This window comes from Lithobates pipiens, unplaced genomic scaffold (assembly GCF_037356315.1).
Source record: "Lithobates pipiens isolate NorthernLeopardFrog02 unplaced genomic scaffold, aLitPip1_a1.2 Scaffold_23, whole genome shotgun sequence".
Lineage (NCBI taxonomy): Eukaryota > Metazoa > Chordata > Amphibia > Anura > Ranidae > Lithobates > Lithobates pipiens.
The window spans coordinates 100,403,760-100,547,938 of record NW_027507785.1 but is presented as its reverse complement, the minus strand read 5'-3'; the positions used below and the strand labels follow the sequence as shown (position 1 = coordinate 100,547,938).

The 144,179-nt window shown below is 44.1% G+C and overlaps 1 long non-coding RNA gene across 2 annotated transcripts; it reads right to left on the bottom strand.

The window, feature by feature from the left end:
• Nucleotides 1-54,786: 54,786 nt before the first annotated feature.
• LOC143927767 (uncharacterized) lies at nucleotides 54,787-119,400 on the bottom strand. 2 transcript variants are annotated; one of them, XR_013262318.1, is made up of 3 exons: nucleotides 115,552-119,400; nucleotides 102,696-102,797; nucleotides 89,352-89,829 (listed from the first exon to the last, which is right to left on the bottom strand). It is a non-coding gene; the product is annotated as an uncharacterized LOC143927767 (long non-coding RNA). The 2 variants fall into 2 exon arrangements; XR_013262317.1 differs by lacking the exons at nucleotides 89,352-89,829; nucleotides 102,696-102,797 and adding an exon at nucleotides 54,787-55,068.
• Nucleotides 119,401-144,179: the final 24,779 nt, after the last annotated feature.

Below are 144,179 nucleotides of genomic sequence, written 5' to 3'. Positions count from 1 at the left end.
ACCTGGGAGACACACCAAACATGTGGAAGAAGGTGCTCTGGTCAGATGAAACCAAAATCTAACTTTTTGCCCACAATGCAAAACGATATGTTTGGCGTAAAAGCAACACAGCTCATCACCCTCAACACACCATCCCCACTGTCAAACATGGTGGTGGCAGCATCATGGTTTGGGCCTGCTTTTCTTCAGCAGGGACAGGGAAGATGGTTAAAATTGAGGGGAAGATGGATGCAGCCAAATACAGGAAATGAAAACCTGTTGGAGTCTGCAAAAGACCTGAAACTGGGACGGAGATTTATCTTCCAACAAGACAATGATCCCAAACATACAGCAAAATCTACAAAGGAATGGTTCACAAATAAACGTATCCAGGTGTTAGAATGGCCAAGTCAAAGTCCAGACCTGAATCCAATCGAGAATCTGTGGAAAGCTGAAAACTGCTGTTCACAAACGCTCTCCATCCAACCTCACTGAGCTCGAGCTGTTTTGCAAGGAAGAATGGGCAAGAATTTCAGTCTCTCCATGTGCAAAACTGATAGAGACATACCCCAAGCGACTTACAGCTGTAATCGCGGCAAAAGGTGGCTCTACAAAGTATTAACGCAAGGGGGCCGAATAATTTTGCACGCCCCACTTTTAATTTTTTTAGTAGTTAAAAAAGTTTCAAAAATCCAATAGATTTCGTTCCACTTCACAATTGTGTCCCACTTGTTGGTGATTCTTCACAAAAAATAAAAATTTTATATCTTTATGTTTGAAGCCTGAAATGTGGCAAAAGGTTGAAAAGTTCAAGGGGGCCGAATACTTTTCCAAGGCACTGTATATATTGTGTATGTATGTATGTATGCTGTATATATGTGTGTGTGTGTGTGTGTGTGTGTGTGTGTATATATATATATATATATATATATATATATATATATATTTACCTGATAAATATTTTTTTTTTCATTTCTAACCATTCAGTCCTCAGCCCTTGTACACACGGTCGGAGAATCTGTCGGAATGAGTCTTATCGGACCGTGTAGTCAGATAATCCGACTGTGTGTGGTATGCATCGGACTGATTCTGTCCAAATCTCCGTCCGACCCAATTTTCCAACATGTTGGAAATATTTCCCGACCAACTGGGCCGGACGGACCTAATCTGATCATGTGTAGAGCATTTTCATCGGACCAAGTGCCACGCATGCTCACATTCAAATTCCTACATCAAAGCTATTGGCTACTAGCCTGAACGTAGTCCCATTGTAACGAAATTACGTCATCACGTTCTGAAAGATCGGATTTTTCGCCAACTTGGCCCGACCGTGTGTATGCAACAGTTTCGGACAAGATCTGACGGACAAAATCAGACTGGTAAAATCAGACGGATTTGGTTGTGGAAATCTCGGACTGTGTGTACAGGGGCTAAGATTTTCAAAGCTCTACCACACAACTTAGGGCAGGAGACCTGATTTCAGAAACATGTACAGGTCACCTCCCAATTACCATCTTGTGGCTGTTCAGTAAAACGAGAAGCAGTATACTCATGGGCTCATCTGTCTGTAACTCTTGCTCTCTCCTTCCATCAGCGTGCTCCTTCCACTGATTGACAACTTGTGCTGCTTTTCCTGCAGTCTTCTTCTGAAAGCACACTGAGCTGTACATGCACAGCTCAGTATGCATTCCTGACACACTCCAGCTGTGCTGGAATGACTGACTCCCATACAGATGCAAAGGATGATGTCACTCCCCACCGGAAAATCAATAGAACAAAAACATGGCAGCTGGAAGTATGAGTATTTTTTAGAGTGAAGCTAAGCTTTAAGAAAATATTTTTTTAGGAAAGTGTTGGACTTTTTACAACATTTTTTCATATCAGACATTTTTGGACAGATAATATATCTTATTATTAATCAGGTAGTCACTGCAGAATTACAACCTGTTGAAGTCCAAAATCTGTTGAACAGGATTACACAGCAGGGTGTTAATACCAGGAGGTTGCAAATAAGGAGTAATCTCCTGGGAGAATGTTCTGGCATAGCCTCCTGCTGTGGTTTATAGGGGTTGATTTGGAGTAGAAGCACCCCCAGACCCCCCCTGTGGAGATGAATATAAGAATACCCAATGAGCTGTCACTGAGAAATCAAATGGCAAGCTGTGTCTTAAATGCCGACTTAGGTAAAGGAATTTGCCTGCAGTGTGATGAAGCCATCTGCTGGAGGATATGAATAAATGGGGCAGAATCCATGAACATTATGAGTTGGACAGAAGACTCAAGGGATGAATGAGGGATGGAGATATGGCTGGTGTTCAATATGCATCGTGTGTTATAAATGGCGAATCAAGCCATTTTGTCTTCCTCTTGTTTTTGGTGCCCAGTCATGATACCAAACTTGAGGATGGACCTATATAAAGTATTAACTTCTCTTTACTATTATTTACCTATTTTCTGAAAGGATTTGTTTATTTCTTCTAAATTTGGCCACTCCCTGTCAGGAAGTGACATGAATGTGCTGCCCTTTCTAGCAAATTCCGTTATATAGGGTGGATGGAGTTAGGGTGGTGGTGAAGTCGATTCCAGAAAAGCATGATGGAGGGAAGAGTTAGTGGAACCATGTTTGCTGACCTGAAGGCAACAACAACCTGAAGATTATACCAGAAGATATGAGTGTAAGGTCTTAAATGGAAAATATTAAATACTAATAAAGTGCCTTTTTATATACTGTATACCATGATGTGAAAATGTGTTATTCTTATGTTTCAAGTAAAGAAGAAGAACTTGGCTTCTGGCTGGTGGTGCTGCCATTCCTAGAGGATGCCCAAGTATTTAAGTGTCAATTAAGTGAGCCTGGACACAGTCGAGCCACAGGTAGCCATGGTATGGAGAACATTCTCGTAATATGCTGGAATGGAAATAGTGTCAGGATTCTGAAAAACAAGATACATGGTATAAACCTGATCAGGTGGAATGATGATGGTAGTTAAGGGAAAAGGTCACCTGCCTGTTGGTGAAAAGAGGACCCCTCTAAGAAACAAACATCAGATGACCTGAGCCCTCATGTTTCATGGGTACTGAGATGCATTGTTGGACCTTTTGGAGTTAGCCTGAAACCATGAAAGGAATGCAGGGTCCTGCAATGTAAGTAGCTTCCAGCTGAACAGGTGGATGATGTAGTAGGGTTTTGAACCCACCGTTCATACACACTGGAGCAGATAGAGTGGGTCTGCTTTGGACTTTTATGACAAACTAAACAGTCCAGCCTCTGAATAGCCCTGTCTACATGTTACCTTGAAACATTGCATTAACAGCACATCCATATAATGGGGGATTAGCTAGAGAAGGGTGTTAGCCCTTGTACACACGGTCAGACATTCCGACAACAAAATCCATTGGATTTTGTCCGAAACCGTTGTTGCATACACATGGTCGAACAAAGTTGTCAGAAAATCCGATTGTTCTGAATGTGATGAGTTTTTTCGTTACAACGGGACTACGTTCAGGCTAGTAGCCAATAGCTTTGGTCTAGGAATTTGATCTGAGCATGCGTGGCACTTTGTCCGATCGGAATTCTCTACAAACGATCGGACAAAGTCTGATCAGATCATGTTGTCTGAGAATTTTATAGCCCAGCTGTAAAACTTGGTCTGTCGGATATTCTGACAGAAACAGTCCGATGGAGCCCACACACTGTCGGATTATCCAACAACACGGTCCTATTGGACATTGTCCATCAGAATATCCGACCGTGTGTACATGGGCTTAGGGAAAATTTTGATAAGCTTTAAGTGACCCATTAGCTCATATTACACAGAAAATAGATGTTGTTTTCCTTTAAAGGTCAAGCTGCTTCTTTAATGCCAATGTGAACATTTTAAGGGAACTCAATGTCAATAGCTATATAAACTTGTTCCAAGCATAAATAATGTACCCAATCTATTTTTGTCTGCAGAAACTAAAAATAGTTGATAAAAGATTGCAGACTATAAAGGCAGTGAGAATGAGATGTACAATCAGCATACATCTGAATCTATATTTACAAGTAAACCAAACCCAGTAAACTCCAATGTACAAATTGTTTGGAGGGTATCCACTTGTCTAATTTCAGGATGAGATGCCACATTTTATGTGCTGGTGGAACATAGCAGCTTTTGCCATGTTGTATGGCCTTTGGTTGTCTGGGCACAATCCAAACATACCAAAACAAGAGATAATTCCTATTTATGATAACTACAGTGTCAGTAAACATATTTGCTTGCTTGCACTATTACAGTAATCCTTTTGATGACCTCCTCCGTCTGTTGATTTCAAAGTCATAATTTTGGGTTAAGCAGTTGGCGGGCAGCCTGGCTGTTTTACACATAATCTCATAAGTATAGCACAGAAAGAGTTTGTGTGAGTCTTAACACGTATATTGCAGGGTTGATACTAAAATGGCATCTGAGCAAATGCTACAAAGGGCTCTTAAATTAATAACTCTACAAAACTGGAGAAGAGAAGATGCTGAGATCAACTGTAAGTGGTGTTTCATCACAGCTGGCAAATCAGATTGTTCCTTTCCCTGAGTGGTTGTCATTGAGCACTGAAGGCCTGGGTGCATTAAAATTCTATTCTGCCCTTTCTTCTACCCAACCATGATTATGTCTCTTGGACACTTGTCCACAGCCTTGGCAAAACAGTTAATTGTACTTTGAAGGCACAATGAAAAAATTTCTCTGACAGGTGTCATGTAAAAATCAACCCAAAAAAATTAGATGACAGCCTAATCAGGCATTGATCGTAGCCTCCCTGGCGGTATGATTATGTCAGATGTGTGTGTCTCAAAGCGGTACAATTGTTTTGCATAGAAATTTGGTGTTTTATATTGTAGGCCTGTAATTCTTAGCAATAACACACTTAAATCTGTTCAAACAAGAGTCTAGTAGACATCCCGGGTATTATAAAGTTTGAAACACAAAATCATAAATTATAATATAATAAATAACTATAAATAATTACAAAAAATAATAATAATATAATACATTTCCCCACAATTCACTATCGCTGAATTCTGCAAGTGTTCTAATTTACTATCGCTGTTTTCTAGCTGGTCTAAAACCCCTTTTGACGTAAAGGGACACTTTTTAGTTGCTATGGACATTCTCAAGTTTCCAGACAGAAAGAACAGTATATATAATATAGAACTGCATGCAGGGCATTGGACAAAGCACTGGGGACAAAAGGGATGTGAAATGATTTCATACAGTAATGTTATCTGTAAGATCACAGTGTACTATATGTGTTATGAATTTAGAATTTTTTTAATTTGCCACCGGGCTCCGCCTCGTTGCATCGCAACGCTCACAGCGAACGGAGCCTGGCACACAGAGGCATCGGGCGGAGGACAGAGCGGGGGGTATGTTGCAGGATCCTGGGGACAAGAAAAGTACACTGCGCCAGGATCCTGCAATGCAATCCCGAGTGTAGCTCGGGGTTACCGCTAATGGTGCTTACAAAGGCTTGATGTTGCAGAACTAAAGGACAGCTGAGTAGGTGGTTCTGCGTAGGCCAGGGCACTCCTGTTGTTTTACTCTTCTTAGCCACAGCAAAGGTTTGCTTTAAAATGACAACCCCTTCTCTTACTGGAATAGATAGTATCTTACATCTGAGGGTACTCTTGATTCTCTTGACGGTTCTACGAATCCCACCCCCGTTTTCCAGGTTATTGTGGGAGCAGAACAGTATGGGCATTGGGGACAAACTACGGGTCCCGTCATACCCACACTAATAGCTACAGAGAGAAACCAGAGAGAAAGAACAGAAGGTAGGGATAAGAGAATAGCGAGGGGGGGGGGGGTAGTGCAGAAGAAGAGGGAGGGGAGGAGGGGAACGGGGGGAATGGGGGAGGGGGGCACAGGGAGGTAGCGCACGCACCTTGTATTGGCCACCAGCACAGGAAAACATGGCCAGCTGTCATTAGCGGGCCTTCCACCCAGTAGTCTCTACTATAAGGAGGGCTGTTCTAATCCAGTGTACCACTCTCCAAAAGGGCATGGCCTTCACCTGAGAATATAAACATATTCCAGCTGAACCATGTCTTGGTGCACCATTCATTTTGATGTCGGGCTGTGAGAATTAGGTCCTCCATTTTTTTTATGTCCTCCATTTTTTTAAGCCACATGCCAATTGTCGGAGGTTGAGTGGACTTCCAGCATAAGGGAATGCATGTCTAGTGCATGCATCTAGTAGGTGGCGGATCAATGATTTTTTGTATGTCTTACGGGAGATATTAGAGGCATGGAGTAAGAAGAAGGCTGGGTCATCCCGGACGGGGGCGTTCAGTGAACTTCTGAACCGTATGTCGGACAGTCTTCCAGAACTGCTCCATAATGGGGCAGGTCCAAAAGATGTGAAGAATCGTTCCCCTATCACCCTGACATCTCCAGCACCAGTCTGAAGACGACGGAAAGATCTTTTGCAGTTTTGCAGGGGTATTTTGCCATCTGGTGACTATTTTTTAATTGGTCTCCTGCATCTTTGTACATATTAAGGATCTGTATGTGAAGTAAAGGATATTTTGTTTTTGGCATATCGTAAAGGTCCCTTTCTCATGCTTCTAGGCATTGTAGTTGATGGCCATCTGGTGGCATGATCAATACTTGGTATGTGGCAGACAAGGTATGGGTCATGACGCCCTCATCTGAACAATAAGTTTCGTAAGAGGTTAACGTTTGGTTGAAATTTCCGGATGGAGGCATTGATTTAAGAAAATAATTCAATTGGAGAGCCCTCCAGAAATCTAGACGAAACGGGCCATCGAGACTCATAAGTTCGTTTCTGGTAGGCCACTTACCACCTACAAGAAAGTGGGAGGCTTAGGAGAATCCAGAGTTCCTCAGGGAGCAAAAGGTGGGGTCTGTGTACCCAGGGGAGAACTCTGGGGTTCCCAGGAGCGGGTGGAGTGGGGAGTTTGGTGATGTAAGGCGGGATTTCTCCCTGTGGCTGTGTGAGTTTCTTTCAAGTATTCCAGTTTCCTCACACACTCCAAAGATATGCTAGTAAGTAAATTGGCCCTAGTATGTATATGCATGAATGTGAGTTAGGGACCCAAGAGCAGCTTTTCAGGAGCAAAGCAAGGTATGGTTACGATGGTGACTACCCTGTAACAGCAGTCCATAAAGCAACCTCTGACAACTGGTTCCCCTCTGGCACTTGCCCAAGTATCAGTCCCAGTGAAGTATTTAGTACCCAGGAGCTGTCCGCCACCCATCATCCTTAGACAAATACTCTATGAAGGAAATGCGCAGCTCAGGTTACATTGCTGGCACTGTGCCTGCTTGCTAGGATAACTGACACATTTGCAGGTGTGGCGTCATCCCGCCCCACCCAATGAAGGTGGCTGAAGACCAGCAGAAGATGCCAAGATGCCAGCGCGTGAAGGACAGGGACCCTTGAAGGAAAGGTAACTTTAGCTCCACTTACAAAAAAGAAAACAAATGCAGCCACCACATTGACGTATTGAAATATATTATATTTTGTTTTTGGGTTTGAAATAGGCATTGCATCTTGGTCACCTACCTGCTTCCTGTACATTAAGGCCTCACTTACACTTGTGGGTGAGCGGCTGTTAAAAACTTGCGGCTGAGCCATGTATTTACCTCCCATGTAGCTTCTCCCCTTAAAGGGTTATTAACTCTCGTTTTGTTTTGTTTTTTAAATAACAAACATATCATACTTACCTCCACTGTGCAGTTCGCTTTGCACAGAGTGGCCCTGAACCTCGTCTGGGGTTGCCCGGCGGTGCTCGCGGCTCCTCCTGGCATCTGGAAACCCCCTAGGAGAACTGCTCTCCCTGAGGGTTACCGTGTGGGCATGCTTCCGAGTCCAGCATTTGCATACATAGACACAGAATGCCGGACTCTGCCCCTGGCGCCCGCATAATTGGATTTGAGTGACAGCAGCAGAAGCAAATGACTGCTCTGCCATCAATCTATCCAATCAAGAGCCAAGAATGCCAGTCAGAGAGGGTGAGCGTGTCTCCAGTGGGGGAACGAACGGGCTCAGGTGAGTAAAACTGGGAGGCTGCTGAGTGACAGAAGTTTTTTCACCTAAAGGATGCACTAAGGTGAAAAAACACAAGGGTTTACAACCCCTTTAAAGACTAAGTTCACCTTTGTTCACTTTTTTTTCCCAGCTCCCCTATGTACCAATATAGCATTAATGTATATAGATACATAGAAGGTAAGGTTGAATAAAGACCATAGTCCATCCAGTTCAACCTGTGTAGGTGTAGGTGTGTCAGTGTCAGGGCAGGACTTACCATTGGGCTTGACTGGGCTCAAGCCCATGGGCCCCCGCCCAATAGGGGGCCCCACAGAGATACATAGCCAAGTGCACTTGGCTCGGCTCCGCTCACAGTCCCGCCCTATGATGGACTTAACACAGGGACTGGGCGTGACTGTGAGCCGAGCCGAGTACTCTCGGCTACTCTCGGCTCCGCTTGGGACTGCGAGAGGACCCGAGAGCCGCCAAGAGAACCCGAGAGCCGGCGAGAGCCGCCGCAAGCCAGCAAGAGCCGCCGGGAGCCGCCAAGATACACAGGACTCTGTATCTCGGCGGCGCCATTTTGAAACTTGAAGACTGCAATGACAAGGCTGCAAATGACAAAGCTATACTGACAAGGCTGCAAATGACACTGGACAAGGCTGCCATGACACTGGACAAGGCTGCAGATGGATGGGCAAGGCTGCAGATAGACACTGATAAGGCTGCATTAATGGGCATTTAAATGTAAGTTTTTGTTTTTCCCTTAAGCTTCCCTCCTAAAAGTTTTTTCCTTAAAATTCCCTCCTAAACTTGCGGTGCGTGTTATACGCCGGCGCGTGTTGTACGCTAATAAATACGGTAATGTATAGATGATAGGGCCCGAAAGTGACTTAAGCCCAGGGGCCCCCACCACCCTAAGTCCTGCCCTGGTCAGTGTCTATAATTATTTCCCATATCCCTGTACGTTGTGTTCTCTAAGATGCACATCCAAGAGTCTTTTGAAAATATCCATACTCCCTGCTGCCATCACCAATTGTGGAAGAGTGTTCCACAGCCTTATTGCCCTGACAGTGAAAACTCCCCCGTGCAGTTTAATGTACTTCTTTTGCAAAAATAAAACAGCTTTCCACGGGCTTGCCCCACTCTCTTCATAGCTGGTCAAACACACTGCTGGATTACTTCTGCCCTACTTCCTGGACAAACTTTAGGTCATGACACAGGAAGGAGTTGACCAGCTGAGGCTAGATGATGCAGGGTGTGTGCTAATGAAATCAGCTGATCAACTCCTTCCTGTGAAATGACCTAGAGTCTGTCCAAGAAGTAAGGCAGAAGTAATCGAGCAGTGTGTTTAACCACTTGCCAACCAGCTCATGTACATTTACTGCAGCAGGTCAGCTCTAATGCGTGAATCGACGTCGGTCCGTGCAAAGGTGATAGTGGGCAGGAGTGTGCTCGCTGATCCCGTGGACTCAATGTCTGCCGGCGACCCGTGATCGCAGTGTACAGAGGGAGAACGGGGAACTGCCTATGTAAACAAGGCGATTCCCGGTTCTGCCTAATGACATGTCAGAGATCTTCTGTTCTCAGTGATTGGGAACTGTGATCTTTGCCATGTCCCTGGCAGCCCATCTCCCCTACAGTTAGAACACGCAGAGGGAACACACTTAACCCCTTGATCGCCCCCTAGTGTAAACCCCTTCCCTGCCAGTGTAATTTTTACATTGATCAGTACATTTTTATAGCACTGATCAATGTAATGATGTCTATATAAAAACTGAAAACACGCCTCCTTCCACTCTCTCGGCACTCCGGAGCTAAAATGTTATTACCAACACACTAATACATAAAATGCACGCATATTTCATTTATCAGCAGCTTCTTAAACATAAAACAATATCAGCATAACAAGCTTTCATATGATTTAAAACACATGAGGAAATATAGATGACAGGTGGTGATGGGGAAAAGTCCAAAAGACACAGGATGTGGTCCTAATGCTGGATAGTACACCTCACACCAAGATCCTCCAAAACATGTGTCACACTCCCCTTATGGGTTCTCACTCACCAGATATAAGCATAAAAACAGCCTTTAGTATATTTAACGAAGTATCCAAGGAGGCCGGGATCACTGAGCTGACACACAGTGGAGATCTGTCCCTTCATTACAGTCAGGGAGTTTGGACTGACAGGAGGACATTGGGGGGTGGGGGGGGGGGGTTCCAGTCTGGGAGCAGCATGGCCTCGTCTCCTCCATGGAGGAAGCAGAGGGTGGAAGCAAGTTGACATGAAGTCATCCCCTTGCAGCCCATCTAAGTACCCGTGGAGGTGAATGGCGGTTCTGATCCAACTTAAGATGTGGATGGTGTATGTCTTAGCATATTAAAGGCTGTTTTTATGCTTACATCTGGTGAGTGAGAACCCCTAAGGGGAGTGTGACGCACGTTTTTGGAAGTTCTTGGTGTGAGGTACACTAGTACTATCCAGCATTGGGACCACATCTTGTGTCCTTTGGACTTTTTCTCATCACCACCTGTCATCTATATTTCCTCATGTGTTTCTAATCATATGAAAGCTTGTCCTATGGCAAAGTGACAATAGCGCTGCTTTAGTATATACTAGTACTTATAGGAGTACCTCTGGACTTGATACTATTTTGCTGATATAATGTAATAATGTCACTGGTCCCCAAAAAGTGTCATTTGGGGTCAGATTTGTCTGCCGCAATGTCGCAGTCCTGCTAAAAATCGCAGATCACCACCATTACTAGTAAAAGCCATTAAAAAAAGTCCCTAAATCTATCACGCAGTTTTCAGACACAATAACTTTTGCTCAAACCAAACAATACATGCCTATTGCGATTTTGTTTTAACCAAAAATGTGTAGAAGAATATATAAACTGATATAAACTGATGAATACATTTGTTTTTTTATATGTTTTGTATATGTATTATAGCAAAAATTTTTTGATTATTATTTTTTTTTTTAATTGTCGGCCTTTTTTTGTTTATAGCGCAAAAAATAAAAAAAGAGGTGATCAAATACCACCAAAAGAAAGGTCTATTTGTGGGTAAAAGAGGATTGTCTGTTGCGTGGTCATTAAGGGGACAAATCCTTTCAGGGATGAAGTGGTTAAACAGCTATGAAGAAAGTGAAGTAAACGTGGGTAGAATAAATTGAAAGCGTTTTTTTGTTTTTGCAAAAGAAGTACATTAATGCTATATTGGAGCTGGAATTTGAAAAAAAAAAGGTGAACAAAGGTGGACTTAGCCTTTAAGTTGCACAGGACAGCAGATGGGGGCAGGGGTGGATTGGGGGGGGGGGGTCAACAGGGCAATTGCCTCCCCTGAAAATATTTCTGACAGTCTCTCTCTCTCACATCATTATCATCAGCAGCAGCTGCACCGAGCAAGAGACCCTGTTGTGTGTCTTCACGCCGTGTTGGAGTCTCTAGAACAGGGGTCTCAAACTGGTGGCCCTCCAGCTGTTGCTAAACTACAAGTCCCATCATGCCTCTGTCCGTGGGAGTCATGTTTGTAACTGTCATTGCTGTAACTGCCTTGCATTGCCTCATGGGACTTGTAGTTTTGCAACAGCTGGAGGGCCGCCAGTTTCAGACCCCTGCTCTAGAAGATGGAGGGAGGAGATGGGTGGAGCCACGTCGATGGCTTGGCCTCTACGTTCTCTCCACTGGATGCTAGCGCCTGTACCGCCTAGCATCCAGCAACCAGTGACGTCAGTGCTAAAAATATGCACTGTCACTGTACTAATGACACTGGCAGGGAAGGGGTTAACATCAGGGGCGATCAAGGGGTTAAGTGTGTCCCTAGTGCATGCTTGCTAAATGTGTGGGGGATGGATTCACTAGATGAACAGAGTAATCCATGTTCCTGGTTAGCAGGAACACAAGATCACTCTGTTCACCTCTGACAGAACGGCGGTCTGCCTTGTTTATATCGGCAGACCACCGCTCCATCTCTGTGGGGAGCGATCCAGGGTGGCCGGCAGACATCACTTCCGCCAGAACCGCTGATTGGCTCCCCCTCTGGCCAATCAGGACTGTATGATACGTTAAATACAGTTCTGTAAGCAACACCTTATTTTCTGGCAGTGCCCCTCCCAAGACTAGACTCTGGATCCGCCCCTGGATGGGGGTGTACAAATGCCATGACGGTTTGTGGGGTGGGCAACATAACACTTCTTCACCGCACCAAATGCCCTTTGTAAAGCAATCAACTTCGGATCTCTCTTCAAGGGGCGTCACAAGTGTACATAAGCTCTAAGCAGCAGTCCAACCCTCTGCTCCCACAACATTCTCCTGTCAGTATGTTCCTTGTCAGCACATGTGCACTGCAGCATACCTGATTGGTTCTCAGTGCTGCCTCTTTTCTTCACATCTGAGTGCTGTTGTACAGGGGATTACAAAAGGCTAATTACAAGTTAAATTCAAGCACAAACACTAGCTGCATTTAAAAATGTAAAAGTCATCATTTTTAACAATTGCATAACTTTATTCCCTGGTGTTTTTATATCTGTCTGGAGTTCCGCTTAAAAGGAAACCCATAGAGAAAGAAATTCAGGGGAAGCCATTGCTGACCTCTGAAAATGCAATTTCCCAGCTTTCATGCTGATTTGATGCCATATGTAATTCCTGACCTGGATCAAAGACACTTATAAGGAACTCGTTTGGCTTTCTGCCACCTAATGTTTGTGGGAACTTCAATTGTATCCACCAGTCACCACCAAATCCTGATAATTTCAGCAAAACTGAAGGGTGATTATCTAGAACTAAGCTCTCTCAAACGAATACTTAAAAGAGAAGTATGGGAATATATATATATATATATATATATATATGTATAGATAGATATTGTAATCATACTAATGTGGTCAAAAAAAGGGTCCTGTGCATGTTTAGTGCGATGTAAAGGGCGATTTTAAGCTCCAGAGACTATTAAAACTGCATTACCTTCATAGCTGTCAGGCATAAATCGCACCGTAATTTTCACTCCAAACCGTATGAAAATAGCACTGCGTTGCACCGCATCCAGTCTGAAGCTAGGCTTAAAGTATGTGTGCTCTCACCTGGTAAAACAACTCATTAAGGTTAAAATAGAAATGAAAGGCAAAACATTTGTGTATATATAAAAAAATATATATATATAATATCTCACAAAAATGAGTACACCCCTCACATTTTTGTAAATATTTTATTCTATCTATCTATCTTTATTCTATCTTTTCATGTGACAACACTAAAGAAATTACACTTTGCTACAATGTAAAGTAGTGAGTGTACAGCTTGTATAATGCCCCGTACACATGACCGGACTTTTCAACATCAAAAGTCTGACGGAATGATTCCGGCAGACTATTCGATAGTGTGTGGGCTGCAACGGACTTTTGATTCGCAAAAGTCTGACAGACTTTAGAAATGGAACATGCTTCAAATTTTTCCGCAAGAACTCTGCCGGACCCAGTTCCTACCAAGAAATCCGCTCGTGTGTATGCTAGTCCGACGGACAAAAACCGACGCTAGGGCAGCTATTGGCTACTGGCTATGAACTTCCTTATTCGAGTCCAGTCGCACGTCATCACGTTCGAATTCGTCGGAGTTTGGTGTGATTGTGTGTGGCCAAGTCCGCTCATTCGGAAATTCCGTCAGAACTCTGTCAGAACTCCGGCAGAACTCCTTCGAAAGTCTGTCGGACATAGGTCTGGTCGTGTGTACGCGGCATAACAGTGTAAATTTGCTGTCCCCTCAAAATAACACAGCAATTAATGTCTAAACCGCTGGCAACAAAAGTGAGTCATGTCATGTGACTCGTTAGTGTTACAAGGTCCCAGGTGTGAACAAGGAGCAGGTATGTTAAATTTGGTGTTATCGCTCTCATACTGGTCACTGGAAGTTCAACATGGCACCTCATGGCAAAGAACTCTGAAAAAAAAAGAATTGTTGCTCTACATAAAGATGGCCTAGGCTATAAGAAGATTTCCAAGACCCTGAAACTGAGCTGCAGCAAGGTGGCCAATACCATACAGCGGTTTAACAGGTCATGTTCCACTCAGTTGGAGTTGAGGGCATGTGCTCAGAGTCATATCCAGAAATTGTCTTTGAGAAATAGACACATGAGTGCTGCCAGCATTGCTGCAGAGGTTAAAGGGGTGGGGGGTTCAGCCTATCAGTGCTCAGACCATACGGCGTACACTTATCAAATTGGTCTGCATGGCTGTCGCCCCAGAAGGAGGCCTCTTCCAAAGATGATGCACAAGAAAGCCTGCAAACAGTTTGCTGAAGACAGGCAGACTAAGGACATGGATTACTGGAACCATGTCCTGTGGTCTGATGAGACCAAGAAAAACTTATTTGGTTCAGATGGTGTCAAGTGTGTGTGGCGGCAACCAGGTGAGGAGTACAAAGACAAGTGTGTCTTGCCTATAGTCAAGCATGGTGGTGGGAGTGTCATGGTCTGGGGCTGCATGAGTGCTGCCCGCCATGGGAAGCTACAGTTCATTGAGGGAACCATAAATGCCAACATGTACTGTGACATACTGAAGCAGAGCATGATCCCCTCTCTTCGGAGACTGAACCACAGGGCAGTATTCCAACATGATACCAACTTTAAATACACCTCCAAGACGACCACTGCCTTGCTAAATACCGGTAAGCTGGAGGTGATGGATTGGCCAAGCATGTCTCCAGACCTAAACCCTATTGAGCATCTGTGGGGCATCCTCAAACGGAAGGTGGAGGAGCGCAAGGTCTCTAACATCCACCAGCCCTGTGATGTCATCATGGAGGAGTGGAAGAGGACTCCAGTGGCAACCTGTGAAGTTGGACAAGCATACAGATGAACTGACTAGATTCCGTCGGAAAGATTTGAAACATGTTCTAAATCTAAAGTCCGTCTGATTTTTAGACAGCAAATGTCAGATGAAGCCCACACACGATCGAATTGTCCGGTGGATTTGTTCCGTCTGACCTTTGCTGTCGAAAAGTCCAGTAGTGTGTACACGGCATAATAGTACTCTTGTTTTTAAGATGGGGCGAGCATTCAAAGAAAAACTAATTTTCATCCATCCAGTTTTTTAATAATGTATACTAGGCTTTAATAAAGTGTATGAATACATGGTGTTTCTGTTGCTCCAAGCTCAGGATCATTTACAGTTTACACTGTTACCTTGAAAGAGCAGTTATCAGAACTAATCCACCCTTCAAGGCTTTTCCTCAGGATAATGATTGTTTCAATGATTCATCTGTGGCAGCCCCAGCCCTTCCTTATTCGCACAAAATCTCCCACTCCCTGTTATAATTCTAGGTCAGGCTCGTGCCATACATGTGATTTCCTCCTGGCTCTCGGACAAGCTGTTGAAGGCCACAGGTCAAGCTTCCCTCTTCTGGGCCGGGCCTGCACTTAGTGGGTCATTTCATACGCAATTAACAGAACGCTATCAGATCGGTGATTATTTTAAATAATACGGTTGTATCTTCTTTCCCTTGTCTATCTGTGGTCAGGCGGAGCCCTCGTTATATAGTAATAGGAGTCGTTTGGTCATTGGGAACCTGCTATCATGAACACATCCTGCCATGTTATCAGAGTCATTAATTACTGTCTGATGCTGCCTAAGAAATGCTCCCTAAGCATTCATGAACTTGCCAAGGGCTGCAAACCTTAAGGAAATACAATTTACAGATGCTGAAGAAAAATCCTTGACGGTTTTGGCACAGGTCACGCTGGTCGTCAAAGGAGAAAGTTAGCTGAGAGAGTTGACACCAGCATTTTCTGAGAATTATATTACACATTACAGGAAAGAGTATAAAATATCCTGTTTAACACAATGTTATATTTAGTGTGCAGTGATGTCATTGTTTGTATATTGTATACATAGTGTTCTTATGTCATAAATATATGTATATATATATATATATATATATATATATATATATATATATATATATATATATATATATATACACACACACACAGTATTTTACAAAAGTGAGTAGACCCCTCACATTTTTGTAAATATTTTATATCATCTTTTCATGTGGCAACACTGAAGAAATTACACTTTTCTACAATGTAAAGTGAGTGTACAGGTTGTATAACAGTGTAAATTTGCTGTCCCCTCAAAATAACTCAACACACAGCCATTAATGTCTAAACCGCTGCCAACAAAAGTGAGTACACTCCTAAATTAAAATGTCCACATTGGGCCCAATTAGCCATTTTCCCTCCCCCGGTGTCCTGTGACTCGATAGTGTTACAAGGTCTCAGGTGTGAACGGGGAGCAGGTGTATTAAATTTGATGTTACCGCTCTAACTCCCTCATACCGGTCACTGGAAGTTCAACATGGCACCTCATGGCACTCTCTAGAACCCTCTGAGAATCTGAAAAAAAGAATTGTTGCTCTATATAAAGATGGCATAAGCTAGTGATGGCGTACCTTTTTGAACATGAGTTCCCAAACTGCAACACAAAACCTCCCTGAGTGCCCAAAGTCTGCTATTCTGGAGACCCTTTTTCTTATGCTGGAGACACAACCTCTTTATATCTAGAAACACAGTTGATGTATAAGTCACTACAGACTCTCCTGCCACTGAACAGACCTCCCTCCCCACTCACTACAGACCCCCGCCCTTAGTACAGACCCCCCTCTACTGAGTACAGACCCCTGTCCCTAAGTACAGACCCCTGTCCCTTAGTACAGACCCCCTCCACAGTACAGACCCCTGTCCCTCAGTACAAACCCCCTCCCTCAGTACATAACCCTGTCCCTCAGTACAGACCCCCTTCCTCAGTACAGACCCCCTCCCTCAGTACAGACCCCGGTCCCTTAGTACAGACCTCGGTCCCTCAGTACAGATCCCCTCCCTCAGTACAGACCCCTGTCCCTCAGTACAGACCCCTGTCCCTCAGTACAGACCCCCTTCCTCACTACAGACCTGTCCCTCGGTACAGACCCCCACCCTCAGTACAGACCCCTGTCCCTCAGTACAGACTCCCTTCCTGGTCACTCTGTCCCCCTCCTGTATCCATCTACAATAAAATAAACATAGTAAAGACCTCAGAACAGTGTGAGTATTCTTACTCCGGGCTGTGTAGATATACACAGCCAAGGAGGGGGAGGCGGCTTTGGTACAACCATTGTGCTGTGCTTCACAAATTTGTATGAATATAAAATAAAAATAAAAATGTGTCCCTAAAAAGTTTATAGACAAAAGTGCTCAGTGCCTCAATCCAATCTTCTATATGCACATCTCACTTCACCAGTGTCTCCACCACCAAGGAAAAAACACCAAGGATGCTTACCAGACGTATATGGCTCTCAAATAATTGAGAAGTCATACAAAGCATTGCAAAAAGATGTAAGTCATCGAGCTGACATCCTCTTCCCTATAAGAATCTCACACCAAAGGGGTACCGACTCCCAACAGCTTCTCCGGTAATTAGTCCATGTGTGCAAGTATGTGAAAACAGAAAGACATTCAGAGGCTCCACATTGCATGAAAACTGATTAACAATTTATTAAAATAACTACAATTGCACTTACAGATAATATAAACAAGACAGCGGTGTGTAAAATCTCAAGATCTTGTAAAAAACACACTTCAAGGTCATTTCCGGGTCACTTCCAGTAAGCATGATTATGTCACAACAGGGTGGAGGTGACCAGAAGTGTGTTTTTTTACTGGATCTAGAGCAGTGCTTCTCAACCTCAGTCCTCAAGTACTCCCAAGGGGCCATGTTTTCCTTTACTTTGCACAGCTGCTTTAAATCAATATCAATGACATGGTATTGATAAGAGCTATTTCATCTAAGGGAATGTAGCACTCTCTACCTTAGGTAGGTGCTAGAGTAAGATTTTTCTTTGTAGTGCAGGTAGATTTAAGCAGGCCTAGCCAAAAGCTAGGCCTGTTTGTTTTGATCTGTGGGCTGGGAGTAGCCTAGAGTAGGCTGGTGACTCACAGCTAGCTTCACCTTTCGGTTACCTTCCTTGTGCTTCTAGAGGCTTCTAGAAGGAAGGTGGGGAAGAAGGGTGGAGCTGTCTGGGATGTTCTAAAGAGCTCTGACCAATCCCCAACCTGGATTGGCAGGAGGCAGGCCTCTTCAAATACCTAGAGTCAGCCCAGCTGGGGAGGAGTTGTTTTGGTGGAAAAACTGGAGATGGAGTATTAAGGTGTCGGGGCCTTTGAGGAAGCTCCCCAGTCTGAGGGGGTGATCTTGGGCCATGGGCTCAGAGCTGAACAGGAAATCCATACAGCCCAAGGAGTGTCCTGAACAGAAGCAGGAGAGGACAGCTGGGAATACTACCAGGCAAGTCTCCAGGAGGTATTCACCAGGTGTCAGTGAATGGCAGGCACATACGGGAGAGCTGGGAGGCATGCCGGAGTGGACTGGGAGTGTGCAGTCTGAGAGCAATGTAGAGCCAGCAGTAGTCCAACAAAGAGGGCAGGTGGCACTTGAACTTCCTTTGCTACATCATAGGGGCCTGTCTGTAATAAGGTACTGTTGTTAAGGTCTGGCTGAAACCAGGGTCAGGCCTAACCAATGTGCTAGCTGCACCTGAAGATTTGTGCTGCTTTAAATCAATATCAATGACATGGTATTGATAAGAGCTATTTCATCTAAGGGAATGTAGCACTCTCTACCTTAGGTAGGTGCTAGAGTAAGATTTTTCTTTGTAGTGCAGGTAGATTTAAGCAGGCCTAGCCAAAAGCTAGGCCTGTTTGTTTTGATCTGTGGGCTGGGAGTAGCCTAGAGTAGGCTGGTGACTCACAGCTAGCTTCACCTTTCGGTTACCTTCCTTGTGCTTCTAGAGGCTTCTAGAAGGAAGGTGGGGAAGAAGGGTGGAGCTGTCTGGGATGTTCTAAATGGGCTCAGAGCTGAACAGGAAATCCATACAGCCCAAGGAGTGTCCTGAACAGAAGCAGGAGAGGACAGCTGGGAATACTACCAGGCAAGTCTCCAGGAGGTATTCACCAGGTGTCAGTGAATGGCAGGCACATACGGGAGAGCTGGGAGGCATGCCGGAGTGGACTGGGAGTGTGCAGTCTGAGAGCAATGTAGAGCCAGCAGTAGTCCAACAAAGAGGACAGGTGGCACTTGAACTTCCTTTGCTACATCATAGGGGCCTGTCTGTAATAAGGTACTGTTGTTAAGGTCTGGCTGAAACCAGGGTCAGGCCTAACCAATGTGCTAGCTGCACCTGAAGATTTGTGCCGGAGTGGACAGCCCAAGGAGTGTCCTGAACAGAAGCAGGAGAGGACAGCTGGGAATACTACCAGGCAAGTCTCCAGGAGGTATTCACCAGGTGTCAGTGAATGGCAGGCACATACGGGAGAGCTGGGAGGCATGCCGGAGTGGACTGGGAGTGTGCAGTCTGAGAGCAATGTAGAGCCAGCAGTAGTCCAACAAAGAGGGCAGGTGGCACTTGAACTTCCTTTGCTACATCATAGGGGCCTGTCTGTAATAAGGTACCGTTGTTAAGGTCTGGCTGAAACCAGGGTCAGGCCTAACCAATGTGCTAGCTGCACCTGAAGATTTGTGCTGGAGGGAAAAGGAGAGATAGTCTCCAGCAAGTGTTGTACAGGAGGAGAGTATCTAGATTGTCCCAAACCATGCAAGAATATTTTTCCTGGGCATCCCATGAATTCCTTAAACCCACCCAAGTTCTAATCTCTCAATAAAAGATGGGCCACTTCACTCAGCAGCCCCTACCGGGGTACCGCTACAGGAAGTTCCCAAAACATGGCCCGTGGGGGTACTTGAGAACCACTGATCTAAAGTAATGACATCATCACCTGTTTGGTCCCTGCTGAGGACCTACCCAACAAAGCACTGCAAAGACCAATAACTAAAGCAGCCAATTATATTTTAGTTTACTCTATTTACAGGAGGGAAAGATTATTTATGAATGGTTACCATATTGGACTACAGTTTTCTCATCATCATTGCAATTTGTACTTACTTATTGGATAAAGCCATTTATATTAATTCTGTATCCAAAAAGAAAAACTTGCTGCTCCAGGTGAGATTAGATTCCTGATGATCTAAACAGGTGTCCGCCTCGGCTCGCCTCCGCATGCAGTCAATAAAAGAAGAAATGGCCGCACTCCGTACTGGATCAAAATTCTTATTTATTCAGAACATCCCAAGTGTTGACAAAAGATAGAAAGTTGGTAGATGCATTTCACACACTCCAAGTGCGCTAAATCGTTACACTTGTACTGATTAAGCGCACTTGGAGTGTGTGAAATGCATCTACCAGCTTTCTGTCTTTTGTCAACACTTGGGATGTTCTGAATAAATAAGAATTTTGATCAAGTACGGAGTGCGGCCATTTCTTCCTATATTAATTCTGTTATTGGCTTATGTTAAAATTATCAGCACCTCCAAAAATGAAACGATGTAGCATAAGACATTTCTCGCAAATGGAGGTTTGTGCAATATAAACAGAAATGCACCCCTTTTAGTATGATGCAGATATTCCCTAGTGGTTCATTGTCTAATAATATTTATCAGAATTCTATATTTATGTAGAACTCTAGCCAATTTTGTTTTTCTTAGGGTGGTGTGGGGTCAGGTTTAATTTCCTGCCAAGTCTTAAAGCGGAACTAAAGCCATCAATTTAACTGTTTCTAAAAACAGTTACATTCAAGGCATACTGTGAACGATAATTGTCACAGTTACTTGTGCTCTCAACCGAACTGTCAAGCCATCAATTGGCTGGCGTAAAAACTGATCACATGTGCAGCACCATAGCAAACAAAGGATAAGATGGCCGCTTCCTTGGCTGTAAAGGATGGGAGGGTTTAGTGCCGCTTTAACTGCTCTCTGAGACCTTAGCAAGGTCAAGTCAGCTGTACCTTTTCATTGTACCTCTGCAATATGGATTTCTGATTCACTGATCCACTAGACTATTTCAATCCAAAGTATAGGCAGTGTCAAGGGTTCACTCCAAGTGTAGAGCTTTAAGGATGTCGCCACACGCTTTTCCTTCATTTAAGGGCTGGTTTTGCCCATTTTTATTCAAAAGAAAGTTCAACGAATACAGTAAATTCCCTTGCAGTGGTATTCAGCGTCCCAGTTCTGCTACACAAATGAATAACATCCCGCTTGGCTAATAACTGCAGCTCTCCTGCTCAGGCCTTGTGCTTTAGGCCCTGGTTGGTCTCCCACAGACCGGACACTCAGCAACTCCGTGCTTATCACTAGCAACCTCGTACTACACTGGCTCCCACCTCTCATCTAGGGGGAGATCTTCCTGACTCCTGGGACAGATTTGTCTGCAGGGTGGAACCCAGGACCCTGCTATGGTTATCAGGGCTGCCGATAAGCCAGTACAACTGGCCCTTCAGTACCGGGCCCAGTCCCAATCAGCTCTACAGGGGGCCCAGGCAGTTTTTTTTTTTTATGTATTTTTCTGGTGCAGCAGCACAGAGCAGCATTACCACTGCTCCTACTAGGCTTGAGGACTTCAATTATATTTTCCTGTTCCCAGTCAGTTTGACCAAGGTGCCCAGGATGTGAGAGCAGGGAGGGTGACTTTTATTTTTTTTCGGCGTGCATGTAGATAAACCCAGTGCCACAGGTCCTGATACTTAGATCAATGCTCCAGCCGGGCGCAGCAGCCCACAGCCTTTCCTAAGCGTAGTGATACTCAGAACAGTCTGGGCGGAGGGAGAGGTGGCTGCGGCCGGAGCTGGTGTGGATGGAATTCTAGCGGTGGGGGCACAGGCATACAGCATGACATGGAAGGTACAGTCATTACAAAGTACAGTCACAGCATTAGCATATCAGAGTGTGGCTGCACTTTAGATTCTAACTGTGCTGCACTGCATATGGCAATTCTGTGGCTGCGCTGTATATAGCAATTCAGTGGCTGCACTGTATATGGCAATTCAGTGGCTGCACTGTATATGGCAATTCTGTGGCTGCACTGTATATGGCAATTCAGTGACTGCACTGTATATGGCAATTCTGTGGCTGCACTGCATGTGGCAATTCTGTGTCTGCACTGTATATGGCAATTCAGTGGCTGCACTGTATATGGCAATTCAGTGGTTGCACTGTATATGGCAATTCAGTGACTGCACTGTATATGGCAATTCAGTGACTGCACTGTATATGGCAATTATGTGGCTGCACTGTATATGGCAATTCAGTGACTGCACTGTATATGGCAATTCAGTGACTGCACTGTATATGGCAATTCTGTGGCTGCACTGCATATGGCAATTCTGTGGCTGCACTGCATATGGCAATTCTGTGGCTGCACTGCATATGGCAATGCCGTGACTGTATTGTGTATGGCGATTCTGTGGCTGTACTGTATATGCTGATACTGTGGCATACAATTATCAGCATGCACAGTATAGCCACAGAATTGCTTATATACAGTGCAGCCATAGAATCGCCATATACAGCCACATACAGCCACATACAGTACAGTCATAAGAATCAGCACATACAACCATACACAGTGCAGTCACAGAATCAGCATACAAAGTACAGCCACAGTTCACAGAATATAAAGTACAGCCATGTTGTGCTATGATAATGATAATGATGATGATCATAAGCACAGTGAGATTCACAGCGAGACCTTGTTTACACTTGTATTTGGGGAAAGGTAAAAATGTGCAGCTGAGCCACATTTTTAACATGTTATTGTGTGTTCATGTGGCTGTAGCGGCTGTACAAACACAGTCACGGATGATAGGTGTGCATGAGAAAATAAGAACCTGCGGCTGTGTCCTTACAACTGTAGCATGCCCATAGTGTAACATAGGCGCCTGCACACAGCTTCAGCCACTTAAACGAAACACTGATTTACAGTGCACAGGCCCTGAGATTTATAATGGATGAGGGCAGGGGCCCTATCAGGTAGGGTGTATGGGGCCAAATGATTTCTAACAGCAGCCTTGCTGGTCATTACTTAACCACTTCAATACAGGGCATTTTCACCCCCTTCCTGCCCAAGCCAATTTTCACTTTTCAATGCTGTTGCATTTTGAATGACAATTGCGCAGTCATGTAACATGTACCCAAATTAAATTTTTATCATTTTTTCCCCTCAAATAGAGCTTTCTTTTGGTGGTATTTGATCATCTCTGTGTTTTTTATTTTTTGAGCTATAAACAAAAGAATAGCTACACGTTTGAAAAAAAACACAATGTTTTACTTTTTTCTGTAATAAATATCCAATTTTTTTCCTTAAAAACATTTTTTTTTCCTCAGTTTAGGCCGATACGTATTCTTCCACATATTTTTAGTAAAAAAAATCCAGTTTCCTCCCACACTCCAAAGACACGCAGGTAGGTTAATTGGCTTCTGTCCAAAATTGTCCCTAGTATATGAATGGGGACCTTGGATTGTGGGCTCCTTGAGGGTAGGGACCAATGTGAGTGTGCAGTGTACAGGGATAGGGACAATTGTAGACACTCACTCAGGATGGACTGGTGTCTTTATTCAACCTTACTAACTATGTAACTATGTATAGAAAATGACAGAAAGGGGTGGATACAAGACCAGTCACCCTGCACAAGAAGAGACAGCAGCAGTAACCACTCTGTATTAGAGGAAGCTCACATTCAAAGGAAAAGTTTCACACTGGATTGCTGCACAGATCTGGAAGAAATACACAAAACACACCATAATTCGAGTAATGCCATGTACACACGAGTGGATTTTCCATCAGAAAAATCTTGGATGGTTTTTCCAACAGGATTCTGCTCAAGCTTGGCTTGCATAAACACGATCACACAAAACTTCGCTGAACTTTCGACCGTCAAGAACGCAGTGATGTACAACACTACGACGAGCTGGGAAAATTAAGTTCAATGCTTCCGAACATGCATGGAATTGTTTCCGAGAAATTTTGCACGTCTGAATTGCTACAGACGATCGGAATTTCAGATCGGAATTTTTTCCAACCGAAAAATTGAGAACCTGCTCTCAATCTTTTGCTGGCTGGAATTCGGCCAGCAAAAGTCCGATGGAGCATATACACGCTCGCATTTTCCAACCAAAAGTTCTCATCTGTCTTTTGCTGGCTGAATTTCCGATGGTGTGTACGCGGCATAAAAATATCTTTTATAGACGCAATATATTAAATTGGAGTTCAGCGTTACCAAATAATTTATTACGTGACATAGGTAGTCTTTGTACTGACACAGTTGATGAATCTGGTAAATTCTGGAACAATTTGTACAGCATACCCCTAAGAAGTTTCTTAATTAAACCCCCCATTATAAATCACTTTTATCTTTAGCTGCACCTGGATGTAGTGGCTGCACAGTCTACTGATTCTGCAGACTGATGTGTCAGGAATAATGATGGCGAGGCAAAATGGAGGCTGACCCAGGGGTAGAATAGCTGAACTGTAAACCTTCAATGGACACAAAGCAAGTAGACAATGAGCTGGACCTTAGCAAACTATATAAACAGAGCCGTGTTAAATAATGAATTTGAAAAATGCTAATTTTCGTAGGACAGGTTCAATGGATGCCACTAGCGTCCTCTTCAATCAAGCTACAGGCCCGGCGCTGTTCAGGCAGCTCTGTGAAGCTTTAGAGAATTCGCTGGTCACATCAAACTGGAATTCAATGATAAAAAGAATAGTCCCTTTCATTGCAAGTACTTGGCAGGTTTAAAGCTGGCTTGTTCTTAACCAGGTCTCGTACACTGACAATATTTGTTTTATAGGGAGAGTGCGGTGCTGAAGGGAAGAGTCACTTGCTTCAAATAAAATCCTTTTTATGTTTTCAGAATCCTGTTAAAACACACTGTTCATTGAAGTACAAAGAAAATTATCTAAGCAAGCCGAAAGGAGCAGCCATCTATAAAAGCGTGGTGCCTTTCCATCGCTGACTATCCTTTAAATAGCTCTCCTGTGCGAGCGTGGTTTCAACTGGGATTTTCCTCTTTTGTTTGGGATCTTTTGTCAAGAAACTGTATAATGAAGTATTTAAGCTTTCTTCTTCCAACATGATGTAAAAAAAATTGCCAGATAAATTAATCAACAGAAGTATTTAATTGTTGGTTTGGAGAGGTTTAGGAATACGCACAAAGCGATGTGTTAAAAACTTTTAAAAATCCGGACAGATAAAAAAAAAAAAAGCAAAAGTAGGAAAAAAGTAGCAAATAAAATGCTTTAATTATAACTATTAGCTAAGGTCTGGGATTCACATTTAAACTCTTCCCCAGGGTCTGTAAATAGTGAATAAATACCCATTTAAAATGCTGACCATTTATAAAATAAGAGTAAGTGACATTTTTATATGTAAAATCCTGTAAATAGCATAACAATAATAATAATAAGTATATACCTGCATAAACTGGTTCTGATATTTTAGGCCTCCTGCCAACAAAAAGCCAAGTATGTAGCCATGTAGTGTTTTTTTTTTTTTTAAATGGATCTGAACACAGGTGCATTGTTGTCTAAGGAAAAATACACAGCTGCGTAAAGTTCAGTAATGCAGCGATGAGTTCAGAACTGTGATAAGAAAAATTATTAGTGCAGTAATTTACGTGCACACTAGAGCTGCATGAATCTGGCTAAAATAAGAATCACAAATATTTAGCTTAGAATAAAGATTTTAACGTCGTAAATTCATCTTTCACATTATACAAATAAAAATTGGGCTAACTTTACTATTTAGTTTTTTATTTTTTATTTTTTTATTAATTGAAGTGTATTTTTTTTCCCCAAAAATTGTGTTTGAAAGACTGCTGTGCAAATACAGTGTGACATAAAATATTGCAACAATCACCATTTTATTCCCTAGGGTCTCTGCTAAAAAAAAAAAAAAATATATATATATATATATATATATATATATATATATATATTTATATTTATTTATTTATTTATTTATTTTTCCCCAAAAAATTGTGTTTGAAAGACTGCTGTGCAAATACAGCATGACATAAAATATTGCAACAAGCCATTTTATTCCCTAGGGTCTCTGCTAAAATATATATATATATTTATATATTTATTTATTTAATATTTATATATTTATTTACTTTTTTATTCTTTTCCCCCAAAAAATCTATATATAATATATATCTATATATAATATATATAGATATATATATTTTTTTTTTTTCCACAAAAATTGTGTTTGAAAGACTGCTGTGCAAATACAGCATGACATAAAATATTGCAACAATCGCCATTTTATTCCCTAGGGTCTCTGCTAAAATATATATATATATATATATATATATATATATATATATATATATATATATATATATATATATATATATATATATATATATATATATATATATATATATATATATATATAATTTTTTTCCCAAAAATTGTGTTTGAAAGACTGCTGTGCAAATACAGCGTGACATAAAATATTGCAACAATCGCCATTTTATTCCCTAGGGTCTCTGCTAAAAAATATATATATATATATATATATATATATATATATATATGATGTCTGGGGTTCCAAGTAGTTTTCTAGCAAAAAATACTGATTTTAACTTTGTAAGACACAAGACCCAGAAAAACGTTTAGTCTTTTAGATGTTACACTTCCCTCATTTACAGACCGAAGTTCCTTCCTTTGATCTAAGAACAAAAAGTTACAATGTTTATAGTTATCTACCAGCACTTGGCAGGCTGCCTGTTTTTTTCTTTTTGACAGATGAGTGAGCAGAAAACTCTATACACTTGTTACATAAATGAATCAGGAAATTCGGCATAGAGATCATGAGGGGGGGTTGAATTGAGATCACAATTTTTTAACGATTAATCGTGCAGCTCTAGTGCACACGCATGTTTAGTATATATATGAACATATACACATAAATTGCAACACTGGCAGCTAAAAATGGAGGAAGAAGAATTTATGTGTGTATATGCATAGGCATAAATACAGTATAAAAATATACTGCGCTATCTGATACAGTTGCAAGCTGCGGCTCAAGATGTTATATGACACCAGTTTATGATATACGTTTTTTCTTGATTACCATATAACATATATTTCTCCATTCAGTATTTGATAATTTATTTATAGTCACTCTTTAAATTATTTTAAATTATTTGCAGCACTTTTACCATTTTTCTTTGAATTAGTGTGTAGTCACATATTTAGCGCAGCTCCTTATTTTGTATATACGCACAAATATGCAATGTCTTTATGGAACATAATGAGTTTTTTTACTCAGGATCTTTCTGTCAGCAAGTAATACCCATAAGATGCCAGGTCCCACTTAGGCCTCATTCACATGGGGCATATTAGTGTGTATGCCAGTGTGAGGCCATGTTTGCCTGCATAGGGATGAATGTGTTCTGTGCATCCCTGTGCAGGCAGTCCCATTGATGTTCAATGGGAATCTGCGGCTGATATCTGTGTGAGTGGGAGGGAAAAACTACAAGAAAAAAATGTAAGATAAGATAATTCCAACAGTGATATAAGCCTTGACTCTACTGTGTGATATAAGCACAGTTACAGTGCCTTGAAAAAGTATTCATACCCCTTGAAATTTTCCACATTTTGTCATGTTACAACCAAAAACATAAATGTATTTTATTGGGATTTTATATGATTGACCAACACAAAGTGGCACATAATTGTGAAGTGGAGGAAAAATGAAAAATGATTTTATTTTACAAATAAATATCTGAAAAGTGTGGCATGCATTTGTATTCAGCCCCCTTTACTCTGATACACCTAACTAAAATCTAGTGAAACCAATTGCCTGCAGAAGTCACCTAATTAGTAAATAGAGTCCACTTGTGTGTAATTTAGTCTCAGTATAAATACAGCTTTTCTTTGAAGCCCTCAGAGGTTTGTAGTAGAGAACCTTAGTGTACAAACAGTACAAACAGCATCAAGGAGGCTAAGGAACACACCAGACAGGTCAGGGATAAAGATGTGGAGAAGTTTAAAGCAGGGTTAGGTTATAAAAAAGAAATCTCAAGCTTTGAACATCTCACAGAGCACTGTTCAATCCATCATTTGAAAATGGAAAGAGTATGGCACAACTGAAAACCTACCAAGACATGGCCGTCCACTTAAACTGACAGACCGGGCAAGCCATGTTGGGGACACAGCAAACATATGGAAGAAAGTGCTCTGGTCAGATGAGACCAACATTTTTAAGAAAAGTAAGCCCCCCCCCCCTTTTATACTTACCTAGGTGGATGCAGCATGTGACCGATGCTGCATCTGTCCCCCAGCATCTCTACACTGAGAACCAAGCGATCGAACATCTCCGTTTCTGAGCGGCTTGCCGAGAGGCTGAGACCGGCATTAGTCCAGGCACCTGGCGGATCCAGACTTTATTGTCGTTATGATGCAGTGCCTGGACTGATTCCAGTGACTTGAGCTGCACTTCTGTGACCCATAGGAGAAGCCCAGCCAAACAAGCTCACTACGTGTGTTGGAAAACTAACACTGCACATCACCCTGAACACACCATCCCCACCATGAAACATGGTGGTGGCAGCATCATGTTGTGGAGATGCTTTTCTTCAGCAGGGACAGAGAATCTGGTCAGAGTTGATGGGAAGATGGATGGAGCCAAATACAGGGCAATCTTAAAAGAAAACCTGTTGGAGTCTGCAAAAGACTTGAGACTGGGGCAGAAGTTCACATTCCAGCAGAACAACGACCCTAAACATACAGCCAGAGCTACAATGGAATGGTTTAGCTCAAAGCATATTCATATTCAAGTGCAGACCTAAATCCAATTGAGATTTTGTGGAAAGACTTGAAAATTGCTGTTCACAGACGCTCTCCATCCAATCTGATAGCTTGAGCTATTTTACAAAGAAGAATGGGCAAAAATCTCACTCTCTAGATGTGCAAAGCTGATAGAGAGACATCCCCAAAAAGACTTGCAGCTGTAATTGCAGTAAGAGGGGGTTCTACAAAGTATTTACTCAGGGAGGCTGAATACAAATGCACTTTTCACATATTTATTTGTCAAAAATTTGAAAACCATTTATCATTTTCCATCCACTTCATGGTTATCTGTCACTTTGTGTGGGTCTATCACATAAAATACATTTACACTTTTTGGTTGTAACATGACAAAATGTGGAATTTTTAAGGGGTATGAATACTTTTTCAAGGCACTGTAGACATAATCATATATAAACAGAGTGGCACTGACAATTAGCAGTTATTAGTGTAGCAAACACAGTGGAAATGATTTATAAAGTATGTTGAAAGGTTCCCAACATAAAGTCCAAAAATGAATTTCTAAGGTAAATCCTCTACATATATGGCCCAATTTGGAAAACATGCAGTCACCATCCATCACCATGTACAAACGTTTGCAGAAGACACTGCCATCTTGGAATGGTAAAAAATGGCTGCTAATCACTTGGACTTCATGGTCTTTTTTCGGTTACTCCATGGACTATCTCTTAGGCTGAAGGCAAGTCAGCTACAACTACCCCATAGCCTAGCTGGAGTGTACTGTATTCTGATACTTCCTTCTGTTCCTTTTCTTTCCTTTGCCCCAGACTTTAGTATCTGCCTGTGTACTACTAGTAGTGCATGGAGTACTAGCTGTGTAATACCATCCCACCTTGTAAAGATAGTAAGTGATCCTTGCAGCATATCGCTCTTCAGGTGAAAACGTTTTTCAATATGTTTTACAATGCTCACCGGATCCGTGTTTAAACCTTAGTCTGGTCACTGATTTAGGTCACTGATTTTCAGATACTGCACTTTTATACTTGCTGTATGCTCTTATACTGTTTGACATTGCTGACTATTAAAGTGGTTGTAAACCCTTACAACACACTTTGACCTACAGGTAAGCCTAGATTAAGGCTTACCTGTAGGTCCAAGAAATATCTCCTAAACCTACATGGTTTAGGAAATATTTGGCGAAAGACAGGCACTGCTGTCTACGGCGCATGCGCCGTAGACAGCGGAGCGCAGGCGCACTGAGCGTGGCATCGTCAACGGCGAAGATGCCGTGTGTGTCGGCTCCCATGCGCGTGCGCGGGAGTGACGTCATCGAGGCTTCGCCGAATGACAGCGGCGGAGCAGTGAGACCCCACCGAGAAGATGGATGCGCCGGACTACAGGGGACAGCGGTGACATCGCTGGCTCCTGTGTCAGGTAAGTGACACATAATGGACTACTATGCGATGCATAGTAGTCCATTATGCTTTGCCTTTGCAGGGAATGAAAGAGGAAGTAAACTCATCAGGGTTTACTTCCTCTTTAAATGGACTCATCTATTATATCAATTGCCAATTACTTTTTTGTGGGATAGGCTTTATTTTATATACAATATGTGTGTATGTCATCACCGTTATCCATAGTAACGATGATCTTCTTCTTGTTATGCTAGCTCCTTCTCAATAAAATGAGATTTAATTAAAAATGCCTGCTTGCCAACTATTACGGACCTTTACTCAAGAAAAGACAGTAGTGCTTTTGGGTACATAACCTGCCAGGGCCTCTCAGAGATGTTCCCACTGAGTTCCTTTGGGCTACAGTAGAAGTTACCCGACCATATTCTTCATATTGTCATGCCAATCTCCGATCTGCCCCCTTCACCTCCAGCGATTACTAAAACCCTTTCCCAGCTTCTTTCGGTCTACCACCAAACTTTCTTCCATGGGCTTGGCCACAGCATGATGCTACAGTCACGTGACTGATGCTCAGCGAGAGGGTATGGTGGAAAAGCTGCAAAGAAAAAAAGTAGATGCAGTCAATAAAAGGTTTGTGATGTAGCAATTTAACATTTTGGTGCCGACGCCCTTTAAGGGGTTTAAGATGCTCTATACATCCCTCCCCCGCGCTCTTTCCTTATTGTCTCACTGGCTGTGATTGGGTTCTTGCTGCTGTCTCAGCCAATGAGAAGGGAGAGTCCTGGCACAACCGAGGCTATCGTGAACATCGCTGGATCGTAGGGAGCTCAGGCAAGGATTTTGGGGGGCACTGCACACAGAAGGTTTTTATGCATAGAATGCATGAAGGTAAACAACGTTCAGTTTTTAGAACCACTTTAAGTTCTACATAAACCATCTGTAGTTGTAAATATACAATATTCTTTGTGATAGTGGCCCTTTAGGCTACATTTGACATTTTGTCAGTAAGCAGCATACGTATCTGTTTATCCCATGTGGTGTCAGCTTTATTAATGTCACAAATCCCAGGCAGTTTAACACCATGCAGTCAGTTCTGTGTGGTCTGCTTCCTTAATCTATGTAAGGAATGGAGAGACAACTTCCCACTCTGCTTAGGTCTAAGTCTTGTCACAGCTTGTTTTCTATGTAACTGTAACACTTACAACAGGGTGACTTGCATACACATTCCGAGGGTGAGGCTTCTGTCAGTGGGCGCACATGTCACTTTGTGATCCCACCACTGTTCTTAACTTTGACATCTATAAAAGGTGCCCGGGTTCTGGTTACCTGACACTATGCCAGGACTCGGAACTTCAAATGAATAAATCCGCAAACAGGTTACAGAGCTTCACCCTCTGTGTCCCTGCACTATTCAAATGCACTAGGTTTTCTTTTTTTCCTCTTGGGTGATTGTCAACCTGGACTTCCCACACAGCCAGTGTTCATCCCACTGGAGAAGAGTCCTATCATGTATGGAAGTCTAAATTTAGCAATCTTTATATCCTTAGCAATTTGAAGATGTCCTTCCTCCAAAGCAGTTACGGACAACAAACCAGGCACACAGCTTTCACTCATGACTTCTCACCAGATGTCCTCCGACACTCATCAAATGTGTTTTATTTAGACATAAAGGCCTCCAGGAGAATATACATTAAATGCCTGAAGCTATAACCTCCAGTTACTAAGTTAGCTTCATCATTAACTGCTCACATTTTTCAGCAGGGAAGCATAGCAGTGAGCATAGGTGTGCACAGCCTTTTGCATTAGGGTGTGCACCCCAAAGCTCAAACACACATGTGTGTGTGTTAGGGTTGCCACCTGTCTGGGATTCACCCGGACAGTTCGGGTTTTGAATCATCTGTTCAGGTTTCAGTCCACCTGAAACCCAGACACAATATTCAGACAGGAATGTGGCTCAGAACAGGGCCCCATAGGAGGGTGAGGGGGCACTATGCACGCCATTACTATTCTCTTTGGAGCACCCAAAGGTGTCCCGGGTCTGTTACAATCCTATAGTGTATGCTAAAAAAATATATTTTTGCTGTGCGTCGCTAAAATGTTCGGGTTTGGCTTAAAGAAAAAGTGGCAACCCTAGTGTGTGTATATATCAGGGACGTGCAGTGAGGTCCGTGGCTGGTATCAGAGCCAGATAAACACAAATGATTGTTGGAGAGAGAGGAATAATTCTAGCACTAGACCTCCTCTGCAACTCTAAACATGTAACCTGTAAAAAATGTTAACGTGTCTGACATGTTAGGTATCTATTTACTCGGCGTAACATCATCTTATACATTATCACATTACATCACATTATACAAGAAAATTAGGCTAATGTTAGGGTTGTTTTTTTTTTTATTCATCAAAAAAATGCATTTAATAAAATTGCTGTGCAAATACCGTGTGACATAAAAAGTTGCAACGACCACCATTTTTTTCCATAGGGCATCTGTAAAACAATATATATAGATCTATATATATATATATATATATATATATATATATATAGATATGTAGATCTATATATAAAATGTTTGAGGGTGCTGAGTAATTTTCTAGCAAACAAAATGATGAAGTGTCAGAATTGGCCTGGGTGGCAAGGGGTTAATTACCTTAAGTAATATAAAAATAATTATTATATATTGCTCTTAAAGAGGAAGTAAACTCTGATGGGTTTACTTCCTCTTTGTCTCCCTGCAAAGGTAAAGCATAATGGGCTACTATGCATCGCATAGTAGCCCATTATGTGTCACTTACCTGACACAGGAGCCAGCAATGTCACCGCTGTCCCCTGTAGTCCGGAGCATCCATCTTCTTCCGGGTATTGCTGCACCGGCCACTCACAGCGCCGGAACAGCGATGATGTCACTCCCGTGCATGCGCATGGGAGCCGCCACTAACGGCATATCGCCGTTAGCAGCGGCATGCTGCTAATGGCTGCTACGCCTGCGCGCCGTAGACAGCTGTGACTGTCTTTTAGTAAATATCTCCTAAACCGTGTAGGTTTAGGAGATGTTTCTTGGACCTACAGGTAAGCCTTAATCTAGGCTTACCTGTAGATCAAAGGGGTTTGTAAGGGTTTACAACCACTTTAAGGTATTTACTATATTTTCAAAATCTGTACTCAAACAGGTGGCTTAATGGACAAATTACTGAAGTTTGATGTTATAATTTCCAACCAGTAATTTCACAGTAATTAGATAAATAATAAATTATTATGTTATAACATATAGCATATAAATATATGATTTAGCTGGAATATAACAGTACCATTTCAGCAGGCAGAAGATTCTCATTCTCACTCTTAACTGTGTGAGAAAAACATGGGATTGTGAGTAAATCTTATAGACATAAACCCATGTTTCTTGCTTGTAGTTAAGAGGGCTGGGCTGGAAGGGAGCGTTTGTCTTTTAGACATATGCCCCTTCTATGACACTGCAGTGAGAGGCGTGCCTCCACTGAAGCATTTTTATTGGACAGCTGGTACTTTACCATTGGTCCAAGACTCCAAGCTGTTTATTGAGCTCAGTGCCTCTGACAAGAAGTGAGAGGCACTGTGAGCTCATCCTCTGTCTGCTGCAAACAGAGTGTGTCAGCTTGCATTTAAACTGGCCGCTCTGTATTTCGTTTCTGACAGGCTGCACAAGGAGCCCTGTATCTCTGGAACCATAGGTCGTAGGAGCCCCAAATTTTTACCAGTTGCGGGGTAGGACTTAGGCTGCATACCCCCCTGGGGTCTATGACCCCAGGTCGCCAAATTCCGACCCTTGAAGACCCCCTTTTTTATGTTCATGTAGGTGCCTTGCCTCACCTAACTGCACGTCCATGGTATATATACAGTGGGTATAGAAAAGACTCTCCTCCCTTTAAAATAACAATATTGTGTTGCTTTGAAGCCTGACATGAAGACAGGCACAGTTTTTTTTTATCCAACTGTATTTACTAGTGCAAATTATAACATCCAAGTGAAATATATAAATTCAGTTAGTTAAATTTGATGGTGACCGTTTGTGGACTGCAGTCTTCAAGATATTCCACAGATTTTCAATGGGTTTTAAGTCTGGGCTCTGACTAAGCCATGGAAGGGCTTTTTTCTTCAAACACTGTGTGGTCCTTTTTGCTTTGGGTCATTGTTATGTTGGATAGTAAACCTTCTTCCCATTGACAACTTTCTGGCAGAGAGCAGCAGATTTTCCTGAAGAATCTGATGGTATTTTGCCCCATCCATTTTTCTTTTATCTTGACAAGTGCTCCAGTCCCTGCTGCAGAGAAACACTCCCATAATAGGATATTACCACCTCCATGCTTCACTGTAGGAATGGTGTTATTTGGATGGTGAGCCGTTTTGGATTTCCGACAGACACATTGTTTGGTGTTCAGGCCAAATAATTAAATTTTAGCCTTATCTGACCATAACACCTTTTACCATGTGGCAACAGAATGTGTTTAAGGTGCATGTGCAAAGTTGGTGAGACAGCGCATTAGATATAAACTATACCTACATCCTTTTAAGAGCGGCCCTCAAGAGTGAGAGAGGAAAGAGCAGCACTAGCTACCACTCAGTGCTGCTGTATGCAAATGTGCTCACAAGAAAAATGCTGATAGGAGAATATAAAGGGTGACCTCATCAGTCTGTGGCTGTTCTTTCACTGTCCAGTCATGATTCTTAGGGTGTAGAGAGGACACACAGCACCCACTTTAACTCCTGCAGATGCCTGTATTATAGAACACCAGCAATAAAGGGTAGATACAGGGGTATACTGTGCTGTGCTGGAGGCACACAACACCCACTAACTCCTGCAGATGCCTGTATTATAGAACACCAGCAATAAAGGGTAGATACAGGTGTATACTGTGCTGTGCTAGAGGCACACAACACCCACTAACTCCTGCAGATGCCTGTATTATAGAACGCCAGCAATAAAGGGTAGATACAGGGGTATACTGTGCTGTGCTGGAGGCACACAACACCCACTAACTCATGCAGATGCCTGTATTATAGAACACCAGCAATAAAGGGTAGATACAGGTGTATACTGTGCTGGAGGCACACAACACCCACTAACTCCTGCAGATGCCTGTATTAGAGAACGCCAGCATAAAAGGGTATTATTTAACTGTAAAAAGTGGTGTCCTTCATCTGGCTTAGTTGTGTGATGGAGTTGTGTAAGTCATTCTTCTGAATATGCCAGTCAGACTTCAGAATAGGACCATTAATTCAAATACATTAATGAACTAATCTGGGTTGTTGATAATATATATTACTTATTACCCAAACCTGTCATTCAGCGACATTGGTTTGTTGGCTTCTAACTAAATGACAACTTGACTCTTATCTTCTATCCTGCTATAAACACCTTGGAATCCCCAACTGCTCGGAGAAAGTGACAAAATGAATCGTGGAAGAAGAATTTTGTGACCTACACATGGAACATGATGTAGCATGGACTAAAATAGAAACTGTGGTGAATCTATTTAAAACCAAAATGCCATTGGAAAAAACTGAAACACTGTATGCATAATCTACTGTAGAATTGTGTGGGGGAGCCTGGGAAAGCAGGATGGATTTTATGTTACTCTGCTCTGCCAAATAGCTTCAACTCCCAAACAGAGAAACCAAAAATATGTCTCATAAAATGAAATCATGGCAAAGCTTTGTGATAATAAGGAACATAGGATTCATGAACCATTCTCTAGGTAGGAGACCTGAATGGTAGGGATAGCATTTATTATAAATGTACCTTTGAATTCCCACTGGGACCATCTTGTGCTGTAAAAATCCTTGTGATGTTGACTCCTAGTATTCTTTTCTGCTAAAGTTGGGTGTCACCACTAGGGATGAGCCCCCCCCCCCCCCCGGGTTCGCACCTTCAACTGGACCGAAAATTCGTACGAACTTTAGAACCCTATTAAAGTCTATGGGACTCGAACGTTCGAAATCAAAAGTGCTAATTTTAAAGGCTAATATGCAAGATATGCAACAGACAACACCAGCAATAAGGGGTATCTTCAGGTGTATACTGTGCTGGAGGCATACAACACCCACTTTAACTCCTGCAGATGCCTGTATTAGAGAACACCAGCATAAAAGAGTATATACAGGTGTATACTGTGCTGGAGGCACACAACACCCACTAATTCCTGCAGACGCCTGTATTAGAGAACACAAGCAAAAAAGGGTAGCTACAGGTGTATACTGTGCTGGAGGAACACAACACCCACTTTAACTCCTGCAGATGCCCGAGAAAAGAACACACTGTCCCCGCCTATCTTGCTCTTTCCCTGCACGCCGGAACACACTACAGAAGGCCTCCACGCTGGTGGCCTTATATAGTGTGGGGCGTGTACTAAACCCCCTGAACTATAATTGGCCACAGGCATCCTGCCAGTGGCCAATTATGGCTCTCCTCCCTGCCGGCGCTGTGATTGGCCAAGCATGTGGGGTCACAGTGCATGCTTGGCCAATTATGAGCCAGCAATGCACTGCGATGGCTTAGTGCATTGTGGGCCGTTCGTGCCACACAAATTTGGTGCGAACGGTCCACAAAGTTCTGAATTCGCAGAACAGACAATGTTCGAGTCGAACACCGAGCTCATCCCTAGTCACCACTGAAGCCAATGGCGAAGAACCTTAACCAGTCCAGAGACTCTGTCAAGCACTCAAGCCCTTCTAGTAGTTACAAAAGTTACCAGGTCATAATACTCTGGGCCTGAAAGGTGAACTGCAAGGCATGAGTTGCTATACAAAGCAGGGTTGGCATTGGAAAGCATATATTTGATAAGCTTGTTGCATCATTAATTTCCATAAAAAATTATTAATTTGTTATGGGGATCTTTATTAAATAAATTAATTAAGCATAATTAACTGCTCCATTTGAGGTTAGGGTTGGTAGCTGTGTTGCTGGTAAAAATTGTTTGCTAATTTAGTAAAGCCTGAGTCTTACCAGTTTTCCAGAGTTGGCAGGTTAAATTTTTAGAAATAAAAGCGAAACTGATTTATACATTTGGAGAAAATTAATAATAAAGTGTTAGACATAGAAGTCACTTATTCATTATTCAAGTATTTATTTTTCTGCCAATAAAAGCTAGAATCTGATTGGTAGCTAGGAGCAACACCCACGTCTGTTTTTTTTTTCTCCTGTAGTCTTTATACTTAACAAAAGAAATAAAACCGCGCTGAGACCCCAAAAAAAAGAAGGATTTTTTTCCTACAAGAAAAAATATTTTTCAAATAAATATCCAAGAAATTAATTTTAAAAATAAATACAAATAACCAAAAAAAGATTACAAATGAATGTTCACAGGATATAAGGCTGCTGCTCCACTGTGGGATACACACACATAAGCATAGATAAAAAATAAAGAAAAAGAGCTGCGCCAAATAATACAAATCAATAAACCAAACAACTATAAGAAAAAGTCCATGGAAAGTTTATGTTGTTCAAGGAAGGAAAACGATCGCACCACAGTGATTCCACACTTCCTTATCACTATTGTGCCCAACCACCGACAAAAAAGTGCGCTTACCAGACGGTAAAAGCACAAGGAGCGTTTAGAATTCCCAGCCACTGACAGCTCCTCACCTTCACCAAACACTTTGTCTCTCAAGAACAAACGATCCATATACTGAAGCGGCTCCACATTCTCATTAGTACCCCAATTTCACGTTCATAATGTAAAAAGAAAAGAAGCCTCCCATGGTGTAAAAAACTTCAATGCTCTTTTAATTATAATAGAAATGCACTTACATAAAAACCAAAGATTTTCGCATGTAAAAACAAGCCGGCCGGCAAAACGAGAGCCCGTCCTCCTCTCGTAACACGTGGTGACGTCACAGCGTGCCCTCCCATATGCGTTTCGTCATACGTGACGTTTTCAATGGGGAGTTTTTATACTTACCATTTCAGAAAAATCGAAAATTTCAGTTTTAAACTTTCGCCCTCATTTAAAGCGCTCACCCCTATATACAATAAAAATACCCTGAAACATTTTCTTCTAAACAGTCTGCCGTCAGGTGACTCTCCATGGCATCTTTTCCAAGAATGGAGACCAGTGATCCAGTGCTGCAGTCTGAGTCTGCCAAAGACCGGTCTTGTTGCCACCCCTTGTTGTGAAGTAAATAAATTGCTACAGTCTTCTGTAATCTGAGAGAACCCCGTATCTGTACAGTCCATTGGAGGTGTTCATGTCACCCAGGTAGAGATGTGCACACTTGAAGGACTCTCCCCTTCTGCAGTCCAGAAAAGAGAAGACTCAGGGCCCATCAGCTCTATAACCATAGATTCAAGTAAGAAGGGACTTTTAGGTTTTTATTTTAACCCTAGACACTAGCTATATACGGGTGGGGGTTAAACGGTAGTGGGGGGAGAGGATTCTTGGACATGAGTTTTATAAAAAAAAGTGATTATAAAACATTCTAGGAATGCTTCAGTCAGGCTTTTATACTCACTCAAAGAATGGTGCTTGCTTCCACCTGATTGCCCTGTTGCTAAATCCCTAAAGCACTGTTTTTCAATCAGGGTTCAAAGGCACCCTGGAGTGCCTTCAGGTTCAGTTCAGGGTGCCTTTGCAAAAAACCTATAAGTTGCCCAAAAATTGCGAGTGGATCGAGCCTGCCTTTTAGTTACAGAAAGCCTCAGGTTTTCATTGTGCACCATTACAACCTTCTAGCTGCCAGCGTCCTAAAAACCAATGATGTCATCAGTTGATAAGGAGGATGTTGGGCACCTGCAGAGCATCCTTGTTTGCCCCTCATCTTCCCCTCTCCATCAGCACTGGAGTCACATTAGTTGAGTGAGGGAAAGAAGATGAAGGAGAAGAGAAAAGCTGGAATACTAGTCAGTAACAGTGTGCAAAGGTGTATTTTCTTTGAAAGAATTAATAACCTCTAATGCCGCGTACACACAACCGGTCTTTCCGCAGAAAAGGTCAGAATAATTTCATCGGATATTTCTGACTTTTTTTTTTTCAAAAATTCTGACGGACCTAGAAATAGAACGTTTTAAATCTTTCCGATGGAATCAATTCCTATCGGGAAAACCGTTCGTCTCAATGCTATTCCAATGGACCAAAAACGATGCAAGGGCAGCTATTGGCTACTGGCTATTGAACTTCCTATTTCTAGCCCCGTCGTATGTCATTGCGTTCTAAACGAATGGACTTTGGTGTGATCGTGTGTAGGCAAGTCCATTTCAGCTGAACTCCGTCGGAAAGACAGTCAGAGTTTATTCTGATGGAAAAAACGGTCGTGTGTACGCGGCATAACGTTGGGTGTCCTATGTGTGTGGATGCTGATGCAATGTAAAACTATTAGTTTCGTTTTTTACATTTTAAAATAGGATGCCTTGAGATTGTGCAGAATTTTAAAGGGTTCCGTGACTGAAAAAAGGTTGAGAAACACTGACCTACAGTATCTCACAAAAGTGAGTACACCCCTCACATTTTTGTAAATGTTTTATTATATCTTTTCATGTGACAACACTGATGTGACAACACCCTAAGTGAAAATGTCCAAATTGGGTCCAAAGTGTCAATATTTTGTGTGGCCACCATTATTTTCCAGCACAGCTTAAGCCCTCTTGGGCATGGAGTTCACCAAAGCATCACAGGTTGCCACTGGAGTCCTCTTCCACTCCCCCATGACAACATCACGGTGCTGGTGGATGTTAGAGACCTTGCGCTCCTCCACTTTCCATTTGAGGATGCCCCACAGATACTCAATAGGGTTTAGGTCTGGAGACATGCTTGGCCAGTCCATCACCTTTACCCTCAGCTTCTTTAGCAAGGCAGTGGTCATTTTGTTTGGGGTCATTATCATGTTGGAATACTGCCCTGCGGCCCAGTCTCTGAAGGGAGGGGATCATGCTCTGTTTCAGTATGTCACAGTACATGCGGGCGGCACAGTGGTTGCGGGCGGCACAGTGGTGTAGTGGTTAGCTCTCTCGCCTAGCAGTAAGAAGGGTTGCTGATTCAAATCCCAACCACGACACTACCTGCCTGGAGTTTGCATGTTCTCCCTGTGATGGCGTGGGTTTCCACCCACACTCCAAAGACATGCAGGTAGGTTAATTGGCTTCTGTCCAAAATTGGCCCTAGTGTATGAATGGGGACCTTGGATCATGGGCTCCTTGAGGGTAGGGACCAATGTGAGTGTGCAAAGTACAGGGATAGGGACAATTGTAGACACTCACTCAGGATGGACTGGTGCCTTTATTCAACCTTACTAACTATGTTGGCATTCATTTTTTTTCTTAATAAACTGTAGCTCCCCAGTGCTGGCAGTACTTATTCAGCCCTAGACCATGGCACTCCCACCACCATGCTGGACTGTAGGCAAGATACACTTGTCTTTGTACTCCTCACTTGGTTTGCCGCCACAGACGCTTGACACCATCTGAACCAAATAAGTTTATCTTGGTCTCATCAGACCACAGGACATGACTCTAGTAATCCTTGTCCTTAGTTTGCTGAAAACAAGCAGACTGTTTGCAGGCTTTCTTTGCATCATCTTTAGAAGAGACTTCCTTCTGGGAAGACAGCCATGCAGACCAATTTGATGCAGTGTTTATCATCTGGTCTAAGCACTGACAGGCTGACTCCCCCCATCCCCCACCCCTTCAACTTCTGCAGCACTGCTGGCAGCACTCATACATCTATTTCCCAAAGACAACCTCTGGATATGACGCTGAGCATGTGCACTAAACTTCTTTGGTTGACCATGGCGAGGCCTGTTCTGAGTGGAACCTGTCCTGTTAAACTGCTGTATGGTCTTGGCCACCATGCTGCAACTCAGTTTCAGGGTCTTGGCAATATTCTTATAGCCTAGGCCATCTTTATGTAGAGCTACAATTCTTGTTTTCAGATCTTCAGAGAGTTCTTTGCCATGAGGTTGAACTTCCAGTGACCAGTATGAGAAAGTGAGAGCAATAACACCAAATATAACACACCTGATCCCCATTCACACCTGAGACCTTGTAACACTAATGAGTAACATGACATTGGGGAGGGAAAATGGCTAATTGGGCCCAATTTGAACATTTTCATGTAAGGCTGTAGTCACTTTTGTTCACAGCAGTTTAGACATTAATGGCTGTGTGTTGAGTTATTTTGAGGGGACACCAAATTTACACTGTTATGCAAGCTGTACACTCACTATTTTACATTGTAGCAAAGTGTAATTTATTCAGTGTTGTCACATGAAAAGATGTAATAAAACATTTACAAAAATGTTAGTTGTGTACTTACTTTTGTGAGATACTGTATATAGTTTCAGTCCTTTTTGGTTGCACAGCAAAGAGTCATGTGGCATGGGATTCCAGTTCAACCCGATTTGGTCATAATGGATTATAAAAAAATGAAATTTAAACAAATGAGTACATTTCTAACAATTTTAAGGTTTCATAAATAGCACTGGCATTTTCTGTTTCTGTGGTTTACAATTAGCAAAATTCACAAAAATTATATGCATGAATCAAGCAAGATCCTACATCTTGAATAAAGAAATCCAGTGATCATAAATTACATATGGTAACAAAAAGCATGTATTTATTGATTAGCAATGTTAATTAGCTGAATTAGTGTGTTCTATGGTCAACAGTTTAAAAAAATATATCAAAAACTCTAAATATTTTCTACTAAATAGCAATGCTGTCTTGGAATTAACATTGTGTAGATTTCTTATAGCATAATTATCAGTATTTGTTGTTTTCTTATAATTGCAGAAATGACTCAAACCTACTGTCCTAACAAAGAAGTCAGGTTGGTATCTTAACACATAAGTTCCTACACAAGTTCTAGATGTTCCATGTGTAATGAGGTAGAAAGTGTTTATATAAAGGCATTTCATCACTTCCTAAGCTGCTGGCATGTTAGAGGTAACATAATGACTTATAAAGTGTTGAAATACTGAAAAAATGTTACAGTGGAGGTCCCGACTTTGGAGGCAAGGGAAGCTGTCATCTGCCACTGGGTTCATGAAAAATGCCAAGTATTAACATGTACAATACCTGCTCAAAAGCATTTGAGTATTAGATAAACACAGTAATGCACCTATCAAAGTATCCTGATTGATGACATTTCATCACTCCGAGCCTGTCAGCTCCTCCCACTTTCATGAAGATAAATGCGCTGATTGTTATCTCTAGCTGCATTACATCTATTTATCTTCTAATGTTCCAATTTGGGATAATTACTCTTGTCATACTTCCGGGGATATACAGATTATTGGGATTTAAAGGCTTCACTTTTAGATTTTCAGGTAGCTCTATAGAAACAGGATGAAGCCACTAGTTACAAAAAAGAAAACAAACTACTGTATATTTTAGAAAATGCAGACATGATTTTGGGATATGTCTATTATTGTAGATCTGGGAACTGTGTAGATATAGAAACACATTAGGGTCTGTTTATCGATGTTTTCACTCAAGATTCACACAACTTTTCTACATTTTTACATAAAATTCTAATAGAAAAATGGGTAAAAGTTGTGTAAATCCTGGGTGACATACTGTACCATATCTGGTATGACGTCATACAATATAACCTTAAAGAAGTTGTAAAGGCAGTAAGTTTTTTTTAATCCTAATATATTCTATGTGCAGCAGCATCCCCCAAGCTCCCCTAATACTTAATAATAGATCCAGTGATGTTGCAGGAATGTCTCGTCTGCCCAGGACCCCCCTCCTCATTGGCTGAGACATCAGCGCGGCGCCATTGGCTCCTGCTGCTGTCAAAGTCAGTCAATGAGGAGAGAAAGGGGGCGGGGCTGGGCTGTGGCTCCGTGTCTGAATGGACACAGGGAGCAGTAGCTTGGCTCGGGTGCCCCCACAGAAAGCTGCTTGCTGTTGGGGCACTAAGTTGCATTATATGTGGACAATCTCCTACTATTCCTCGGAGATACGCAGACTTCCCCATTGAAGGCCATGGTTATTATTAAAAACTTTGGCCAATTCTCTAGGCTTACCATAAATTGGAAAAATCAGTATTGCTACCTGTGGATCCCCTAGAAAGCCCCCTGCCTGAGGAGGTCACCCAGATTCAAATTGTGAATAAAATGAAATATCTGGGAATAAATATCACAAGAGACCCTAAACAATATATTATAGATTGAAAGAAACGAGTTGTTTGGGACTTTGTGTGAGACCTTGAACCTAACGTACCTAGGTCTCCATCCCTAGTAAGTTAAAACAAAAGGGGAAAAAAAGGGGGAATAATAAGGGCGCGGGGACTTTATATGAAATGCACCACTCGGGGTAGGCTGAGATATAAGTTATAATATATGTAGTGTTCTGGAGTGGCAAAAATGGGCATAGGGCAATGTTTAATAAAGTAAATTTAATTAAATAGATAATATGGTACATAATAAATAAAGTCCCTGCGCCCTTATTATTCCCCCTTTTTTTCCCCTTTTGTTTTAATATATTATAGATAACATTGTCCCGCTCCTAGCTAAATTTAGGGGAAAAATGAAAACATGGAAACGGCTCCCACTATCTGTAGCGGGTCCATGTAATCTAATTAAAATGCTATGGATGCCACAGCTTCTGTATGCACTGCATAACTCCTCAGTGTGGGTGTATAAAAAGTGGTTCCAAAAGATAGACACTATTTTTAGAGAACTGTTTTGGAAGGGTGGCCTGGCAAGAATCAGTTTTTACACTTTACAACTACTAAGACAGGAAGGAGGTGTAGCACTTCCACACCCTTGAAGTTACTTCCTAGCATCACAACTTCAGTATATGGGAGGGTGCAATAGGCTGGAAGGAGGAGATCTGGGGAGGAAAATGCTGTTACAAAACACCCCGCATAGATCAATGGTAGAAGCCATGGAGGCGGGCTCCTTCCCCTCTGGGTTTCCTACTTTAAGATTGATGGTGAGAGTATGGGAAACAGTGAAGACATTGTTGGGGTATAGGGGATTCACAGAGTATGCTCCCTGTGGGAGAAAAGAAATTTGGGGGAAGTCCAGAAGATGGGGACAATTAAGGAATGGGAAAGGTGTGGAATAAATGTAATTAATCAGCTATATAAAGACGGTATTTAGAAGTCTTTCCAGGAACTAGATGCGAGAGAGAGAGAACAATATGCAATACCGAATAAGTCTTTCTTTAGGTATCTACAGATTAGGCATGCCCTAGGACAGTGATGGCGAACCTTGGCACCCCAGATGTTTTGGAACTACATTTCCCATAATGCTTTTGCATTCTGAAATGTAGTTGAGCATCATGGGAATTGTAGTTCCAAAACATCTGGGGTGCAAAGGTTCACCATCACTGCCATAGGAGAACAGTTTGGTGAGAGGTCTAATATCAAGCGTATACCCATATATATATATATATATATATATATATATATATATATATATATATATATATACACAGTGGTGTGAAAAAGTGTTTGCCCCCTTCCTCATTTCCTGTTCCTTTGCATGTTTGTCACACTTAAGTGTTTCGGAACATCAAACCAATTTAAACAATAGTCAAGGACAGCACAAGTAAACACAAAATGCAATTTGTAAATGAAGGTGTTTATTATTAAAGGTGAAAAAAAATCCAAACCATCATGGCCCTGTGTGAAAAAGTGATTGCCCCCCTTGTTAAAACATACTATAACTGTGGTTGTCCACACCTGAGTTCAATTTCTCTAGCCACACCCAGGTCTGATTATTGCCACACCTGTTCACAATCAAGGCATCACTTAAATAGGAGCTGCTCGACACAGTAAGGTCCACCAGAAGATCCTTAAAAGCTACACATCATGCAGAGACCCAAAGAAATTCAGGAACAATTGAGAAAGAAAGTAATTGAGATCTATCAGTCTGGAAAGGGTTATAAAGCCATTTCCAAAGCTTTGGGAATCCAGCAAACCACAGTGAGAGCCATTATCCACAAATGGCGAAGACATGGAACAGTGGTGAACCTTCCCAGGAGTGGCCGGCCGCCCAAAATTACCCCAAGAGCGCAGCGACGACTCATCCAAGAGGTCACAAAAGACCCCACAACAACGTCCAAGGAACTGCAGGCCTCACTTGCCTCAGTTAAGGTCAGCGTTCATGCCTCCACCATCAGGAAAAGACTGGGCAAAAATGGCCTGCATGGCAGAGTTCCAAGGAGAAAACCACTGCTGAGCAAAAAGAACATCAAAGCTCGTCTCAATTTCTCCACAACACATCTTGATGATCCCCAAGACTTTTGGGACAACATTCTGTGGACTGATGAGACAAAAGTGGAACTCTTTGGAAGGTGTGTGTCCAAGTATATCTGGCGTAGAAGGAACACTGCATTTCATAAAAAGAACATTATACCAACAGTAAAATATGGTGGTGGTAGTGTGATGGTCTGGGGCTGTTTTGCTGCTTCAGGACCTGGAAGACTTGCCGTGATAAAAGGAACTATGAATTCTGCTGTCTACCAAGAGATCCTGAAGGAGAATGTCCGACCATCTGTTCGTGTACTCAAGCTGAAACGAACTTGGGTTCTGCAGCAGGACAATGATCCTAAACACACCAGCAAGTCCACCACCGAATGGCTGAAGAAAAACAAAATGAAGACTTTGGAGTGGCCTAGCCAAAGTCCTGACCTGAATCCTATTGAGATGTTGTAGTATGACCTTAAAAAGGCCGTTCATGCTCGAAAACCCTCTAATGTAACTGAATTAGGACAATTCTGCAAAGATGAGTGGGCCAAAATTCCTCCAGGACGCTGTAAAAGCCTCATTGCACGTTATCGCAAACGCTTGGTTGCAGTTGTTGCTGCTAAGGGTGGCCCAACCAGTTATTAGGTTTAGGGGGCAATCACTTTTTCACACAGGGCCATGATGATTTGGATTTTTTTTCACCTTTAATAATAAACACCTTCATTTACAAATTGCATTTTGTGTTTACTTGTGTTGTCCTTGACTATTGTTTAAATTGGTTTGATGTTCCGAAACACTTAAGTGTGACAAACATGCAAAGGAACAGGAAATGAGGAAGGGGGCAAACACTTTTTCACACCACTGTATATATATATACTGTATTATATATATATATATATATATATATATACATACAAGGGGAGCCTGGGGGGCTAGAAGCCCCCTACCATGTAGGATGAGATGGGAACAAGATGTGGGAAGTATAACTGAAGTACAGTGGAATAGAATCCTGGAACTTGCCCCATTGGTCTCGCTCTCCCCATCCCAGAGGATGTCACTTTTTTTTTTTATTATATAGATCTTATTATACCTCACAAAAGCTTTTTTTTTTGGCTGCAGATTGGATGCCAGCTGCCCCAGGTGTAGGGAAACAGAAGGGGATTTAACCCACATGTTCTGGAGGTGCCCGAAGCTGTTTCGCTACTGGAGGGAGGTACTGGGAATTATAGACCAGATATTTGGGGGGCCCCCAAACCTGGATGTTAAGTTATGTGTTCTGGGCTTGGTAGAGGGAAACCCTGGAAGTACTCAAGTCACAATTCTTAGAGGCTTATTCCAGGCTAGGAAACTGATAGCTCAGAGATAGCAATCAGTTCTACCCCCGTCCAGTAGAGAATGGGAACACGGCATGAATGAGACAATTTTGAAGGAAAAGTCAGTATATGTTAGATAAGGTGGGGTAAAGAAATATGACGAGATTTGGAAACCTTGGTGGGATATAAAAGGATACCCCCCTAGAGGAGAATGTAGGATGAAAATGAGAGGAACTTCCTGTTAAAAGTTAGGGAAGGAAGAGGAGGTGGAATGGGTAGTAGTATCAATACCTAAATAGGGAGGGAATAAGGATAATAAGGTCAGGATGTGACAATGAAATGGGAGTGTAGTGTAAATGAGATTGAAAGGTGTTTGATGGGCGTGACTGCAGAGGTTGAATGATTGGAGTACGGGTTACTGGGCAAGGAGCTTGGACTAATTGAATGGGGGTTGAGTGGAAGATATTAGGACACTCCATTAAATAAACACTCGAGAAGCTTGCAGCTTATATGTCTACCATTTTACCTTTGTGTTTTTTTTATATGTAGATTTGTGTGTGTGGGGGGGGGGGTTGAGGGGAGATGGTTGATTGTATGGTAAGATGTTTAATGAAAAATTCTTTAATAAAGATTATAAAGTTTAAAAAAAAAGTATAAGTAGTATGCCTAGTTTTAGGTTTACTCCTTATCGGAGTATGTCAAACAAACAAAAACCAAACAAACATCCAGGAAAGAACTATTATTAGCTGGTTTTGCAAGTTAGGTTTGCCTCAACTTGTTTGTGGATGTGGTATTCAATGTCTTTATACAGGTGTCCGGAGTGTACATATATTTGCTCGTATTCTTTATTAGGGTTGTATCACCAGCGATAAAGGGGAGTGGTGGCAGTGGTTACAGTAGGTTTTGAGGAAGTAGGTAATTTCCTTAGCAGTCATTGTAAGAAGAGGGAGGAAGGGAACATAATAGGCCCAGGATACAGGATTATATGCCTGTTGGTCTATTTTGTGAAAGATTAAGCCATATGTTTGGAATATTCATCAGTAGTGATAAAATGTTGCCAGCAGGACCATATTTTCCTGAACTTGGAAGGGGTATCATTCGCTTGATGGATGAGCTCTTCCATAGCAGAGATTTTTTGTATGTGTCTGACCCAATCTGTTATGGTTGGAGGGTCTGAGGAGCGCCATTTGGCAGGTATGCACACATTTGATGCTTTTACCATGTGAATGGCTAGAGAGCGTAAGTATACACCTTTCGGTATAGTAGAATGGTGCAGTAGAAATTGGGCTGCAGTGTAATTTAGAGTAAGTGTGGTTATTTGGTTTGTGTGTCTGTGTACTTCTTTCCAAAATGGTTGTATAAGAGCACAGGACCACCAAATGTGGAGGAGTGATCCCAAGCCCTTAGCACAGCGACAGCACTGGGGGGTATTTTATGAAGTCTGAGTGGGGTCTGGTACCATCTGGAGAATGTTTTCTTGTGCAAAGAAATTGACCGTCCCCTTATGGATGTATGTGTAGATATTTTCCCAGTCTCTCTCTGAGAGGTCAATGGACAGATCCTGCTCCCATTTTCAGCTAGCTAGATTAATCCACAAATAGCAGAGCATACGTGTCAGAGATCAGACATCTTTGGGGTTCTGTTTTTAGGCCCATTGCTTCAAAAGGTGTGGTCTGTCGGGACCAGACTGGTCGGGGGTGAGATCTTTCGAGGTGTCATACTTGAAAGTGTCATACTTGAAAATATGACCAAAGTGGGAGCGATTGGTTGAGCGTCCGGGAGGACAATACCAATAGAGGAATGAAACGCCCTCTCTCATAGAATTGTTCTGCCCGGATATTTGGATGTGGCCATGTATCTGCGAGGAAGGTTGTGGATATAACTGGGGAGAAGTCTGGATTTTGACAAAGTTTCTTCACAGGGCTTAGAGTTGACTAAATGTTGAATTTGCAACAGGCTTCCGGGAAGCTTATTAATCTGGGATTTATCAATGGGTGGTTCCTGCAGTTCAATAGGATACATTGTGGGGTTAACCAGGGAAGTTGACGTAGTGGGATTTGGGACATAGTATGTTCTAACTGGACCCCTGCCTTGACGTTGGCATGTATGTTCCAGTCGATTACTCTTGCTAGTTGACAAGCTCTGTGGTATTTCATAATATTTGTGAGGCAGACTCCACCTTTTAATTTAGGTATCGTCAGTCTCTGGAAGCTTAATCTGGGATGAGTGGAGCCATATATAAAGTCTGTACAGGCTCTTCGTGTCATGGTTATGCAATGATCTTCCTCTGGTTGCTTACCTCCCCTCATGTGTTCTGACTAAGAGGCCAGCCACTTCCACCTGGTGGTTTTTATAACCTCTCCTCTAAGCATGGCTCCACCCCAGGCCCTACCAGGGAACCCTATATTAACCTGTGCACTGCAAGCCAACAGTGCTGATCAACCATTGTGTATCCATTGTGTGTTTGGCTTCCTGGTTCCTGCTTGCCGTGTGCTCTATGTTTGACTCTGTTACCGACCTTAGCGTGTTCTCAATGATACCTGTCTGCTTGTGACCTTGACCTTTTGCATGTCACTGACCATCCCTGTCTGCCAGTGACCCTGAACCTTTGGCGTGTACTCTGTTGTTCCTGTCTGCTGGTTGCCCTGACCTCTACCGTATCCCCTTACTATCCTTGTCGTCCCAGCCTGCTGCTTCCTTCTCCTGTACTCTACTGTGAGCGCGAGCTGTGAGACCCTAGGGGCCGCGACCTAGAGCCAGACTGCAGCGAAGTCCATCCTCACCACTGGAGGCTCTGGCGAACAGCTGCTGGCTCTTAGACTCCGCACCCTGGGGGATCTATGCTCCAGCTCCCATTGGGATCTGTGTTAGTGATCCTGTAGACCTGTGTCCTGAATCTCCCTGGGTACAATCTGCAGCAGTCAGTCCTAAGGTCCACTACCTACAGGTGCACTTCCGACTCCTATGGAGTGCATCTGTCACCTGGTTTCAGGTGACATGACACTCCGTTACATGGAGAAAAAGTTAGGAGGTAGTTTAATAGGTATGGTCTGTAGTAGACATAATATTCTGGGAAGTATGTTCATTTTTATAATCACAGATCTACCAAACCAGGAAAAAATACCAGTGGACCATGATTTCAGTTCACGTTGTATGTTTCCGTATTGGCAGAAGATAGTTTTTGTTGTATAGATCTGAGAGTGCAGAAGGTAGTTGAATACCAGGTAATAGGTAACTGTGTCTCTATTCCACTTGAATGTAAAGTTAGCTTGACATTGTTTAAGTGTTTCCTGGGGTAGCGTGATGTTTAATGCGTTGGATCTTGAAAAGTTGATTTGCAGATTGGATAGGAATTTGTGAATAGCCTATTTTATTTGAGTGAATCAACCCCATATCCACAGACAGTGGCGGAATTATCAGGGTCGCACCAGTCGCATTTGCGACTGGGCCCTTGAGTTCCGCCAATGTAGGGGGGCCCGCTGCCGCCCGGGAGATAGTTGGGCTGCTTTGCCTATCTTCTCCACCCATTCTCTGCTCTCAAACTCACGGGGACAGTCCCCGCCTACTCTGCCCATCCTCTCCGCCTGCACATTCCCCACCCACTCCACCTATCTTCTCTTCTTCACTCACAGTCTTCTGTCACCGCCTGCACTCATGGGATCAGTCCCCGCCCGCTCCGCCCATCTTCTCTGGCTCCGCCTTCACTCAAGGCCCCGCCCATCCTCTGTCACCGCCTGCACTCATGAAATCAGTCCCCGCCCGCTCCGCCCATCTTCTTCGTCTTCATTCAAGGCCCCACCCATATTCTCTGTCACCGCCTGCACTTATGGGCACAGTCCGCGCCATCTTCTCTGGCTCCGCCCTCACTTACAAGCCCCGCCCATCCTCTCTGCTCGCCCAAGCAAGACAGCAAGAAAGAGGAACCACAAGTGATCTGCAAGTGAGTGGCACCCATCCCCCAATATCAACACTGCCACTGATCCCCCCACACCACCACTACTGCCACAGGTACCCCCCACACCACCACTACTGTCACAGGTACCCCCCACACCACCACTACTGTCACTGTTCCCCCCCACACCACCACTACCGCAACTGATCCGCCCCACATCACCACTACCGTGACTGGTACCCCCCACACCACCACTACTGTCACGGATCCCCCCCCACACCACCACTACTGCCACTGATCCCCCCACACCACTACTACTGTCACTGATCCCCCCACACCACCACTACTGCCACTGATCCCCCCACACCACCACTACTGTCACTGATCCCCCCACACCACCACTACTGTCACTGATCCCCCCACACCACCACTACCGTCACTGGTACCCCCCACACCACCACTACTGTCACAGGTACCCCCCACACCACCACTACTGCCACTGATCACCCCCACTACTGTCACTGATCCCCCCCCACACCACCACTACTGTCACAGGTACCCCCCCACACCGCCACTACTGCCACCGGTACCCCCCACACCACCACTACGGCCACAGGTACCCCCCACACCACCACTACTGCCACTGATACCCCCCACACCACCACTACTGTCACTGATTCCCTCTCCCCACACCACCACCACTGATACCCCCAACACAACCACTACTACCACTGATTCCCCCTCCCCCCACACCACCACTGATACCCCCCACACCACCACAATCACTGATGCCACTGATCCACCCCACCATGACCACTACTGCCACTGATCCCATCCCGCAACCACCATCCTTGCCACTGATACCATTCCCCTCCCCAGCACTCATCCCATCCCACCCTCCCAACCACCACCCTCACCACTGATCCCATCCTCCCACCACAACTGCCACACATTTCATCCAATGCCCCCCACTGATGCCACTCATCCCATCTCATCCCTCTCCAACCATCACCCTTGCCACTCATCCCATTCAACCCCTCTACCACTGAGCCTACCTCCCCAACCACAACCCTTGCCACTGATCCCATCCCCCCTCACCGCTGCCACTCATCCCATCCCCCCCCCAACCACCACTGCTGCCACTGATCCCACACTCCCCACCGCTGCCACTCATCCCATCTCTCCCTCACCACTGCCACTCATCCCATCCCCCACCACCGATGCCACTGATCCTATCCCTCCCCCACCACCACTGCTGCCACTCATCCCAGGGGCGTAACTACAGGGATCACAATTGCATTAGCGCACATGTTGCCCCTGAACACCTGGCTGAGGTGGGGGCATTTAGAGGAACAAATCCCCTCAATTTTTCTCCTGCAGCCACTAAAAGTCTGCATCTCCTCCTCTCCCTCTGATAGGCATTAAGTGGCTGCAGGAGGAAAATGGAGGGGATTTGTTCCCCCTTCTATCCAGGTCCTGTTGCCCCCGGGATCAGTGGGAAGGGCCCTGGCTGGAGGTCAGAGGGGCCCTCCATGGTTTCTTGCACCGGGGCCCTGAAGGTTCTAGTTACGCCACTGTCCACAGATGTTATTTTGTAATTGATTTTTAAATAACATTATTATTATTGTACATGTTTGATAAGATTTAATGCCCAACTCCAAACTTTAAATAGTTTGGGCAAAGCTGGCACAAACAAATTCCTTTACTAATACAAGTGGGTGTTATCAATGCCTTATAAACTAAGTAGCAGCTATATACAGTATGCGGAGCTGTGTTCAGGTAGTGGGACTGAGACTTCTTATCTGTTGCTAGAACAAAATCAATTGGGGCTGAACACTGCTCAGCCATTCACTGGAAGCCTCGTTTTATTAATGAATACAAGGCTTCCTCTGCCTGGCTGGGGTTGAGATGCGGGTGGATGACGTCACAACCTTTTATTCATTAATAAAAATAGGAGGCTTCCAGTGAATGGTTGAGCAGCACTCGGCCTGACTCCAATTTTTGTTCCAGCTGACCCTACATACAGTTTACATAGCACTGACAGCAGCCACATAAAGGAAATAGTTTGTTTGGGCCAGCTTAGTCCAAGCAAACTACCTATTTAAAGTTAAACAAAACAGCCTTTAGAACTACAGTTTTGCTATATCTTAAAGTGGTTGTACACCCTGTACAACCACTTTTACCTACAGGTAAGCCTTCCTGTGCTGGAAATAGCTCCTAAACCTCCATAGTTTAGGCGATACTTACAAAAAAGCCATGCGCCGGTGTCTGTGGCGCATGCGCACTTTAGAAAGGGCACATCGTGCCTTTTCTAATAGGGGTCATGCCGTGACTGGCGGCTCCTGCGCATACGTGTGAGTGACGTCACAAAACTCTGCCTAATCACACAGCTGGAGTTCGCGGCCCCAGAAGGAAGAGGGGTGAATGTGGACACTTGCTGCTAGTGGGGACAGCGGTGACATCGCAGGCTTTGGTTTCAAGTAAATTACACATAATGGACTACTATGCGATGCATAGTAGCCCATTATGCTTTACCTTCGCAGGGAAATAAAGAGGAAGTAAAACCCACCAGGGTTTACTTCGTCTTTAATGCATAAACTTTTATTTTCATTTAAAATATTTGCCTTGAGAGTCACTTTTAAGGTGCTTTTCATAATGTGATTTGAATGCTTCTTTAGATTTTGAGGTTTCCCTATTCCTTGTTCATCTCTTGTTTCAGTTGCTAGATTGACTATATCAGAGGAGATGAAGGCCAGGATTATCCAAATACATGTTTCTTCCTGATGTGCAGATGTTATAATAAAGTTGGCTTGGATCTGGCATTTTACATTTATAAGGCGATCAATGTCACAGAAGCAGAAATTGATGGGAATGCCAAAACTGTTTTTGCCAGAACAAAAGTTAAGAGGAAAACTTCCAAAAAGGACAATTGTCAAAGAGGGGAATTCCTCTCGCTTCTGACAGTGGTTTTTAACCCTTCCCTACTCTATCCAAAATTATAAAAAAAAATAAAAAATTGTGCAACACATACATTTTAAGGCTTCTTGCACATGGTACTGATGTTTGATTGCCTGCTTTATTGGACATATTTGGACATAATCATGAGTATGTATGTGTGCACTATATTGCCAGAAGTATTAAAACGACTACCTTTACACACAAATTAACTTTAATGACATCCCGGTCTTAGTCTGTAGGGTTCAATATTGAGTTGGCCCACCCTTTGCAGCTATAACGGCTTCAACTCTTCTGTGTTCTATAGGGTTACATAGTCACATAGTTAGTAAGGTTGAATAAAGACACCAGTCCAACCAGTTCAACCTGAGTGAGTGTCTACAATTGTCCCTATCCCTGTATATTGCACACTTACATTGGTCCCTACCCTCAAGGAGCCCACAATCCAAGGTCCCCATTCATATACTAGGACCAATTTTGGACAGAAGCCAATTAACCTACCTGCATGTCTTTGGAGTGAGGTCAGGACTCTGTGCAGGCCAGTCAAGTTCCTCCACCCCAAACTTGCTCATCCACATCTTTATGGACCTTGCTTTGCGCAGTGGTCCAAATCATTTGGTGAAGGGGGGGATTATAGTGTGGGGTTGTTTTTCAGGGGTTGGGCTTGGCACCTTAGTTCCAGTAAAGGGAACACTTAAAGCGTCAGCATACCAAGACATTTTGGGCAACTTCATGCTCCAAACTTTGTGGCAACAGTTTGGGGATGACCTCTTCCTGTTCCAACATGACTGCGCACCAATGCACAAAGCAAAGTCCATAAAGACATGGATGAGCAAATTTGGTGTGGAGGAACTTGACTGGCCTGCACAGAGTCCTGACATCAGCCTGATAGAACACCTTTGGGATGAATTATAGCCGAGACTGCGAGCCAGGCCTTCTCATCCAACATATGCGCCTGACCTCTGGCTTCTGGAAGAATGGTCAAACATTCCCATAGACACACTCCTAAACCTTGTGAACAGCCTTCTCAGAAGAGTTGAAGTTGTTATAGCTGCAAAGGGTGGGCCAACTCAATATTGAACCCTACAGACTAAGACTGGGATGCCATTTAAGTTCATGTGCGTGTAAAAGCAGGTGTCCCAATACTTTTGGTAATATAGTATATATGTGCATTTGTGCATACAATACATTTCTAGGGAAAATGTATTTATCTTTATGCTCATATGCGCATATTTGTGCATACTGACGCAAAATACTGACCAGGAACGCAAATTTTTCAATTTCTTTTTTTACTTAAAAATACGCAGCGCTTGTTTAGATGCTTGTCAGAAACCATGCAATCAGGCTGAGACAGAAGTACAGTTAAATCACACTTGTTTAATAATTAAAGTAAAAAGAACAAACATAGTCAAATTTCAGTAACCACAACGGATAGTCAGCCAAGCCAGAAGTCAGGGATCAATGTAGTGGAACAGCAAGCAGGATCTGGAGCCAGAAAGGATGTCAGCAAAGCAAGACTTGAACAGGATCGCAGGAGATAGTTTCTGTGATGTTGACCAAGACGAAGGCAGAACTCCTCTGGACTGGACGGCTTAAGAAGGCAGGACTGACGAGCAGGATATCATCAACAGCTGAGTAACTGTGGAGAGATAGGAGCTGGCAATTAGCCGACAGCTGAGCAGCCAGCTCAGAGAAAGAAGGGCTTTGCCCAGCCTTGACAGTGCTACGTGTGCATTGTAAACAATGGGCTACATTTTAGATCAGTAAAAAAAAAAATGCTGTACTGAGCTTTTCAAGCTGTAGTGTGCAAGTGGCCTAGTTGAGGTCATTTTAGCCGTGCAGTAAAAACCATAAGTACCAATACAATAAGTGCTGTGCAGTAAAACAAATCAGCCAAATGAATCCCTTGTGGCAATCCTTGGAGAAAATCTTCAGACATTTTCATAAATAAATAATAGAAAATAATGATTATGGTCAGTATTAAGAACATCGATATTGCAACATAATGAAAGCTATATACCATAATTAAAAGCAAGGCAAAAACTATATAGACATTCCATCTCAATAAAATTAACACCATGAATTAGAAATATGCTTAAATATTTATATAAACATTATAGCAAATGTGCAGAAACAAACATTACATCATTTGTATGCGAAAGAGTCTAAAATAAACTGAGCAATAATTAATTGTAATGAACCAGAGAGTGACAAAATAAGTTAAAGTGAAAATGATTTCCTATATTTTTTGTTATGGTTTGTTCCTGTGGGATCTGCTTTTGACTCATCACAAAACAAGGATTTATATTGTATGGGAATTCCCATGGTATTGGGCATATATATTATTATAGGTTTTTTAGGCCCCTTTTATGTATCCTTAACTGCTTAAGGACCGCCTCCTGCACATATACGTCGGCAGAATGGCACAACTGGGCACAATCACATACCTGTACGTGGCTCTTTAAGTGCCCAGCCGTGGCGCGCTCCTTGACCCGTTCCTGAGCTCCGTGGCCGCGGGATCAGCGGACCTGAACGCCGCTGGTGTCCCGCAATCGGGTCAAAGAGCTGAAGAACGTGGAGAGGTCTGTGAAAACAAACCTCTCCCAGTGCTTCCTACTGTGGTTGTCACCGATCGAGGATCAGTGACGTCACATGCCAGGCCACGCCCCCTACAATAAAAAAAACATATAACCACTCCTCGCCCCCTAGTGGTTAACTCCTTCACTGCCAGTGTCATTTATACAGGAATCAGTGCATTTAAATAGCACTGATTGCTGTATAAATGACAATGGTCCCAAAAATTTGTAAAAAATGTCCGATGTGTCCACCATAATGTCGCAGCCACAATAAAAATCACTGATCGCCACCATTACTAGTAAAAAAACTAAATATTAATAAAAATGTTATAAAAATGTTATAAAACTATCCCCTATTTTGTAAACGCTATAACTTTTGCGCAAACCAATCAATAATCGCTAATTGCAATTTTTTTTACCAAAAATATGTAGAAGAATATGTATCAGCCTAAACTGAGGAAAAAAATGTTTTGTTATATATTTTTTGGGGATATTTATTATAGCAAAAAGTAAAAAATATTGCATTTTTTCAAAATTGTCGCTCTATTTTTTTTTATAGCGAAAAAAATAAAAACCGCAGAGGTGATCAAATACCACGAAAAGAAAGCTCTATTTGTGGGGAAAAAAGGACGCCAATTTTGTTTGGGAGCCACTTCGCACGACCGCGCAATTGTCAGTTAAAGCGACGCAGTGCCGAATCGCAAAAAGGGGCCTGGTCCTTTGGCTACAAATTGGTCCGGGGCTTAAGTGGTTAATGATGTTTTTTGTTTTTTTGTTTTTCAATGAAAGCTTAAACCTGTTCTATGCTGCAAGATCATGACACAGATCTAACTGCTGGGCCATACTGTGTGCAGCCGATTTTTGGTATTAGTACTGACAATGGCAGCTGGATGAAAAGGATCCATAATTAGGAGTCAGGAGCTAGATTCATAGTCCAGATACATTATATTCCAGGCTGCTGGTCAGGCACTGTCTGCTGCTTAACAAACAGCCTGATTTGTGAAACAGTGCAGTGGCTTGGGCCTTTCTAGTCTTAGTTGATTCCTAGCAATCTTTATACAAGTGTGAAAAGAGTTTAGAGATATTGCTGCCCCCCACAGGATATTTATATTATTGCTGTGAATAGCACATTAAAGCCTTCTCAAAAACAGAAGGCATTTGCTTGTCTCATTCCATCACATTTTCAATATTAAGATAATGGTTTCTGATTTCAGGACAGTGAGAGGAACTATGAAAATCATTCCTTTTTTTTTTTTTTTTTTTTACAGCCTTCAATTTTTATTGAATATAAGAATGGAAAAATAACATTACACAGGAAATAAAGAGACTGAGACATACAGTGAGGGAAAAAAAGTATTTCCTGATGCCAAACAAACATGGCAGCATACATATGATATAGCTTCGCCCCTATATCCACCCACAGGACCTGTTTAGCTCTATAAACATCTGACTGAGAGCTACTTCCCCCATTCGCCTTTTTGTCCTCAAAAGATCAACACCTACAGACTTTACACTCAGGATAAAGCTCTTACCTGCCGACTACGCCAGCATCCGTCTGGGTTCAGCCTCTCCCAGTACACAGTCCCACATCTTAGGCTTCTAAACGCACTAACAAGTAGGGGAACCCTTCTGGTGGTCTTTTGGGGTTGAGGTGTTCTCTAATCAGAGACAACTATCCTCTTGTGGCATGCCTGCTTTGGAGTCCGAATCCAGCAGCTGGGACTGCATGATGTCTTCTCTCCTATGGAACTCTTTCCAGGTTTGTCAATTCCCATTAAACTTTTTTTTCTTTTTCTTGCCCTCATATCTCTAAAGACCCCATGCAAACTGTGAAGCTTTTTTGTCTGATATCCTTTAGTTTTGCCAGGACCATGTGGTGCAGGGGCCTGCCTGATTACATACAAATTGAGGCTCTTAAAGTTTGATCTCATATTGTTTGGTTTTGGTAAATCCGAGGGAAAAAAACTGCAGAGGATTGTATGATGTGTAGCCAGCTTAAAAGTGTCCTTGTGTGGATGGGCATTGGCTTCCCTCCAATTGTACTAGCTCTTTTTTAATTAGAACAGAGGAGAGGGCTGAGTCTCTCTCTCTCTCGTAGGTGCTCTATGGTTTTCCCAGATTTCTTTTCTGTTTCATTATGTTTATTGAAAATTTGAAAAAACAGAAATAAACAAGAGACTACAATCAGCTCCTTGAGCGCCCTCACAGGGGCCACAAAGCATGAATACGAAACTAAAGGGCAAACCATCACATTATACTTCTAATAAACACAAGAAAAGGAAGGAAAATGAGTAAGGGATGGTATGAGACTGGCTCCAGTACTAAATAACTCGTTCCCTTGTTGTTTCCGGAGGGTGAGCCCTTCTCCCACTACCCCCGTCCACGGGTGGCAGCAGTATTCGTTAGCAATGGGAGAGATTACAAAGAAGAGTAAAGAGAGATAGGGAACAGAAGAAGGAAGGGTAAAGAGAAGAGAGGGGGAAGAAAGGGGGGGGGGGAAGCTCGGGCGTGGACGCCTCGCCGAGAGAAGTTAGACCAAGCCCAGGCATGCAGCTTGGAGCGCGGGGAACTCATAGGAGATCCACGGCTCCCAGAATTTTAGAAATTTAGCATGAGAATCATGGACAATACTGGACATACATTCCTGAAGTAACATAGCAGTCATGACGGCGAAATTGACACGTCGCTGGCCCCGTCACCTGGTATGGACTTAAAGGGGAAGCCCTACGCTGAAAAAACGGCGTGGGGGTCCCCCCAAGGTCCATATCAGGCCCTTATCCGAGCACGCTACCCCGCCAGTTAGGAAAGGGGGTGAGGACGAGCGAGCGCCCCCCACCTGAGCAGTACCAGGCCGCATGCCCTCAACATGGGGGGGTGCGGCCCCCCCACCCCAAAGCACCTTGTCCCATGATGAGGTCAAGGGCCTCTTCCCGACAACCCTGGCCGTTGGTTGTCGGGGTCTGTGGAAGGGGGGCTTATCGGAATCCAGGAGGCCCCTAGATACCGGCCCCCCACCCTATGTGAATGAGTATGGGGTACAATGTACCCCTACCCATTCACCTGTGAAAAAAATGTAAATAAAACACAACACACAAGGGTTTACGATTCCGATAAGCCCCCCTTCCGCAGACCCCGACAACCAACGGCCACGGTTGTAGGGAAGAGGCCCTTGTCCTCATCAACATGGGGACAAGGTGCTTTGGGGTGCTTCCCCAAAGCACCCCCCCATGTTGAGGGCACGTGGCCTGGCACGGCTCAGGAGGGGGGGTGCTCCCTCGTCCCCACCCCCTTTCCTGACCGGCCAGGCTGCGTGCTCGGATAAGGGTCTTATATGGACCTTGGGGGGACCCCACACCATTTTTTCGGCGTAGGGGTTCCCCTTTAAGTCCATACCAGGTGATGGGGCCAGCGACGTGTCAATCTCGCCGCCGAAGGTGGCGACATTGACTTTCTTCGCTAGTCCTGTCTACCTGGAGCCGCATTCAAAATGAATGGGCAAGTCCGTTCATTTCAAAAGTACGGAGGATAGTAAGTCCGCTGTGTGGGCAGGTCCGCTCGTTTGGAAATTTGGCGGACTTTCCGGAGGTTTGCCCGCCAGACTAAGTCCGCCGGATAGTCTGATCGTGTGTACGCGGCATTAGAGTAAGTAGTATATGAAAAAGACATTGGTGTTCGAAAAAGAAAAAAGTAAGAACCATAAAATATAAAAGTATAAAATAATATAAAATAAAATTAGAAAAAAAAAGAAGAAAAACACAGATAGTTACTTCCCTTTGGTAGAACAGTATGGTTTATAAGTGATACATTTAGGTCTTATGTTTCACTGTGTACCAATCTACCCATTTTTACCATATTTCTTGGGCTTTACTGTAATTGTTTTGGGTTGATGCATATAACATCTCGTACGCTGAGTGTTAGTCGTATTTATTTCATGTAGAGATGGGGTTTATTGATCTCTCCAATGGCGCATTATCATTAATCCTGCACTCAGAAGAATGTTCCTGTATTCTGGTGTAGGGATGAGCTTCGTGTTCGACTCGAACATACGTTCGACTCGAACATCGGCTGTTCGCCCGTTCGGCGAATTCCGAACATTATGGGCCGTTCGTGCCAAATTCGTGTGGCACTCGCGGCCCACAATGCACTGCGTCATCGCAGTGCATTGCTGGCTCATGATTGGCCAAGCATGCACTGTGACCCCGCATGCTTGGCCAATCACAGCGCCAGCAGCGAGGAGAGCCATGATTGGCCACAGGCAGGATGCCTGTGGCCAATCATAGCTCAGGCTGTGTAGTACACGCCCCACACTATATAAGGCCGCCAGCGCGGCGGCCTTGTGTAGTGTGTTGGCGTCTGAAGCAGTTAGTGGGTGTTCTGTGTACCTTCAACACAGTACACACCGATCGTTATCGGCCGATTTTCGATCTTGCTCTTCTGTAGTGGTTGTTGTCTGCATGCCCTGACCGCAGTATACACCACTATATTCACCTCACCTATATAGCTAGTGATCTATCTTTTATAATAGAGCTTGCAGTCAGTAGTGTTAGGAGCTTGTGCGTGCTGTCTGCGTGCTCTGTACCCAGTACACAACGCTATATCCACCTACATAGCTCTTCTCTATTTGAGCCCACTTGCCATCTGCAGGAGTTATTGGAAGTTGTGTGTGACTCCAGCACAGCACAGTATACATCTGTATATACCCCTTTATCTCTGGTGTTCTTAAATAAAGGCATCTGCAGGAGTTAGTGGGTTTTTTGTGCCTCCAGCACAATATACACCTGTATCTACCCTTTATTGCTGTTCTCTAATAGAGCCATCTGCAGGGCATAGTGGGTGTTGTGTGACTCCATTACAGTATACCCCTTTATCTCTGGTGTTCTATAATAAAGGCATCTGCAGGAGTTAGTGGGTGTTGTGTGCCTCCAGCACAATATACACCTGTATCTACCCTTTATTGCTGTTCTTTAATAGAGCCATCTGCAGGGCTTAGTGGGTGTTGTGTGACTCCATTACAGTATACCCCTTTATCTCTGGTGTTCTATAATAAAGGCATCTGCAGGAGTTAGTGGGTGTTGTGTGCCTCCAGCACAATATACACCTGTATCTACCATTTATTGCTGTTCTCTAATAGAGCCATCTGCAGGGCTTAGTGGGTGTTGTGTGACTCCATTACAATATACCCCTTTATCTCTGGTGTTCTATAATAAAGGCATCTGCAGGAGTTAGTGGGTGTTGTGTGCCTCCAGCACAATATACACTACCCAACTGCTGTTTTACCCAACTCCCTTCAGGCCATTACCATGTCTGGAAGGCCAGCAAGGAGAGGCAGACAGGCGCAAGCCGATAAAAGAGGGCAAGCAGGCTCTGTGTCTAGAGACAACAGTGCTGGTCGTGGACGCGGTGCATTGTCATCAGCACGTGGCCATGGGACACGCTTGTCCTTCTTTTCGGCAGCTGGACATGTTGAACCGCAACATGTCAACGACTTGGTAGAGTGGATGACCAAGCCCTCTTCATCCTCCTAATCCTCTCTCACCCAGTCTCAGGGTACTAGCAAAGCAGCTGCCAACGCATCGTCTTCCCTCCTCTCAATGTCATCATCAGTGACTCCTTCCCTAGACCCACCACGTCCTCCTGAGGAGTCTCCTGAACTCTTTGAGCACAGTGTTGGGTACATGCTCCAGGAGAATGCCCAGTGTTTTGTAGGCTCTGATGGTGACACTCAGCTAGAGGAAGGCAGTAGCGTGAATGCAGAGAGAGGGGATGCTCAAGAAGGACAGCAATCTGGCAGTCATGTTCCACAAGCTGCGGCATATTGCCAGGTTTGCTACAGCGATGAAGAGGGAGGGGATGATGAGGGCACTGACTCCACGTGGGTGCCTGGTAGGAGAGAGGAGGAGGAGGCACATATCCAATGAGGCAGGATGCCCTCCGGGGGCCAGCTTAGGGGCAGCACACCGACTGAATCACACCGCAGAGCTCCGCCTGTGCAGGGCGCTGCCTCTGCGCGTTATTCTAAAAGTTCTTTGGTGTGGGCCTTTTTTGAGACGAGTGCATCAGATCGCACCGCTGCTATTTGCAACATATGTCTCTAGCGTATCACGTGTGGCCAAAACATCAGCCGCTTGGGCACCACATGCTTGACCAGACATATGTTGACCTGCCATGCAGCTCGTTGGCAAGCGTACCTCAAAGACCCACACCAAAGATCAAAGCGGACCTCTCCTTGCTCCTCATCAGGTGGCATCTCCAACCCCACTAGACCTTCAGTCCTCTCTGAAACCTGCTCTGAGAGGAATGAAGGTGTAGAATTAGGTGTGTCACAGCCAAGTGCTTCCGGGCACTCTGCTAGCAGTACACCTACGTCCGATTATAGCAGGCAAATGTCCCTGCCCCAGCTGCTGGACCGGCGAAAGAAGTTCACTCCCAGCCATCCACATGCCCAGCGGTTGAATGCTAGCTTGGCTAAATTGCTAGCACTTCAACTGCTGCCTTTTCAGTTGGTAGACTCGGCCCCCTTCCGTGAGTTTGTACAATGTGCGGTTCCTCAGTGGCAGGTCCCCAAACGCCACTTTTTCTCACGGAAGGCGATTCCGGCTCTCTACCGGCATGTGGAAGGCAATGTCCTTGCCTCGCTGGACAGGGCGGTCAGCGGTAAGGTGCATATTAACGCTGACTCATGGACCAGCAGGCATGGACAGGGACGTTACCTGTCTTTCACGGCCCATTGGGTCACTCTTCTGGAAGCTGGGAAGGATGCAGGACAAGGTGCAGTAGTGTTGGAGGTTGTTCCGCCGCCACGCCTCCAAAATGCTACTATTGGTTGTGACACACCTCTCTCCTCCACCCCCTCCTCTTCTTCTTCCTCCATGGCCTCTTCCAGTGCTCTGTCCTCAGAACCAGCGGTGCTCCGTAGGCGTTCCAGGGGCTACGCAAGTACGCAGGCAAAACAATGCCATCCCGTGCTTGCGCTGGTTTGTTTGGGGGACAGGTGCCACACTGGGGCGGATGTTTTGTCAACTCTGCAGGGGCAGGCCGAGAGGTGGTTGACGCCATGCCAGCTTAAGCCAGGAATGGTGGTTTGCGACAATGGCACCAACCTCCTCTCCACCCTCCGACAGGGACAACTGACCCATGTGCCCTGTGTAGCTCATGTCCTTAACCTGGTGGTGCAGTGGTTCTTGGGCAGGTACCCCGGCTTACAGGATGTCCTGAAGCAGGCCAGGAAAGTCTGTGTGCATTTCCGCCGATCATTTAATGCCTGTGCTCGGCTGGCTGAGCTCCAAAAGGAGTTGAACCTGCCCAAGAACCGCCTTATATGTGACATGCCCACCAGGTGGAACTCAACGTTAGCCATGCTGCAGCGGCTGCACATGCAGCAGAGGGCCATCAATGAGTACCTGTGCAACTACGGCACCAGGACAGGGTCAGGGGAGCTCGGTTTTTTCTCACCACGCCAGTGGGGCATGATCAGGGATGCATGCACTGTCCTGTCACCGTTTGAGGAGGCCACAAGGATGGTGAGCAGTGACAGTGCATGCATCAGTGACACTGTACCTCTTGTCCACCTCTTGGAGCATATGCTGCATGGAATAATGGACAGGGCACTTGAGGCAGAACAGAGGCAGGAAGAGGAGGACTTCCTTGCCTCTTAAGGCCCCCTTTATCCAGACAGTGTTCCTGCTGTGCCACCCATCACACAGGAAGAGGATGAGGAGGAGGAAGAGGAGGAGGAGGATGATTGTGTCAGCATGGAGGTGGAGGCTGGCACTCAGCATCAGCAGCAGCAGCAGTCTTGTAGGGATGATTTACAGTCCCAAGAAACACGTGGACTTGTACGTGGCTGAGGGGAGGTAGCTGCGAATCATGTTGCCCTTAGTGACCCAGAGGACTCCGGACCGAATGCCTCAGCTAACCTACGCTGCATGGCCTCCCTGATCCTGCAAAGCCTGCGGAAGGATCCTCGTATTCTTCGGATCAAGGAGAGGGACCATTACTGGCTGGCCACTCTCCATGATCCACGGTACAAGGGTAAGGTTGCCGACCTTATCTTGCCATCGCAGAGGGAGCAGAGGATGAGACATCTCCGGGAGGCCTTGCAGAAAGGTCTGTGCAACGCGTTTCCAGAGACTGGGAGGTTACAAACTCCTGGTCCTGGACAACGTGTTGCTGAGGCATCGGTCAGGAGGAGCGGTGGAGAAGGTGGCCGTCTGACTGATGCTTTCAGACAATTTTTTAGTCCGCAGCCCCAAGGTATGATCGGTTCCGGCAACCATCGCCAGCGTCTGATTTACATGGTGCAGGAATACCTAGGGGCAAGGTCAGACTTGGACACCTTTTCCACTGAAAATTCTCTGGCTTACTGGGTCTTGAGGATGGATCACTGGCCAGAGCTTGCACAGTATGCAATTGAGCTACTGGCCTGTCCTGCATCCAGCGTTCTTTCGGAACGCACCTTCAGTGCTGCTGGTGGCTTTGTTACCGATCACAGGGTGCGCCTGTCCACCGAATCAGTTGATCGACTGACCTTCATCAAGATGAATCAGTCTTGGATCACCCACAGCTACCAAGCACCTGAAGCTGATGTAACCGAATATTTTTTTTTGAAATATCACATCCCTTCAAGACTGCCTATGCTGATGCTGAGTAACTGTCCTGTTATGTTGATTGTCTATCCTCTTCCTCCTCCGCTGATATGTTGGAAGAACATTTCTGGTTCTGGGTGATGCCATCAGCCCAATTTTTCTGCCCCTGTTTAACAGGGGCGTTTAAATACAATTTTTAATGCAATGCTTTGCAGCAGGGCTAATTCCTGCAATAAAACTAGAGTATATGGGAGAGGTTGCAGTGTGGTGGCACCAGCACCAGTGCCTAAGGCCCAATTTTTCTGCCCCTGTTTAACAGGGGCGTTTAAGTACAATTTTTGATGCAATGCTTTGCAGCAGGGCTAATTCTTGCAATAAAACTAGAGTATATGGGAGAGGTTGCAGTGTGGTGGCACCAGCACCAGTGCCTAAGGCCCAATTTTTCTGCCCCTGTTTAACAGGGGCGTTTAAATACAATTTTTGATGCAATGCTTTGCAGCAGGGCTAATTCCTGCAATAAAACTAGAGTATATGGGAGAGGTTGCAGTGTCGTGGCACCAGCACCACAACCACCAAAGGTAAATTTTTCTACCACTGTTCAACAATGGCATGTAATTACAATTCTTGATATAATCGTTCACAGCAGGGCGCTCCGGCGCCCACCAAGAGTCACTTTCAGGGCTTACAATGTTGTGGCAAAACCAACTCCTTGTTCCGCCAGTTCTGCAGAGCATATAGGGCAGGCCCCTACTTTCAAACATCCAACTTACAAACATTTCCTACTTGCAAACGGAAGGAGACAACAGCAAGTGAGATGAAAAAAGATGGACGACAAAACTAATTATACAGGGGTGATAACCCTTCCCTGTGTTTTCCAAAAAGCTTAAAAATAGTTTTTTTGACTGGAGCTACACTTTAAAAATGTACCAGTTGAAAATTACAAACAGATTCAACTTAACACAACAAACCTACACAGTCCCTGTCTTGTTTGCACCGCCTGTATACTGCTGTTCTGAGTATATAGGGCCTGGGGGCCACACGCATTTCCTTTTTTTAATATGGGTACGGGATTCCCCTTAATATGCGTACAAGACCCAAAGGGGCTGGTAATGGGCAGGGAGGGCTACCCATGCCATTTTTCTCAATGATTTTCAACCATATTGCAGGAACCAGATATAACATTAAAACCGCAAGCAGTTTTAAATGGTGTTATTTCCGTTTAATGTCATTTTGTGCAGGGACTGTTCTAAACACTGGAAACATGTGGCACTTCACAGGCATACTACAGACACCCCCCAGGCACCATATTTAAAGGAATATTTCACTTTTTTTTTCACTTTAATCGTCATTAAAATCAGTGCTCCCGCCAAAACGGCCATTTTTAAAAACATTTTAGGCATTGACCCATGTCCCCTGGGGCAGGAGCCAGGTCCCCAAACCCTTTTTAGGACAGTATCTTGCATATTAGCCGTTAAAATTAGCACTTTTAATTTCGAACGTTCGAGTCCCATAGACTTCAATGGGGTTCTAAAGTTCGTATGAATTTGGGGTCCGTTCTAAAGTTCTGGTGCGAACCAAACCGGGGGGTGTTCGGCTCATCCCTATTCTGTTGGAATTAACTCTATGTCTATAGGTTGCAGAAGTTGTATCTACTAATGGAAGAGGATGCGACTCCTTTATCGAGCCCACCAACTGGCCAAGAATGTTACACTTCTGATGGAAGATTCTTCCTCCTTTCACGATATCCTTGATTGACGCATTGACATGGACTTAGATAGAAAGATTTACCTCACGGCAGGTGCTGCTTGTAAACCCGCTGTTGCTTTAACATCCCTAGCAAATGCTATGGGAGTGTGGGCGCAGAACTTGGAGTATGCAAGCAAAAACCAGCTGCCAAAAGAAAAAAAATCATCAAGGCTCTTGATCAGATAAAACTCTTGGTGGACTTCGCAGGTGAGGCAGCTATAGACATCATTTGATGTTCCTCCAGAGACATGCTCAGCTCAGTCACAGCCAAAAGAACGCTGTGGCTAAAACCCTGGGCCGCCGACCGATCCTCAAAGCAGAATTGCTGTAAACTGCCTTTTGATGGGAAGGCGCTGTTTGGCCAAAAAAATGGAGACTGCCATCTCCAGGGTTACAGGAGGAAAATCAGGTCTTCTGCCCCGAGATCAGGGGTCCAGATGCCAGAGGGATATCCAGGGATATCCAGAGCAGTGCCACCATCCAGAGTAGTGCCAAACAGGTACTGGGATTTCGGAGGCTTTCGCCCATCCAAGGACTTCAGAAGGCGGAGGGGTACATAGTCAACCTTTGTAAGATTGCAGAGAGCTAAGACCCCTGCGGCTCCCTCAGATACCCAGAACCCCTTTTAATGGCAGGCCTGCCTAGGAGGTAGTTGGAGCCAGGTGGCTCAAAGTGTTCCAGTTCCGGCAAGACCACTGCCAAAAAACTGCAAGTTCAGTCTGCAGTGGTGCAAGGCAATTATTGGCAAACGGCAACCTCCAGAACTACCTCAAGAGGCTGAATCAATTTATCCGGATTGACTCAAGATAGAGTCTCTCCATACCATAATCCAGGTTATTCAATCAGGAGAGTGGACGATTTTTGTGGACTTAAAATATGCCTACCAGCATGTCCCAATCCTTCAGTCATACCAGTAGTTCCTCAGATTTGCATTGAGGGACAGACATTACTAGCATTACACAGAATATGGTCTACCTAGGGGCCCAATTCAATACTCAGATGGCCACAGTTTCTTTGCCACCTCAGAAACTCCACAAAATCAGGGAGAAGTTCCAACAGGCATTGGCTGCACCAGTGATCTCAGCATCCCAGTGCATGAGTCTTCTCAGGGCAATGACTTCATGTATCCCGATGATCCCCTGGGCTCACTCGAAACTCAGTTTTCCAACAAGGCTTCCTGATGCAGTGGAAGAGAGTTCGTCTAGCTCAGCCAATCAGGCTCACCAGCCGGATGTACCAGAGTCGAAACTAGAATTGCTAAAACAGCATCATCCATTAGGGCCCCAGCTATGGTTCATTGTTAACACAGATGCCAGCGCAGCAGGGTGTGGCGCCACCTGCGAACAACTCAAGATCCAGGGCAGAGGGGAAATCCCACTCAGGGCCTAGTTTTCAATATTCTGGAATTTCGAGCAGCATTCATGGCGTTGGCCACCTTGCTGCCTCACATACAGGATCACCCAGTCCTGTTCTGGACAACACAGCAGCAGTGTCCTACATACAGTAACAAAGCGGGACACACAGCCAATCCCTTGAGAGAGGTGGAACCAATCATGACATTAGCACAGCAATATCTCCCAGATTTGGGGGCCATATATCTTCCAGGCTGTCAGAACTTAGAAGCATATCACCTATGCAGACAATTCATGGACCCCAACGAATGGTCCCTTCGCCCCGAAGTGTTCAAACAGATCAGCCACGAGTGGGGGTGTCCGCAAGATGGATATTTCATCAACCATCTGCAAGGTGAGCCGGTTCCTCTCACGCTCATTCATTAGCGGAGGGGGCGAATGCCTTGACCCATCCTTGGGTTGGGCAACTAGCCTATGCCTTCCCTCCAATTTCTTTAATCCTGAAATTCCTGAGGATATTGTTGACAGAGAATTTGACAGTCATCACAGTATTTCCTTACCGGCTTCATATACCATGGGTCTCTCTGGCAAAAGATCTCAGCGTGTGCACACCGATCACTCTGCCGATGACTTCTCATCTCCTGTCTGAAGGAGATACCCTACATCCTCAACCATCACAACTGGCCTTAGCGGCCTGGAGATTGTAAGGCAGGGGTTACAAGAGTTAGGATGTTCTCCAGAGGGTATTAGAACTTTACAGAGTCAACCAATGCCATCTACTCCAGAATATAGAATACGTTTACAAGCTTTGCAGCTGGACATCAGTTTGACTCTAGTGACCCAAATGTATCTCAAATCCTGTCTTAACTGCAACCCAGATTGGATTTGGGGCTCAGCCTAAGTTCACTTAAGGTGAAAGTTTCAGCCACCTTGGCTTTTACCCCAAATAAATGGGCAACAAACCTGCTGGTGGAGCACTTCATGAGAGTGGTACTCAGATTACACCCTCCCAAGAGAAATAGGTTCCCTCAATGGGACCTGGCAGTAGTCCTCAATTTTCTAGCAAACCCTCCTTGTACTCTGACAGAAGACTGTTCATTATGGGATATCACCTTAAAAACGGCTTTCCTATTAGCCATAACTTCAGCGGGAAGGGTGTCGGAACTCCAAGAATTGGGGACAGCAGAACCTTATCCCATGTTCTTCCCAGACAGGGTTGTGCTGAGACCATTGGATCATTTTGTCCCAAAAGTGGCATTGATATTTCATCTCTCCAGTGAATGGGTGCTTCCAGCCTTCCCAGAGGAATGAGATGCTGATCTGCATGAGTTGGACATTCCAAAAGTCCTCAAAGCCTATCTCCAGGCTACTTCTGCATTCAGATGTTCTGACTTTTTCACCATCATGAATATTTAAAGTGATAGAGGCCTCGGCCAGAACCATCTCAGCCTGGATACTAAAAACTATTCACCAGGCATAGAGTGGCCTGGGATGATCCTCCAGAGGTGGTTAGAGCTCACTCAATTGGGGCGATATTTTTTTTGATTTGAGGGTACATGGTCCCGTCCATCATCCCTTTGATGCGGTGAAGTTGTCTGGTTTCCTTAGCAGAAAAACACCCCCAATGCATAATGTTTCCACCTGTTTGACAGTAGGGATGGTGTTCTTGGGGTAACAGGCCATATTCCTCCTCCAAACCCGACGAATTGAGTTGATGCCAAAGAGCTTTCACCCAGTTCTCCTTTAAATCATTCAGATGTTCATTAACAAGCTTCAGACAGGCCTGTACATGTGCTTTCTTGAGCAGGGGGACCTTGCAGGCGCTGCAGGATTTCAGTCCTTCACGGCGTAGTTTGTTACTAATTGTTTCTTGCTGTTTCTCCTGTGTAGGTGTGAATAAGTGCAGTGCTAATTGTACAAACGAGTGAAAATAAATGGTATATATTGCAATACACAAACACCTCTAAATATTGACGGTTGTATTAATTTAGCCACATGTGAATGGTGTGATGACTACACCTCAGTCAGTAAATACACAGTAAACACACAGTTCTGAATATAATTGCACAACTAAAAAAGTCCAAATATAAATGTGTTTCAACAAATATATGTAGAAACGCAGGAAAGAAATCCAAGGCTTGGTTGTTGGTGTTGCAACCATTTGCCCTCTGCTGAGTGGTTGGCGAACGGAAGTAACCGATACCAAGCCTCGTTTTTATTGTGATTACAGTTATAGTGGACACGGTCCATGTTATTTCCATTATGTGAGTTTCATCTATTACCTTCAAGTGTGGCAGTTTAATTAATCACCTTGGTTAATTCCCTTTTCGGTTGAGACAGGAACCAACATTACATGGAGCTTGTTTTCAGCGTCAGGTTCAATTTGGGGTCACCATATCTATTTAAGCGGTGTAAATATAGGGGGGTCTACACCCCAGATGATGACTGGTTAGTCGAAATGTGTCGGAAAGACTGTCATACATACATCGCTCTAGTACCTGTACCTATTCATAATAAGCCTATTTGCGATCTGCGAAATGTGAGTGTTCACTTTTTATATTCAATAAATACTACTTTTATAAAAAACGGTATCACACTATGCAAGCCCCCCTTTCTTTTCTAGCATTACTCAAGTTACGTGGTACCCAGCCTGTTTCTACATGAAGTTTTGGGGTCCATTTTCCATATTCCATTGATGTTCTGACCTCTGATGTTGGCCGTTGCGAATCCAGGACCAGCTGCATCCATTGGGTTTATTGAGCCTAACAAGCCTGTGTGACTTGGGCGGTATATCTGCCTCTCCAAGTCATTATGATCTGGTAAGCCTCCTCCTATCTATGGTGGTGGTTTTTCTGGCTCTCTTTCCTTCTCAAGGGTCAGTTGCAGTTGGATTTCTACATATATTTGTTGAAACACATGTGCATTTATATTCAGGACTGTGTATCACTGAAGTGTAGTCATCACACCATTAAATGTGGCTAAGTTAACACAACCGTCGATATTTAGAGGTGTTTGTGTATTGCAATATATATACTATTTATTTTCAATCGTTTGTACAATTAGCGCTGCACTTTTCACATCCACATTGTTGCTTTTTGTCTACAGCTGTGCTGGCTGCTATTTTGTATTATTTTTTTCACAGCGCAGTATATATTTTCCAATTTTTCACTTTGATTCTCTTGTGTAGTTTTGGGCTGATTCCTCACTGCTCTCATGATCACTGAAACTCCTCGAGGTGAGATCTTGCATGTAGCCCCAGACTGAGGGAGATTTAATAAGCTATTTTGTGTTTATTCCATTTGCGAATAAATCGCACCAACTGTTGTCACCCTCTCACCAGGCTGCTTGGCGATGGTCTGGTAGAGCATTCCAGCCTTGTGTGGGTCTACGATCTTGCCCCTGACATCCTTGAAGAGCTCTTTGGTCTTGGCCATGGTGGAGAGCTTGTAATGGGATTAATTGCTTAAGTGGGCAGGTGTCATTTATACAGGTAACAAGATGAGTTTTAAGCTGGCCATACACCTATAGATTATCTGCAGATTTTCTATGGTTAGATGGAAAAAGTGGGAGATTCCTCCATCCACACAGTTTAGCGAACATGGAGAAATCTGTTGCACTTTTTCCATCTAACCATAGAAAATCTGCAGATAATCTATAGGTGTATGGCCAGCTTTAGAGAGTCCTCCTAATCTCAGCTCCTTACCTGTATAGAAGACACCTGGGAGCCAGAAATCTTGCCGATTTATAAGGGATAGAATACTTATTTAACACATTAAAATGCAAATCAATTTATAACTTTTTTTTAAATCCCTTTTTCTGGATATTTTTGTTGTTATTCTGTCTCTCACTGTTAAAATAAACCTACCATTAAAATAATAGACTGATCATTTCTTTGTCAGTGGGCAAACGTACAAAATTAGCAGGGGATCAAATACATTTTTTCCTCACTGTATGGGACATTGGTACATCATGTAAGATTGTGTTTCATAATAGCAAGAAGAGGAATTTCAGGGTGTCAGGCCAATAGCAGTACAAAACAGTAGACAACATTAGCTAACATGTAATATTAGGAGGGATACATTCTGATCCATGGGATTTGTGGCGGGGCACATGCGCGGAGCCGACTGAGATGGCTGCCTGAGTTCGGAGCTCCATCCCACTCGTCTAACGCTCCGTGCACAGAGCAACAGTGTCCCTGTGTCTGCGTGGGTTTCCTCACTCCGGTTTCCTCCCACATGCCAAAGACATGCTGGTAGGCTAATTGGCTTCAGTCCAAAAATTGGCCTTAGTATATGAAGGTGAGTTGGGGACCTTGGATTGTGGACTCTGTGAGGGTAGGGACTGATGTGAGTGTGCGATGTATGTGTGGAGCGCTGCGTAAAATTGGCAGCGCTATATGGGTACCTTAAATAAATAGGGATAATTGTAGACACTCACTCAGGTTGAACTGGATGGACTGGTGTCTTTATTCAGCCTTACTATGTAACATCCCCCAAATGGGACCTAGCAGCACTAGATTACAGGGGAAGCCTGCAGGCATACTTTCATGCTGGTGGGGCTGGTGAAGAGAAGCCTGGAAGCCCAGTTTCAATCCACCTCAGCAGATTCCAAGATGGCAGCAGAATGGCCACCGCACACATTAGGCAGTCACCTCAGGGGCTTCTCTCTCCTCTCCATGGCGGGACACCCTTCATGAAGAGGTTTGTGGCAGAGCTCCAACCACCAACCACCCCTACTGGGGGATCTTTATCTCTAGCCACCAGTGTCCCTTCTTACTCATACCCTGGATGAGATGCTGATGTCCCCCTCAGCTGCAGCATCCCCTGGACAGACTGTGACACACCAGGACAGGGAGCCTCCCAACCCCCCAGCATCTCCCTTATGTTTGCTAGACTTTCTGAAATGTTAGATAGGGGGTTAGCACAGACTGCAGCCAGAATCACCACTGACATTAAAATGTATCTCCAGGTGCTAGGCAGTTGCATTGAAACCATTGAGAACAGAGTGGATTCCACAATCACAAGTCAATCAAAATACCGATCGTATCCAATATTTACATGACCAGCTAGACACTGCCATGGCTAAAATTGACGACCTTGAAAATAGGTCCAGAAGGCTTATCTTCAGGATCAGAGACCTGCCTGAGACCGTTACAGACATACGTGCACTCCGTCAATAAATCCCTCATTCCTGATGTCAGAGCACACAAAATGGAGCTTGATAGGGCTCATAGAGCTCTGGGAACCCCCCCGTCCTAATGGTCTACCCCGAGATATAGTAGTCAAACCACACAACTATAATATCAAGAAAGAAGTTATGCAGAGAGCTCGTTCAAATTTATGCAGACATCTCGTCATACACGATCCAGAAATGGTGGGTGCTTAAACCTCTACTGACAGTACTTACGCAGAAAAGCATCAAGTACTGGTGGCCGTTTCCCTTCAGTTTGAATACAATAACAAGCCCTTCAGATTTTCCTCATTCCAGGAAGGTGAATATTTGCTACAGAAATTGGGCCTCATTTCTACGGATCCACCCTCTCCAATGCAAACCTCATCCTCGAGTTTATCCAAGCGCCCACCCCCATCTAGCCCACTCACGTCCCTATGGCAGAAGCCTAAAAGCAAGGACAAAGAAGGACTACCTCCCTGAGTTAGTGGTCTGCACTTCATCTTTTCTACATTCCCTTCACTGGGACTGGGTCCAATTGACCCTCTTGTCATTAATGTCCACCTGGACTTGCACAGGAATTGACCTCAGGGGGCTCATGCCCACACTATACGGTTGGAATCTACTGACCCCCCGATTCTTTAATCCCCACCCATTGATTACGGGTTTGTAAACTAACCTTCTACAAGAACCCTACGATCTGGGTTATGGACACGCTCAAGATTTTCCTAGACTTCCTGGGCTTTCCGGACTCTACTTTAACCCGCGCACCAAGGTTTTACCCCCCACCCTTCCCCCAGATAGACCCGGGCATTATCTACAATCCATGCGGACTTCTTGAGGACTACCGCAACCCCTCTCCACCCCATGTAGGATCTGTCTGCAACTTGACACTTGGACTGCCTTTATCTTCACCCTCTGCAGTCAACCCCTGCTTCCTACACCACTTCCACCTGGGAGCTTGGATCTCTCTCTCCAACCCAGCAATCTTGATAACTCCCCACCATCAACTCGTTTTACTCCCCCTGCAGCCTCGGTTGTAATTTAGCTTTATTCAGCTCAACCCACATTGACTGCTTGTATGTTCTAGTTACTAATGGTGATGTTTCCTGTTTAAATTGCATTTACAAGTTTAAAGTTAGGAGTGCCGCGAGCAGAGCATTACCTTTGCACCTCTTCCTGTACTCAGGGTCGCAGAATTTTTCTTTGCCCTCCTAGTCAGGACCTTCCCCATTTTTTTTTCTCTCTCTTCCTCAGGACTGGATGGTTATATTTCGCACCCTGAGGATTATCTCTCTAAACTTCTCTTTTCTATTCACTTTTACTTGTACTAATTATTTTATTCTTCTAGTGACGTGTGTTAGCTTGTTCTCCCGCCGGATCCTGGAGGCTGCTTCCCCTGACATTGCTGTCCATCTGAACCCCGGGCATCCCACTGAGCTGAAGGTAGGTGACTGGGAATCACTAGCAATGACCTCTGTTCTGCTCCATGGCTGACCACGCCACACCCCGTCCCTCTCTGAGCATTGCTTTGCATAATATTCGGGGGCTAAATTCTCCCTTCAAATGCTGGATAATTTTCCAGTCCTACCATGACCATAAAATAGATATCTTGTTCCTCCAGGAGACGCATTTTCCCAAATCATATTCTCGCTCCTTTATACACGTGAAATTCCCCAAATTTTACCTTGCAAATTCTGACAACAAATCTAAAGGAGTGGGCATATTTTTCTCCCGCAATACCCAGTTCTCTCTTCTCTCAGAGTTTAGGGATTTGGAGGGCAGGTTCTTGCTGGTGAAAGGTTTCGTTGATAAACAGCTCTATTCCTTAATTTCCTATTATACTCCAAATAGGGGGCAATCCAAATTTTTCAAAAACTCTTTCACACCTTGAACCCAGTTACTGCGGGACTGATTGTGTAAGGAGGAGACTCTAATACTTCCTTTGGCGTGGGACTGGATAAATCCTCGCCCACCAGGTAGGGACCGTATCCATCCCACCAGACAGAGCCTCACTATAGCGAGACAGATTTTTCACTAGGGGCTGGTGGATGTGTGGAGAGAGATTAATCCACATGCACGAGACTACACACACTTTTCTAACCCCACAACACCTATACAAGAATCGATCATTTTTTTATGCTGTCTGCCCATATCCCACTGGTGAAGAAGTCTGTCATAAAAGACTGCCTGGTGGGACCACTCCATGCTCATCTTCATCATAGACAGACCGTCGGGAAACGGTAAAGGGTTTTGCTTGAGACTTAAAGTGGTTGTAAACCCTTACAAACCACTTTGACCTACAGGTAAGCCTAGATTAAGGCTTACCTGTAGGTCCAAGCAATATCTCCTAAACCTATATGGTTTACAGCGGCGCGCAGGCGCACTGAGCGCGGAATTCTCCACGACGGAGCTGCCGCGCGTGTCGGCTCCCGTGCGCATGCGCGGGAGTGACGTCATCGCGGCTTCGCCGAATGACAGCGGCGGAGCTGCGAGACCCCACCAACAAGATGGATGCGGCGGACTACAGGGGACAGCGGCAACTTCGCTGGCTCCTGTGTCAGGTAAGTGACACATAATGGGCTACTATGCGATGCATAGTAGTCCATTATGCTTTGCCTTTACAGGGAATGAAAGAGGAAGTAAACTCATCAGGGTTTACTTCCTCTTTAATGCTTCAATTCTTTGTAATCCCACTCATGGTCTTGAAATTGAAAAGGGATTGCAGGAATACTTTTTATTAAATTATGTCAATAATATCTCCCCCACTACACTATAGACAGCACACAAGGCCTTTATTAGGGGTAAAATTATCCAAATAGCCTCTAGGATTCGTAGTGCTTGCAAAGCAGATGTTGAACGGTTGGATAAGGAATTTCAGCTATTAAGTAAACTGCACAAATGCAACCCCTGTCCAGCCTCAGCGAAAAGACTTGATACGACACGCACCGCCCTGAATCTCTCCCTCACCGCCATAGTGGAAAAAAGTCTGCGCTGGGAGAGGGGCCAGTTTTTTCACCAGAAGGATAAGACTAGTTAATGGGCTGAGCCCTAAAATCAAATGTCACACCTTGCCCAAAAATAGACTTCATGCTGGCACCCTCTCACAAAACCCTTAAAAGATCCTGGAGGTCTACCACACCTTTTATAGCTCCCTATATAGTAACGAAGGAAAGGTAGCTTCCCCTATCTTTCGGGACTCATTTCTTAACTCACTAAACATACTTAAGGTCACAGACCAACACAGGGCTGAATTGGAATCTCCGATCTCAGTCATTAAGAACCTCCAAAATAACTCAGCCCCGATGGCTTTTCCATTCCATACTACAAACATTTTTCCACCACTCTAACTCCTTATCTAGCTAGATTCTACAACCAACTATGAGCAGGAACTCCGCTTGATAAAGCCTTAAACTCCGCCTTCATCACAGTAATTCCCAAACCTGGCAAGGACACTAGTTGTCCTACAAACTACCACCCTATATCATTAATTAATAATGACCTTAAAATGTTTACAAAAATTTTAGACAGAATCTCTAATTTCATCAGTCTTTACATACATAAGGACCAGGTCGGATTCATACCTGGGAGACAAGGCCCTGACCAGATTAGGAGGGCAATCAACATTGTCTCTCTTCTTCAGTCAGGATGGAATGGGGGTTCTCCTCAGGCGGGGTTCCTGCTCTCATTAGATCTGATGAAAGCATTTGATTCTGTTTCCTCGTCTTACCTGACTCCAATTCTGTAGAAGTGGGGATGCGGAAAATCCTTACTTAACATAATTGGGGACTCTACGCCAACCCAGAGGCAAAAATCAAGATGCAAGGCTTTTACTCAGAATCCTTACCAATCCGCAAGGGTACGAGGCAGGGATGTCCCCTTTCCCCACTGAGTTTTGCCATTGTCATTGAGACACTAGCCATCGCCATAAGGGACAACCCTGATATCAGCGGCGTGAGTTGTGGGCCCAAGACTCATAAATGTGCAGGGCCGGATTAACATAGGGGCTATTGGAGCTGCAGCTCCAGACCCCTTTCTCAAGCTAGGCCCATTTGCCCAAAAAAAAATAAAAATAAAAATATTGACTTTGAGGATAGTAGCTCGGCGATCAGGAGTCACAGAGACCCCACATTTGGGGGGGGGGGGGGGTAGGTAGCTAAAGACCCACTCCAGCACTGGTTAAAATATGGGGCTGCTATCATCTATGGTTCCGGAGATACAGGGCTCCTTGCGCAGCCTGTCAGAAGTTACATACAGAGCGGCCAGTTTAAATACAAGCCGGAACACTCTGCAGCAGATGGAGAAGATGAACTCACAGTGCTTATAATAATTATTTGCATATTACTAGTGCTAGAATTATTGCTCTCGCTCTAACGATCGTGGCGTATGTAACCTGTGTTTATATGGCTCTGATACTAACCAGTGCCTACCCAGGGACTGACTAGTATCTCTCCCCAGCCTGTCCCCACATACCCTCTCACCTGCTGACCTGTGAATGGGGCAATCACTCCTGCAGTTTTATTGTGTTCTGCCAGTGAATACAATGATTAGTGTTGCTAACTATAGCTGGCAGCACTGATTGTTTTGGGGAAAACCTGACAGGCTGGTTGTACTCAAGTCGGTTAATAGGTTGACTTGTGTAAAACCAGCTAGCCCATACATAGATCGACTATGGCTGGTCTCTGCTTAATTGGTGTAATTTCAATCCATGTCTGGCCCGCTTAACCACTATGCAGTCCCTAAACATCCTTCCACAAACCTTTACATTTTTCCTTCCCAGATTACTTCATCCTCCTCTCCTATACATAGTGCCCACTGTCATACTCTCCACACTTCTCTCCTATACATAGTGCCCACTGTCATACTCTCCACACTTCTCTCCTATACATAGTGCCCACTGTCATACTCTCCACACTTCTCTCCTATACATAGTGCCCACAGTCATACTCTCCACACTTCTCTCCTATACATAGTGCCCACTGTCATACTCTCCACACTTCTCTCCTATACATAGTGCCGACTGTCATACTCTCCACACTTCTCTCCTATACATAGTGCCCACTGTCATACTCTCCACACTTCTCTCCTGTACATACTGCTCACTGTCATACCCTCCACACTTCTCTCCTATACATAGTGCCCACTGTCATACCCTCCACACTCCTCCCCTATACATAGTGCCCACCGTCATACCCTCTCTCCACACTCCTCTCCTGTAATTACTGCTTACTGTCCTACTCTCTACACTTCTCTCCTGTACATAGTGCCCACTGTCATACCCTCCACACTCCTGTACATATTGCTTACTGTCATACCCTCCACACTCTTCTCTTATACATAGTGCCCGATGTCATACCCTCTACACTCCTCTGCTGTGCATACTGCTCACTGTCATACCCTTCACACTCCTCTCCTGTACATAGTGCCTTCTGTCATACCCTCTGCACTCCTCTCATGTACATAGTGCCCACTGTTAGACCCTCCAGATTCCTCTCCCTCACCTGCACATACTTCCCACTTTTATACCATCCATACTATTCCTCTATGCCTCTTACCCACAAAAACTGTTCTTTAAAATTATACTGAATATCCTCAATGTTACCAGCTCTAGAATGGGCACTTTTGTCAGTTCAACTAAAGGAAATCTCACAGTCCTCATATTTGTTCTGCCACATTATTAGTACTTATTTAATTTTGTAATTACTATTGTGATGTATAGAGGAACATGGGGGATGTCAGCTACTCAAAATATAGCACTTGTAAAAAAAGCGTCCCTGAAAATATTTTTGAAATGTTGACAACTATGCACTTAGGCACTGCCCAAGGGCCACAGGGTCAGTAGGGGGCCCCATGAGAGGCTCCTGTGATATTAAAGCGGTAGTAAACTTTTCTAACATTACTACTTTTTAGAGGCCCTGGGGTAGGTTATGCCATAATGTACAAGTATGCCCAGCATATTAGCACATTAGGGCATGCTTAAATTGTCAGACTGAGCCCTCCAGTGCTGTGCTGTGATCAATCTGGCGGGGCCCAGGCACTTCTATCTTCACCCGGTCTTCCTTCTGGGTTCTGTGTCTTCGGTCACTTGCCTTGGCCAGGCTGTGTTGATGTCATTCCCACACATGCTCATGTGCATCCTCTCTCTCATCCCCCCCTTTCTCTCTCATCCTCCCTCCCTTACCCCTCACACCTCTTTCATCCCCTTTCTCTCTCTCTCTCTCTCATCCTCTTTCTCTCTCTCTCATCCTCCCTCTTTAATTTAATTTAATTTGTTATAACAAAAAATAGTTTGCATTTTTATTTATTGTTTTTAAAAGGCCCCTCCAAAATCTTCAGCACCAGGCCCATGATGTTCTTAATCTGGCCCTGTAAATGTGCCCTCTTTGCTGACGATGTACTGCTCTTTGTCACTTCGCTATTGACTTCACTACCAAATATCTGCAGGGTGCTCAATAACATTGGTAAGATCTCCGGTCTTTGGGTTAATTATGCAAAATCTCTAGCCTTGAACGTTGACTTACCCACCAGCCTGGTCACACAAATCAAAGAAAACTTCCAATTTCAATGGCATGACAAGGCGATCCCTTAACTGGGGATTAACCTGACGGCCTCAATTGATGGTCTATACACTGCTAACTTCCCCTCAATGTTTCGCAAACTAGGTAATGATCTTAAACAATGGGATACCCTGGGGCTTTCATGGTTGAGTAGGGTTAACTCTATTAATATGACCCTTTTGCCACGCATTTTAAACTTGTTTAGGTCCCTGCCCATCCCTATTCCTAGGGACCAGATTAGAAATTTCCACTCTAAGTGCGTTTTATTTGGGGGATCGAAAGGACATAGGGTGGCTAAGGGGACCCTCTGTTGCACCAAGGATCAGGGAGGGGTTTGACTACCGAAACTTCTCTGGTACCATCACGCAGCTCAATTGTCTCTCTGTCGTTTACACTAAAATAGCACATCCTGACTGGGTACATATGGAGCGGCAGGCAGTTCCCCAAAACACCCTGGATTTCTTCCTATGGTGCCCTGCCAAAACTAGACCAGCTGCAATGGCCCCAACGCTGTCCCACTCCCTAAGTCTTTGGGACTCGGTCAAAGGAAACCCTCTCTTTCCTCGGGTATGGATATTAAGACGTTTCAATGGTGGCTGGATAGGGGGCTTTATAGAATCAGACACTTTGTCAGCTCTGCAGGGCCCCTAGCACCTGCTCATTGCTCTAGCAAGCTGGAAACACCCAGCAAGGAGAGGTTCAGACTCCACCAGATCTCTCATTTTGTCCGTTCTCTGGGGTCCTCTAAGCCCAACCCTCTGACGGTTACGGCATATGAAGTGTGGTGTGGTCAGGCTATGGAACATCGGGGAGGGATAACTGTGATATACCGATTACTCGCCTCAGCTGATTCCAAAACTCTCTACATGAGGGAATGGGAAAAAGACCTGGGACAGAGCTGGAGTCTGGAGGAATGGCATAAAGCATGAACCTTCGCATACAAGGGTTTATTGAACATAACACTGATTGAGGCTAATTTGAAAGTTCTGATGAGGTGGTATCTCGTTCCACTAGGAATTGCTAAATTTTACCCAAATGCATCTCCACTGTGCTTCCGTAATTGCAGACACATAGGGTCGATGCTACACACTTGGTGGGAGTGTCCCAAGCTCAGAGGATGCTGGAATAAGGTTTTATCATTAGGAAGCTTACGGACAGACCCATCCCTCAGACTCCAAAGGCTTTCGACTGGATATACTCAAAAAAAAAGAAGTCAAATACTTATTACCTAAGGTTCCAAAAATTCCGGTGATTTATTATATCCCGAAGATACATAAGAATGGAAAAACTCCCCCAGGTAGACCCATTGTCAGTGGGATAGATTCCCTCTACTGTAGACTAGGTGAATATATTCATTTTTTTTTGCAACATATAGCCATGAAGGGCAAAGCATACCTCAAGGACAGTAGGGATCTTAACATGACTAAGGGAATGATGGTGGGAGACCATACGTTGCTGGTAACGGTGGACGTTGAGTCCCTATATACCAATATTGTCCAACATGATGCTCTTGATGCTGTACTGTGGGCATTACAAAAATACTCCCACCTTAAAAGGCCCCAAATTAAATTTCTTGTGGAGGCTCTCAACATGGCAACAAATAATAATTATCTTTGGCATGCGGGAGACTTCTACAACCAAATTAAAGGGATGGCTATGGGAACTAGGTATGCTCCAAGCATTGCAAATATATTTTTAAATAAATGGGAGGAGGAATGCACTGTTACCAACCAATGGCCCCAACTGCAAATGTGCAGACAATACATAGAAATTTTCATTGTGTGGGAGGGTCCACAAGAGGAATTGGAAACGTTTTTTATCAAGCATACACTGTAATGATTATCAAATCAAGTTTACCAGCACTTGACATCCATCAAGTATACAGTTTTTTGGATCTTGAAATCTTAAAAGGTGGTTTCTGGTCTAGCGACTCAAACCCACTTTAAAGAGACTGATCGGAATGGCTAGATCTCCACTCGTAGTTGCCACCACCCTAATTGAGTGTGGGCAATTACGTAAGGCCAATTCCTCCGAATTTAGAGAAATTGTGCAGGTGAAGAGGACTTATGGTTCAGACTGATTTGCTCATCGGCAGGTTTGTAGAAAAGGGATATAACAAAAGGCAATTGGAAGTCACAAGGGAACAAGTTAAAAAGATTGATCGTTCAACTCTTTTGGAACCCAAAGATAAAAATCCAGCAGGAGATCAATTTGACTTTGCCTTTATATGGGGCTTCAATTTCCAATACAAGGAAGTTGAAATGATTATCAAAACTTATTGGGCTTTATTGTAAAAGGATCCTACTTTACAAAAGATTCTTCCTAGTAAACCAAAATTTATATACATGAGGGCTCCAAGGTTGCGTAATATGTTAGCCAAAAATGTTATTCGGCCTTCCAAAAGAGACCGCCTACCTTTTTGGATCACACAGGATTTTTAAATGCAAGATGCAAAGCATGCAGAATCACCAGGAAGGCTATCGGTTTTCCATCGGTGGTTATGGGGGATGAATATGAGATTCGTCAGTTCATTACCTGTGACACAATATGTCACTTACCTTTTGATGTGCCCCTGCAATTTCCAATATGTTGAGAGAACCATTAGAACCATGGCTACAAGGATGGGGGGAGCATATAGATAATATCAAAAATGGGTTCAAACATCATAGTGTGTCCAACCATTTCAGGTTGGTACACAAAGACCCTTCCCTAATCAGGTTTTGGGGTATTGACAGAGTTTGCCAGCACTGGAGAGGTGCAGACATGACAAAGAAAGTGTCCCAGCTGGAGACACCAATCTTTACAACCTAGGCGATTAAATATTGACATTGATCTTAAGTGTTTTTTAATTATTAAAGAGATTTTTTTTATGGGCCGTCCATTACACTATCTTAGTGGATGGAGTTCGTTTTTTAATTTAGTTTTATTATTATTGGTACGGGGTGTTCTTTTCTCTGGTTCTCTCGTTTTTCTAGTTTGTAGATACATACATATTTTTTATATTTTAATTTTTCATGTAATTCATCGCCAGTACTATCATATTGGCTATATATATATATATATATATATATATATATGTGTGTTCTGGCCTTTTATTTATTGACCACTAGATGGCGTTATTTTGTGGGGGTCTCCTCCTTATGCACGCATCTAGTAATATATATATATATATATATATATATATATATATATATATATATATATATTACACACACTTTTGGCCACTAGATGGTGCTATTTTGTATTGTTCTTTTATATGTTAGGATTTTAGCCATGATGAATTTTTGTGTTGTTCGATCATTTTGCTATGCTAGTAATGTTTTATAAATGCTTTTTAGTCTACTAAATTGTGATTTAGGGCTGGTTTCGGTTGTATAGTGGGGACAGTGTGTGCAAGTCGGCATCCCCAAGAAAGAGGTTTTGCATCATATATTTGTCTTCTCCTCCATTTTGGAGGAGTCCCACCAATAGTATTCTTCCCATTAAGTTATAAGCAAGCTAGGAGCGGTGCGACATCACGTCCTGAAGACGCCAACCCAGGCAAAACATATGTAGAGGATCCACCACTCCAGGTCGTGATCCCACATCCCACTCAATTCAGAAGCGCTGTTTGACCTTCCTGTAAAAAGGGGTCATCATTTTCTGGTGCGTGGCAACCTATTTATTGAGCACTCGTGGTGAAGAACTAGAAGTTTATTTTTTTGAGCATCACATTTTGTGATTCCTCACACATGGACTTTCTAGCTTGCTATACTACAGGGGTGCCCAAACTTTTGAAGAGCGAGGGCCACTTAAGCGGCTTGGTAACCAGTCACAGGCCACAATGAGCAGAGCAGGTGGATGACAGGTCCATGCAGAGCAGACACAGCCCACTCTACTCTATGGGTCCTCCGATCCGCCCAGATGGAACGGGATTGATCCCCTTGTTTTTTGTAGCGAATCAGATTGAAGGTAGGCGGGTGTAAATGGACACAAATCTGTTTACATCTGCCGTTTCATAGAGCTGAATGGAGGATCCAATTGGGTCAGGCCGATTGTGTGAAAAGGGGCATTTCACACTAATGCAGCGCACCTGTGTCTTTCCTGCCGGTTAGCTACACTTTGCCATAGATTTCTATTATATCCTGCAGGTGTGGTGCACGTTCTGAAAGCTCACCAAACCCGCAGGTAATAACAGAAGTCTATGGCTCAATGCAGGCAACCTGCAGATCAGTTTGAAAGCAGCCCAGTAACCACTGCGCACATATGTCCATGCATACACTGCAATTTTAGTAAAAACCGACCTTTAATAAGAGTCTTCCATTCAGGTATCGTCTGCTGTTGCGGTCCCAGGCAGAGTGCATTTGGTCTGTGGCAGGAGATGGCGCTATACAAGAAGCATCAGCTTATATAGCTCTGCTCCACAGCAGCTTGCTTTACCAGCTTCATTAACAACGCAGATGGTCTGGGATGGCGGGTCTGCAACCCATGATCTGGGCTTGCCAAGCCACCATCCCACAGAAGGCGGTCAGGGGCCTCATGTGGCCCCCGGGCCACTGGTTGGAAACCGCTGCTATACTGTGTATATTTATATTTGCAGTTCATTTTATATTATTTACTGAACATCACTAGCGCCTCAACCTTTAACCAGTTCCCGACCAGCGCACGCCGATGTACGTCGGCAGAATAGCACGGGCAGGCATATTAGTGTACAGGTACGTCCAATCTTTAATGCCGCCCTGCTGGTCGGGACCCCGTGAGTCCAGTCGCGCATCCCGCGGACTTGATCGCCGCAGACATACCCGTGATCGTCTCACGGGCCGGCTGAACGGAGACATGCCGTTGTAAACAGCATCTCCCCGTACTGCCTAGCAACAAGTGACGCTGATCTCTGCTCCCTGTGATTGGAGCAGAGATCTGTGTTCACTAAATGAAAGCCCAGCCCCCAACAGTTAGTAACACACCCTTAGGAACACTTAACCCCTTCACTGCCAGTGTCATTTACACAGGAATCACTGCATTTGTATAGCAGCGATTGCTGTATAAATGACAATGGTCCCAAAAATGTGTCAAAAATGTCCGATGTGTCCGCCAATGCTTATTGCGATTGTTTTTACCAAAAATATGTAGAATACGTATCGGCCTAAACTGAGGAAAATAATGTTTTTTATATATTTTTGGGGGATATTTATTCTAACAAAAAAGTAAAAAAATAATGCATTTTTTTTTCAAAATTATCACTCTATTTTTGTTTATAGCGCAAAAAATTTAAACCGCAGGGGTGATCAAATACCACCAAAAGAAAGCTCTATTGGTGGGAAAAAAAGGACTTCAATTTTATTTGGGAGCCACGTCGCATGACCGCACAATTGTCAGTTAAAGCGACGCAGTGCCAAATCGCAAAAAGTGGTCTGGTCTTTGGCCAGCAAAATGGTCCGGGACTGAAGTGGTTAATATATTGTTTGCAGATTTCGGTGACTTGTTCACTCTTAAAGGGGTAGCTTTTACTATGTTTGTTTGCTGATTTTACAGGGCACCATTCATTGATTTGTATTCTTTCAACTTTATCAGTGCCCATCAATGCAGCCTATTAGTGCTGCCTCACCAGTGCAGGGAGCAGAGAGAGGAGAGCCGGCCAGATCATCACACAGAGGGATTGCCCACTGTGACAGCTTTGATTTGAATCACCTGGTTACCACAGTCATACAAAGTCCCGCCTCCTGGATTGGCTTCTATGATAGACATCACACTTCCCAGCATTGGACCAGTGTTCTGTCTATCAAAGAAGCTGGTCCAGGAGGCAGAACTTTGTGGGACTGTGGGCAACGGGCGATTCAAATCAAAGCTGTCACAGCAGGCGATCCCCGCTCTGTATGATGATCCGGCCGGCTTTCCTCTCTTCCCCTGGCCAATGACTAGGCGCTTGCCCTCCTCCCTCTCAGGTAGCCCCACTCTCACCCTCAAGATTTTTTCCACTTACCAAATGTGAATATATTTCAATAAATAAAATATTTATGATCATAAAATATGATTTTTATTGATCATAACATTTTTTATATTTGTTATATATACACTGTATGTTATATGTCTCTTGGGCTTAGTATACAATAACCGTCTCACGTCTGCACGCCCACTATAAAATGGGATGACAGGCAGTTCATGAAGTTACACAAAGGTACATGAAGATTGTTGTGTCTTCTGTGCTTTAATGAGCTACGGAATACACAACACATCAGGGGCAGTGCCAATTGTCAAAGGATGACACACTCATTGGCCTGTCAGTGAACACAGGGAGTGTCTTTAAGGGCAGATAAAATAAAAAATTGAGTTTTGACTGTTTACATGAAAACCATGGGCAGTAATCGCGATATCAAATCGAATCTTTGACAGGATAATCTTAATGAAATCGAATTGAGACCAGTGAAGACACGTACACGCTCTAACAGCTACACAGCCCTATACGAAACAAACTATGATGCACTGTGTGATCTGACACCCAGCATGACCCTTTTCAGCAATTTGAGCTACAGCAGCTCTACTATTGGATCAGACTACACGGGTCAGTCTTTGGTGCTCACGTGCATCAATGAGCCTTGGCCACCTATGACCCAGTCATCGGTTTTCCTTCCTTGGACCACTTTTGGCAAGTCCTGACCACAGCAGACCAGGATAGTCCAAATATATAATCTCCCGTGCTTGAGTGTAATCAAATAATTGATTAATGGTGTCAGAATAAAGACAAAACTGCACAGATCATCAAAAGCCATGCTTACAGTACCAACCCATCACATTTTTTGTAAATATTTTATATCTTCATGTGACAACACTGAAGAAATTGCACTTTGTTACAATGTAAAGTAGTGAGTGTACAGCATAAGTGTAAATTTGCTGTCGCCTCAAAATAACTCAACACAGCCATTAATGTCTAAACCGCTGGCAACAAAAGTGGGTACACCCCTAAGCGAAAATGTCCAAATTGGGCCCAAAGTGTCAATATTTTGTGGCCACCATTATTTTACAGCACTGCCTTAACCCTCTTAGGCACGGAGTTCACCAGAGCTTCACAGATTGCCACTGGAGTCCTCTTCCACTTCTCTATGATGACATCATAGAGCTGGTGGATGTTAGAGACCTTGCACTCCTCCACCTTCCATTTGAGGATACCCCACAGATGCTTAATAGGGTTTAAGTCTGGAGACATGCTTGGCCAGTCCATCACCTTTACCAAGCCAGTGGTCATCTTGGAGGTGTGTTTGGGGTCGTTATATTGGAATACTGCCCTGCGGCCCAATCGCCAAAGGGGAAGAAATCATGCTCTGTTTTAGTATGTCACAGTACATGTTGGCATTCATGGTTCCCTCAACGAATTGTAGCTCTCCAGTGCAGGCAGCACTCATGCAGCCCCAGACCACGACACTCCCACCACCATGCTTGATTGTAAGCAAGACACACTTGTCTTTGTACTCCTCACGTGGTTGCCACCACACACGCTTGAGCCCATCTGAATCAAATAAGACCACAGGACATGGTTCCAGTAATCCATGCCTTTAGTCTGCTTGTCTTCAGCAAACTGCAGGCTCTCTTTTGCATCATCTTTAGAAGAGGCTTCCTTCTGAAATGACAGCCATGCAGACCAATGTGATGCACTGTGCAGCCTATGGTCTGAGCACTGACAGACTGACACCCACCCCCTTCAACCTCTGCAGAAATTATACGTCTATTTCCCAAAGACAACCTTTGGTTATGACGTTGAGCACATGCATTCAACTTTGGTCAACCATGGCAAGGCCCGTTCTGAGTGGAAGCTGTCCTGTTAAAACGGCTGTATGGGCTTTGCCCACTGCACTGCAGCTCAGTTTCAGTGTCCTGGCAATCTTCTTATAGCCTAGGCCATCTTTATGTAGAGCAACAATTTTTTTTTCCCATGTCCTCTGTGTTCTTTCCATCGAGGTGCAATGTTGAACTTCCAGTGACCAGTATGAGAGCGATAGCTCCAAATTTAACACGCCCACTCCCCATTCACACCTGAGACCTTGTAACACTAACAGGTCACATGACACCAGGGAGGGAAAATGGCCAATGGGGCCCAATTTGGAATTCACTTAGGGGTGTACTCACTTTTGTTGCCAGCGTTTTAGACATTAATGGCTGTGTTGAGTTATTTTGAGGGGACAGCAAATTTACACTGTTATACAAGCTGTACGCTCACTACTTTACAGTGTAGCCAAGGGTCATTTCGTCAGTGTTGTCACATGAAAAGATAATGAAAACAAAAAATGTGAGGGATGTACTTACCTCAGTGTTCCCCCAAAAGAATTGCACTCACCTCATACTTAAGTTTGGTTAGAATAGGCTTTTTAGTCACCCTGGACTAACAGATCATGCTTTCCTCCTTGCTGCTCCATTGATGTTCCTCCATTGTGACTCGGTATATGTGAAAACAACTCCAGATAGCGCTTATATGGTTTTAAAAATGTTCAATTTATTAAAAAATGTGCATAAAAAAAAAAAAAAAAAACTCAGTTGGGTGCTCCAGTACACCAACTGTATACAATGTATATCAATATAAAACCACAATGCTGCAGCTACTTTGTACCTCTCTGAAGGAGAAGAGTGTCTTGCCAAAAAATATCTGCCCACACCTACGCGTTACATCACAGGGTCACATGACTCATCAGGGGGACTTTTTATGCACATATTTTAATAGATTGAACATATTTTTAATCCGATAAGCACCATCTAAAGCTCTCTTTTCATATATACTGAGTGCCCCCCCCCCCCCCCAATTCATGCACGGTACATACAGCATTGTTGGTGACACAAGCGGCCGACTGGGTAAGCATAGGGTGGCTGGAGAGGGTGAACAATTATATATTTTTGGTATATTAAAGTCCAATATGGATTTGGTGTTATGTATAACATGTATAAACATTACTGATTGAATTTTGTGTCTTTCCATGTAGTAAACGTTTTAGTAGTGTTCATAAATCCCCTGAAGAAGCCCCAAGTGATGGAACATGTCGGGACTATACATTACACTACTAAACCTTGCTGTGAATACACCAGTTTGATCATGGAAAAGACAGTTGTTTAATTTTAATATATGGATTTTAATGATTTACCAGTAAAATTAGCTTTTTTTAATATCTTACACATTTTCTATTACTTCTTGGCACCGATAAAATCCCACTAAATGTCTCTTGTATTGTGAATATCCCAGGGATGTGGTGCTTAACAAACATGTCACCTAACCACATTAATATAAACAGTATAATACAACTGGGAATAAAATTTCCATATCACGATCTTTTGTGAATCAAGAAGGTTCTGTGTTCAAGGTGGCATCTCCTATCTAGCGGGGTCTTATATGCTTGGGGGGGGGGTAACCATATCCCAATATGACTATGGTGTGCAAGTCTTTCACATACAAATAAGAACAAAAGACATTTGTTTTATGCACTCCATTTATTGAAATATTCAGAACAAGCTAAAAAAAGAACAAAAAAATAAATAAATAAAAAAATTAAAAAAAAGTTGCTCAAGATAAAAGATCTTTCAAAATACATGGAAAGTGTTATCTATAGTAATGAGTTACAGTAATTCCATTCACAATTCTTAGGTTAAAAAGGTTTTAAAGGCATTCATCCTGTTGCTTTAGTAAACCCTAAGAAAGGCAGCGGGTTGTATAGTTATCTCCTTCTGGGCAAAACTGCTGCCCTAAAACTATGCAACCTACTACCTCTTCCTAGAAGTCCCTGAAAGTGGTCCCAAAAAGTATGCTGGCTTTCTAAACACAAGACAAAGTCGGTGCTTATTTAAACAGATTTCCCAAAAATCGATTTTATGGTTTCATAGTCATGCAAGCCAAAAAGTGCTTTTCTGTAATTGTCCAGCAGAGGGCACAAACTGACTGATATTCTGCTTAAAAAGCTTACTGGAGCGAAAGAGATAACACAAGTATGTTGGAAGTCTGCGCCTCAAGGAAGGCAATAGATTGTATAGTTATCTCCTGAACAAGGTAAAAATCACTACCTTACAACTATACAATCTACTACCTCACCCCGAAAGAGCAATATTTAATGAAACGTAGCATCTAATACAATCTAGGAAGCACTAGTCATTTACATTTAAAAAAACAGAACACAATCCTTTTGCATTTTATTCAAACACAATACGTATATGAAATGTAAAGAAATATCTTGAAGGTGAAAAGGCGAAGTCCTGATGAAGTCTGCAGCTTTAGGAAAGACAGTAGATTGCATAGTTATCTCCCAGTGTTGGGTGTGACCCTAAAACTAAACAACCTACTACCTCATCCCACAGCACAGAGGCCTCCAACATGGCGCAGTCCACCCGTCTTCTTAAAACATTGTGTATGACAATTCAGATAACTGGACTTAAACCTGAGAAGGGATTCTGCTTCTTGAAATACACTCCTGTAAAATAATAATTCTAATTAATCCACAGTCCTAAAAATACATCAAGGGGGAAGTTTGGGACTTTAGATGGGGCACATAAATGTACCTCCAGCCTGGGTACAAGTAAACAAAAAGGGGGAATTTGGGACTTTGAATGAGGCGATTGGCTGGTTATGGTTTAAGAGACATGTTTAATAACAAATACATTACAAATGGTACACACACACATATATATATATATATATATATATATATATATATATATATATATATATATATAAAAAAAAAAAAGAGTAATGTCATATGAAAAACCATGCATAAGTGGCATGGACAGCATAAATGATGCATAAATATAAACAGCAAATGATAATGCAGACATAGTAATATTGTAAACATGCATGTATAAAAACACATTTGGCAGCATGTGGCAATATTGAATGAATTGAGTGTAGATTGTGTTGGTAGAAATGAAAGGTGGTAGTTCTAGATAATTGCTGTAAAAGCATATTAGTTACATCCAAAATACTGATGTGTTTCGTATAAAAACACTTCATCGGGGGAGGATGCAACATAGTATTTACAAAAAATGAAATATGGTTAAGTCTAATATTGGATAAGCATAACAGGAGAACAAAATGGTCAGTCCTGAGTACTTACACACAGCAGACCACAGTGGCAAATGGCAAGTATGGAGCCAGGGCCCAGAAGGTGTCTGTCCCAGGAGCCAAGGTGGTCTAAAGCCCCATATAAGCCGGGTGCACAAGCAGTACCCCCATTCCTTGCCAACTTAGCTAGGGATGTTGGCATCAGGTACAGGCAGAGTTCGCTGTCCAGGCTGAGACCCTTCCCTGCATTTGCCGTGCTAGTGCAACATTGGTGGGAGCTCTTGTGCGTGTGGAGCGTATTTAAGGCATGACCCTGAGCACAGTTCTCTTTGCTGCACACGTGTAGACGCTGCAATCTGTAGCTGTATTTGCTTATATGCACACATCTAAAAAGTTAATTGCCTAGCGATCCCATTACAGTGTTGCTTTCTTACTCATCTACTTCTTCTTGGTAGTTGGATTCTCTTACGGTGATGTGTATTTTTCTCACCACCCATTTTTCATTGGCGTTTATTACCATCCTCCTCACGTGCACTTGTGTTCACCCTTTTCATTAGATCACCTGGCCTCATCTCATTTTCACAATCTTCTTTTTCTTTAATCGATATCTTATTTATCCATTGTAGACCCCATTGGCTGCCATCACTCCTGCTCATCAATTCAACACAATATGAAGATTGGCAAACTGCTTTGGGTGTATTGCTTGTGCGTCCTGCCAATACGGGGCTTTAGACCACCTCAGCTCCTGGGACAGACACCTTCTGGGCCCTGGCCCCATACTCATCATATGCCACTGTGGTCCACTGTATGCAAGTTCCCAGGACAGACTGTAGATGTGGTCAGAGACTGCAGACATTGGAAAGAGATCAATGCAGCCTGCCTGTGCCTCACCAGTGCCCATCATGCAGCCTGCCATAGTATGTCAGACAGGATCAGGACAGGGCAGGGCAGGGCAGTGTTAGCTAGGCAAAGCCAAGAACAGTGCTCTATCTATGGAGGAAAGCTGTCAGCACACTGCGTTGAGGAGCAGCTTGTCTGTATGATCAGAGGGAGGAGCATTATCAGTGTGCAGCACCGCAGAGGTTAAGAGTGCAGGACTTATTTGACATGTTAGAAACAGTGTAAAGTGCAAAGAATTATTGCGCTACACTGAAAAGAAAGTAACTACATACGAAAGTGACAAAAATTCATAAATAGAAGTGGGTGAAAATGTAGCGCTAGTGGGAACACAGTACTGATAAACTGTAAATATATGAACATATACACGAGTGACACAATCTAAACAAAATATCCCAATTGTAAGTCAATAGGAAACTATTAATGAATCACAAGCGGGTCAATCATAAGCGGTGGTGGGTACACCCCAAATGAAGGATTGTTCATATAAGGAGCCAGGAACACCAGGGTTATTATCCGTAGCAAATAAAAATGAGTGGGTACTCTTACTGGAACCAATGGACCTGGATATCGGCGACACCAGGTCGGACAGGCGTGGGTAACCAAAACCTCGGTATGACAGGAACAGTTCGGAGGATCTTGAAGCGTCAGAGGGACAGGAGCAATCCGCTCATTTTTATTATTTGCTACGCATACTAACCTTGGTGTTCCTGGCTCCTTATATGAACAATCCTTCATTTGGGGTGTACCCACCACCGCTTGGGATTGACCCACTTGAGATTCATTAACTGTCTCCTATTGTCTTACAATTGGAACATTACGTTTAGAGATTGTATCACTCATGTATGTTTACACAGTTTGCCAGTACTGTTTTCCAACTAGCGCTACATTTTCACCCACTGTTAGAAACAGTGAGCACACTCAGGGAAGCTTAGCAAAAAAGGAATGAAGATCTATGGGAAATGACACAGAAGTTTCTGCTCCGTTGGTACTCGACTCCCTACCGTATTGCCAAAATTTTCTTCCCAGCAGTGTATATCACTATAGCATATACTATGGTCAAAACCTCATCTCTCCACATACCGGCCACTAGTCTTTGATCTCATCACTCAAGTAATGCAGCTGGCCAGCCCATGACTCCAGGTATGGCACTTTTCTTTGCAGAGATATAGTTCCACCTGCTGTTGGAACCTTGAGTCATTCTCTTGGTGGCACGCCTTACATTAACTAGGCACTAGAGAGAGACTAGCACTCAGAGCTTAACCACTTCAGCCCCAGAAGGATTTACCCCCTTAACGACCAGGCCATTTTTTTGCGATACCGCTCTGCATTACTTTGACAATTGTGTCGTTGTGCAATAATTGAAGTCCTTGTCTCCCTCCAGCGCCATCAAAAAACAAACAAAAAAAATTTTGAAAAATTAAATATTTTGGCAAGAAAAATCCCAACAAGCGTATATTGTTTTTGTTATATTGGTTTGCGCAAAAGTTATCGTGTCTACAAACTATGGGAAAGATTTAGGGACTTTTTTTTTTTATTACTAGTAATGGCGGTGATCAGCATTTAGCGGGTCTGCAGCGGACAAATTGACCACCAAATTATCAGTGTTCCTGATTAGTAGGAACCAGATCTCTCTTCCCCTGTGACAAAACGACTGCCTGCCTCGTTTACATAGGCAGACCGCCGCTTTGTCATTCCCCCGACTTTCGCAGGAGGCCTGCAGCCATCGCTGCCGCTGGACCTGCCGATTGGCTCCCACTGTGTTCAATCAAGTGCGAACGTACAGGTACGTTTCACGCAGCCAGGCCGCCCTGTGCGGTCCAGAAGTAGTTAAGCGAGGCTATAAGAACTATACACGTTCATGCCAACTACAAATTACGCTTTGCTTTATCCAATGGAAATCCAGTGGAAAGCACCATATAGCCTTATCCCCCTGGAAACTTTGGCTAGAGTGGTATAACACTTGTCATCTACTTGCGTCATCTGATCACTGAAAGCTGGCCCAATGAGATCCAAAAGTAAACATACCCAACACACACACACACACACACACACTTCCTTGTTGTATATGAATCTGCATTAATGGTCAACGACACAGGTTCTTGACTTGTCCTTACGTTTACTTGTATTTTCTCATGAACCGTCACTTGTTGAGATGTTGCAATGTTTGTACAGATTTATATGTACACGAGTACAGTGGTTCTCAACCTCAGTCCTCAAGTACCCCCCCAACAGGCCACGTTTTCAAGTTTTCCTTTGATTTAAAGCACCTACGCAAGAGAAGAGTCAATGGCTTGGTATTTGACAGCTATTTTATCTAAGAGAAAATCCCAAAATATGGAGTGTTGGGGGAACTTGAGGACCGAGGATGAGAACTACGCTAGCATAAAATGACGGTTTTACGATTACTAAACATTGTCGCTTTTCTATACTTATGTCAGTTCTTTTCTAAACAAATCCAATACAGATTTATTGAAAGTAAAAAATGGGCCAACCTACCCACGATGTGTGCACCCAATGCACATACACAGATCAGCGTCTCCACTACACATCACAGTCCCCTCCCTATCGAGATCTCCTCTTGACGAGTGTCCACAGCTCCCCCTTCACCCTTTTCAGTGTTCTCACACTTCCTTGACATCAACCAACCACCCCACCCTCAACAGTACTGTCCTCTGCCCCCATTTACATTATCCCGGCACATTACAGTCTTTGGTGCGACCCCCGAAATCAGTTCTCAGCTCCCCCACTTCAATGTCATCTGCCCCCTATATTGCAGCCCACGGGCTACTCCATGTTTAATGTCCTCAGACCCCAATTTCACTGTCCTCAGCACCCCCCTCCTCCCAGTTAATATCCTCAGAGCCCCCCCCATATTAATAGTAAATAGATAAAAGATCACGCAAATGAGGACGTGCACACTCCTCAGCTCGTTTTCAGCTTTTGACACTAGCAACCTCACCCCCTTTGACTAGTGTCGCCCCCGTGTCTTACCTGACAGACCAGAGAGCGGCACAGCATGTCTGGCTGGAGGGCAGGAGTTGCAAAATCCTAGCAGCCAATCACCTGCTTGCTGACCTCAGGCAGCCGACATCCTCCATCCAGAAATGTCCCACCTTCCGCAGGGGAAAGAAAGGCTCCTAAATGGCGGTAAAGCAGCAGTCCGAATGGAACAGTGACATGGTCCACATTTGGACCTCAGTCCGCCATTTAGTGATGCCTGATATAAACCAAACTGAAGCCAAACCCTAGCTAATTTTATCCCAAAAGGATCACCAGATGAAAATAAAAGTCTAAAAAAGAAAACTAATACAACCTTCATATCCAAGAATTGGCAAGCTGCAATATAATAGGAGGTTTGCTTTTTTCGCTTTCAAGTAAATGTACAGATTTACTTTAGTTTGTTTGGGCCAAGCTGGCAGAAAAGATTTCCTACACAGACAAACTTCTGCAAAAAATTCCCCAGGACCGATGGTCCCTAGGTCCATCTCCTTCACTAGGCAGAAAAAAAATAAATAAAAATAAAATAAAAACTGAAGCTGCAGGAAGCAGGCTGGGGGGTTGTTACTGGCCCCTGGGCAGAACTGTGAAGTTCTATTTTTTCACATGTATAACATGTTCTGCCTAGTCCTCTCCTGAAGGTGGCGTAACAACCCTATGGTCAAGAATTTGGAGCCGTGTCAGTCAGTCAGTGAACGATAGAGAAAACTGTATTTAGCCTCCGCTACATGCAGTATGGTGTTCCATGTGTGAGGTGTGACCTTCCTGGCTCACGCCAAGAAAAAAAAAAAAAAAAAAGTCTGAGCAGCACTCATCCATTCATAGGCAGCTTTGTATTCAAACGAGTCAGATTGTGATATCATTGGCCTGTCTCTCCAACTCAGACAATCCGAGGAAGCTTTGTACTTGTTGACAGAATAAAGCTGCCTATGAATGACTGAGTGGTGTTCAGACTGACTATTTTGATGCCATTTTATTCCAAGTATACGATGGAAGGTCCCTCCCCACACCCGAACAGTGCTGTATACTATAGCTATGGCTAATTACAGTTTATACAGCACCCCCAGCAGGTGCACGTTAGTGTAGGAAATAGTTCTTTGGGCTAGCTTGGCTGAAATGAACTATTTCGAGTGAAAGTAAAGCGTGTGCAGGTGTAACCCTGTCGATGGCAAAAAACAAAACAAGGTTCCCAAAGCGCATGCGCTACAGGCTTCCCACAGCCACTTCAGAGTGTCTCAGCAGGTTTTGGCTACATGGGTGCACACTCATGAATGCACAGATGTCTTATAACCATCACTCTCAGAGAGACATCAGCCAACCATGGATCTTATAAAAGGAGTTCCATCATCAACAGCTTCAAGGTTACAGGCATGGTGCTTGAATACAAAGGGGATCCATTTTAGATCATACTAAAAAGGCAACAAGACACAAACGTAAAACCAAAATTCGTTCACTACAACCTCTCAAAACCCCGCTAATACAAAATTAAATAAATTGATATAGAGTCCGTGCCAAGTTAAATATAGAATTACCTGTACCCAAAGAGGAACTTTGTATACATTTTATGTTGTGTGTAAAGTCAATTACAACATAACCAACCTTAAATGTAATCTAGAATGGAAATTATGACTGGAAATTGATCTCTAGTTTAAAAAAAAAAAAAGCCACTTTTCGGAACAGAGGGGAACAGTTAAAGTATGTCCAACGCCAAAGAATCTCCTTTTTTCAACAATGCAGGAAATTGTCAACGCTCAGTCAGGTCTTTTTTGCCTCCAAATGTTCCTCAGACTTTCCTTCACTTCTTGCCCTGTACACAATGGGAAGGGAGCAGAAATCTCTCCAAAGTGAGGAAAGTCCAGGCTTTAGCTGGCCAAAGACAGTTTGAATCTTGGCCTGCTCAACGAGGACTGGCCCAGATTCAAACCATGGGCACAGCTGATTGTACGCAAGTCTATTCACTTATCGACTTGGGTACAACATGTTAAATTTTTCAGATGCAACTGCCAGCAGCTATAGCTCCGTGGGTGGGATTCCCCCACTGCCTGCCTATGTTGATTGGGGAATTGAGCAATAGTAAATGAGTTACCTTAGTCATCACTGGAATAAGTGTGCTCACTGGAAGATTTCCCCCAATTCCTGTCCTGGTGACAACTCACATATTTGAATCTGTGATCACTTTTTAGTCCTACTGATATTGGAGGATGGAAAAAAAAAAAAAAAAAAAAAAAAAAAAAAAAAAAAGGTGAATCTGCCCTGGGGAGGGGCACAGCCCGCAATAAAAAGCTGACAGAGGTTCTAAACCCACTACAACTATCAGTACTTTAGTACCTACCTGTGACATGTTCAAATAGGATATAGGTCAATAATATTTTCACTACTTGGGGGGGGTGGGAGAGCTGAAAACGACCATGTAAGAGAGGTTTATTATATAAATATTAGATTAAATTTGTCAAATATCCTCTACACTGCACTCACATATCCATTTGCTTTTTATAAGCATAAATTGTATAGTCTTTGATCATATACATATATATATTTTTTTTTCAAGCTGAGCTTGCTGAACTAGTGTGTGTGTGTATATATATGTATATATATATATAATATATATATATATATATATATATATATATATATATATATATATATATCACACACACACACACACACACACACACACAGTTCAGCAAGCTCAGCTTGAAAACAATACATTCTATGGGTTATCCCATCATTTCAGCAGTAATTTTGAGAATGACAATTATACTACTTGACAGAGAAACACAAAAGGGAGAATCTACATATTCATGTATGAAGTGGTCATAAAAATATGAAAGCAACCATGTAAAATCAAAAAGCTACATTCAGGCAAATACAATAACTTAATGTGCACTCAGCTTTCATTAAAATATTAGTCGGTCCCTGTAATAGAAAAACAAACACCACAGAACAATATTAAATTGCTATATAAAAATAGAACAGCATTATACAATAGGCAATAATTGTTCTCTATACAGCAGCTATAGCAGGCTGGAGACATTTCTAAACAAAGCCCACCAACCACCACATGAAGTACCTCCATCGCATGTTAATGCCTAGCAGGAATCCAGTCACTGATAAGGACTACTGGAAAAGGAAGACAATCCCATCTCAGAAAGACAAAAAATAAATGTATTTTTTGTGCAAAAAAAAAAAAACACAACACCACACACAACAATCAGCCTGGTATCAAATGAAAGCATTGCTATACTATCTGCTTTTCAAAGGGGACCATCTCCTTTAAGACGGAAACGGTCTATTGACAATACATTAATACAAAATCGGTCATTTAGTATTCTGCCAGTGCTTGGCTTATATCCCAGACAGCCTTTCACTAGCTTGTATGCCTATCGTCAAAACCTAATCTAATTTTTTTTTTCCAGTATTCCAGCACACAGATGGGTACAAGCAGTTGGTCCAAAATGCCCAAAACACGGATAAAACTGGGGAGGGGGGAATGGCACTGGGACAAAAATCTGAAGCCGCTTAAAGACGCTGGCACCGGGCCTATAGAGATCAGACACTGGTTTCTGCAAACTGAGAAAAATATTCTGCAGGGAGAGGATGACACAAAATAAACCCCGTGCCTATCCAAGAACGCTTTTGGCATTCATTTGTTTGTTGTTTTCCCTCATTTCGTTTACAGGAACATTTTCCTCCAGCTACGGCACAATGGTATTGGTGAGTAAGCGAGGCTTGGTGTCCAAAAAGGGCTGGTGAAAACCGACGATGTTAGATCACTTCACTGAGTCAAGGAACATCACTGGCTGAGTCGAATAGAGAAAGCACCATACGCAGGACAATCTGTTACATGAATGGCTAGCGCTTCCGAGATTACTGTATGGTGTTCTGACTAGCAGCTTCCTTTCGGGGGTGGGTGTAAAACAGCACAGCCATGAAGGATAAGGCTTCATGATCGTTTCTGACCTACCCACCCTGAACAAAGGACAAACTGCGCCAATAGGTTAATAATATTGTATGCTAGGGATTACGATTATTAAAGGACTTGGGTCTTAGGCAGCAAATTTATATTATTTTTTTCCCCTTTTTGCTCAATATTTTGTAAGAGTCTGAAGACCGGCATGGATATATTAGAACAAACATGAAACTGCATCAGCAAATTTAAATCTTAGAAAAAAAAATTAAAAATTTGAACAAAAAGTTGCTTGATTCTAGCTTTTAGTTTTCATTATGACTGCATAGTAAATTACACATTCGGAGCTTTTCCTTATGACCACATTGTATGTAAATCAGTAAAAGTACATTGTGCCTTGTGTACACAGACTAATGTAAAGTTTTATTTTTATTTTTTTAAAGGGAAACTGCCACAATACCCACTCAGGGCACACAGATTGCGTTTTTCTGACAGACCACCACATTGAAGTTATACTCCCCGAACCACAGAAGCTCCCCTCTACAGGAGTGTCAGAGCTTACCCAGGTGGAGGATGTCGCTGTCCTCTCCACATAATGTTCAGGCCCGGTGACTGGCCACTCAATCACATGCGCCTCCATATCCAGAGCCACAGCCCTGATCCAGCAATGGAACAAGGACTTCAACAGAGCAGGGAGGCAGACTGGTAAAAGTAACTTGCTAAAGGGGAGGGTTAGACTATCAGCAGGTAAAGTCACAGTGTATCTAAAAGAAAAACCTGTGATGAAGGAAACCTGGAGACTGCCACGGCAGACCTAAAAATGATGGCTGCCTGGCAATTATGCTGCTCATTTGATTTCAGCATTGTCTCAGTCAATTTACGTGGAGCAGGCATGCATCCAGAAAAGTCAGACAAAGGAAAAGTCAGACAAAAGGCCAACTCCTGACATGCATACTTGTTCCAAGTCCATAAATAAGGCAGCCCATAGAGGAGTCCGTTTTTCGTTTAACCAGCAGGTTGAAAAAATAAAAATAAAAATAAGATAAAACTCTCAAATTCCCCCAGTGTCACACTTACAGTGGTTGTAAAGCCACCAAAAAAAAAAAAAAAAAAAAAAAAAACACGCATACCTGCAAGACAATGAGCTAGTTTGCATAGCATACTAGCTCATTATGAAATACTCACCTTAGATTGAAGCCCTTACAGTGGTCCTGGCACACTGCTCTGCGCAGCGACATGTCTCCCGGAGTTATTTCCAGGCATCACGGGCTCTGGCGCGACGATTGGCCAAAACTGCAAAACCGGTAAACGCCACATCAGCCGAAGCAACGGCATGAACAAGCCATTGCTTCAATGCGCATGTGCCCATGACAGGGGATATCTCCTAAACCGTGCAGGTTTAGGAGATATCCACGGTAGCTACAGGTAAGCCTCATAGGCTTACCTGTAGTGAAAAGTGGTTTGTAAGGGTTTACAATCACTAATGTAGACGGGGGAATACTCCCCACTGAGCTGGAGGCTTCCCCACAATCAGAATACACTGATCAGCATTGATACAGTGTATAGCATGCAGCACTGATCGAGCTGGGAAAAATCCAACAGGGTGGTGGTACAGAAGTTTATCAGTAGATGGATTGAAATTTGTCCGGTTCTTGCTGAACAGGCCAAATTTCAATCCCTGTATGGCCAGCAACTAACACGTTCAGACTGGCAGGTTAGAAATAGCAGCTTTCTTACATCTCCTGGAACTGGTTTCCAGACTGGATGCACTGTGCACATAGGCAACTCTAGGTCTCATTCCCGCTGGCAGCATCAAACCTGCATCTATAGGACATTTCATGTAATGATTTTTCCAATGACATCTCCACACTGCATTTTCCTGCTTTCAATTAGCTGCGCTTAGAAAAACTAGAATTCTGTGGGTTCGGGATCAAATTAGAAACCCATGCACAATGCCAGTAACCCTAAAAAATGCAGGAAAAAAATAAAAATAAGTGACCCGAGAGGCATAAAAGTATATACGTCTAGCATCACGTCACCTGCATGTATAAAAGCTAAATACAGGAGTGCCAGTGTGAATAAAGTCTTGCAAAATTCCTTATGATGTAGTAAAACTGCACTTTGACAACCACCGGCATTTTTGAAGATTCGATTTTAAATCAGGTTAACTCTAGAAAACAAAATTTTAAAAAAAGTCAGCAGCTAAACACTGTAGCTGCTGACTTTTAATAAAAACACTTACCGTATATACTCGAGTATAGGCCGACCCGAATATAAGCCGAGGCCCCCAATTTACCCCCAAAAAACTGGAAAACTTATTGACTCGTGTATAAGCCGAGGGTGAGACATGGCTGTCCATCCCTGTGTGTCCGTCCATCCCTGTGTGTGTGTCCGTCCATCCATCCCTGTGTGTGTGTCCATCCATCCCTGTGTGTGTATCCATCCATCCCTGTGTGTGTGTGTGTGTGTATTCATCCATCCATCCATCCCTGTGTGTGCGTGTGTGTGTATCCATCCATCCGTGTGTGTGTGTGTGTGTGTGTGTGTGTGTGTGTGTGTGTGTGTGTGTGTGTGTGTGTGTGTGTGTGTGTGTGTGTGTGTGTGTGTGTCCGTGCAGCCTTGTGTGTGTGTCCAGCCTACCTGTGTCCCAAGCCTCCGTCCCGAGCCGCCGTCGTCCCGAGCCTCCTCTGTCCCGTGCCTCCTCTGTCCCGTGCCTTCTCCGTCCCGTGTCGTGCCGATGGATCGCCGCTCTTCTCGGCGGCCATTCTACGATTCAAAAGCTGCGCCTCCGTCCTCCGCCTGTGATAGGCGGAACACTCAATTTCCCAGCAGCCTGTGTTCCGCCTATCACGGACATCCTCTCATACTCGTCCGTAGTATGAGAATGAACGGATGTCCGTGATAGGCGGAACACTGACTGCTGGGAAATTCAGTGTTCCGCCTATCACAGGCGGAGGCGGAGAATGAGGCGCGGCTTTTGAATTTTAATGTCCGCCGTCTGTCTGCTCGATACGCTGATCGAGCAGTCAGACAGCGGTGACTCGAGTATAAGCCGAGGGGGCACTTCCAGCCTCAAAAAAGAGGCTGAAAATCTCGGCTTATACTCGAGTATATACGGTACCTGTCCAGGGATCCAGCACCATCCTCACCCGGGCTAGTTCTTCACTAGCCTTTGGGTTCCCGGCGCCTGCATCCTACTATAACTGTGGGTAGTCAGCTGTGTTGCTTTTGGCTCCACATGCGCAAGTGGTGCTGCACTTTGCAAATGGAATTTGTAGCGTGCCCCAAAAGACTGCAGGGAGGGAATAGGAGAATTTCTCCTGAGATTGCCTAGGCGATCTGAGCAGAAGAGGGAGCAGGTACCTGTCAAAACTAGGTACCCCCTTTCCCTCTAACCACCCCCCCCCCAAAAAAATAAAATATAAAGTCATCAAAATGTGGCAGGAGAGAAGAAGTGGAGGAATTAAAGCATAACTTCCCAGTTTGGGTGGATTTCAGCTTTAAGTAAAAAGTCTCAGTGAAGTCTTAGAACTATCAGAAGCCAAACAAGACAGGTGAACAGAGAATAGGATGGAGGGAAGATGGACCCAGCATGCTAGTTAAGACCATCCTACCACTCAGGAGCAACTAAATTTTGCATCATGACAAAGAATGAAACGAGTATAACCTAGACTCCAAAAAGTCTAGAGTGGATTCTACAATGCCATTCAATGGCCACTTCTGCATACATCACATATTAGCCTGACATAAGGATTCCCTGACAAATACTTGGATAGGAGAATGAAAAACAAGAGCACTAGTACACATGAATTATGCACATCTGTCCCTAGAGATACAACATGCAGCTAACTCAAGATGCCATCTATCTAAATCAGTGTCTTTATTACAAACCAATTAGGACTCGCAGGCTTGAACATGAAAGAGCTTAGTTTGTTGCCCATCAACCCTTCGACTGTACTTATTTTACATGTCTGCAAAGCTCTCTTCAAGTACTACGATTCCCCTATGCACAAAGAACATGGGGTGTCCATCTTTGCAAAATATACAGATCACAAACAAATCGATGTTTTGTAGTGGCGAAAGGTCATAAAAAGGCTAATGAACTGAAGCAATGAAAGATTTAAATTTGCCGACAGCGAACCCCCCCCCCCCATATGGAAAGATCTATCAGTCGTGCCGTAATCTTACTTAAAAATCATCTTGGAAACCAATCCTGACTAAACATTACACGGAGAACAAGTCAGAGTGCTGGCTGGCTGGCTCTCTGCGGCTATTAATTATTCAGCTTTCTGAATAGTAAATCAGTATGAAATCTAGCTAGCAGTGTGTGAGATCATCAGCCACAGACACTCCAGCCATCACAGATGTTTTTACAATACAAGCATCTTCCAGTCAGTCATTCTGCTGCCCAATCAATTCCACAACTTCAATTTCTGCACTCATCAGCCCTTTCCCTTCTGGGAAGAAAACAATACCTGTGAAGTGAAGCATCTCACTCTTCCCAAACCTGCCGCTTGGCTTCTCCGCGGGCAGATCGCCCCTGGAATTCTAAATTCACTCTCTCTAGAATGCACAACCTTAAGAGAAAGCAAGATACAGAGGTTGTAAAATATTTAAACAGCAAGCATTTCAGTAACACAACCCAACGTCTACAAACGCACAGTGCTGTGTGGATGGCTTTAAAAATCTTGGTTGGTATATACCAAATCGAAGATCACCATAGCCTAAACAGGACCCAAACCTGCCTCTCCACCCACTGAATTCTGGGGAATTGCTCTAAAGCCGTGATTGAGGGATGTTCCGAGTGAAGGCTGAACATTTGTTGATAGAAATCTGTTACCAAACAAAATGTGTGTTTGGATGTACATCAGTTTACCAATCTAGTAAAAAGTCATTGCAACCTGGGTAGAGGTGTTGTGCTGCTCAAAGCTCGAGGTATAAAATGTTTCCCGCCGGGGCTCAGAGTGAGCTGGCATCTAATTACACTGATCCAATATGCCAGCATGAAAAGGAGTAAGACGCCACTCAACCAACCCAATGTTAGTGAAGGTGTATGGCCTCAGCTAGTGATGCTCCACTGGCCACGCCCCCTGATGCGTTTCACCTCCACCCACCAGGGCCGATTCAAAATTCAAGCCATACATGGGTTGTATTTTTATAGTTTTCTTTCGGAAATTCTAAGAATTTGTTTGAATTTAGCACCATTAATGGATGGTGGTAACGGCCGATTTTTGTGCAGCTATCGAATTTGATTGGGCACACTGGAAATTTTTTGAAACATTAACAACATTTTCTAATCAATGGATGGGAGAAACAAATAATATAAAAAAAAAGTCGAAAAAGAAAAATGTGCATGAGCACAAGGAAAGAAAATTCTCGGAACAAAAAGATTCCCAGCCATACATTTTTTTTCCCCCCGGTAGCAACAGGAAGTGAAATTGAATGCTTGGTTGAGTGAATTTCTAAATCAATTGTGGCACCACCGGATGCCAAAATGGATAAAATTAAAAAAAATTTTGAAAGAAAAATATGTTCAGAATTTGACCCACGCATGGCCTGCATTAGTTACTATGACTAAGCCCCAGCGTGTGTGTGTCCAACTAGTTCAACCAATGAAGGTTACTGCCCAGTTATATGTACATTTAGACAATCAAGTACTGTCCATGTTACTTTATTTGCACCAACATACAATTTTTCCAGGACAAGCTTTCGGGGTATATCCTAATTTAAGGTCCCAGGTGCACTGATTCACAAAAGTTTTATCAGAATGTAAAAAAACAAACACCCCACACAAAAACACAAAACAGGTCTACATGGCAATGGTAGAACTGTTGGATAATGAGTAAAGGAAACCCATATCTAAAATTTAGGCCTTTATTTTTTGTGTCAAATAGAAGTATCATTCTTAGTTCAAAAGTTTTCCTTTCCTGGATAGTTCTGAAATTTCCTTTAAAGCGGAAGTGCGCCGGGACTCCGCGTTTTTTTTTTTTTTTTTAAAGTCAGCAGCTACAAATACTGCAGCTGCTGACTTTTAAAATGGTGACACTTACCTGTCCAGCGCGCCCGCGATGTCGGCACCCGAAGCCGATCTCTAGATCGAAACTCGGGTGCTGCCGCCGTCATCTTGGGTATGGGAATCAGGAAATGGAGCCTTTCGGCTTCATTTCCCGGTTCCCTACTGCGCATGCGCGAGCCGCGCAATCCGGACGGTCCCCGCTGCCTCTGGGAACTGTGCGTTTCCCAGCAGGCAGCGGGGCACTTGCGCAAAGGGGCGGGCAGTTGCGGAAAGGGGCGTAATCTACGCCCCTTTCCGCAGACAGCTATCCCGGAAGTGGGTGCAGTTACCTGGATTATCCAGGTAACTGCACCCCCCTCCCCCCTGAAAGGTGCCAATTGTGGCGCCGGAGGGGGGGGGAGGGTTCCGATGAGCGGAGGTCCATTTTAGGGTGGACCTCCGCTTTAAGAACTAAAACATTGAGGTCTTCCATGGTGTGGTCCAGTTGTGAGAAATGTCCCACAGGTGTGCAAAAAATCTTCTTTATGTTCCTTGATGGTGTGCCTATGCAAAATTCATTCTTGTTTGTAATGTCTTGCCAACATAAGATCTTTGCTACATCATCTTTTGCATTGGATGAGGTTTACAACATTACTGGAGGTACAGCTGTATGATGCCCTGATATTGAAGGTCCCATTTGTTTATGTGATGCTTTTAGATTGAGCTGATTGCAGCTTTTTAATTGCAGGGTTTGCTTCCATTATTTGCGACTTCATAATCACAATGAAGTTTCCTACTGCACGGTTTTCACCCTGCTAGTGCTAGATTGTATGTGGTGACTAGAGGCACACGGTCATTTGTTTATTATTCACTTTGTATTGGAGATTCTCTCTTCGAGAAGAATGGCGTTTATGCAGTTGTCAATGGTTTTGTCTTTGTACAGTGCCTTGCGAAAGTATTCGGCCCCCCTTGAACTCTTCAACCTTTTGCCACATTTCAGGCTTCAAACAAAGATATAAAATTTTAATTTTTTGAAGAATCACCAACAAGTGGGACACAATTGTGAAGTGGAACGAAATCTATTGGATATTTTAAACTTTTTTAGCAAATAAAAAAACTGAAAAAGTGGTGCGTGCAAAATTATTCGGCCCCTTTACTTTCAGTGCAGCAAACTCACTCCAGAAGTTCAGCGAGGATCTCTGAATGATCCAATGTTGTCCTAAATGACTGATGGTGATAAATAGAATCCACCTGTGTGTAATCAAGTCTCTGTATAAATGCACCTACTCTGTGATAGTCTCAGGGTTCTGTTGAAAGCGCAGAGAGCATCATGAAGACCAAGGAACACACCAGGCAGGTCTGTAATACTGTTGTGGAGAAGTTTAAAGCCGGATTTGGATACAAAAAGATTTTCAAGCTTTGAACATCCCATGGAGCACTGTGCAAGCGATCATTTTGAAATGGAAGGAGTATCAGAGCACTGCAAATCTACCAAGACCTGGCCGTCCCTCTAAACTTTCAGCTCATACAAGGAGAAGACTGATCAGAGATGCAGCCAAGAGGCCCATGATCACTCTGGATGAACTGCAGAGAACTACAGCTGAGGTGGGAGAGTCTGTCCATAGGACAACAATCAGTCGTACACTGCACAAATCTGGCCTTTATGGAAGAGTGGCAAGAAGAAAGCCATTTCTCAAAGATATCCATAAAAAGTCTTGTCTAAAGTTTGCCGCAAGCCACCTGGGAGACACCAAACATGTGGTAGAAGGTGCTCTGGTCAGATGAAACCAAAACCAAACTTTTTGCCCACAATGCAAAACGATGTTTGGCGTAAAAGCAACACAGCTCATCACCCTCAACACACCATCCCCACTGTCAAACATGGTGGTGGCAGCATCATGGTTTGGGCCTACTTTTCTTCAGTAGGGGCAGGGAAGATGGTTAAAATTGAGGGGAAGATGGATGCAGCCAAATACAGGACCATTCTGGATGAAAACCTGTTGGAGTCTGCAAAAGACCTGAAACTGGGACGGAGATTTATCTTCCAACAAGACAATGATCCCAAACATACAGCAAAATCTACAAAGGAATGGTTCACAAAAAAAAAAAAAAAAAAAAAAAAAAAAAAAACGTATCCAGGTGTTAAAATGGCCAAGTCAAAGTCCAGACCTGAATCCAATTGAGAATCTGTGGAAAGAGCTGAAAACTGCTGTTCACAAACGCTCTCCATCCAACCTCACTGAGCTCAAGCTGTTAAGCAAGGAAGAATGGGCAAGAATTTCAGTCTCTCGATGTGCAAAACTGATAGAGACATACCCGAAGCGACTTGCAGCTGTAATCACAGCAAAAGGTGGCTCTACAAAGTATTAATGCAAGGGCGCCGAATAATTTTGCACGCCCCACTTTTCATTTTTTTTATTAGTTAAAAAAAGTTTAAAAAATCCAATAGATTTCGTTCCACTTCACAATTGTGTCCCACTTGTTGGTGATTCTTCACAAAAAATAAAAATTTTATATCTATGTTTGAAGCCTGAAATGTGGCAAAAGGTTGAAAAGTTCAAGGGGGCCGAATACTTTCGCAAGGCACTGTACCCTTTTTATGGAAGGAGTCTGCTAGTGTAATGAGAAGTATATCTCTGTCGTCTGGGTCTGAACATATTCACTGGTATTTGATGGTCTGGCTGTGTTGGGGGTGCAAACTGGAACTGTGGCAATAGTTGCAGCCGTCAGTCGGTTCCCTGTATATCAATGTGTGAAGCGGGTCATCCCTGATGTATACTGTGGTGTCTAGGAAGTTGACGTGTTAGAATAATCCATTTAGTTTGATGGATGGGTGAAAAAGTGTTGATCAATGAATAAAACTGTCAGATTTTCTTCACCTTCTTTCCATAGGACGATGATATAGCAGTAATATCTGTATGGCTTTTGTTGTATGAGATTTAAGGAATTTGTCTTCCAGGTCAGCCATAATGGGACCATACAGCTGTACCCCCAGTAATGTGTACCTCATCCAATACAAAAGATGTAGCAAAGGATCTTATGATGGCAAAACAGGACAGAAGTTACAAACGAGGATCAATTTGCACAGACACACCATCAAGGAACATATAAGAAGATAGTTTCTGCACCCGTGGGACATTTCTCACAACTGGACCACACCAGGAAGACCTCAATGTTTTAGCACTTAAAAAGGGAATTTCAGAACTATCCCAGGAAAGGAAAAAAAACTTTTGAAGTAAGAATGATACTTCTATTTGACACAACAAAAATACCAGGCTAAATTTAGATATGCGTTTCCTTACTCATTATCCAACAGTTTTATGACCCCCGTAGCTGTTGACTTTTAATAAACAGACCCTCACCTGTACCAAGATCCAGGGCTAGGCTCACCCGAGGGGGCTGCAGGAACCATCTTCAGTCCTCAGCATCTTAACTGTGGGCCCCTGGCTGTGACAGCTTGTGGTTTCACAGGCGGTCCACAGTCCACATGTGAGACACGTTGCACACTGAATGGTCCCGCAGTCTTTTGGGACCTCCATCATGTTCCAGAAGACTACAGAGAGGGAGGAGGAGGAAGGAGAACGTCCATTCAGCTTACCTAAGCAATCCCAGCATAAGTGAGAGCGGGTATCTGTCAAAACTAGGTAGGTGAACAACCCCAACCCCCCCCCCCCAAAAAAAAGGTCAAATGTCAAAGAGGAGCAGGTGGGGAGGCCTTAAAGCGCAACATCCCGTTTTGGGTGGAATTCTGCTTTAAACAAGTTCCTAAAAAAGGTTTAGTTTCAGGCACAGCTACCATCTATTCAGTTTAGATGTAGTACATTTTTAAAAATCTTGCTTGTTGCATTGTGATGCACTTTCCAGGTGCCCAATACTCTAACCAATGCCAACATGAAGTGGTTTAAGCAGCTTGTGTCTTGCTTGTTGCTCTCCTTCCTGCATAATACCACTCTATACTGGTTGTGACCTTGCAGTTCCTCGCTCTCTGTGCAGTTTCCAGACACATCTGACTGAAAAAGCATGCGAAGGGACAGAATATCTCGGCAGCTGTTGGTGCTCAAGTGAATGCATAAAGACACTCCAACTAGGAACATGAAAACATAGAAATATGGAAAAACATCTGATGTAAACACTACAACAAAAAAACATGCTTGCAGAAAATATACTGCAGCTATACACTGTAGATAACTGTACAATGTACAGGTCAATTTTACTTGTGGCCTCAAATAGCTCTTTAATGGCTCATTCACACCAGCCAGCACACCAAAATAATCTGTGTGTTGGTGCTGTGCTTTTTTGACATCGGAAAACAGTTTATAATTTTTATTTAAAATTTAAAAAAGGAAACGTTCACCTTGTGCATTTCTTTTTAACAACTTTAAAGCATTGCCCCCATGATAAGCAGATCGCGGGTGGTGTGCTTGGATCCTGCAGACAGCTGTCTGCTCGTTCCTCCGATATGGGAAGGTAGAATCAATGAATCACAAGCACGCTCAGCAGTGCCCTTGTAGTTAGAGTACTAAAAGCTGTTGGCCACAGAGGCAGACGGTACTTGTAGTCTAAATCATTCACAGGAAATAGTGAACGTGGCCATATGGGTGAAGCCCGGCACGGCTGTACGGTTTTCAAAACGTGATAGCTGGTGCGAAGAGAAGATAATCGTATCCTTTAAACTTTATTGAAATGCCACAAAGTAAAATCCAATTTCTTTCTATGCAGGACTGAGGCCTCAGCTGACATGCTGCATTTTCTGCACCTTTCCACTCTGTTCTGCTGTGAACAGGGCACATATAGAATGGTTTTCTATGTGCCTTGGAGGAGACCTGCATTAATAAAGGTGCATAAAAATGCAAGTCACTGCACAGTGTGCTGGTTCAATCAAAAAATGCAAGTCATAAATATTTAAATAATAGAACAGCCATTAAAGTGCCCACTCCAGCATAAATTAGAATCACATTTAGGGCACCAGTTTATCTGCTGAGGGGGGTTTAAATGGTAGCTGTACCTTTATTAGGGAAGAAGCTCCTCACAGATCCTGTACTTCATCTTCTAAATCAGTGGTCATCAACCCTGTCCTCAGGGCCCACTAACAGGTCAGGTCTTATGTATTACCTTGGAGAGATGCAGACTAGAATACTGCAATCACTGAGCAGCAATTGATATCACCTGTGATGTAGTTCAGCTATCTTGCAAACCTGGCCTGTTATGGGCCCTGAGGACAGGGTTGATGACCACTGTTCTGAACTCTTACAGTCTGCATTTGCCCCATGTCACATTATAGGACATTAGTTCAGGACCTGACAGTATAACTACAGGGCTCTCTTCTTGCATATCACAAGAAAACCTCTGTAGGGTGGCTATGAGCCTATACATATCTATAACCTACAGAGATAAAGACCAATTTTTTGCAATAAGGGTGTTGAGAGATTATAATTTAAATATTTTCATTCTGTACACCTCACATTTTTGTAAATATTTTATTATATCTTTTCATGTGACAACACTGAAGAAATGACACTTGGCTACAATGTAAATTAGTGAGTGTACAGCTTGTATAACAGTGTAAATTTGCTGTCCCCTCAAAATAACTTCACACAGCCATTAATGTCTAAACTACTGGAAACAAAAGTGAGTACACCCCTAAGTGAAAATGTCCAAACTTGGCCCAATTAGCCATTTTCCCTCCCCGTTGTCATGTAACTCGTTAAAGGTCTCAGGTGTGAATGGGGAGCAGGTGTGTTAAATTTGGTGTCATCGCTCTCTTACTGGTCACTGGAAGTTCAACATGGCACCTCATGGCAACTCTGAGGATCTGGAAAAGAAAAAAAAAAAAAAAAGAATTGTTGCTCTACATAAAGATGGCCTAGGCCCGTGATGGGGAACCTTGGCACCCCAGATGTTTTGGAACTACATTTCCAATGATGCTCAGCTACACTGCCGAGTTCATGAGCATCATGGGAAAATGAGTTCCAAAACATCTGGGGTGCCAAGGTTCGCCATCACTGGCCTAGGCTATAAGAAGATTGGCAAGACCCTGAAACTGAGCTGCAAAACAGTGGCCAAGACCATACAGCGGTTTAACAGAACAGGTTCCACTCAGAACAGGCCTCGCCATGGTCGACCAAAGATGTTGAGTACACGTGCTCAGCATCATATCCAGAGGTTGTATTTGGGGGGGAAAAAGACATTTGAGTGTTGTCATACATTGCTGCAGAGGTTGAAAGAGTGGGGGGGGGGGGGGGGGGGTCAGTCTGTCAGTGCTCAGACCATACGCCGCACACTGCATCAAATTGGTCTGCATGGCTGTCGTCCCAGAAGGAAGCCTCTTCTAAAGATGATGCACAAGAAAGCCCGCAAACAATTTGCAGAAGACAAGCAGTCTAAGGACATGGATTACTGGAACCATGTCCTGTGGTCTGATGAGATGGTGTCAAGCATGTGTGGCAGCAACCAGGTGAGGAGTACAAAGACAAGTGTGTCTTGCCTACATTCAAACATGGTGGAGGGAGTGTCCTGGTCTGGGGCTACATGAATGCTGCCGGCACTGGGGAGCTACAGTTCATTGAGGGAACCATTAACACCAACATGTACTGTGACATACTGAAGCAGACCATGATTCCCTTGTTTCAGAGACTGAGCCACAGGGCAGGATTCCAACATGATAACGACCCCAAACACACCTCCAAGACGATCACTGCCTTGCTAAAGAAGCTGAGGGTAAAGGTGATGGACCGGCCAAGCATGTCTCCACACCTAAACCCCATTGAGCATCTGTGGGGCATCCTCAAATGGAAGGTGGAGGAGCGCAAGGTCTCCAACATCCACCAGCTCCGTGATGTCGTCATGGAGGAGTGGAAGAGGACTCCAGTGGCAACCTGTGAAGCTCTGGTGAACTCCATGCCCAAGAGGGTTAAGGCAGTGCTGGAAAATAATGGTGGCCTCACAAAATATTGACAATTTGGAGCCAATTTGGACATTTTCACTTATGGGTGTACTCACTTTCATGAGATACTGTACACAGTTTATACTGTATGGATTACCACAACGCACAGTAGAGCAATGTGTGGGTCAGCAAGTTGCCGTGCCATTAAATTTTGGCAGCCCAACACAAGCACACCACGTTTTTGTGCTTTGAAGTGTGCATTACAGCCCAAGCAGTGCAATCTACCTCAGGTGCATGAAAACACATGAGCTAAACACATGGTAAACTGCATTCAGGTGTGAATGGGCCCAAATTGCAACCTCTTTCTGAAAAGGGCCATTTCCTAGCTGGCAAGGAGATCAAATGGCTTGAATACTTTCAAAGACATTGAGATGAAGTATGTTGATTAGGAACTCTGACTTAATACAAAATAGAGGGCACACAATCTAGTGCATTACCAACATAATTTAAAAGTAATCTACTTACCGTATATACTCGAGTATAGGCTGACCCGAATATAAGCCGAGGCCCCCAATTTACCCCCAAAAAAACTGGCAAACTTATTGACTCGTGTATAAGCCGAGGGTGAGACATGCCTGTCCATCCCTGTGTGTGTGTCCGTCCATCCCTGTGTGTCCGTCCATCCCTGTGTGTCCGTCCATCCATCCCTGTGTGTGTGTGTCTCCATCCATCCATCCATCCCTGTGTGTGTGTGTATCCATCCGTGTGTGTGTGTGTGTGTGTGTGTGTGTGTGTGTGTGTGTGTGTGTGTGTGTGTGTGTGTGTGTGTGTGTCCAGCCTACCTGTGTCCCGAGCCTTTGTCCCGTGCCTTGCCTCCTTGCCTCCGTGCCGTGCCTCCGTCCCGTGTCGTGCCTTGCCTCCGTCCCGTGCCTTGCCTCCGTCCCGTGCCCTCTTCGTCGGCGCCTCGGCGGCCATTGTAAAATTCAAAAGCCGCGCCTCCGCCTTCGCCTGTGATAGGCGGAACACTGAATTTCCCAGCAGCCTGTGTTCCGCCTATCACGGACATCGTATCATCCTCGTACTACGGACGAGGATGATACGATGTCCGTGATAGGCGGAACACAGGCTGCTGGGAAATTCAGTGTTCCGCCTATCACAGGCGAAGGCGGAGCCGGAGGCGCGGCTTTTGAACTATAGAATGGCCGCTGTCTGTCTGCTCGACACGCTGATCGAGCGGGCAGACAGCGATGACTCGAGTATAAGCCGAGGGGGCACTTTCAGCCTCAAAAAAGAGGCTGAAAATCTCGGCTTATACTCGAGTATATACGGTATAAGCTTTTGGCAAGCAAAAGCAAATACGACAACAATACCTCCTCAAGATCCACAGTCCTCAGTCAGTGGTAAGGGAAGCCCTCCTAGCATCCAAAGGCTAACGCGTTTCGATTCCTAGGGAAACTGTATATGGATGATTTCACATGACCCTTTTTACCCAAGAGAGCCATCTACTCCACCCTCATACCTTTGAGGGGAGGGGCAAAACACTGGTCAAATGAGCCAATTGATAAATAGTAGATATGTATAAAAACATGCATTTAAAAGACCTACATAAATGAATATATAAAAATTCATAAATATACATGCAACTCATGATAATCTTAGCAGCGGATCGGCTTGTGAACAGGGATGCCGTATAAAACATTAATAGCCATAGTAAATATTATCCAATAGACCAGCTTCGATCTAAGGAAAGCATTTCATAATGATCTAGTATGCATACTAGCTCATTATGCCTTTGTCTTGCAGAGTCCCCCCCCCCCCCTTCTTCAGAGTTTACAATCACTTTAAAGATTACCTTATGGTTGCTCCACGTCCCCTATTCTAATGTCAGTAGAGGCACCCCACTTTGTTCTTGTTACCACTCTTACTGGGATAGAAAATTGTGAAATAACTAGGAGTTGTCATTAAAACAAAAATGCAAACAAGGAAAATCTTCCAATATGGACACCTGTGCCACAGAACTGTCTAGGAGGGTAACTCATTACAATGGGGAGATTTCCTCTCACTTCCAATTGTGTCTAAAGAACAGATCCCCGATACTACAAAATGCTCCTCTTCTGCCACTGCAGAGCGAGTTCCAGCTCTACTACAGGGAAGAATTGTCATTTGCCCACCACTCCCCTCCACTTGCCCATTCACAGAATATTTTGCATGATGTAAAAATAATTCAGTCATACAGGAAGAGCACGCTGATGAAAAACGAAGATTTGTACAGTAAACAGCAGCCATTGGGTAGTAGTCTTAGAGGTAACTTATTTGACTTGTGGCTTTTCCTAGAGTTCTACTTTAACTACTTCCCACCCACCAATGTACATAAAAGGCCAGGTGGGTGCTCTCTCCTGAGTGGTAGTTCAGGAACATCCCTCAGGAGGGGGACCGTGCAGCCGCACGATTTTGATGCCCTCGCATCACCCGGACACAGCGCATCTCCGATCGGCAGGAGGGCTCTGTGATTGGCCCTCCTGATCACAACGGCCATGCCCAATCACGGCAATCATGTGATGTAAATACAGAGCCGGTTGCTAGGCAATTGGCTCTCCTCACAGTGAAGTTGTCGGTGAGGAGAGTGGATCGCTGCAGCCGGCTGGTGATCAGGGAGTATGAGTTTGTTTAGTTTTTTTACAGCTTTTTACTCACTGATCACCAAGTATTTGGCTACACTGCCTCCACTGCTTTAGTACACAGGATTGCCAGCTAACCTCTCAAAACACATAGGGACTGCTGAGAATTTAAGGAAAAAAGTGCACCCCAACCAGGATCCAGCAGGGGGCATCAGAGCCTTCCATGACTAGAGAAAGACTAAAGCACTTCTACTACTAACTTTTCTAGTAGTAAACTTTATAGACGCTTAAAAAAAAAAAAAAAAAAAATCAAATCAATAATACGAAATCAATTTGTATTCATCATGATTCAGATAACTTCAAATAGGTAGAATGGAGTTTAAAAGCTGTGATTTTTGCCATATGAGCAGCTATTTGTTGTAATAAAACCATTTTAAAATAATTTACTTTAATTTATCATTTTATTAATTCTGAAGCCAACCTGTCCAAATCAAGGTTTTGGTGGCATGCTTTTACTGACCATATTACAAGCAAAAAATAAAAAATAAAAAGTTGATAGGTGCTTAGGACTGACTTCACATTGTGTTTCAGCAATGTGTATTCCCCCTTGCATTGTCGCAGCACGGCACTATATGTCATTACCAGCGGAGGAAGTAGGCATCATACAAGTCGATGCTACTACTGTAGCGCCACCTCCTGTGCCAGGTAGACTATCAAGTGCCCTTTGCCTGGGACCTTTCTAGCATCCTGGAGAGCAATGCCAGCAGAAGCTGGAAGAGGAAAAAGGTCAGTATATTAAACATCACACACTGTACTTTTGCGACGGGCATATTCGCACTTATAAAAAGGGTCATTAGGATGCTTTTATACTGATCTATGAGTGCAGCGCATCTGTGGGTTAGCTGCACTGAGCTATAGACTTATATCCTGCGGGTTTGCTATGCTTTCAGAAAGCACAAGAAAACTCCTGAATAAACTACAGTGCATCATTGTGAACGAAGCCTTGGACCCCTTTCACACTGGGGTGCTTTGCAGGCGTTTTACGCTGGCAGGACAGAAAAAATGAAATAAAAAAGTCCTGCTAGCAGCATTTTTTGAACGGTGAAGGAGCTGCTCCTGCCCATTGAAATGAATGGGGTAGCGTGGCTATACCGCCAGCAAAGCGCCACTGCAGCAGCGCTTTTAACCCTTTCTCCACCGCTAGCAGGGTAAAACCGCCTCGCTAGCGGGCAAATACCAAGCTAAAAATAGTGCAGTTTTACTGCTGGCGCCCGCACCGCTCCAGCGTGAAAGGGGCCTTATGGGGGCTCAGGACAGTAAGGACTTGTTTATATTTGCCATTTAGAGGGCGGTCACACCCAAAAGTTCATTAAGGCCAGCGACCAGTTACTAACTCATTTAGGTGGCCCTCGCTCTTCAAAAATGTTGAGCACCCCTGTACTAGTCAAAATGTGCTTCAGTGCCGTACGGCTCGCCTTGTGCGATTAGGCCCTGAATCTTCATGGCACATGGGCAATCTGGCTATAGGAACTTACCAAGGCCTTAATGGCAATTTAATTTGACTATCAAGATATGCATCCAGTATAGTCTGCTGGATAAAAATACTGTTTAAAATTTACCAACTTCTAATATCTGCTCAACTCTGACACAAACATACGTACAACTTGCTTAAATTTGTATAAACTGACCTTGTCGTATGAGACTAAAGTGGGACTTAGAATTATTCCCACATGAATATCGACACATACAAACTTCAGTTTGCAAAGCTTTTAACATATTTCAGGTTTTCTGGTGTAGTACATAAAGACTACTGGAAATACAATAAAACATTTTACCTTAGACTGCAAAAGGATGAGATGGACTCTCCAAACTTCAGCTTCCATGGCTGTCCAAACTTGTCATCAGAAAGGTGGAAGAGCTCTAAAATGCTTTACATATGACATCTATTGACAAATCACAGCACAGTAACTCAGCATAACAAGATTTATTCCAGGTAGGAATACTATTGCTAATCCCTGGACCCCCCCAAACTGGATGTTATGGTTTTTTCCCCATGAATTTCCCTTCTGTCCTGAACCGCTTTGTTGTTCCCCTACATCTCCCAACTGTTACCTCCAAATATAAATCCAACCTCTCCTTGTTCTTTGTCACTTTCCATCATTTTTTTTTTTTTTAAACTAGCTCTTAGTCTTCAATACATTTCTATCCAAACCAGTCCCTGCATCATTCAAATGCTTCCTTTAACACCTCCCCACACTTTCACTAGTGAGTTACACTGAGCACACAAAATTCTCACAAGATGACTGAAACCGGACAAACTGATCCTCCAAGAGGACAGCCGATCGCTCCTATTGAGAGATTGCTGGATACACATTATCGATGTTCGGTATAACAAGGAGTGGTGGGAGCTGGAGAGGCGCTGTGATGTCTGTGGAATAAACACCGCACCTTTTCCAGCAAAATCTACCTGAGGCATCAGAAAAGAGGCTGCCTGGGCTATAAGTAGCAGCCGATTGTATTTTTACATGGCAGTTTATGATTGTACCTTCACTGGATTGGACAAAAGTTCAATTTGTCTACTGTGAGGCTGCAAAAGACGAGATGTTATTACTTTGCAAAATAATCTTCGTTTCAAAAGCTTAAATGCCAACTGTACCACAGAGAGCTACACAATGCTACATCCCCAATCATGGAACTCCTCGCCCTCTAATCTGCACTGCTCTCTTTTGTAGTCCTCTCTGCACCCAATATTAAAGCGGGATTCCACCCTAAAGTGGAACCTCCGCTGATCGGAACCCCCCCCCCCCCTCCGATGTCACAATTGACACCTTTCAGGGGGGAGGAGATACCTGTCAAAGACAGGTATTTTCACCCACTTCCGGGCATAGACTCCCACGGGAGTCTACGCCATTTCCTGTCCTGCCGCGCTGTCTGCTGGGACACACACGAGTCCCAGTGACAGTGTGGAGATTTCCTATTGCGCGGCTCGCGCATGCGCAGTAGGGAACCGGGAAGTGAAGCCGATTCGCTTTACTTCCTGATTCCCTCACCTCGAATGGCGGCGGCAGCAGCCGAGGCCCGAGCGGTCGATCGGCCTCGGCATCGCTGGAACCCGGGACAGGTGAGTGTCCATTTATTAAAAGTCAGCAGCTGTAGTATTTATAGCTGCTGGCTTTTATTTTTTTTTGGGCGGAATCCCTCTTTAATCCTCTCCTCTTCATGGCACCAGACCTGATAACCACAAACTGATTTCAATCACTAACTCTTTCCATATTAGTGTAATCACACCTCATCCAAGCGCTTCTATAATCTGAGAACAACTTCCCCTCTCACAGCTCATCCTCAATGGTTCCCCAGTTCTCTACCTGTAAGAGCACTACCCATACCAGTCCCCATCACCCCACTTCTGCCTGATCTGACCTCCCCAGACTACCTACCCCATGCCCAACCCTCAGTCACATCCCAATCCAACCTCTGCCATCATCCCATCACTCATCCTCATTTAATATCTCAACACACACACTACACCGCTCCCCATCATCACAGCCCTTCTGTGACACATGATCACTTCCATCCATTTCCCAGTAACATTCAACCCCCCCCCCCCCCCCCCAACTACATCCAAGTTCCATCCATCCCAGCATCCTACAACCCCCCTTCACACATTTATTTACCATATTCCTCCATCCCATATTGCTGGTTCCCAGCAGCCTTCCCTCCATACTGCCTATATTACCTCCACACCACGTCCTCCTTTCACTACTCTTCATAGCAATTTCTGTAGCTCTCCCTCTGCTGTATACACATTCATTTTAGATCCTAGTCTTCTGCACCCAGTCCCTGTATACTGGTTCCAGTACCCCATCCCAGCACAAATCTACTTCCTAGTGCTCTGCACAACACCTCCCACTCACTCATGTACGCTTTGCTCAGTCCCTCCATCACATTGTTGGTTCCCAGCATCCTTCCCTCCATACGGCCTATATTACCTCCACACCACGTCCCCCTTACACTTTCCTTCATAGCCATTTCTGTACCTCTCCCTCATATACATTCATTTTATATCCTATTCCTTTACTTCCAGTCCCTATATATTGACTCCAAAGCCCAAAACATGGCACACCGTTCCTAGTCACCCATTCCAGTCCCCGGCACACCGCTCCCAGGCACAGTGCCTCCAGTCCCCGACACGCAGCCTCCAGTCACCCATTCCAGTCCCCGGCACATCGCTCCTAGTCACCCATCCTAGTCCCCGGCACACCACTCCCAGTCACCGGCACACCACTCCCAGTCACCCAGTCCCCGGCACACCGCTCCCAGTCCCCGGCACACCGCTCCCAGTCACCCAGTCCCCGGCACACCGCTCCCAGTGCCCCGGCACACCGCTCCCAGTCACCCAGTGCCCCGGCACACCGCTCCCAGTCACCCAGTGCCCCGGCACACCGCTCCCAGTCGCTCATTCCAGTCCCCGGCACACCGCTCCCAGTCATTCCTTCCCCTGTATACTGGGTCCAGTACCCCATTGCAGTCCATTGCTCCCAGTCCCCTGTATACTGATCCCAGTACCCCATCCCAATCCATTTCTCCCAGTCCACTGAGTATTGGTCCTTATACTCCAACCCAGTATACTGGTCCCAGCTCCCCTAGTCCAGTAACATTATCCCAGTACCCACATCCCAGCCCCCGCATAATGGTCCCAGTACCCGCATAATGGTCCCAGTCGCTGCATACTGGTCCCAGTTCCCACGCCCCAGTCGCTGCATACTGGTCCCAGTTCCCACATGCCAGTATACTGGTCCCAGTTCCCACATGCCAGTATACTGGTCCCAGTTCCCACATGCCAGTATACTGGTCCCAGTTCCCACATGCCAGTATACTGGTCCCAGTTCCCACGCCCCAGTCCCTGCATACTGGTCCCAGTTCCCACATGCCAGTATACTGGTCCCAGTTCCCACATGCCAGTATACTGGTCCCAGTTCCCACGCCCCAGTCCCTGCATACTGGTCCCACTTCTCACGCCCCAGTCCCTGCATACTGGTCCCAGTTCCCACGCCCCAGTCCCTGCATACTGGTCCCAGTTCCCACATGCCAGTATACTGGTCCCAGTTCCCACATGCCAGTATACTGGTCCCAGTTCCCACATGCCAGTATACTGGTCCCAGTTCCCACATGCCAGTATACTGGTCCCAGTTCTTACACCCCAGTCCCTGCATACTGGTCCCAGTTCCCACATGCCAGTATACTGGTCCCAGTTCTTACACCCCAGTCCCTGCATACTGGTCCCAGTTCCCACATGACAGTATACTGGTCCCAGTTCTATTCCAGTCTCCGTATACTAGTCCCAGTTCTATTTCTCCCAGTTCCTGTATACTGGTCCCAGTATCCACATTCCAGTCCCTTTATACTGGTCCCAGTCTATTTGTCCCAGTTCCTGCATACTGGTCCCGGTACCCATTCCTGTCCATTTCTCAGTCTCTATATACTGGCCTCAATACCCCATCACAACCCATTTCTCCCAGTCCCAACATAAACCGAGCTGTTACGAACTGTCCCCAGCCCCATGTGCCATCCTCCCAGCTCCCTCCACACCGATCCCGTCACATTTCCCCATTACAGCTTCCTCCACACTGCTCTTCAGTCACACCTCCTCTGTCACAGCCCACAAGGTCTCCCGGTCTGACTAGCTTGCTGAAGCCGGTAGTGACGCGTCGTCACATGTCCCATCAAACTGCTCCGCCAATCAGAAACGGGGGCGGGAAGCCTTCACCAATTACAACGGAGCTGTAAAGTTTGCCTGACCTACAGGAAGTCAAGCTCGGGTGCGAGTCCCGCGCACTGGTCACGTGGTGCAACATTCCCTGTTAACATGTGCAGTGCCAGAGCAGGAGAGAATGCGAACGCCAAATAGAAGTGCTACAAGGAGACTGCGGAGCCGGCAGCGAGAGGGTTAATTCCCCTGTGACAGCCACTGCATTGTACAAGAAGTCACCTCACCTGAGAAATATGTGCCAGAGACTGTATACACTATATACACCCAGAGATTGTATATAAACCCAGAGACTGTATACACTCAGAGACTGTATACACTATATACACCCAGAGATTCTATATAAACCCAGAGACTGTATGCACTATATACACCCAGAGACTATATAAACCCAGACTGTATGCACTATATACACCCAGAGACTGTATATAAACCCAGACTGTATGCACTATATACACCCAGAGACTGTGTACACTATATACACCCAGAGACTGTATATAAACCCAGAGACTATACACTATATACACCCAGAGACTGTATATAAACCCAGAGACTGTATACACTATATATGCCCAGAGACTGTATATAAACCCAGAGACTGTATATAAACCCAGAGACGGAATACACTATATACACCCAGAGACTGTATACACTATATACACCCAGAGACTGTATACACTATATACACCCAGAGACTGTATACATTATATACACCCAGAGACTGTATATACACCCAGAGACTGTATATAAACCCAGAGACGGAATACACTATATACACCCAGAGACTATATACACCCAGAGACTGTATACATTATATATACCCAGAGACTGTATACACCATATATACCCAGAGACTGTATACATTATATATACCCAGAGACTGTATACACTATATACACCCAGAGACTGTATACATTATATATACCCAGAGACTGTATACACCATATATACCCAGAGACTGTATACATTATATATACCCAGAGACGGTATACACTATATAAACCCAGAGACTGTATGCACTATATACACCCAGAGACTGTATACACTATATACACTTAGAGACTGTATACACTATATACACCCAGAGACTGTATATAAACCCAGAGATGGAATACACTATATACACCCAGAGACTATAAACACCCAGAGACTGTATACACTATATACACCTAGAGACTATATACACCCAGAGACTGTATACACTATATACACCCAGAGACTGTATACATTATATACACCTAGAGACTGTATATAAACCCAGAGACGGAATACACTATATACACCCAGAGACTGTATACACTATATACACCCAGAGACTGTATACATTATATACACCCAGAGACTGTATACACTATATACACCCAGAGACTGTATACATTATATACACCCAGAGACTGCATATAAACCCAGAGATGGAATACACTATATACACCCAGAGACTATATACACCCAGAGACTGTATACACTATATACACCAAGAGACTGTATACACTATATACACCCAGAGACGGTATACATTATATATACCCAGAGACTGTATACACCATATATACCCAGAGACTGTATACATTATATATACCCAGAGACTATATACACTATATATACCCAGAGACTGTATACACTATATACACCCAGAGACTGTATACACTATATATACCCAGAGACTGTATACACTATATACACCCAGAGACTACATACACCTAATATAAACCCAGAGACTGTATACACTATATACATCCAGAGACTGTATACACTACATTACACTATATACCCCTAGAGACTGTATACACTACAATATATACACCCAGAGACTGTATACACTACTCTACAATTTACACACCCAGAGATTGTACACTATATTCACCCAAAGACTGTACACTATGTACCCAGAGACTGTATAATATATACACCCAGGGACTGTACATTATATACATTACACCAGGGGCGGCCCCTCCATTAAGGGAGCATGGGCCTCCCCCCCATCCATCGCCGCCTCTCCCTATCCATGCATCCAGCCACTTTGCAGGACGCCGGATGCATGAATTACAAGGGCGGAGGTGTTTTTTTTTAAGTACCTTATTAGAGCCAGAGGGTCTAATAGGCTTCAAGATAGGGTGGGCCCGGGGCGCAGAGAATGCCAACGGAGCCCACCCAGATGTGTTACAACACTGAATGAAAATTCACTATTGTAACACTGCTCCTCCTCCTGGGCCAATCAGGAAACGGGTTTCGAGACTTGTCATCTGATTGGCTGAGAGGACAGTGCAATCCTATTAGACACCTAGGAGGAGCCGCCGCCGCCCCCCCCCCCCCCCAAAAAAAACACCCGTCACTGCACTACACAATATACAACCAGAGACTGTATACTATATACATTACACTATATTAGGGTTGCCATCTTTTTTTAAGGGGGAACTATGATGTCTGGGGGTTCCTGCTCACCAAAGCCCACTGTCACGATCAGGGGTCAGGCTCGAAGACCAGCTGCTATAGCAGTAGCAGGACTACTACCAACCAGCAGGATACATACACAGGCAGTCACCCCGGCGGATGACGCAGGTTCATCTGAGGTGCAGGGTCTAAGTACTAGCAGTTGCTTACAAGAGCTCCTGATGGTGGAGATGGATTTGCTGCGTGTTAGTACCAAGTGCCAACACCAGGAGGTGAGTAAGGGGGGGGGTCCAGTAGTGGATAAGCAGGTAAGGATCAAACAGAAGCGTAGTCAGCAAACAAGCCAAAGGTCAATAACAAGAAGTTGCAGGTTGGGATCAGGCAGAAGCATAGTTAAGCAACAAGCCAAGGGTTCGATAACCAGTGGTAGAAAAATATGGATGGCAGCAGAGAAGACAAAAGCGAGACATTGGCTTAAAAGAGCACAATAATCTAGTAAACAGGAAGTGCAGAGACATGGCTTAAATCAGGAAGTTCACGGGAGGAACAAAGAGTTCAAGGTTCAGCATAAGTCAAGGCATAAGGCAGGGTTGTCCAATGAATCAGACAGGCTGTCCAACATCTCAGGTAGCTCAGCGAGAAGAGAGTCATTGCTAGATAGAGCAGAGGTCACAGGTTCAAGTACAGAACATTACAGCATCCCTTCCTCCCAGGTTGTCTTATGGCCAGGTTTGTAAGGAAACCTCTGGTGGAATTCTCTTGTTAATTTAGGGGCATGTATGTTCTCCTCAGGTTCCCAGGGGGTTTCTTCTGGCCCATACCCTTCACATTGAGCTAAATATTGTAATTTGCTCCTAAAGACCCTGAAATCAAGAATTTCCTCCAGCACATATTCTTCTTTGCCCTGTACTTCAACAGGTGGAGGAGGTGGAAGAATTCTTGAAATGGTTTGAGTAGTGAAATGTGAAGAACACACTGTGAATTTCAAATCAAGTTGATTTGAGCAGAAATCTGGTAAGGTCCCACAAACATTTGGGCCAAATTTGCAGATGGAAGATGGACTTTCAAATTTTCCACTGATAATCAAACTCTGTCACCAACATGAAAGGTATGAAGTAATCTGCAATGTCTATCAGCAGCCTTCTGGTAACATTCCTGAGCCTCCCTCAAAGTCTTGATCACTTTCTCCTGAATCGCCTGCAAATGCAATGGTAACATAAGGAATTGGAGTTGAGTTAGGGAAATCAGGAAAAAAAGACGATACCTGTTTAATTAAATAGTACTTTGAGAAGTAGAGCTATGTTTAGAACTGTCAGAAGCTAACTCTGCTTTGGAAACATAATCCACCCAGTCACCCCGAAGATAACTGACAAAACATCGAAGGTACTGCTCCAAGGTTTATTTGGTCCTCTCAGTTTGACCGTCAGACTGAGGATGAAAAGCGGAGGACAGATTAACTGTTACACCTAGAGCTAAACAGAAGCAATTTTGAAGTAAACTGTACTCCTCTGTCAGACACCACATCATAAGGATTTCCATGTAGTTTAACCCCTTCACACCGACCTTACGCAAATTTACGCTCATGGCTTGAAGGGGTTATACTGCGATGATGCCTGCAGCTGCAGGCATCACCCCGGTATCGTTTTTTAGAGAGGGAAGTTGGCTCTTTAGTGATAACAACCAATGTGGCTAAAAGCCCCCCCTCCACCTTCTGCCGCTCTTTCTTTCACATTATACAAAAAAATTGGGCTAACTTTACTATTTAATATTTTTTTTTATTCATGAAAGTGTCTGTTTTCCCCAAAAAATGCGTTTGAAAGACCGCTGCACAAATACCGTGTGACATAAAATATTGCAACAATCACCATTTTATTCTCTAGGGTCTCTGCTAAAAAAATATATATGTTTGGGGGTTCTAAGGAATTTTTTTAGCAAAAAATATGGATTTGAACTTGTAATACCGTGTACACACGGCCGGACTTTTCCACAGCAAAGGTCCGACGGAACAAATCCGTCGGACAATTCGACCATGTGTGGGCTTCTTCGGACCTTTGCTGTCGAAAAATCAGATGGACTTTAGCTTTAGAACATGTTTAAAATCTTTCCGACGGTCTCGAGTCAAAAAATATGTTCATCTGCATGCTAGTCCGATGGACGAAAACCGACGCTAGGGCAGCTATTGTCTACTGGCTATGAACTTCCTTATTCTAGTCCGGTCGTACGTCATCACGGTTGAATCCCTCAGACTTTGGTGTGATTGTGTATGGCCGTTAGTTCGGAAAGTCCGCCGGAACTCCACCGAAAGTCCGTCGGAACTCCGCCAAAAGTCAGTTGGAAAGACCGTCGGACCTAGTCTGCCGGAAAGTCCGGTCATGTGTACATGGCATAAGAAGCAACAAATGTCAGAAATAGGCTTAGGTGTGAAAGGGTTAAATACTTCTCACACCATTAGCTCTGCAGTTTGTTCAGCAGCAGGTACCCCCTTAACAGGAATAAAATAAGCCATCTTAGTGAGATGGTTGACAATGGCCAAGATAGTGGTCGTTTCTTTTAAGAGAGAGAGAGTGTGTACGCAGAGAGTGAGAGAGTCTGTACGCAGAGAGAGAGAGTGTGTACCCAGAGAGAGTATACAGAGAGAGAGAGTGAGTATACAGAGAGAGTGTGTATGCAGGGAGAGAGTGTGTACAGAGAGAGTGTGTATGCAGGGAGAGAGTGTGTACAGAGAGAGTGTGTGTGTGTGTGTGTGCAGTGAGAGTGAGTACGCAGAGAGAGGGGGTGTACGCAGAGAGCGTGTGTGTGCAGAGAGAGAGAGTGTTTGTACAGAGAGAGTGTGTACGCAGAGGGAGAGTGTGTTCGCAGAGAGAGAGAGAATGTGTATGCAGAGAGAGTGTGTACGCAGAGAGAGGGTGTGTACGCAGAGGAAAAGTGTGTACGCAGAGAGAGTGTGTGTATGCAGAATGGGAGTGTGTTTACTGAGAGGGTGTGTACGCAGAGGGAGAGTGAGTACAGAGAGGGAGAGAGAGACAGACAAAGAGAGAGATTTTATGGGTGCACTGAATACATTCCTTTGGATTCTGATGTTCAATATTTACAATTTCTTTTGTGATGAGCAGCCTCATGTTCCTTGAATGCATCTATCCAGCTCATGTGCATCAATTAACAGATTTAGGGCTCAGAAGAATGGCTAAAACCATCATCAGTGCTGAGCTGTTTTTTAGTGCACCTGCATCCACCATGTTGTTGCGCAGAGGCATCCCATGGAAGTGGATGTGGACACAGCGGTATCACAGACACAGTCTCACAGACACAGTCTCGTGTCAAAATATGAGATGTGGACAGGAGTGTCCGCATAGATCTGAAAGTACAGTGTCAGCATTTGGATCTGTGCACCCGCTCCTACCGTCTCTCAAACTTTGACATGCAACTGGGTTTGTAGAGATGCTGCATCTGCATCAACATCTATGGGCTGCCTGTGTTCAGCTCAAAGATGGATGTACACAGAGAAAAGACCAGCTCAGCATGAAGGACAGGGTTCATTCCCCTTCTGAAGGTGTTTCCCACGGACAGAAGCAAAGTAGGTTTTGTGATATCTTTGCTTTCTGAGAGAGCTTTGGCTTGGGCAAACCCTCTATGGGAGACACAAAAAAACCTGTTGTCCTGAGCTACCCAGAATTTGTGGCTTCCTTTAAGAGGGTATTTGACGTTCCCGCATGCTCCGCTTCTGCTGGCAAGTGCCTCATGTCCATCAAACAGAGTACAAGAACTGTTGCAGATAACGCCATTGCATTTCGTACTCTGGCAGCAGAGGTTGCATGGAACAATGAGGCCCTTGTGGCTGCTTTTTCTCATGGTCTCTCTGATACAATAAAAGTGATAGCAGCCCGAGATATACTCACTGAGCTGGAGAAGTTGATCACGTTTGCCATCCTCATTGACTCCAGACTCAGAGAAAGACTTTCTTTTAAGGAGCGCTTGCGGAAGCCTCCTGTACATTTGTCTCCAAGCTTTGCAGGCCCAGCCCTGCCTCCCTCACCTCCCATTTCTCCTGGTACAGAGTCTGTCAGTGAAGATGATCCCATGTACTTGGGCTTCACACGTCTCTCTGTGCAGATGAGAGAACCTTTATAAATAAGGAGGGAGAGATTGTGGCCTTATTGTGGCCAGGCAGGTCACTTTTTGGGGTCAACGCCACCTTGAGGTCCTGTAGCGGACAGACCTTAGGTGGCGTTGTTTCGTCCCTAGTTATTCAGAAGGATAAGCCTCTGATCCTGGTTATCCTTTCTTGGTCTGAGTCGTCCATCACCATACCCCCTCGTGGCTGGGTTTACCCTTTGTCGGTCTTGGAGGATAAGGCCATGGAGGAGTATGTTGCAGGTGCACTTTCTCGAGGATTCATCCGCAAGTCCTTGTCTCCTGCTGGTGCTGGTTTCTTCTTTGTGAAGAAGAGTGGTGAACTGAGACTTTGTATTGATTATAGGGGTTTCAATCATTTCACGATTAAGAATGCTTATCCAGTTCTGTTGATTACAGAGTTATTTGACCGCCTCAAGGGAGCAACGGTTTTCACAAAGCTGGATTTGAGAGGAGCATACAATCACGTGGGGATCAAGGAGGGCGACAAATGGAAAACTGCGTTTAATACTAGAACAGGCCATGTTGAGTACCTCGTAATGCCATTTGGCCTTTGCAACGCTCCGGCAGTTTTCCAGGAATTTATCAACAAGGTCCTCCGAGATTTGTTGCAGCTATGTGTGGTGATTTATCTTGACGATATCCTAATTTTTTCCAAGTCCCTAGAGAGCCACCACACAGGTGTCTGTCATGTGCTTCAGAAGCTGAGAGAGAACAATCTTTATTGTAAATTGGAGAAGTGCGAGTTCCATCGTGAACAGGTTAAATTCCTGAGTTATGTCATTTCCACTGCCGGTTTTTCGATGGACCCAGACCCATGGGTATATGTCCTCTGCAACATTTTCTTGGCTTTGCCAATTATTATCGAATGTTTATTCGTAATTTCTCATCTCTGGTCAAGCCCCTGACTGATATGACCAGAAAGGGCAGGAACCCACAGAGTTGGTCTCTGGAGTCCATTAAGGCCCTTGAGAGTCTCAAGGCTGCCTTTGTTTCTGCTCCTTTGTTGGCACATCCTGATCCTACGTTACTCTTTCTCCTTGAGGTTGATGCTTCTGAGACTGGAGTTGGTGCACTTCTGTCTTAACATCGTACCTCTGAGAGTGCTATGCATCCTTGTGGCTACTTTTCCAAGAAATTGTGACCTGCAGAATGCAATTACGAGATTGGTGACAGAGAGTAGTTAACGATCATTTTACCCTTAAAGAATGAAGGCATCTCCTCAAAGGTACCACTGTGCCGGTTCTCATTCTTACTGACCATAATGTATAATAGTGCCGGTAGTCAATGCATTGACACAAGGTGGAATCTTTCTTTTCATCAAAGAACAAGGCTGCATCTGCAGGAGTCATTGAGGGTCTAATGAAGCCCTTCACTAAGTTTTCATCAAGCCACTCGCTGAGGACCTTTAATTCAGGTTCTAACAGATTGAAAAGGCGATTTCAGCCCCTGGGAGCAGTTTAACCACTTGCTTACTGGGCACTTAAACCCCCCTCATGCCCAGACCAATTTTCAGCTTTCAGCGCTGATGCACTTTGAATGACAATTGCGCGGGCATACAACACTGTACCCAAATGAAATTTTTATCATTTTTTTCCCACAAATAGAGCTTTCTTTTAGTGGTATTTAATTACAGCTGGGAGTTTTATTTTTTGCTAAACAAACAAAAAAAGATGCAAAAAAAAAAATCATGTTTAATAGTTTGTTATAAAATTTTGCAAACAGGTCATTTTTCTCCTTCATTGAAGTGCGCTGATGAGGCGGCACTGGTAGGCTGCACTGGTGGGCACTGATAGGCTGCATTGGTGGGCACTGATAGGCTGCATTGGTGGGCACTGATAGGCTGCACTGGTGGGCACTGATAGGCATAGTTAAGGCGGCACTAATAGGCACAGATAAGGCGGCACCGATGGGCACAGATAAGGCGGCACTGATGGGCAAAGATGGGCACGGATGGGTGGCACTAAGGGGCACTGATAGGTACCACTGATAGATGGGACTGATGGGCACTGATAGGTGGCACTGATAGGTGACTCTGATAGGTGGCACTGCTGGGCACTGATGGGCGGCACTGCTGGGCACTGATGGGCACTGGTAGATGACACTGATGGGCACAGATATGTGGCACTGGGGTGCAGCACCTTTGTTGAGGCAGATTGTGGGCACTGCTGGGTGGCACTGTGGGCACTGCTGGGTGGCACTGTGGGCACTGCTGGGTGGCACTGACAGGGGGGGGCACATTTTTTATTCATGTGGCACTGGCAGGGGGCAGGTGGGCACTGGCAGGGCTGGCCGTGATCTGGACTGATGTCCCGATCACGGCCGCCGGTGATCGGCTCTTTTTTTTTCTCCTCGCGCTGTCAGTGCGAGGAGGAATAATAGCCGATTACCGGCTCCGTTGTATCACATGATCAGCTGTCATTGGCTGACAGCTGATCACGTGATAAGGGGTCGGGATCGAACCCTTGCTCGGATCGGTGATCAGGTGAGTCTCATAGACTCGCCGATCACAGAGCGCGGCGCGTGCGCCCCTCAGGGGCACGCAGGCCGCTCGTGCACGGGACGACGTCAATAGACGTAGTCCCAGCAAAGGAGATCCGCGCTGTAGCCATCATTCGGCTATAGCGCGGGTCTGAAGTGGTTAATGGAACAATCATTTGGGCGATGAGGTAACTGATTGGCATTCTTATAACAGACATCTCGGAACTTGTGGTGGCATGTTGTCATATGACTGCAAAGTAACCACATCCACCTGTGATTCCTAGACTGGTGGAGAACTTCAACAAGGTTCTCTACAGTATCCCTCACAATGGGGGACAATAGGGGCAAATTTATTTCTTGTTTGTATATTATTGCTGTGGGCCAGAGTCCCCACAATATGACCAGAGTCTTCAAAATAAAGACATACATTCTCTGAACATCTTCTCTCTTGCCCCTGAGTAGAAATGGATCTCTTTATAGCTTCAACCTGCATAGGTTCTGAAGTGTCAGAATCTGGAGAATCTGGAGAAACTCTTTGATCCTTCTGACCAAATTAACTAGCAGAGAAATGCATGCCACTTCCAAACAATCTCAGTCTCTCCTTCCTTGTTTCTGTAAGTTTCTGATCGATTTGGAAACATAATTGGACTAAAGCATCGAGATCATTAGGAATCTCTACTCTGGCCAGCTCATCTTTTACCTGTTCAGAAAGCATTTGGCAGAATTAACTGTTTTGCACTGCAGGGTTCAAAGTGGTATCTGCGATCAAACATCTGAATTCAGCGGTGTACTCAACAACAGAGCGTTTACCCTGCCGCAAACTATGCAAATTTGCTTCAGCAGTGGCGCAGGGATTGGGATAATCAAAAACCTGATTTATCTTTGTCCCAAAAGTCTTACATTTATTCAGACTGGCACTGTCTTGTTCTATATAAGGGAAGGCCCAAGCTAGAGCTTCCCAAGTCAGGGGGTTGATAGCAAACATTACCTTCTGTTTTTCAGAAGCGAATGCAGCGGGTCGCATTTGGAAATATATGCAACACTGGTTAATGGCTTGCCGATCAGCTGCCATCATTATACTGTGGTAGGTCGGCTTTCCTGCGCGAACAGCAGTAGCTGTACTGCGGTCCGCGCATGGGAGATAGCGAGTGGCGTGCCGCAGGATCGTGTCTGTGGGTCCAGCAGACTCAATGTCCGCCAGCGACCCACGATCGCGGTGTACAGAGGCAGAACGGGGATCTGCCAGTGTAAACAAGGCAGATCCCTGTTCTGTCAGATGACATGTCAGAGATCTTCTGTTCCTAGTGATCGGGAACAGCGATCTGTCATGTCACTGGCAGCCCATACCACCCTACAGTTAATGCGCACACATGGAACACACTTAACTCCTTGATCACCCCCCTAGTGTTGACCCTTCTCCGCCAGTTTCATTTATATAGCACTGATCAATGTAATAATGTCATTGTATAGCGGTCTCCATGGTTTAGGCCAGATTTATGTGTCATGATTAGGGGTCAGTCTCAAAGACTAGTTGCTATAGCAGTAGAGGGACTATCACTGATCAGCAGGATAGGTACACAGGCACCCTGGCGGATGACACGGGCACACCTGAGGTGCAGAGTTTAAGTACTAACCAGTTAATACCAGGTCGCTCTCCTCAGGCTCACCCCACCAGGAGGTGAGAAAGCCAGGGTCCAGTATCAGATAAGCAGGTAAAAATCAAACGGAAGCATAGTCAGTAAACAAGCCAAAAGTCAGTAACGAGTAGTTGCAGGTTGGGATCAGGCTGAAGCATAGTCGAGGAAGAAGCCAAGGGTCGATAACGAGTGGTAGCAAAATATAGATGGCAGCAGGGAAGACAAGAGCAAGACACTGGCTTAAAGTGGTTGTAAACCCAAAAATAAAACTAACAAAAAAAAAAAAACCTGCAAGACAAAGGCATAATGAGCTAGTATGCATAGCATACTTGCTCATTATGTATTACTTTGGATCGAACCCCCCCGCATCGGTCCTCATTCACCGCTGCGACGTCACTCCCTAAGTTACTGTGATTGGCCAGAGCCGCGATGACATCACTTCCATGCATGCGGTAACAGCACAGTCTAACTGAAGCAACGGCACGTACTGCCATTGCTTCAGTGCGCATGTGCCGATGACGTTGCCACATGCAGATACAGGGGATATCTCCTAAACTGTGCAAGTTTAGGAGATATCCAGGGTAGCTACAGGTAAGCCTTATAAGCTTACCTGTAGCAAAAAGTGGTTGTAAAGGGTTTATAACCACTTTAAGAGAGCACAATATTCAGGTAAACAGGAAATGCAGAGACATGGCCAGACACAGCAGAGGTCCCAGGTTCAAGTCCAGGCCCTAACACCCCACTTACATCAGACTTCCCAGCATTCCCCTTCAATCAGAGCACACCTTACATGTGAGTACTTATTACCTTAATGCACTCACTCACACACTCGGGGGGAGACTTCAGTCACAGAGAGTGGATTGTGAGGCACTCACTCAAGGATGGAGGCTCAGGCATCAGAACCTTTCATCCACAATGTGTCTGCGGGGTGCTCGGCTTCAAATTTCCCACCCACACATCCCTTTTCTGAGGCACAGCATGATGGGTAATAGAGTGTGGGTGGGCAGGCACACCTATGTACTTGGCGGTGTTGTGGTACTCGGTTACTTGTGGAGCCATCACCCTAATGCAATAGGCTTTGCACCTCAAAACTCACACACAAACATGTGTGTGTGTTTATATATATACAGTACTGTGCAAAAGGTTGAGGCAGGTGTGAAGAACTGCTGTAAAGTTTTTTGCCTTCCTCTGGATTAGCTGTGGGTGTAGGATTGTGTATATGGGATTGTATTTTTTTGGGGTTGAACTAGATGGATTTGTGTTTTTTTCAACCTGTAATTAGAATTGCTTTTCAATTTATATATTTTAATTGTTTATTTTTATCACTCTACAAAATGTGTGAAAATGCTAAGTAAGCGAACAAAATAAAAATCTAAATCAAATCAGTATTTGGTGTGGCTTTAAACCAGCATCAATTCTTACACTTGCACAAAGCCAGGGATTTTGTAGGATTAGAATGTATGAATAACTAATTATTCCAAGCAGGTGCTAATGATCATCAATTTCATATGTAGGTTGAGACACAGTCATTACCTGAAACACAAACAGTTGTGTAGGAGGCTTAAAACTGGGTGAGGAACAGACAAACTGCTACTAAGGTGAGGTTGTAGAAGACAGTTTCATGTCACAGGTCATACTACATGGCAAGACTAAGCACAGTAATAAGACACAAGGTAGTTATATTGCATCAGTAGGGTCTCTTCCAGGCAAATATTTAAAAGCAGATTGGGGCTTCAAGATGTGCTGTTCAAGTTCTTTTGTTGAGAACAGTAGATGCAGTGGTTGGCCAAGGAAACGTATGCAGCAGATGAGAGACACATCATGGTTATTTCCCTTTGACATCAGAAGATGTACAGCAATGCCATCAGCACAGAACTGGTGGAAACCAGTTGGACCTAGGTTCTTGCAACTACTGTCCGGAGAAGTCTGGCCAGAATTGGTGTTCATGAATTGGAGCCAAAAAGCCAAACCTCTGATGTGGAAACAAGACTAATGCCACGTACACCTGACCGGACTTTCTGGCAGAAAAGGTCCGACATTCTTTCCGACAGACTTTCGACGGAGTTACAACAGACTTCCGAACGAACAGACTTGCCCATACATGAAGGGACTAAAGTCCAATTGAAAGTCCGTTTGTTTTGAACGTGATGACACACAACGGGACTAGAAAAGGAAGTTCAATAGCCAGTAGCCAATAGCTGCCCTTGCGTCGTATTTGGTCCTTCGGACCAGCATACAGACGAACGGATTTCCGATAGGAGTTGAGTCCGTCGGACAGATTTGAAACATGTTCTATTTCTAGGTCTGTCTGAATTTTTTAAAGAAAACTATCGAATTATCCCATGCATGATTGGACTGTCCGACGGAATGATTCCGTTGGACCTATTCTGCCGGTAAGTCCGGTCATGTGTACGTGGAATAAGCGACTAAACTATGCATGAAAACAAAACTGAGTCAAAATGTGAAATATTTGGCTGTAGCAGGAGGCAGTTAGCGAAGGGCTGGAGAGTGGGACTATAATGAGTGTCTGCAGGCAACAGTGAAGCATTGTGGAGATTCCTTGATTGTTTGGGGCTATATTTCTGCAAATGGAGTTGGAGATTTTGTCAGGATCAATGGTGTTCTCAAGTCTGAGAAATACAGGCAGATACTGTAATTATCTTTCATGCCATACCTTCAGGAAGGTGTGTGATTGGCCCCAAACTTATTTTGCAAATATACAGCCAATGCCATTAAGAACTATCTTCAGCGTAAAGAATAACAAGGAGTCCTGGAAGTGATGATTTGGCCCCCCACAGTGCCCTGATCTCAACATCATGGGGTTTCTCTGGGATTAAACAAAGAGACAGATGGATTTGAGGCAGCCTACATCCACAGAAGATCTGTGGTTAGGTCTCCAAGATGTTTGGAACAACCTAGTTCCTTCAAATGTGTAATGCCGTGTATACACGATCGGAATTCCAGCCAGAAAAAGACAGATGAGAGCTTTTCATCGGAAAATTCGACCGTGTGTATGCTCCATCGGAATTTAGCTGTCCGAATTTCCGCCAGCCAAAAATTGATAGCATGTTCTCAATTTTCCAGACGGAAAAACTTTCTATCGGTAATTCCGATCGTGTGTATGCAATTCCAACACGCCAAAAATCACCCATGCTCAGTTTCAACTACAAGACAGAAGCTATTGGCTACTGGCTATTGAACTTCCTTTTTCTAGTCCCGTCATACGTGTTGTACGTCACCGCGTTATAAACGACCGGAATTTGATGTGACCGTGTGTAGGCAAGACAGCTTGAGCCGAATTCCGTTGGGAAAACCATCAGAGCTTTTTCCGACGAGAATTCCGATTGTGTGTATGGGGCATTAGTGTACCTAGAAGAATTGATGCTGTTCTGAAGGGTGGCCACACCAAATATTGAATTGATTTGATTTCTCTTCTGTTCATTTACTTTCCATTCTGTTAATTGATAAAAATAAACATTTAACACTTCTGTTTCTGAAAGCATTCTTCATATACAGCATTTTTTCACACATGCCTTGAACTTTTGTAGAGTAGTGTACAGTATATAGAGTCCAGCCTCATACACTACGTATTATACATAGCTTCCAACTGTCCCTGATTTGGAACAAAGTCCATCTGTCCCTCTTTAATTGTCAGTTGGGTCTGATCTATATTGTATATAAAATGCCCTATTTTTTATTTATTTTTTCAAAATGTGTTTCCCAGTGCTAAACCTTTCATCCACATTTTAAATTGCTGCATTTGTAAATTTTAAAAGCCAGTGTAAAGGAATAGTAGTGGTTAAAACAAAGCTCTTGTGGATTTAAAGTGTCACTAAACTCACATCATAAACAATTATCAATAAATGCTGTATTACATGCTGTACATACTTTGTTTTCTGTATTCTGCAAAAAACCTGGTTGATCCAGCTTTTCTTTGTCTCCCCCTTTTGTCCAAGTCCCCAGTGCAGTTGGGGATTTTGCAGAGCAGTGTCGGCTGCTCTGCACATGCTCAGTTTTCAGTGAGATTCTATGCTGAGCATTTCCTCACTATGACATGTGAGCTGCCCATGTGACTATAGAGTCACACATTTGAGAGTATAGACAGTGGTAAATGACAGCTCACTCCCTCTCTCCTCCTCCATGCCCACTAACCAGCTAAACACAACGGGAGGGGGGATATAACATGTAGAATAAGGGAGACTTCACCTCTTATTCTAAGACACATGCTGGGGGGCATGACACAGCCTGTGACTGGAAGAAATCCGCTCACACCATGTTATTGCCAAAAAATAATGAAGATTTGATTTCATATATATATACATATTTGTATGACAATTTAAAACAGTTCATTGATAATAATTATTTATTTTTACTCTGTATTCCAAAGGCTGTTTTTTTTTATTATTATTATTGAACGTCACCAGCAGCAAAGGTGTAGAAGCTCCTCCTCCTTATGTTTCCCTTCAGACAGGCTGGGAAAGATCTAGATCATGTGACAGCTGTATATCGGTTAGGAAAAAGGTACTTGGATTTTTTTTTTATCAAATAAAATAATTATGGTGCCATCATCCATATACAGAAATAGAAAGGATCATGTCAATTAACCACTTCCCATCCAGGCCAATTCTGACATTTCTCTCCTGTAAAATTCATCATTTTTTTGCTAGAAAATTACATAGAACCCCCAAACATTATATATGTTTTTTTTAGCAAAGACCCTAGAGAATACAATGGCGGTTGTTGCAACTGTTTATCTCACACGGTATTTGCGCAGCAATTTTTCAAATGTTTAGAAAAAAAAAAATCAGTAAAGTTAGCTAAATTTTTTGCATAATGTAATAGATGTAAATATATACCCAACATGTCACGCTTCAAAATTGCACGAGCTCGTGGAATGGCGCCAAACTTTGGTATTTAAAAATCCCCATAGGCGACGCTTAAATTTTTTTTACTGGTTACATGTTTTGCGTTATAGAGGAGGTCTAGTCCTAGAATTATTGCTCTCGCTCTAACGTTCGCGGCAATACCTCAGATGTGTGGTTTGCACACCGTTTTCATATGTGGGCGGGACTTGCGTATGCGTTCGCTTCTGCGTACGAGCTCACGGGGACAGGGGCGTTTTAATTATTTTATTTTTTTATTGTTAATTTTACTTTTATTTTTATAGTTTGACACTTAAAAAATCAAAAAAAAAAAACAATTGATTACTTTTATTCCTATTACAAGGAATGTAAACATCCCTTGTAATAGGAATATGGCCCGATCGGACCTATTTACAGTGAGATATGGGGTCAATAAGACCCCATATCTCACCTCTAGGCTGGGAAGCCTAAAATAATTAAAAAAAAAAAGATCCTGGCTTCCTAGCCAAACAGGCGCTGTTTTTTTGAATGCAGAGGCCGGGCGTGACGTCATAACATCGCGCCCGGCCTCCGAACGATCATAGAGACTCTGGGGACGATCTGGTCCGCCGGAAATCTCTATGGTATTATCCAGGGGCCGGCGGATCCTGTGACCGACTCACCGATGGAAGTCGGTAGAGTCGGTAGAAACACCGGAGGGCGGTGGGAAGGGGGGGTCCCCTCCTGTAAGAACGATCAAGCGGTGGAACAGCCGCTATGATCGTTCTTATGGTGCAGGGAATCGCCGGCTCAAAACGCCGATATCTGAATGATGTCTGTGGCCTCAGGCATCATTCAGATATACTCCCGGAAAGTCAAGGACGTCCCTGGACTTACCTTTGACGGGAAGTGGTTAAACAGTGTGTGTTTAGTATCACTTTAAATAATATTTTTTGTATAATTTTCCTTTAAGGGGTGTGGCAGGAGGTGTGTCCTATGCCTACATATGTTTGCTAATAAGTGTTCCTTGTTCCTATCTCAAAAAGTTGGGAGGTGTGTATTATATAAAAACAGAGTACAGGCTCATATCCTGTGCATTATATAAAGTCAAGCTTCATATACTGTGTATCATATACAGTATCTTACAAAAGTGAGTACACCCCTCACATTTTTGTAAATACTCTATTCCAACTTTACATGGGACAACACTGAAGAAATGAAAGAATAAAGGTAGTAGGTTGCGCTATGGAACTTATGTAAAAAATACAGGGTAGATAAAAAATATATAGGGGAAGGAAAAAATAGGTAAGAGCTGCCTCTATTACTATCCACCTGGTGGGGTGGAGAATGTTAGATGGGGAGTACTATGAATAGATCTGGCGCTATACCTATATATGAAAATATATGTTGCCAAAAACTTAATAGTGTACTAAATTAAAAGTGTTATATCAAACTGGTGTGTAAGTGCCAATGTGCAATAAATAATTCTAGTATTGAAATAAAAATATAAATATATGAACTATAAACGAAAAAGTATGTGTATAGAATATTTGTCGCGTTGGTAAGTATTTGCCAGCGTGCTGGCTATAAAATGTAAGATTAGCTTGGGTGCAATGGAAAACCTGAAATAGTGATCACTTCTTAAACTCTAGAACATGTAAATACCTTAAACTTGTGAACTGCTTAATATATTAGTGATCAATTGGATAAGAATTATACAAATAAAATATCAACCGCAAAAAAATATAACCCAGTAATTGGATTTAGAGTGCACAGATGTGACAATAAGGTCTATGCATGCAGTAATAAAATGTACAAAAAATATATGATAAATATCAGTACATCAAGTGAAACATGCCAAATATTGGGACTGAAAAAATAAAAATAAAAATTGTTTTTCAAAAATAAAAATGAAAATAAAAATAAATATAAATAAAAATAAAAATAAAAATAAAAATAAAAAATAAAAATAAATATAAAATAAAAAATAAAAAATAAATAAAAATAAAAATTAAATATTTGTCCCGGAAAAAGTCTAAAAATATAAAAGATAAAAAGTAGACAAGCAAGAAGTCTCTAGTGCAGTGCAATAGTGGGGGATTTCCAGTGGGTGAAGGAAGGGATGTGATGGATCCAAACTATTCTTCATGCATTGTGGACACTTCTAGGTTGTACTCTCACCAGAAAAATAACCCCGTCCGGGGTGGATCAGCCTCCACAGTATGAGCTACTGTGTCGCTCTCTGGCTTGCTTCAAAATGGGCTGCTGAGGATCCCTCGTTATTTCCAGGTGGAGTGTGCCACAGTATATATATATTAAAAGAGAGGACCATCCATAGTGTGATACCGTATAAATCAATTTATTTAAGAAGATACTTAAAACTACTCACACTTTTGGTAGGAGTAATAGCATGAATGGATACAGTATAAAGGATGCAATGTGAAAGGTATGGAAGCTGCTGGGAGCGTTCCGTTCGGCTTCCCCGCCGTCTGTAATGGAGCTGGGAGCGTTCCGTTCGGCTTCCCCGCCGTCTGTAATGGAAGTGTGTATTCGATAGGCCACGCCCTACGCGTTTCGTCACTGGGACGTCATCCGGAGCGGCCATCTTTACACACCTCACGCTTTATATAGGACACAATGCACCTATCGCGCATGCGCGGACAACCGCCGCCATTTTAACTGTGGGAATGCCCTTATGTCTAATAAAGCGCGGTGGTGATTGTGTTCCTATTACCATCCTATGCAGTGTTCTGCCGTTTGACCCACCGAAGGTTTTTCATGCAGAGCTATATATGTCTGCTAGTTTACTAGTATGTGATTATGCTGCTTACTAAAACCAAATTTAAATTACGCATGAATATAATACATATGAAGTTACAAATAGTGATGGCCGAACGGTTCGCCCGGCGGTCGTTTCGCGGCGAATTTCCGACTTTCGCCGTCCGCGGGTTCGAACGCCTTTTTCCGTCGTTCGCCCCGGCGGACTTACGTGTTTAATGTATACAAGAACTTTAACCTTTCGTGACACGTTTATCATGTGTTACAGGACAACCAATTGAGACATGACAGCTCATGGACACTTGGACATTCCCCCTAACCTATAAATACACCCGATCCGGTGGCCATTTTACATTCTTTCTTCTGTCACTGTAGGGAAAGGATCCTGTGTGGAGTAGGGACAGAGAAAACGCTAGCTATTTGGTACACAAAAGTTCTTTTCAGGACTGGTATAGGTGTTAGGTCAGCAGCCTGAGTTTCTTTTGTCAGTTTAGATAAAGGGACAGAGCGCTGTATGCTGCTATTTTAGGGACAGCTCAGCCAGATTAGTCTTTCTTCATCATCATCATCATCATCATCATTAGCTGTTACTATCAGGTCCACAAAAGAGCTGTTCCAGCTAATCGTTCCAGCCTACTCTTTTTTGCCAATTTGTATAGGGACAGGCAGGAAGCAGTGTGTCAGGCAGTGAGGATAATTTTAAAGACTTGCTGTTACTATTAGTTCCACAAAGGTTCTTTTCAGGACTGGTATCAGTGGTACGGTAATAGGCTTGTACACGTATAATATTCTTTCTTCCAAATATAGAAAGAATATTATACTTGACTGCTGCCCTTCTGCTGCAGTCTGCTAATCATTCACAACTCACTTGTTCCACAAAGCTCTTTATCAGGACTGGTAACTTGGTCTGTCTAGGGTGCTACGGTACATAGGCTTGGGTGCGGTACAGTCTGCTGTTCTGTAAGGACCGCTATCGGTCCACAATAGATAGGGTTGCCGTGCACTACTGCTGACCGCTGCCCTATACTGCAGCAGTCCTTCAGCGGTATAGGGACTGACGCACAGTCTGCTAAACACTAATACACAACCTGCTTGGTCCACAAAAGTTCTTATAAGGACTGGTAACTTGGTATAGGGTGCTACGGTACATAGGCCTGAGTGCGTTACAGTCTGCTGTTCTGTAAGGACCGCTATCGGTCCACAATACATAGGGTTGACGTGCACTACTGCTGACCGCTGCCCTATACTGCAGCAGTCCTTCAGCGGTATAGGGACTGACGCACAGTCTGCTAAACACTAACACACAACCTGCTTGGTCCACAAAAGTTCTTATAAGGACTGGTAACTTGGTATAGGGTGCTACGGTACATAGGCCTGAGTGCAGTACAGTCTGCTGTTCTGTAAGGACTGCTATCGGTCCACAATACATAGGGTTGCCGTGCACTACTGCTGACCGCTGCCCTATACTGCAGCAGTCCTTCAGCGGTATAGGGACTGACGCACAGTCTGCTAAACACTAATACACAACCTGCTTGGTCCACAAAAGTTCTTATAAGGACTGGTAACTTGGTATAGGGTGCTACGGTACATAGGCCTGAGTGCAGTACAGTCTGCTGTTCTGTAAGGACCGCTATCGGTCCACAATACATAGGGTTGCCGTGCACTACTGCTGACCGCTGCCCTATACTGCAGCAGTCCTTCATTGGTATAGGGACTGACGTACAGTCTGCTAATCACTAACACACAACCTGCTTGGTCCACAAAAGTTCTTATAAGGACTGGTAACTTGGTATAGGGTGCTACGGTACATAGGCCTGAGTGCAGTACAGTCTGCTGTTCTGTAAGGACCGCTATCGGTCCACAATACATAGGGTTGCCGTGCACTACTGCTGACCGCTGCCCTATACTGCAGCAGTCCTTCATTGGTATAGGGACTGACGTACAGTCTGCTAATCACTAACACACAACCTGCTTGGTCCACAAAAGTTCTTATAAGGACTGGTAACTTGGTATAGGGTGCTACGGTACATAGGCCTGAGTGCAGTACAGTCTGCTGTTCTGTAAGGACCGCTATCGGTCCACAATACATAGGGTTGCCGTGCACTACTGCTGACCGCTGCCCTATACTGCAGCAGTCCTTCATTGGTATAGGGACTGACGTACAGTCTGCTAATCACTAACACACAACCTGCTTGGTCCACAAAAGTTTTTATAAGGACTGGTAACTTGGTATAGGGTGCTACGGTACATAGGCCTGAGTGCAGTACAGTCTGCTGTTCTGTAAGGACCGCTATCGGTCCACAATACATAGGGTTGCCGTGCACTACTGCTGACCGCTGCCCTATACTGCAGCAGTCCTTCAGCGGTATAGGGACTGACGCACAGTCTGCTAAACACTAACACACAACCTGCTTGGTCCACAAAAGTTCTTATAAGGACTGGTAACTTGGTATAGGGTGCTACGGTACATAGGCCTGAGTGCAGTACAGTCTGCTGTTCTGTAAGGACCGCTATCGGTCCACAATACATAGGGTTGCCGTGCACTACTGCTGACCGCTGCCCTATACTGCAGCAGTCCTTCATTGGTATAGGGACTGACGTACAGTCTGCTAATCACTAACACACAACCTGCTTGGTCCACAAAAGTTCTTATAAGGACTGGTAACTTGGTATAGGGTGCTACGGTACATAGGCCTGAGTGCGTTACAGTCTGCTGTTCTGTAAGGACCGCTATCGGTCCACAATACATAGGGTTGCCGTGCACTACTGCTGACCGCTGCCCTATACTGCAGCAGTCCTTCATTGGTATAGGGACTGACGTACAGTCTGCTAATCACTAACACACAACCTGCTTGGTCCACAAAAGTTTTTATAAGGACTGGTAACTTGGTATAGGGTGCTACGGTACATAGGCCTGAGTGCAGTACAGTCTGCTGTTCTGTAAGGACCGCTATCGGTCCACAATACATAGGGTTGACGTGCACTACTGCTGACCGCTGCCCTATACTGCAGCAGTCCTTCATTGGTATAGGGACTGACGTACAGTCTGCTAATCACTAACACACAACCTGCTTGGTCCACAAAAGTTCTTATAAGGACTGGTAACTTGGTATAGGGTGCTACGGTACATAGGCCTGAGTGCAGTACAGTCTGCTGTTCTGTAAGGACCGCTATCGGTCCACAATACATAGGGTTGCCGTGCACTACTGCTGACCGCTGCCCTATACTGCAGCAGTCCTTCATTGGTATAGGGACTGACGTACAGTCTGCTAATCACTAACACACAACCTGCTTGGTCCACAAAAGTTTTTATAAGGACTGGTAACTTGGTATAGGGTGCTACGGTACATAGGCCTGAGTGCAGTACAGTCTGCTGTTCTGTAAGGACCGCTATCGGTCCACAATACATAGGGTTGACGTGCACTACTGCTGACCGCTGCCCTATACTGCAGCAGTCCTTCAGCGGTATAGGGACTAAGAGTTTTGTCACAGGGTGATTTAAAAAATGACAGGCAGAGGAAGAGGCAGGCCCTTCCGCAGGGGTGGTAGGGGTAGGGCAGGAGCAACAGCCTTGAGCCAAAGTGGGAAGTTGCAGAAGGTGCGTTCAATTACTTTAAAGGACGCACCAGACTTGGTTGAGTGGCTCACTCAGCCTTATTCTTCTGCACCCTCCTCATCCTCTCGATCTGCACCCTCTTCTTCACTCTCTGCTATGTGCACCCCCAAAGACACTACCACCAACAACACCACCACCACCACATACCTTCCGCTTGAGTGCAAATGGGGGCCTTCATGCTCCAGTGTTTTAATAGGGACCCCCGTATAAAAAGCATGAGGGTCAAGGACCAGTACTGGGTGGCAACGTACTTAGATCCCCGGTACAAACACAAAATGGCGGAAATGTTACCGCCGTCGCAGAGGGCTGTCAGAATGCAGCACTTCCAGGCCTTGCTTCGAGAAATGCTGCATTCTGCTTTTGCGTGCGCTGGCAGAGGAGCAATTCCCACTCCCAGAGAAGGATTTGCGGGTACCAATCCAACAGCGCCTGCAAGAAGAGGCCGGTTTGAAGATGTGTTGGTGACTTCGGATATGAGGTCATTCTTTCAGCCGACCCATCGACAGGTGTCATCCGGATCCAGCATCAGGGAACGCCTAGACCGTCAGGTGTCCGACTACATTGGGTTAACGGCCGATGTGGACGCTCTGAGGAGTGATGAACCCCTAGACTACTGGGTGGGCAGGCTTGACCTCTGGCCAGAGCTTGCCCAATTTGCAATCGAACTGTTGGCTTGCCCCTCATCCAGTGTCCTGTCCGAAAGGACGTTCAGCGCAGCAGGGGGGATTGTGACCGATAAGCGTACTCGCCTAGCTCACGACAGTGTTAACTACCTCACATTTCTAAAAATGAATGAGGCATGGATCTCGGAGGAATTCAACACATGTGATCAGTAGACCATGTATATGTCTATAAACAATTTTTGGAATCAAGCACACAGACCTTCTTAATTCATTTGGCTCACTTCCCTGACCCAAAAAAGCACACCGTACTATATGCCCCTACCCTCCTCTTTGAAGAGGTTGAGCGGTGTCATATTTCTACTGGGGCTGCTTATTATGAGGGGTTCCCACCATCCCTGTGCTGTGCTGACTTCCTCCTGGGTGTTCTTATTATGAGGGGCTCCCACCATCCCTGTGCTGTGCTGACTTCCTCCTGGGGGTTCTTATTATGAGGGGCTCCCACCATCCCTGTGCTGTGCTGACTTCCTCCTGGGGGTTCTTATTATGAGGGGATCACACCATCCCTGTGCTGTGCTGACTTCCTCCTGGGGCTGCTTACGGTGCTGCTGTCAGCGCTGTATGTCACGGAGCTGCTGTCAGCGCTGTATGTCACGGAGCTGCTGTCAGCGCTGTATGTCACGGAGCTGCTGTCAGCGCTGTATGTCACGGTGCTGCTGTCAGCGCTGTATGTCACGGAGCTGCTGTCAGCGCTGTATGTCACGGAGCTGCTGTCAGTGCTGTATGTCACGGAGCTGCTGTCAGCGCTGTATGTCACGGAGCTGCTGTCAGCGCTGTATGTCACGGAGCTGCTGTCAGCGCTGTATGTCACGGTGCTGCTGTCAGCGCTGTATGTCACGGAGCTGCTGTCAGCGCTGTATGTCACGGAGCTGCTGTCAGTGCTGTATGTCACGGAGCTGCTGTCAGCGCTGTATGTCACGGAGCTGCTGTCAAGCTGCTGTCAGCGCTGTATGTCACGGAGCTGCTGTCAGCGCTGTATGTCACGGTGCTGCTGTCAGCGCTGTATGTCACGGAGCTGCTGTCAGCGCTGTATGTCACGGAGCTGCTGTCAGCGCTGTATGTCACGGAGCTGCTGTCAGCGCTGTATGTCACGGTGCTGATGTCAGTGCTCTGTATTACGGTGCTGCTGTCAGTGCTCTGTATCTCCTGCACCCTCTTGTTTGCCTACCCTGGTCCCTGACCTTCCCTCTCCTCCATTGCCTTCATTAGCTCCATAGTCCTGAATTGTCAGAACAATTTCCCAAATAAAAAAAAAATGCTTGTAGTTATCGATCCCAAATTCACCTCATACATGTATTATGCTATTGTCCAGGTGGTGGGACTACGTGCTACCCCCTAATAATTACCCCGTGGCCGCAAATTCGACCTAAAGGTTTGCGAAATTCGCCTCCCATTGAAGTCAATGGAGCCCGCGGCGAACGGTCGTTTTCGCGAACGTTTGTGCCCGTTCGCGTTTCGCGTTCGCGAAACGTCCCGTCGGAAGTTCGTCCATCACTAGTTACAAATAGAAATTACTGAAAAAAACATAAAAATATAAAAATAAGTGACATTAACAATAGACAAACCGTGTTATAAAAGAATTACTAACCGATCATAAAACGATAGAGGCTTTGGGCGGATAAAATTTGGGCGGATAAAATTTGGATTTAATTGTGTAATACGGAGGGAAAGAGAAAGTATAATAAAAACATGTGTGTGTAATGAATAAAATAGCTGAAAAAATGGGGTGGAAGATAAGAATAAAATATACAATATAAAAATTAAAAAGTTAAAATTGTGGGATTGGATTAAGATGAAATAAATAATTTTTAATAAATTTAACTTAATGTAGGATATTTTGGTTTCCTGGCTACGTGAGTGTATGTGTACAGAAGAGAGGAATATTTCAAGGCTAAATGTGCCCTTCCTTGATTACTATTTTTCTTTTTGGAGTAATGGGTTGGGGTGTTCATTAGTTGAATAGGTAACATTCGACCCTCAGTGCTGTAGTTTGCATTCAACCAGAAATTCAACCTACAAACATCTATACTTATTTCTTCAACGGTAATACAAATGAAATTGTATTCGTGCGATATTAACATTATTAGTTGATAGGCAGCATTCGACCCCAGATGCTATAAACTATATTCGATCAGGAATTC